Source organism: Phoxinus phoxinus (genome assembly GCF_949152265.1).
Source record: "Phoxinus phoxinus genome assembly, chromosome: 7".
NCBI lineage: Eukaryota > Metazoa > Chordata > Actinopteri > Cypriniformes > Leuciscidae > Phoxinus > Phoxinus phoxinus.
Genome location: NC_136882.1, coordinates 17,535,818 through 17,679,996, shown reverse-complemented (window position 1 = coordinate 17,679,996; position 144,179 = coordinate 17,535,818). Strand labels below are relative to the sequence as shown.

The 144,179-nt window shown below is 39.7% G+C and overlaps 1 protein-coding gene across 1 annotated transcript; it reads right to left on the bottom strand.

The window, feature by feature from the left end:
• Nucleotides 1-89,435: 89,435 nt before the first annotated feature.
• Nucleotides 89,436-138,974, bottom strand: znf804a (zinc finger protein 804A). Its single transcript, XM_079617490.1, has 4 exons — nt 138,240-138,974; nt 98,701-98,844; nt 95,405-95,535; nt 89,436-94,947 (listed from the first exon to the last, which is right to left on the bottom strand). Exons 1-4 carry the CDS (start codon nt 138,348-138,350, stop codon nt 91,926-91,928), a joined length of 3,408 nt encoding a protein of 1,135 aa, XP_079473616.1. The 5' UTR covers nt 138,351-138,974; the 3' UTR covers nt 89,436-91,925.
• Between the last annotated feature and the right edge of the window lie 5,205 nt (nt 138,975-144,179).

Genomic DNA, 144,179 nt, shown 5'->3' with positions numbered 1-144,179 from the left:
GTGAAGTAGTCCTCGACAACCAACACATACCGGTTTCCTTTTGAAGTCACAGGCAGCTCCAAGATGTCCATAGCCACTCTTTCAAATGGCCGTACTGAATGGGACCCACCCATAGGTGCACAGTGGGCTGGAACCGGACCGCGCCGTGTCTGACATGCCTTGCACTGCTCACACCATGCTTTGATGTCCCTGTACATAGAAGGCCAGTAACAAAATTGTCTCGCCCGTTCCCATACACGCTCCGAAGAAAAATGGGCAGAAGCTGGGGCCCCATGCAGCTGCAAAAGAATGTCCGATATTAGAATAGAGGGTACAACCATTTGGACAACAGGGCCACTTGTGAGGGGACAGAAAACTGAGCGGCATAACAGTCCATCAATAATAGAAAGACGGTTGAATTCAGTCCAAAGCTTCCGTAAGCACTGAGAAGCTTCTTGTATTTTCCGCCTGGATGGTCTTTGGGATTGCATCACCCAGCTCAACACAGTATTAATATCAGGGTCAGCATGCTGCATTGCCCTAATGTCTGATAAGCTGTGTGACAAAAGATTCATGGAAGACATGCTGTCTGAATTGTCATGCGAGTTGACAGCAGTCGCATCTCCTGCCGAATCAGTGACTTCAGAGGAACATGGAATGGTATCCATTTGACTAGAACTCACCACATTCACTTCCAGTACCTCTTTAATACTGGCCTCTGCCTCGTTAGGGCCAGGTGTCTCAGGGCGGCGAGAAAGCGCGTCCGCATTCTTATGTTTTTTTCCATCTTTGTGTACAATGACCCAATTCAATGGATCAAGCTCCAGAATCCACCTCCCTCTTCTTCCTGTTGGATCATCATCAATGGACATACGCCGAAGTGCCAAGAGTGGTCGATGGTCTGTGATAATGGTAAATGAGGCAAGTCCAATGTAATGCTTGAATTCCCTTACTGCCCACACGATAGCCCACAACTCACGATCAAATGTGGACCAACGCCTCTGTGTGGAATTCAATGCCCGGCTGGCGTATGCGACTACATGTTCGAGTCCATCTCTATCCTGGGCAAGAACTGCACCGACGGCCAGGTTGGATGCATCAGTGTAGATTTTAAAAGGCACACTGAAGTCAGGCATTACCACTACAGGGTCAGATGACAACACACTTTTCAAAAGGTTAAATGATTTGTCGCACTCAGCATTCCACACAAAGGGCACATTTTTCCCGACTAGATGGTTTAGTGGAGCAGCGAGTTTAGAAAAATCCTTGACGAATCGTCTGTAATAGGAACACAGTCCCACAAATGCTCTCACCTCAGAAGGAGAATGGGGAATTGGCCAGTTCAAGACTTTCTCAGTGTTCTTTGGATCAGGATGAAGACCTTCTCGAGAAACGACATGGCCAAGAAAGACCACGTGATCTCTGGCAAGGTGACATTTGCCTGGATTTAGTCTCAAGCCAGCAGATTGTATTCTTGAGAACACCTCTTTCAGGCTAGCCAGGTGTTCTTCAAAAGTTTTGTTATAAATTAAAATGTCATCGAGATATACCATGCAGATGTGCCACGGGAGCCCTCTGAGGACAAGCTCCATCAATCGTTGAAATGTGGCGGGGGCGTTGGATAGGCCCATCGGCATGGACCGCCACTGATAGAGGCCCTGTCCCGTTGTAAAGGCCGTCTTTTCTCGGTCCTCTTCAGCAACTTCCACCTGCCAGTAACCGTTAGAGAAATCTAGCGTGCTGAACCACTTTGCACCCGATAACGCATCCAGTGTGTCATCCACACGGGGTAGAGGATGAGAGTCTTTAATAGTTGCACTGTTTAATCGCCTGTAGTCCACACAAAAACGCCATGTTCCACACTTCTTTTTCACCAAAACAACTGGTGACGCCCAGGGACTACAGCTCTCCTCAATGACGCCATCTTCTAACAGGCCAGCCACTTGTTTCTCTATCTCAGCACGTTTTTCAGGGGATGCACGATATGCACGCTGTTTGATAGGAGTCTGCTCACCAGTTCTGATGTGATGTTTTACTAGTGTACATCTACTGGAATTCCGTTTGGAGGAGCTGAAGATGTCATTGTATTCCAACAGCAATGCTGAAAGCGCAGCTCTCTCAGATTCAGAAATAGGTGACTCATCCAATGACACAGGAGGCGCGACCCTGGAAAAGGTCGCTCCAGCTACGTTAACAGGAGCATGAAACAGCTGAACATCTGAGTCATCAACTGTGTAAAACTCACCCAGGTGCATACCTTGTTTCAATGAAATGTCCTGTCCAGTAGGATTCAAAACCCGAGCTTTTGTCAGTCCGTTGTGAACCATGGCAACTGTGTGAGCAACCACTAGACCGGAAGAATCCGCCACATTAGGTTCCAGATAGCCAACAAAGTCACTCGCCAAATGGGCTGCGTTGGGTGTACACACTTTAACTGCCACAACTGACTCACTGAGGGGTGGCAAGTTCATAGCGGTGGCCAGCGACACATTGCAGCACAGTGGAACAAAATCTTTGCTGGTAAGGAGAGGAACTGAGATGTCCCACAGTTGTAGCTTAGCATGGCCTAGGTCCAGTAAAGCATGGTTCCTCAACAAAAAGTCCCAGCCCAGCAACACAGTCTGTGTGGTTTCTCTTAGCACATGAAATACATGCTGCCACGACTCAGTTCCCAGCTGAAATGTTATTGTGATGGTGCCGAGTGTATCTAGCATTTGTCCATTCACAGCACGGGCTGACACATAGTCCTTTTTCAGTGGCCGATTACGAAGTGTTGGAATTGACATACGGAAATCGGCACTCATGAGAGATACACTGGAACCAGAGTCCACTAACATCTGAACCTCCACACCTTCAATTACTCCTCTCACATACGACACCAGCTCCTGGCTAGCATCCACAATCACATTGATGTCTTTTGAAATTGAGTCACCATCATCAACATTGTCCATTACAGGGCCCACAGGCAGCATAGCTGGTGTTTGGGCCGCAACATCAGCTAAAGTCCGTTTCCCGGCCCATTGCGGCGCTCCACTCCGCCAGGAGACATGAAACGCACTCCCCGCTTTCTTGAGTCATCCTCATAGCTGTTCCATCTGCGAGGCCCGGGGCTAGGGCTGCGTCTGGCAGGGGACTGAGCAGAGTATGAGTCTTTATAACCACGAACATCCATACCTGATGTACGCTCATCGAAGTGTTGGAACGATTTCCTCTCAGGTGAACGGCCCCTACGCGCGCTGTCAAAGACACGTGACTGGCATCCACGGCCCCCGCAGACACACTGGCACATTCCACTCGACTGAGAGCGGCCTCCATTCCACTCATCCATTGCTCTAGGACTCACACTGGATTTCAGTCTTTGGTTTTCATCACCCAAGCGCCTCAGTTCCATTCTCATATCTCTCATTTCTTCTGTCAATCTATCCACTGCTCTGTATAGTCCTCCATTATCAGTCACAGAGTGAACAGCAGCCACTGCACCACCATCATTATTACCATATGCACCATTAACAGGCATGTAATCAGTCTTTATTGAGTCTCTGGCATTTTCGCACCGACCTGCAATTATCACGGCCTCCTCCAAATCTGTTGCTCCCTGTTCATGGCATTTAGCTCTGAGCACAGGATCCAAACCGGCCAAGAAACGACGAAACTTTTCCTCTCTTTGGGCCTTGTCGCCATATTCAGGGAAAGCCTCGTCCACTAACCTGCTCATCTCAGCCGCATACACCTCCAAACTCTCCCGCGGAGCACGAGGGCGGGCTGATAAACTGGCTCTGAAGCGATCCATAAACTGCCTCTGGCCGAAAGCCTCCTTTAATCTTTCCTTTACAGCTGTATAGTCAGCCTGAACAGTTTGAGGAAGGCTGTCCCACAGAAGAAATGCTGCGTTGCTTAAACGTGTCGGCAGAATCCTCACTAGCTCATAATTAACCGACGCAGGACCATCTCCCTCTGTGAGCGATCTGACGGCGACCTCGAACTGCCGTGCCCAGCACAGAAAGCTCTGCTTCTCGTCACCAGAGAACGGCGGCGGTAGCTCGATTTTCACGTGCCTGTTGATCTTGTCGCGGTCCCGTCTCGAATAGAAATCATCATCGCCTTTACACCACATGATGGCCGCGTCGACGTTGAACCCGCGCGTGCTAAACTCAGTTAATAACTTTCCACTGTAAACTAACTAGTTAAACACCCGTCGTAACACTGGACCACGTAAACGCAAATAAATCAAAACAACACCGCTGCCACCAATGTGACCGAGCGTTTAGACAGGGTTCGCCTAACACTTCAGAAATAAGAAAACAATAAACGATAACCGTTTGGAACTCTTCTCCACTTTATTATAACACAGATCACCAACTCCAAAAGAAAAACCCGCGACACTCCAGTACAAGCGCGCGCATGACCCATGCCAATCTACGGCAAGCCCCGAGGGGAAAAATACATACACACATATACTGTACAACGAGCGCCAGTACATCAAGAATTAGTGCATCATAACAGAGTCCAACAAAGTCTGTTACACTAATAATTATACAAAAATAGCTCACATTGCTCAAGCACATATTGCATTATTGTCAAACCTGCCGATACAGTTACACAACCGTTCAAAAGTTTTGGGGACAGTAAGATTTAATGTTTTTAAAAGAAATCACTTATGTTCACCCAAGCAGCATTTATTTAATCAAAAGTAAAGTAAAAACTGTATATTGTGAATTTATTTACAATGTAAAATTACTTTTTTTCTATTTACAATTTGTATTTATTCCTGTGATAGCAAAGCTGTATTTTTAGCATCTTTACTCCAGTCTTTAGTGTCACATGATCCTTCTGAAATCATTCTAATGTGCTGATTTTGTGCTCAAGAAACATTTCTTATCATTATCAATGTTGAAAACAGTTGTGCTGCTTAATATTTTTGTGGAAAATGCAATAATTTTTTTCAGCGTTCTTAGAACATTCAAAAGAACAGCATTTATTTGAAATAGAAATCTATTGTAACTTTACTTTCACTCTTGATCAGTTCAATGTGTCCTTGTGGAATAAAAGTACCTGTATTAATTTTTTTTCCAAAAAAGGCTGAACAAAATCTTAGCGTCTGTGGCTCATCTAAGTTAATTACCAAGCATGCACTGTCTCTCAATGTATCACAATGTGGTCCATTCACGATCCGGGTGAGAATATGATAGACAGGCATCCATCATGATAAATCTGTTAAATATCCCATTAGCAATAAATGAGCTGGGTTTTATTAGACTCATAATGGTCATTTACCAACCTGCTCATTAGCATTCCTAATAAACAACGGCTTACAAACACACCCTGTATTTAAATATAGTTATCTCCCATAATCTACATGTGATGATTATTTAGAACAATGAGTCTCATTCACTGACAAAATTTCATGGATAAATTTGTACGCACACATGTGAATACACAGAGAAAAATTGGTGTAGGTTTGAATTAGTTTTTTTTTTCACAGGAATTGCTTGTAAATTTCACTAATAATTACAACGTATTGAAATAGTATTCTCTTGTAACACGCAGTAATGTTTATTTACGAATAAAAGAAAAATAATGAAGAGCACGTCTCCCCGTTTTTTTTCTCTTCTATCATTCTGTCGTCTCCCAAATGGAACACACTATGCCTTCCAATCTGTTCTGTTAAGATGCACTAAAGTAGCACAGCAGGATGATTACGATGCACCTCCGGTCGCACAAATAATCAAGCCTCTGACCTGTTCATTTTATTCTAATTTGTTTGGCCCCTAACTCTCTCTCCCTCCGTCCCCTCCAATCTCCACCAAGACCACAGATGTCTCGCCGTTGACCGTCGCATCTGACCTCTACGGGGATGTTTCTGCAGCGTCTTTCTACCTGCCTGTCCCCTCTGCCTTTGTCTCTGGGCGCAGGACCACGGGACGTGCGTCCGCCGGGGCCCGTTGTCAGGAGAGAGCTGTCTTCGTCCGGCAGATCTGCCCACCTGGTGGGACTGTGGCCTCAGCGCTGACATGGCTTTTTAATATTTCACCACACGCAGTGTGCACCATATGTCCACCCCCCCCCCCCCCCCCTCCCAATCCATCTCAACCCTCATGAATAATGAATCTGTAATGCACTTCTAATATCTGGAGGAGAACAAAATACGCCTATAGCTCTGCTTTTGGACTTTGTATTTTTAGAAGCTATGACATTTCTCTTTTTTTCCAGTTCAACCTCAATCTCATGGCAATAGCTCTGCAGGGGACAAAAGAGAGCGCTGGAGAGTGTTTGTCTCTCTCTCTCTGTTTTCTGGGTCTGACAGGCAATATGAGCTCAGTGAATGTGGGATGAGAGTGATTGCCTGTGAACACTGTGACCAGTTTTTCAGTAACAGGAGTCTACGCATATTCTTTACACATCTGACCGCTCACCAGACTCAAGTGTTACCCTGTGTCACCGGGAGAAATAAATACACAAATTTCCCCCGAACAGGTTTGCAGTGGTAGCAGAGCAAAGCATTTCTGCTTGCTGTGTCAGATTTTCTTGTCACACTGATAGGAAATCCATTTCTCCTGAGCCTTCGGTAATACATCTGTTTTTCCTCACCCAAAAATACCCAAATGCAGTCTCTCGCTTCATGCATGTCCTGTTTTAGGGTTCCTGCTATTGGGGTTGTCAGATGCTTACACTAAAACATGGCAATGAATTTGCTTCTCTGTGCTTTTCTGCCTGTGCCGCCCTCATCTTGTTAAATTCCCCCCTAAGCCGCCCTGACGGACTGTGAGATTAGAAGCTCAACCTATTGAATTGCAGTTAATAATTCATGACATAATTTTGCTTTATCTCAGAGACTTGATACATGAGTCAGGGGCTCCCATTTATCAGGCTGCCATAACCTTTTATAAGCATAATGAATTGCATGCAGTTGATTTGTTGATGTTGAAAGGTTGAACTGGCCCGCATTACTTGAGAGGAAAGTGCCTGCACAAATAATTGCACTATTCTTTTAGCAGACAAATTAATATCGGGGCTTCGGGTTGATGTTGGCATTTACTGCTGATCCCTCGAATATTCTACATCACGCAACTCAGCTTATATGTGTGTGTTCAAGAGTGTCACTCAAAAGGACTTGCTATGCAATGGGGCATCTCAGATCTGGTCCTGTTTGGCAAACAACGGAGGATCATGCCCTTTATTACAGCTGATCAGTGGGCATGTGGTGAACTTCAGAAATGTAAATTAATTTACAAGTACTACTTGATATTTACCTGTTTCTAAGAAAAATGCATTCCTTACAATATCAATGAGAAAACAATACTATAGCCTATATCACGTTAGACTTCCGCATTGTCTGTACTTTTGACAGACAGGGTCGTAAAAATTCAGTCATTATCTATTATTACCAGTCATTTTAATTTTCACATTTTACGTAATGATGGCAATTGACGCCTCTCGCGGTTCAAACAAACAAGGCTGGGCAACCGTGTTCGTCATTACGTTGTGCGTCAAGTTCAAGGGTTAGCCTACTTCTACCGGAAGCTAGTTATTTTAGATGATACGGTATTAAATGTGGATATTTTTCTTACACAAACGCATCGCTTTACTTCAGAAGGCCTTTATTAACCCCCGAAGATGTGTGGAACACTTTAGTCATTAATAGATGTGCTTTCTTCCTTATCAAGCTTCCTTATCAAGCTTGGAAGAGCCAGGAATTTTTTTTTTTATTATAACTCCGAATATTCGTCTGAAAGAAGAATATCATATACACATAGGATGGCTTCAGGGTGAGTAAATCATGGGCTAATTTAAATTTTTGGCTGAACTATCCCTTTAAAAGGCTCTGTTTTTGTTCACATGCATTTTCATTTTTATTCACAAACGTAAAGGACAAGCAAATGCGGTATGTATTTATGAAGAGAAAGTTGAACAGAGACAGTGCGTCACTTTTCAGGTTTCATCATGAATGTTTGTCCAATTAATCGCAATTAGCTTTGTGCATTGTAATACTGATATGAAACAAAGTCTAAGCTTTCAAAATCTGTCTATTTTATCACAAAATTCAAACAATAAATACTGTTGGCCTCCCTTTGATGTGGTGCGAGAGATCATAACGTGTGAGTTCAATTGAAGTGGAGTGCACTGTGCAAGTGAACGTGATCAATTACTTCCTCTTTATACGTTTAAGTACGTTACAGAACAAACATGAACGGACATAAAAAAATTATTTGAAAGATACAGTCCAACTTACCGAAATCCGTATCATGTCTCTCATGTCGCTCAATCAGTGTTTCAACCTCAGAAAGACGTCAATAAAACAGCTTAAACCATAGATATGTATATAAACACTAGATACCTCGTACGCGCTGTTGGCCAATGGAGGTCGACGGCCGCACACGACGGCCATCTTGCCACAGGGGGCTCGCTCACTCGTAACATTGTGTTGTATGATGCATGTACTTTTTAAATAACCATAACTTGCTCAATTATCTACCGATTTTCAAACGGGTTGGTTTGTTATAAACTATAATATTATATATTTCAACATGTTCAAGCATCCAGAATTATAGCCATGTTAATAACGTTTGTAAGAAACCAAACCGTTTGTAAATCCATCAAGATTTCAGCGAGATAAGAGTATTTGTGTTCGTGCAGATCATTCACCTTACAGAAAGCTTCCCTGTGACAAGATGGCCGCCCTATGATGCCGGAAAAGTGACTCCGCCTTAAGAGATCTAGTGTTTATATATATATCTATGGCTTAAACACTCAGAAAAGTCCTTCGTTGACCAATAACTTGATAGTCAGCAAGAGCGCACTCGCTACCAATTGGACAGGGGTTAGAATTACAGTTAAGTTACACATGACTCCCAGTGTAATCTGTCAAAATGACGGATGGCTTTCAGATTTTCCCGTCACTGCTAAAAAAAAATAAAAAAGTGATGGAAAAATCTGCAAGACATCCTTCATTTTAACGCAACCTCTGAATATAGTTAACACTGCATTAGATGGGGACATTAGATAGCCTAGTTATTCAACTCAGTGCTACATTAAACTGTATTGTATGTCTTGTTTATTTTCAGATTATTATTACATTAGAAAGACATTAACAATAGGCAATTAAATTATGTAACAGCAAATTATTTATAAATATCATTTTTCCCGGAGTACTCAACAGATGCTCACACAATGATCACGAGTACCTTTAATTTAGTCCATCTGAGTGCTTGCTAAAGAACCGGCTCACTCAGATCACGATTTCAAGTCATTTCAAGTTCGCATAGTTAAGAAAGAACACCAAAGACGTTACCAAAAGTCTGAGTGAGCGAGTTGTTCACTTCTATGCAAACAGATTGAGCAATTCGGGCCTATCTGTGCTCCCGCTGCGAACATGACATCGCATTGACGGAGCAATCACAGAGTGACGTGGGGGCAACTGCTTATCACCTGCATTTCACCATGATCGCCCTCACATTCACACCATGATTTAGATCACAATGAGAACATAACGAACTCAAAAGAAGGCAAGAGTCACTGCCTTGCTCTGAAACTTGGTGTCACTGTTGCACAGTGTTACTCTAGAAAAATAAGTTTTTCACATTCTTGATATTTTAGTTTTTGCACTGTTGATTATTTTCCCTATATATATGACATAACTGTATGACATGCTCTGTTGCCTAGGGAGTAAATGAAAGCCGGTAGATTGTGCATGTCTTGTGGAGCTATGTCCCTCTTCCTGCTGCTTTTGCACTGTGCTGAGAAATGAGCCAAGGCTGAGCATCCATGTACTTGTGTTAGTGAACTGGTCTGTTATCTTCCATGATTCAAAGCTTTGTGTTATATTCACAAGTCTGCTTACAGGAACACGGCGTTGCCTGCTGAGATGCCCTGAGTCTGTCCAGACTATAGATAACACGCACATACACTGACACGCACACACAAACAAACATGATGAACACAGTCATGTACACCAAGCATTTGGCAGCAGGGCAGCATGACAGCCAGGGAGTGAATGTGTCAAACACAAGCCCTCGTTAATATTTGACCATCTTGAAACCAATCCCTTTGGCAAGCAGTGGAAGGCCACGGCGGTGTGTTTCGTTCCATCTGAATTGTTGATTATGTTATGTTTGAAATCAGTTCAGAGAGTTTTAATGAGGACATCAGAGACGAGAAATTAAGGTTCCAATTAACCGCAAGAAAAAAAGGTAATGTTTGATTGTTGTTTACTTGTCGCTTACATGCAAACGCTGCTCTATGTGCTGTTTTTTTTTGTTATCTTAAAAAACATGTCAATCAAACAAAAAATGTTGTTTTCAGTTTTCCACAATTTTCGAATTCCAAAAACGAAATAGATTGTCTATTTACCCTCATGTTGTTCCAAAAACAGTATGACTTCAGTTTTGCTATACTGGCCACTCTTTTCCATGCAATTATTCCCCTTGAGACTTTCAAGCCTCAAAAATGATGCAAAAGCATGGTAAAAGCATCATAAAAGTGGTCTAAAGTCACACGCATAAAGTGATATAAAAAAAATATTCATTCACAAATCACAAAATAAATGTACTTCTCTCGTGAGCACTATAATGAACACGCCACGGAGAAATAACGAATTACATTTCAGTCTTCCCACAAAAAGCTATCATAATGGTTTTAGAAAACGTAAAAAATATAGCACAACCATTGTATCGACTACTTTTATGATATTTTAATGGGGCTTTTCAATCCTTTCAGAAGCTGGAAAACAGTGACTAATGAATTATTCATATTTCACACACACACACACAAAAAATCTCCTTTTGTGAAAGTCAGTTTCAGAATAACATGAGATTTTGTAAGTAATGACAGAACTTGTATTTTAGGTTGAAATAACTGTAAATTGGATATTAGCTGATACAACAGGCCGGTACACCCTCTGAATCTTTTGCTATACTGTAGATGTTGTAATACATGCTGGAGACTGGAGAGGACAGTGATGTAAAAAGATTTTGAGGCCGACCTGAAGAAAACAAATGTGTGCTGGCTTTTAAAAAGAATGTATACTTGTGAAGCAGAAATAGCTGGCCTCTCCCAGAAACCCAGAACAAATGTTTGTTTCTTTTTGGCAGAAATAATGATGATGTCTGGAATCACAGAAGCGTTTCTTCTCGCCGTTTAATAACCTGCCCAGGGTGCAATTGATTTACTCTACAGATGTATGGGCCCTTTCTGAAATAAATCCAAAAGTTCTAACAGAACTACTGAAAGTGTTGACTTAGTAAACCATACGCTCATTTTTGAAGCATTACAGTCGAGTTTACTCTGACACCAACCCAGATCAATACCATGTCCTCCAAGAGAACAAAGTGCAGGGCCTTGACTTCCACTGAAACAGGAACGTCAGAGCAAGCTGGATAAAGCTGGCTTTGCATTTCCCAGACCTTGCTAGAAATTGCTTTTAGATGAAACCTCAAAGACCTGACTTTACATGGGTCAGAAGGGTGACCATGTTTGTTCCATGAAATAGTATTGATTTGTTTTTCAAAGTGTTATTTGCATTAATATAACCATATTACAACCAGGTTTCAGAGAACAATGGGATTAAGATACTGTTGCGTGTTACATATCACCACTGAAAACCACTGATATAGAGCTGGGATAATGTAGTCCCAAAACCTGGAAGAGCACTAGATCTTTGGGTTTCTTTTGGGACTTTCTATCAGCATGTTGAACGGCTAAATAAGTAAGGACTACAACTACCACAAGCATGTAAGTTTACGTGCTCAAACAAATCAGACAACCTTTGTAGTCCTTATTTATATAGCAACCTTTCACAGTAGCAACTTACATTTAAAAAAACAAAACAGAGGTATCAAAATTAATGTTTGAGGTATGACTAATGCCTAGTTGTGTCATGAAACTCTAGATAACGCAAGCTGATGATATTTACAGCATTAACTACTTGGCACAAGCTGATTGGTTCATGTCACATCTGCAGTTGAGCTTGCTTGCTCAACATCTAAATGCCTGGTTACCATTCACTATAGCAGTTTGCAGCACGCTTTCAGAGATCGTCTAAAACCTTCTACCTTCCCCAGCTCCACCTGTATAGATCTGCTATGGGTACTTGATATATGCTATTTGTGAAGCAGCAGTATGTCTTGCATACTCATAGCAGCATATTACCATATTTATTGGCTAAGTTCCTGTAATTGCTCTACAGCAGCAGCAGCAATAATCTACAACAACAGCAATAATCAACCGCAGTAGCAGCAATTCAGCAGCAGTAGCGTAGCATATATTCTGCCAAGACCCCACTCTAAAAATCTTGGGTTATTTTTTCTACCCAAATCAGGGGTTGAGGCTTCTGGGTAAATTTTGGGGTTATTTTTTCAGTATTTGGGTAGTTGCAGCTGCTGGGTCTGACGTAACAACCCAGTGGTGTCGTTAAAATGGTGCATGTGCAGTAGCTAATATACAGGTTTGTGTACATTTTATTTTATCTCTAAATCCGGTATTGTGCTGTATATCGTTTAATTTTATGCAAAGCAACAGGAGTGTGATGTGAGTCTCCTAAACTAGTGTCGCGTGACTCACGTCTGTATTTCGCTTGATTGGAAACGCCTGATGCCTTGCAGAAAATTGTATGATTTTATTCAAAATGGCCAGGTTATGGAGCCAGTCGCTGCATATTTCGGCTACGAGTGAAACGCAGGGCGGCGGTCTGAAGTTAGAAGTTCCCCCGCTGAACATGACAAGTTCCGCCATGACATCCGCATCGCCGTTATGGTGGAAACGGGACAGCAGAGACTGGTCGATTACACTTTAAATACTTATATAAACTTTTAATTTTTACTGATAATATTTGTTAAACGACCTTAAATGTTGGCAATATGTATTAAAAAATATATAAATATACTATACTGTAAAGTTTAATTGAAAATATCATGCAAGCCAGTGGTTGTATCAAGTATTTTTAAAAAGTTTAAAGGATTAAAGTTAATTTCATGTATGACGTAAAAAAAATGAAAATGAAAAAAATAAACTGGGTTAAATCAACCCATTATGCTGGGTTAAATAAACAACACAGTTTGCTGGGTAAAATGAACCCAACGTGTGTTGTGTCCTATATTTACACAGCCATTGGGTTGTGTTTTTTTGAGTGCAAATACAATAACATTGTCATATCCATTACATATGCTAAACATATCCAGAGAGTTGTCATGATATAATATATTTTACATTGTAAAAGAAAATGGGAAAGTCTCTTCAAGTAAAGTTGACCCCAGAAAACCAATAGACAATTTTCTGAGAGAACTCAAGATAAGCAATATAGACAGCTCTTTGAATCAAGCCCGTCCAGCATCCCAAATCGTTTGACTGGCTGAAAAAAAAAAAAACTTTAATGAGTAGCCTACTCTATTCAATGCCCAAAGAAATCCATTAAAATCCCTTCATGATCTATGTTATCTGAACTGTTACCATTAATGTCTATTAAATACCTTTACTTGTAAAATATAAACTAAGCTATAGTTTATATAGTCTTTCGTTCATTGTTTTTTAAGTTAGCTTATATTTTGCAAGCTTACCACTCAGCTAGCCAGTTTAGCATAATGCTAATGTAGCATAGAATAGTTCAGCCAATAGTCTATGCCAGCCAATACTCAATAATAACAACAATATATGGCAATTGCTCATGCCACCAAATTGTTTGCCCACAAATAGAACTGGTCTATTTCTACAGCTATTTTTAGCCAGGGAAAAGGCATTAGCGAACTGGAAATCTAAAGTTAAATTCAAATCTAGACCCATTCTGAAAGCAATGAGGGAAATTTAGATGTCATAAAAATACTGTAATAAGTGAACAAGTGGCTACCATTCAGATTATAGAAACAATGATTTCTCGTCTCACCTTGTTTCCTGTATATACATTGTAGAAAGCATATTAAGCAAGTTCAATGTTAAATTCCTGTCAATTCAAATGATCGACCCTTGTGTTAACTAACAATGTCCTTTAACCATGGACGAGGGGACATACAAATGGATATAACACTTGAAATTGATATAGGCTGCACACACAAATAGTGGGTCATTTAGACATATTAAACTTGTTTACTTGGCAGATTTGCCTAAATTAGTCTAATTTAGATGGATCGTGGGAGTCTGAAGACAAATCACCCTAAGAGTAATTAATAACTCTTGACATGTTGCTCTAACGTTTTTCTTTTCTTTAATGAAGTCCATCAAACTTTACCCTCATGTTCCACTTCCGCTAAGCCTCCAGACAGCCTGATAAATGACTTCTCAGTGGGTGGAAAAGCTACATTTTACACTTCAGATCAGGCATAATGTCAGGGCACGTTTCCTCACTAACACTTGTTCTGCGCGAGGAAGTTCAGAGCTAATGAAAAGTGACCACGGTCTCACCTCAGAGGGAGCGAGAAAGGCAAGAGTGGAACCAACTCCGCCCAAATGTAATCTAAAAACAATTTCACTATTTCCCTGGTGCTCCCTCTACTCACTAAGCCCGCTTGATGGGAGCAGACAGTGGTTAAGAAAATATTATTTTGGCCCGAGAGCAGATTTATTTGGGGAATATGGTTGATTGCAGTTCTGAAAATATTAGCACAATACTTTTTCCCCCCTTTGTAGTGGCGCTACTTTCTCTGCACCTTTGTTTATTCTGAATCATTAAAGTTCTAATTGCAGACACAATATCAAGCTTAATCAAAATTCTGATTGCAAAGTCCAAATTAGACACCGTGCCCATTCTAATTCTGCACAGCAAGGATTCCAGGGGTATAATTTACAATAATCGCAGGCTGCCAAAGTACTGGATCAGTAGCTCTCAAAGACATCTCATCTTCCTGATGACAAGCTCTTTTTGTTTGTTTGTCCTGCATTATGTACGCCATGATTTATTCACATGAGGTACCCATCCATTTTAGCTCGACACACCTGATAGAACAATCCAAATAAAAATGGCATCTAAATGAATCATACTACAGCTCGGGTAATTAATTAGCCGACTTCAAGTTATTACAGCAATCTGTGAGAAGTGAATTCCACCAAATTTGCACATTATTGTCACGGATATAATCTAGTCAACTTGATTACACTGAAGCATCGCTGGGGGGGAAGGGGGCGATAAACCCCTGAATAATTAGGTTGATAATTAAACTTTAATACAAATGATTATCATTGTGATATTTTGTCTCTTGGGCTTCCTTCTTCTTCATGCATAAATTAAAAGATTTGAGAAGGAAGGAGACAAGAGTCGCAAAAAAACGGCTGTCTTTTAAAGACTTTGGAAGAAAGAAAAAAAAGTGACAGCAAGCCAGAAATCCATTTCCTCCAAGCACAGGCATCGGGCAACATTCAATTTCATTCACCATTGATGTATTTAAATCCAACAAGCTACAAACTCAGATAAGGGAAATTCTCAGCACTCTCTTTAAGTTCTAATATTTATTCAGGGTTGCTGATCAAACAGTATAGTTATAGGAAAAATGATATGCACCGTAGACGGAACATATGGCTATATGAATCTGTTTGTGTATGCATGCATGTACTTATTTAATTTATACACAAATCAATTACGGTCCTTCTGGCTTGCAGTTTAGTATATGGGTGACATTTATTCATATATGATTTGTGCTCTCTAGCGCATGGGCTCAAGTGAACACATACTTCCTGCAGGAGGTACAAAGGCCCTAAACCATAAAGCTGGTTTATGGCAGAGGTTATACTCAGCAGGTATGGGTCTCTGCATGGGTCTCAGAGTTCTGAGCATGACGGAATGAGGGGGAGTGACAAAAGGTTTCACTTTTCGGTATAGAGTTGTTTCTTGCTGCGACCTGTGCAGACAAAGGAACTGAAAATGACAAGAATCATCATTTCTTTTAAAGCTATTTTGAACAGGGGGAAGATGGACATAAAATATGCTGTGACATGCATGTCTTTCTATACTGATATACAGTTCTACTGTTTTGTGCCAATATGTATTTGTGACCATCTGCCAGGTCATAGAGGCCAGGTCATAGAAAAAAGTGACAGAAATTGAGTTCTATAACAATCCACTCCAGCTCCACTCCGGGATTTTGCATTTGCCACCCTCCATTCCAATAATGAAATCAAATTTCATAAAAACAGTCGGCGGTACCCTAGTTCTTCCATAGCGACATTCCAAAACGTCATATACTGACGGGTCTTGACCATACGTCAACATACGACGAAAAGGGTACCCCTATAACGTCAATATGAGACGCAGACATAAGCGCACCAGCAGCGCCTCCTAGCGGTACCCTAACGCATACCTAAACCCAACCATACCCGAATCGTCACACATGGACGTTAAAGGGTACCCTTTTCGTTGTATGTTGCCGTATGGTCAAGACCCGTCAGTATGTGACGTTTTGGGGTGAGACTGTGTTACATGAACAGCTTGTGTTATTGGATGACATATGCGCATGTGTTGACGAACCCTAAAGAAAGGTGTGCTTAAATGCATTGAATGTGCATTTGTAGTGTAGGGTACAACGGGGCTAAAGGCACACCTTAAGAAAATAAATGTGTTAATAATTTCACTATTCCCATAGTGTATGATTGCAGATTTTTTGGCATTGAACAATGATGGAGCAACAGCTTTTGTGTAAAAATAAATCATAAAAGTGGTTTATTTTGTTTAAAAATCTTATAAGTGTATGAGATGGCCACATTATTTATACAAATACTTTAGTTTACATGTAGTTAATCATTATTATTTATATGCATAATTACACTGTACTGACACCTTAAAACGTGTAACCTTCATTCCTACTTAAGTGGATAAAAACAACAACACTGAAGTTCAGATAATGGAATTTAACATACATTTCAACTATAATCCCATTTTCATTTAGTTGCAATTAACACACAGTTAAGTGCCTGAAAAAATTGTTTCACACCAGAAAAGCCATTGTCAAGGCTCATAGTAACTGAAAATCATCATACAAACAGTAATGCCATCGAACAGAATGTGCTACCATCAACTCTATACTGAGGTTAATGTGTAGGTTAGGGTTAGGAGGAGTTAGAATTTGTTTCAGCGTTGGAATCAGAAATGTGATCAATATCTTTAGAATCAGCTGCAGGGCGGGGTTTGCACTAAACACAGATCACATTGTATAATGGCTCCACATGCACATCATAAAATTGCTATGCAAGTAATACGCGCACCCCAGTCTGTGTGGTTATCTAGCTAAAAATATTTATGTTTTAGAGAGAGTCATAAAAAGTACTACATTACATTAAATTTTTACTTTTAACATGGGAGGGACGTTGAAACAGTTAGTTTCTTATAGCTTTGATCGAACATTACTTAATATTGTATTTGAACATAAATTAGATCAAACAATAACTGCAATACTGCTGTAGAACATTAACAAAGAGGCTTACATTTGCTTACTGCCCAACAGTGTTCTCTTCCATCTGGATTGACATATTTGCACACCCCCTACCTTTCGATGTGTCCACTACTCCGACCTACAGAGATCCCGGTCTGTGACTCTGTGAAATGTATGATTCACACAACAGGTCGCTGACGACACCACAGGAGTCAGGGGGGCTGTTTGGCCCTGATAAGAAATGATTTAGACCATACAATGGTGACCCCGCTGAAGACAGAGAGAGAATTATTGTGCTTGGGAAAACCGAGCTGCGTTAATCTCTTTGAATTGCACTCCCCTTCCTGCATGCATTCGTGTCTTCTCAGTGCCATCCAAAAAGAAACCATTTGTAATAATTTCTCTATTTCTCGTAATTGCGCTGCTCCGGGTATCCAGGGAGACAGAAATGAACTGTGAAATGGATTAGTCAGTGTGCTTCAGTTGTTCAAGTCAATTGGATTGAGGGCATTTCTTTCTGTCTGCGTCTGATTACGTTTGAAAGGAATGAGCTTTATTGCCCCCACACAGGTAGTTCCCTTCTGTAAAGACGCTGCATTTATGGCCGGAAGAAAGAGGTGGGCAGGGTTTGGCAGTTGTCCATGGAAGGAAACGTACGTCTTGTGTTAAGAACCTGAGAGAGAAAGAGGCTGCTTTGGCAGGGCTTGCTCGGTTAGGCTTCCCCCCTGCATCCATCAATCTCCCTCAGCTCGCAGACGCTCGGCGGGATTAGATTCCTGGGGCAGAAAGGGCCAGCGCTGAAATATGGCCGCAGCCACGCCAGTGATTAACAGCGGCTGTGAATATGGATGCCGTTCATATTGGCTTAGCACTCTGGGGTAGCCCATTAGTGCTCAAGCGTGTACAACGCCCATTCTGACATGGCTCCAAGTGTCAAACTCACTGCAATGCTAAATGCCGTTTCTCATGCTTGAGTGGCGTCTCTGGCTGTGCCAAAGTGTATTTACCATTCAAATTTTGTCTTAACACTTCCGAGGTTGGGGTTAGGAATGGGTCATGAGGGATCAGTTGGTTGTTGGATGAGGTTGACAGGTTTAGATTTTTTCATTTTTCATTGATATTTTTAGCGGCAGACGGCAGTGCTTACATGCTGTGCTTTAATTGTTAGACATCTTTTCACTGTAAAAACCTTTTGTAAAAGTTGCATCTTTAAATTGGTCTCCAATAAAACATTGCTACTACAGCCAAAAATATTCAGACAGACACCCAGTGTTAAGTTTTACAGTTTTTTTTTATTAGTTAATTAAACTAATGAACATGACAACAAAAAATATATAAAATTGAATGCATATATTAATAAAAAATACAAAAAGCCTTCTTTATATGTAGTCAATATTGTTGTAAAATATTCATTAATTTAGAGAATTTTACTTACAAATCACAAAATTAAACCAAATATTTAACAAGTTTTATATTAATTTATGCTTGTATAAAATTATGTGAAACTATTTGTTCTGATACATACACAAATACAAATACAAATACAGTACATACTGTAAATAGTAGCACACTATTGTTGTACAGTATTGTAAATACATGCTCAAGTTTAATCATTGTCCATATGGCGCACATCTGTGTTGCATGACAGAACTTTGAATTTGAGGTAGCCTACTTTTTTAACATAAAAAATGCTCTACTGTGTTTGCTCTTTGACTTTGAATACAAGTGTCTTTACTTTTACTTTAGTATAGGCTAGTCAGTCTTGACCCAATGTCATTCATTGTACACGCGCTGTTTTTTAAAGTGTCCAGCAGTCTGGATGCATAGACCGCACTCTTTTAAACTCAGAATAAACCGGCAGATGATCCATCCCAAAATGACGCTGATCGACAGAATGGGTTTATTTTTAGAATACATTACAATCACTCCAAAAGAGATGAAGAAACCACACACCTACATTACAAGCTTTGCATGCCTGTAACGTTTTGAGTAGAAGCCCTGGATGGATACGTTCGTTTTGGCGTCATCTTAAGTCACTACCTTAAAGTTAGTCATTTTTGCATGTTCGTATCCCATCTCTTTGTACATTCAGAAGGTGAAACAATTATACTTTGAAACGGTGACATTAAATGGTTTCACTTCAGGTGAGTGACAATTAATCTATATCCAATAGACAAAGAGCTAGTCTTTTGCTGCCCATCTTGATTGGTGAACTAGCACATAGGGATGTTACGGTTATGGAGGCCCAAAGTCCGAGGCAATTGCCTTCTCAGCCCGGCTTCCATAGAAATTACAGACTTCTCTTCGTATGCTGGATTTCTCCAATCATTTAGTCTGTCGCTACTTCTGTTTCATTGTGACTTCAAGGTTGATTAGTCAACTAGTTTTTCACATCCCTGATCGAGTTTGAACTAATCAGATGTGTGAAAGATGCATTATGTTCACAGATGCAAAACTTACCTGAATGTCGTCCCCTCTTGTGACTTGCAGCATTGTGTCGTTTTCTCAGCTATCAGTTCATGTTTGACGATCTGTGCATGCGCCCTGCTTACGCAATGATTAAGAAGCGTCAATGTTTGCAGCCTCTGGGATAACAATTTCATTAACGGAGGCAGCCATGTAAACAATCTTATTGGTGGCCAATCCATTTTCCTAATTGCTAAAGCCGTCATTAGGACGTTTTATCTGGTCCAGTTGCAATTCTGAAAATGTTAATGGACTTTATTATGCTATTATGGTAATGGGCATTACTCTTACACACAAATACGCTTTGACATTACAACATTTTCCACATTCAACTCAGAAATAAACAAGGAGGAGACAAATTGTCGCTGGCAGCGAATGCGACGCTGGCATCATTCAGCTGCTGAAACTGTGGATAATTACCAGGTAGGTATGATTTGTTGCTGTCATACCAGGAATGCTCTCATCTGCGTAATCAAGATCTTCACTCCAGTCTCTGCGGTTTTGTCGTTAAGTGGTGCGATGCCGTGGCACTCGTGAAAGTGCAACCTCATTTTTTTCCTAGTCTCTCTCTAAACCCTCTCTGTCCTCTTCAAAGGAGTGAGCAGTAGCCCTACTGCAGATACGAGCCCATGGTGCACTATGTCTAACCTGATTATCACTTGAGCTCAATTATCAGGTCACCCACCGAGTGGGTTACTGCTGGATTATGGTTTAATGAGCTTACCTATAGGAGTTCACACAAAAAGCGTCACCCCAATTACATACAATCTTGTATTCGGATGTGCCGTCTCAGTTTGGAGAGATAGAAAGGAAAAAATTCCAACCATTTTTTTTCAGCGCAGAATCACATATTCTAGAAATATAACCTACCATACCCATTATCCCCCACTCCCCTGCCCCCTCTCGACCATCCCCACTGCCACACACACTCCCAACACCTAAAGAATAACACTCCATCTTGATTGCATTCTTATGTGAGACAATCAACAGGAATAGACAGCACCTTTTCTTTCTGTTTCTTATTCCCGCCACATTTTTTCTCACCTCAACGACTAATGAACAATCTCACCAAGTGACTAACAAGCCCGTTTCAGCAGCTGGTCTGAAAAGAGCTTTCACTCAGCCAACGGACAATTGCTCAAAGAAAAGCAGCAAGTGGAAACCAGCCACTTTACCCCATATCAGCATTTTTAATAAAGCATTGAACTATAATGGACTTTGACAAGAACATTCTAACATTCGGAGTTGAAGTCATGCCGATAAAAGAAAAAAAGCCGCCTGACTCAATGACTATAATGCACCGGATTGATACCAAATGGCCCCCTGGGGATGAGTGATAGAGGGATCTAAGAGAGATGGATGGTGGCGTCTCGTAGCTGACGGGTTTCCAGTAAATATGACATTAGAGCACAGAGCGTGTATTAGTACCAGTAAAAGCTGATACATTAAAGGACTGAAGATGCATTAATTGAGACGGTCACAGTTAAAACCATCAGACATGAACCACATTAGGAATAGGGAATGTTGAGGAGCTATAACTCGTAGAGATGCCATGCTTCTCTGAATACATGTCTCACACATCTCCAATATTTATTAGAAGAACCAGTGATGTATCATGACCTCATAAAAACACAGAAACCAACAGAAAAACAAAACAAGCATCTCATTGAGCAAATTCACTGGTTTGTATAGCTTCATTTAGGAATATATTGCACTGTTTTTGACAATGAATAAAAAGGTTGAATGAAAAGCCTCTAACCTTTCTTAATAAATGTAACAGAAGGCATTTAAAATGCAACAATAAGAACAGTGTACTTGCATGAACCAGCTAATGATTTTTGGTTTGCAGAAAGTTTAGTTGAAGCTAAATAAAAGAATGTACGGTATCCGAAAAAAAAACCTTCCTTCAGCTTTATGACAAATTTGCTCACAGTCCCCCTGTAGTCAATAATTGTATCCCTTCAAACTCATCTTTGATCACCAAAATGACATATTTAAACTCTTGTGCCTTAAAACAGCTTTAATGTAACTCTCCTTGCTTCATTTAGTATATGTGGAACCATTAAAATGCTAATTAGCCCCGCCTCCACTCCCACCACCAGCCAGAGATCCATTCGGCCAACTTACTGGGGTAAACGCTGCACAATGGTATCGCTCTTTACAACTTCGGACACATAAAAATAATACATATGATTAGCCATTTGCTTGACTATACGTTATTAAATAGCTAATAATGTGTTGCTAATGTTACACAAACCATGTTCCCATTCACCATATCAGAGTCAGACAGCTGCCTTCTAACAATAAGTATCCTCAGAAACGTTTTGAACAAATTAGAATGTCAGTGGAGAAAGGCATTTAGTTCATCATAACAGCGTAATATACATACACCCAATTTATGGCTAAATCTACCCGATTTTTCTTATCAACAAAAACTGGATAACCTGGCATCTCTTGAGACTCCATTGCATATGTGTCTCTAGGGTGTGTCTCTCTCTATGTTATGTTCAGTTGCTTTGAGTGTGTATTCGTAACAATAGTTAATGATATGCTTAAAGCCCGCCGGCACGTTGACGTGATTGTTTACAAGGTAGTTTGTGATGTCAGAAACACCACCGAGTTCAAACCGAGTTTTTGAGACTAGCAGTTTTAAAGAGAAAAAAAAGCCAGTTTGGAGAGATAAATTATAATAGAGTTCAAATAGGCCATAAACACACACACACACACACACACACACACACACACACACACACACACACACACACACACACACACACACACACACACACACACACACACACACACACACACACACACACACATATATATATATATATATATATATATATATATATATAGTATGCTACTTATATATTTATATATAGTATATAATTAATTATACAGTATATAAGAAATTATTTATACCTATATAATCTGACAGAGACAAAGGCTACCTAGTGACTAGAATGACAAAAAATAGACATTAATTGTTGATTTCTGCCACCATATTTTAGATAAACTCGTTTTTTCCCTACAATAATCATACATAATTATCAAAGATAAAAATTATATCTTTTTTTGGATTAAGATTACACTTCGCTCAGTGGGATGTATGTGTATGAATGGTTTCTGGCTCTATTAATAATTTTAATGTTTGGTGCTGTACTCGGTCTCATTCTTGCAGCGCCACAGGTTAACCAACCTGCTTAGCAACCTATCAACCCTGAGAAAGTCAGAGGATACATGACCCATGACACCTGCTCCCATCTACCATACATTTGCATTGCAAAAATGCTCATACTGCAGCATGAGCAATGTTATAAAGCTGATATTTATGGCCCCCATTCATACAAATATTGATGTGAATAGAAATCAATGTACAATGCTTTAAAATGTGCATGTTACATTGTAGATAGTATCTAGATCAACATGTCAGTAACAGGTCGTGTCAACATGTAAATATACAAAGATATAATACTGTCAATAATAGGATCTCATAAAACCTTGCAGCCATTTAATTGTTTTCTTTGACACTTGTCTTTCAACTGTATATGGGTGGTTTGACTTTTGCAAATGAAATATTTGACCAAATCATACAGACAGCTTTCCTCAGTATGCTTTGAGAACGGGGGAGCGCAGTATTCGTCTCTGTCACTCGTGAACTGCTGACTGACATCCCGTGGTCTGGCTTAAGACTAACAGGTACTAACTGTGACAGGTGAACTGAAGTTGCTCCCTGTAGAAAAGGCACAGAGGACCTGAGGACACAAGATACCGTTGACAGCTTTCTTTTCAAACGTACTTTTCTGAAAATGTCATTTTCATTTTATTTTTTTCCCGATATCATTGCAACAATTGCAAACTGTAGATCAATTTGTCACCCACCGTTACGTCAAATTGAATTGCATTGAACTGCTGGTATAGCCATCCAAGTGGAAAACTACTTTTCACTACTTTGAAAGTGAAATTACTTTTTTTTTATGTATATATATAAATAAATAAATACAAATTAAACTTTAAATGACATTTGATTTCTTAGCTGTAACTAAGAACATTTCAGTCTCATTTTTGACAATTGCTATGCCTCCATCCATTCCAAACACATAATCTATGCAATGATGAACTCAGTGACAGTGATTTTCTCTCAGTTTGCAGGGATGAATAATATTTTGCTCAAGATGGTTCTCAAACATTGCCATGGTTTATGAAGCTAGCAGCTACACAATTAGCAACAGATGGTGGACATAATACTTCTAATTGTCAGTTCTATATTATGTGAAGTCCTCCGAAAATTGTTTTGATGCCGGCAGCTTCCTTTTCAAGAAGCTGAAATCCTTTTACACTAACCGCAGAATTGTGCCAAAAGCACACATTTAGACCTCTGACAACAGAGTTTTCCTGTTCTTTATTTTTCTGGAAAACCCCCTCCCACTATATTATTAGACTTTATTATTAAAATATTATTAATATCTAACACTGCTAGCATATGTTTTAAATGTTATAGATCTACACAATACATATTACAACTGAAAAGTTTGAAGTCAGTAAGATATTTTTTGAAGAGGAACTTTACTTAAGGATGCATTGAATTTATTTAATTGAAATGCACTTGAGTTGTCTTTGCCTCTTTTGTGTTTGTTTTGTGATTGTGTGATCTGAGTTGTTCTGCTATCTTGGCCAGGTTTCTCTTGAAAAAGATATTCTATATCTCAATGAGACTAACCTGATGAAATAAAGGTTAAATAAAATAAATTGAATTGATTGAATGTGATAATTTGTCAAAAGTTACAGACATTTTTAATGTTGCAAAATATTTCTATTTTAAAAATGCTTAAACTTCCTATTCATCAAAAAATAAACAAAGTATCATGGTTTCCACAAAAAAAATAACTGTTTTAAACATTGATAGCCTAATAATAAGAAATCTTAAGAAGTCTTGAGCAGAAAATCGGCACATCAGAATGATTTCTGGATGATCATGTGACACTGAAGACTGGAGTAATGATGCTGAAAATTCAGCTTTGTCATCACAGGAATAAATCTGTCATCAGGAGCGTGAGCTCTGGGAACCAAGTCCGGGTTGGCTGGTACGGCACAACCAACACAACCTGACTGTGTCCTTCCTGATTTTCCACAATGTCTGTGCAATCAGACTCACTGGGGTAAAAGCATATTTGTGAAGCATGTTAGTAAAAGCCGTGTGCCAGCATCTCCATGCCAAGAGTCTCAGTCAGGGAATACCATGGCGGGCAGTGGGAGGATTCTTGGGGAGCAACCAGGTCTACCTGTGCTTCTACGAAGGTGTACCTAAATCAGCAGGAACACCTGGGGATGTAGTCTCCTCTCTCCTTAAAGCATCACCTGCAAGCGCATCCGCTGCATGATTGAGTTTACTCTAAAGGAGAGGAGATGGTGTTATGACATTCAACGTGAGTGTAAACCACCTTGGTGATTTATATGCCATCATCGCCGTCCGGACTACCGACTGACACATGCTTAACCTGGATCAACGGCCGAATCCTCATCAAAAACAGCCAGCAACTTGAGGCAGTTGATGTGCAAACACAGTCGAGGTCCTGTCCAGGACCTTGATGCCGCGTGCCCGTTGCATATAGCGCCGCAGCCTGTGTTGGACACATCTGTTGTAACCACAACATGTCTGGACACTCGTTCTAAGTGAACCCCTGCCCGTAGAAATACAAGGTCTGTCCAAAGGCGGAATGAGGAAGATCGGTGCGATTGACACGCGATATGTGCCATTGAGCAAAATCTCATAACTCAAGTCTGAAGCCAGTGCTTACATGGTCTCCATCACTCGAATGGAGTAACCACCACCAGATCGCCCTCAGCACTTGCCGCCGAGGCAGAAGAACCAGGAGAGGGAGAAAACAAGGTGACTTTCTGCTGATGTTCCCATGGCCACACTCTCGCAATGAGTGCACGTACTCTCCACAAAAGCTGCTCCAGCATGGGGATGGCCCGAACTGCGGCTGCGATTGAGGCTGTCTGATGGAGACAGGTGTCAACAGCATCCAGAAATACACGGGTGACAAAGCATCTTTAAAAATACATTCCTTGTCCCTGTTTGCTCTTTTAGAGGAAATGTATCTTTTATAGATAAACTCTCTGTAACACTTTAGTTTAGGGACCGATTCTCACTATTAACTAGTTGCATATTAGCATGCATATTACAAGGATATTGACTGTTTATTAGTACTTATAAAGCACATATTAATGCCTTATTCTGCATGACCTTATTCTACATCCTTAATCTTACCTATCTAAATTTAACAACTACCTTACTAACTTTTAATAAGCAGTAATTAGGAGATTATTGAGGCAAAAGTCGTAGTTATTGGAATGGTGGAAATGTTCAATCGTTTTTTTTTTATTGTTTGTTTAGTCGAGACTTCAAGGGTGTGCCTACACAGAAACTGACTTTCAAAAATAAACCCATACTAAGAAATAATCACTAGAATAAAAGTGTGACAACTAGCCCCAGTCTCCCCATATATATATATATATATATATATATATATATATATATATATATATATATATATATATATATATATATATATATATATATATATATATATATATATGGCAATAGATGTTTCTGGAAAAGATTCTGGCTGAACAGCAGCTAAATGAAAGGAACAGAAATAACACTTACAAACTGAATTCCTGCTCCTTTCATTGTAGCCTTAATGGCATTTCCTCTTGGATGGCAAACCTCCCATGAACATTTTAATTAACACAGTTGTCTGTGTGTCTGGCCTTCCAACTCTGTGTGCTGTGTCCGCTCTCAACCTGACAACCTGAGAACAAGAAAGAACCACCGCATGTCTTTTAAAGAAGGTGTTGGATTAAAATGAAAAGAAGTGGTGGTTCCTGCCTCACAAAAAAATATAAAACACATAAAAATACAAAAAGCAAAAAAATATCCTACATTAGGTAATGATTTAGTTTAGATTTATTTATATTCCCAAAGCTTGTCGCAGAAAACAAAATAATTTTACATTTATTTCAATTTCCTTAAAAAAGGCAAGAAAGAGCCAGAGATTTTTTTTTTTTTTAGAGAGTAATGCTTATTCTGTCCTTCAATAGACTTATATATCGCAGAAAAACTGTATATTATTTATAGTGCGTGCACAATGCCTGTGCTTAGAGCTGTGATTAAGACTGAATACAGAAATTAAACCACAATGCTAAAGCCAAATCTGAATGTAGAAATAATCTTCAGATACAGTATGTTAATGAGGGCTGGAAGACTGGAAAACACATTTGTCTATTTTATAAAACTTTCACAATAGTACATCAAAACTGCATTGTGGAGATAACTTGTTTTTTCCCCCCATTATTTTGATGTCAAATATTTCTGACAGTGATAAACTCTATAGAGAATCCAACTGCAAAACAGTGAAGTTATCGTCAGATTTTAAATGATGGAAAAGCATGCAGGGCAACACACAAGATGTTTTCCCTCAACATTACCAGCGGTCCTGCCAGCACTCTCCTCCTGTTCCTCATGGGCCATTTGTTTGGCTGGATGAAGCCATGTTTCCAGTTGAGGAGCCAATCAAAGAGCACAGAGGCTCTGGGCCAGTGATGAGTTTTTCTGGCCGGCCCAGTCTGACAGCTGTCCTATCAATCCCACTTTGTGTTTCCTAATTTGAAGTTGGTATAGAGCCCAAAAACAGATGTGCAGGGAAGACATAACTGGGAATACTATCTCAGTGCTCATCCCAGGACAACAAAGACAACAACAATCTTCCCATATGAACATACAGTTACATGGGCTCATTTTATAATCTGTATATCTAATACATTTCCAGGAAACAAAATTCTAAAGATTATACATAATGCGTTTTTCAAAGTAACTTTGTTAGACATCTGCTGCCAAATGTCTAGAAGGGGGAAGTACAAAAAATCCTTCAGATAGCAAACCAGGACTGAACCAAAGGGTAAATCATTTACCCTGATAATACGTTATAAATTCTTCCCCCGAACATGTCGGCCTCTTGTGAGACTGCTGTCTAGTGTACCCGTTTCACATTTAGCTTGCAGGGTTCTCATAAGCAGAAGTCATCATTCAGTGCGTTTACATGCACCCTCATAGAATTTTGGCAATATTGCGATTAAACTTTACCAAACAAATGCGATTAAGCCATACTCTTATGGTATGGTAACCATACTCACATTAAACTATGTGGCGTACGCCGATTTTAATTGCAAAAAGTCAGTGACATTATTCTGAAGTTTTCTCCAGTTCTCCAGAACGCTTAACTATGTCAATAACTCCATATCTCCAAGACGCAACAGCAGCGAAGGCAAACCCGGCATTGCGATGTTCATCAAGGCGGCGAATAAGATCCAGTACGTCCATAAAAATGTGTTTTGAATTTGGTGAGTAGATTAATTCATGCTTATCTGAGTTTGGTATAACCATACTTATTAGAGAATAATCAGAATAATGAAAATTGCATGTGAACTGGAATGAAGAGTTCTGCTTTTGTCATGGAGACATCTTACTGTGAATAAGACCTTACTCTGATTAGAAATAATTGCATTATTGGTGCACATATAAACGTAGTCATTGTCGGGTACACTTCTAGAGTGATGAATGAAAAAAACTACAGGTACACCAAACATAATTTTTGCGTTTCCATTTGCCCCAATACCAAAAGTGTTTCTATGACTTTCCAAAAGTGGGGAAAAAAAAAAATTTGAGAGATTTATTACATTTGTCAAAAGGGAGAAAGATGTCAAATTGGCCATCACTCTCTCAGCCGCTGTATCAGAAACACTCACTCAGCAGTGCTAACTAGTTTTCTGTAATGCATTACCAAGGTAATAAAACTCATAGTGTACATTATAAACACATATAAATGTACATTAATTTTTTTTACAAATGAATATATATATATATATAAAAATATTGCTAGATTGTCTGTGAAAAGGGTCCATTACTGACTTTTACAAAGGATTTTTCTCTTAGCATATTCACTTAGGGGGGACATACATAGAGCCAGGGATGTGTTGGGATTTAGGGGCGATTTTTAGGCCTAGAGCGATGGCAGCTAATCAGAGAGGGACTCATTACAAGTAGAGAGGTGAGTGTCAGCGTGGGGCTCAGGGGCTGTGCGGAGGAAAAGGGCCACTGAGCACTGGGACTCGGTGGCCGCAGGCGGGGGCATTAATTGAGAGAGATTAAGTTGCTCTCGCCCTCGCCTTGACAACACCATCAATAAGGGCTCTCGAAGTCGTCCCTAGACTGATGTTCTCGGTGTTGCACAAGGAACTGTGCGACAGGGAGAGCAGCTGGCAGAGGACCTGTCCACGAGAACGCAGGGCCAGCTAAATTGAATATGGAACAAGGTCACCTGGGCTGGGCCGCCCGCATCCTCGCCGCGTCGCTGCAATCGCATCAGTTTGAGGGAAAGTGGATGCGTTTGATGCTTAGATTACTTTGCGAGGATTCGCGTAGACAGGTGAGGCCAAGAGATTATTGACATGGAAGACAATATTGAGAAATATGGAGTGACAAAAGGTTCTCAGATATCAGGAGAATATGGTACAGTTATGAGATTCAGAGAAGGCTTTTTGAGTTTTAATAAAAATGTTAGTTTTTAAAATAAAATTACCACAATGAATACCATGCTTATGCAGATAATAAAGATGATCTGTGAGAATAAGATGTATATGTCATCTCAGTTGGGGGCTACTTGCATATGTTGTATACATTATACAAATCTGTGGCAGAAATGTGTGAAATTTACAGTATACGCAAATAGAAAAAGACTCAAATGATGTTCCATGGCTTACGTTTCATTTATTCAATTAAAGCACACAATATTGTTGCAATATTGGGATAGACTCATGAAGTTGGGCTGAGTCTTTGGTATGTTTGTTCTTCACAGTCTGTGTTCTTGGCATCTTGTGAAGCACCTGAACTTATGTGAAACTTTATTTTTTGGACTAATGGTTAATGATGTGTGCTGGAAAAGTGCCAGATAAGAAAGTCAATAATTCATCTCAATGCTGAATAATTTAGGGGGAAAAAATAAAACTCATGATGGCAGATTGCCTCAGGGCTGGAATCCCTCAGTATCTGGCAATAACTTTGATTATAAAGACATTGAAAATAATTAGGACAGACAAAAACAGTATTTACAATTGTTCGACTATTTAGGACGGTGATAAAAATGATATCTCATCCGGATGAAACAGCTGTATTTGAGACTAGCATGGTGGTGTGCTGTGGCCCTTTTCACATCTATAATTACAGCTCAAATCCATGTAATTGTTTCTTTTGTTTGCATGCCAATTTATTAAAATTGTTACAAATGCAAAGTGCTGAACCAGTAAATTAGTTAGACTGTATCTGAATGATGAATACCGACTAAGAATATCCTCTTTTTTAATTACTCTATTCAAAATATCTCCCTTATTAACGACACACTCAAGAAGACATTGTTTATTGTTCATCTCTGTTTTTCATGTTTCTTTTTCAAGTTGTATTTTTTTCTCCATTGCATAACAGCTGAAGAAACAGCACATACTGCAAAAAAAATATTGAAGTTTTCAATTATTCCTTGAGCTGATTTGTAAGTATAACAGCTGTACTTACCAGATATAGTCATCAAATATTCAATCTGTCATATTGCACATGGGCTGATCTGAATTATTATATAAAAATGTCCATTCCCATTCAATTGGCAAATAATTAATATTAATAAGCATGAGATAGGAACATCTCTTGGAAAGAATGCAACCTCAAATACATTGACCTGCACATGAACCTGAATGAAATAGACAAATAAATCAATGTAAAGTAAAAAGACAGAAATATTGTGCATATCATTTTCCATCTATAACATGCCACCTGGCATCTCATTCAAAACTCCATTTGGACTCAACATATGCATATTTGCTCAAATAATTAGAGCCACAGTGATGAATGCAGCCCTCGTAATATTTTAAGATGGCACTTTATGGATTTTCTGACAAATTTTTTTTGTACACCGGATATAATAAAAAAATAAAATAAAAAGACTACAACACATTTAACAGTATTAAACGGTCAAGTCAGCAACTCCATGATTGTTGCCCTCTTTTCTGTATCATTCCTCAAGTTAAGAGTTTTAAGCAAATATAATAATATAATAAATATTGATATTTCAATGTTTAATTGGATACTACAACCGAAAATAAAAACCCTGTCATAATTTACTCACATGGCATCTGGTGAAGACAAAAGATAAGAACTGTTTTCATACAAATTTTGTTTTGTAATGGGGTCCAAAACTACATTGTACCCTATTGACTTTCATAGTTTGGACATAAATAACTAAATAAACAAACTTATTGAGATCTATTTTTTTGATTTCCACAGAAACAACACATCAGAAAAAGGAAGACAGCATTTTCATTTTTGGGTGAACTATCCCTTTAAAGTCGTATCATGAAACACAGTCAGAACTAATGTAGCTATGTGTCTTTTGAAAAGCACTGTTTAAGTGTGGGGCCGTAAGATTTTTTAAAACTGTTTCTGAAAGAAGCCTGTTCTCACTAAGGCTGCATTTATTTGATCAGAAATACAGTACAAACAGTGAATCATTGTGAAATGCTATTACAGTTTAAATTAAACAATCTATTTGAAAGCTGAAAAAAAAAGGCTACATTTCCAGCTGCCGATACTCCTGTCTTCAGTGTTACATGATCCTTCAGAAATCTATGCCGGTTTGGATTTCAATAAACATCTTTTGTAACATACATTTATTTACGGTCACTTTTAAATTAAATATGTCCTTCCTGAATAAATTAATTTCTTAAAAAAAAAAAAAAAAACATAGGCTACCCAAGATTTTTGAATGCCAGTGTAAAACTGTTCACATAAAAAATGTCCATTTGTTTTCAAAAATGTCCATGTACAAATGGATTTATGAAAGATTTACACTGAAATTTGTTCTGCTCCTGCTAAATGAATAAGGCTCATTGACGTTCAGGCAGTATATTCAGATAGGCAGGTGTTTATAAATTCATTCCTGAGACATCTGAGGCCATATGTTTATCAAACAAACAAACAGGCTACCTCTGGTCAGCTCTAAAGGATTCATATAGCTAAAAGTTTGCAGGAGCCATTTTAGTTATGACTTTCTGTAAAAATTCCCAGCATGATGTAGCATACAGCAATGTTCCACACGACAGCTTTCCTCTGCCCTCTGTGCCCACCTGACAGCCTCTGGAGGCGGGCACTACTTCTGAAGAAGTCTGCTGATTATGTTTGTGATGGGAGCTGTCATTCCAGCGGTTCCCCACCTGTGGAGCCCAGGTGCAGCGCTACATTCATTTACAGCACACTGAGAATTAGCCTAACAGCTCTGGCCAGGAGAGGACAGACTCCACAAGCCATCGGCAGGGCAGACCTGAGTGAAATAAATTACCATTTTCACACAGAAGAATTGAGACGGAAGAGAGGAGTCAGTCCTCTGCACATGCCTCCTCAAATGAGGTGCCACCTGTAATTCAGTTACCCACAAATCTTCCGCCAGAACCGTTGCCTTTGAGGCTGGCATAGTATTAGTTATTAGCCACAGGAGCTCTCTGAGGACAGTGCTGGAGACGGGAAGAGACATATGTCAACTGTCAGGGGAATGGGTGCTCATTTCTGGGTCTTAGTTGAGTCTGACTCGTTGGAGAAGATGCATCTGACTTATGGTGACAGGATGCAATGCCAGAACTATAGGTCTTCTGCTGACCATAACACACACAGTCTAGAGAACCACAGGGCAAAGGCGAAGCAGAGCTGCAAAGAAGGAGATAATAATATGCTTTAACTAAACTAAAAACAAGCCCCAGCAATGAAGGAAAGACTGACATGAACATGACAACAAACTGAGCGGCCGATTGAATTGACAAGACAATTAATTTCAAGTCAAAGTCTCAGTCGCTTTACTGTCATGTCTCTGCTGTGTGCTAGGAGAAGATATGAAACACTGTCTCCTGGAGCCATGGTGCAGACCATGTAGCTGATATTTACAAGACAACCACTTTCACAAATTAGCATAAATGCGAATACAGTTTTGGGCTAAGCATGGCAAGGTGTGTGAGACGCAGTGCTGCATTAGAGAAGGTATTGTAGTGCAGTGAACACTGCATTAAAAACATATTCAGGTAAAAATAATTATAATTGAAGAATTATTATTTTTTTGCATATGCTTTTATTCAAGTTACAGTGTATTCATGATATGAATAATGTTTATTAATTTTCCCTCATGCATTACCTGGAAAACAAAACCCATGCCTTGCCATTGCATGCCTTGCTGTTTTGGAGCTTATACAGGATATAATTTAGCATGAAATTAGGACTGACCTATTAATTTAAATAAAGTAAATTTCAATATTAGTGCAATTGTAAAATTGACCCTTTTCACATTTCGGTTTCTCAGAAACGGAAGTCGTCATAGTTGGGTAAACTTTTATATTGGTGAATGAGAGACTACATATATATATATATATATATATATATATATATATATATATATATATATATATATATATATATATATATATATATATATATATACTCAAATAGCAAAAGAAAAAATCCAAAAATAAAGAGAGATTGATAACGGCAGCCAGAAGAAAGAAATATGTAAATTACCGTCACTCCCATAGCCGCTGTATTAGAAACACTCTGACAGTTTTTCTTTTATAATTTGATGCAAAGGTAATATAATACAATGAATAGTATTATAAATGTACATCAACTTTGGAAAAAAAATATTAAATATAAAAAGCTTTGCAGGATTTACGATGCTGATGACGCATCACAGTCTGTGAAAAAAAGGTTAATTGCAAAGGCTGTGATTTAATACATAAATATATGCGCTGTGTGTTTCAGGAGTAAAGCTTGGCACGGTGTTCGTTTTTAATATTATTTGAGATAAAAACTAATAATAATAATAATTAATAATGAAAACGAACACTGTGCCAAGCTTTACTCCTAAATTACTGCTAATAATAATTTAGTCAACCTTATCAAAAAATTAAGAAGTCCAATAATTTTTTTTTAATAATTATAATAATTTAGTCACCCTCATGGTACGTTCACACCTGACGTGAATAGCGTGTCAGACGTGAGTGATTTCAATGTTAAGTCAATGCAAAGACGCGAATCAGGCGTAGAGTGCGGCGCGGTAGACGCGAATATTTTATTTTTTATATTTTAAGACTATTTTATAGTGCTTTTTGTGCATTCACGCGTTTGACGCGAATTTGCGTCTGCCGCCCGAGTTGAAAAATCTGAACTTCTGCGTCAATTCGCGCCGCGTTAACCAATCGGAGCCTGCTTGCTGCTGTCACGTGGTGACGTGACATGATAAACGGGGGAATGCCCGATGTCATTTTAAATGTTTGGCCTCAATAACTTATGTTTGGCCTTAATAAATTATTTTGTAATGACTAAATACCCGCGTGAAAGAAGGAATGACATTGTTCAGATGTTAACTATGAATGTGACACGACACTGAACACTTGCAGTCATAGGCTACATTTCTGAATGAGATGAAGAAAAACTCACATAACGTTATTTAAAGAAGTCGTTTGACCTACGTTATAACGAGTCATTAATGTATTTTAACTTATATGTTTCATATAATAGAGCCGAAGTTATAGATTGTGAATTTAAACATTACTGGTTTACCAGCGGCAGACGTCAGGAGGACTAGCCGAGGTGAGGCTGTTCAGGCGGGTTACATGAGCGCTGAGCGCCCGGTGATCGCCTGGATCTCACAACTCCGAAACGTCAGGTCAAATTTTTTAAATAGGCGCTATCTATACAGATTTGAGCTTTAAACAACTACATTCTCGACTGAACAACTCTTAAAACTACATTTTGTGACACAATAACAGTAGTATTTTTCAATTTCCCGCAGCACTTGCCTCTCCCAGAAGAAGCGGATTTCGCCTCGGACGCGAGTCAATTTAGCTCCAAACGCTTGCTTTTTACGCGCGTGTATTTCACTTTGAATCAAGCGTCCGGTGTGAACACAGTTATAAAAAAAATCAACAAGTCCATTTTAAGTAAATCAGTGGTTCTATCTCAAATTAATGTAAGATTTTTAAATTAGTAAATTATGCAGTATACGTTTTCATAACCAATGCAAAAAAAAAAGAAAAAAACAATTTACATTTTAAGTAAATGTTTAGTAAATATTCTGATGTCTGCCTAATATAAGTGTATTATTAATATTTTAACTTGATTCCACTGAGATCCACCGGTAAACAGCTTTATTCACCCTTGACATCATCCAGTGTTAACCCAGGTTAAACAGTCCCTCATTCTGTGTGGTCCACTGGGATTTGGCTTTGCCTGTTGCTTGAGGCTCACCTGGGGCCTAAACACCTTGACGAAGCTCTAACTGGGGCATGAGCTGCACTCATGCACACTGCCTGCACATCACACTCACTCATAAATGTGCATGGCTTGTAGAACATGTTCCTGTTTGTGTAAAAATATGTTTACTTTAACTGTTATCTTATACATACAATAGCGTTAGCTATTCTAAACTGCCCCTGCATTCGTTTTCCCATTTTAGTCAAACTCTAAACGCCAAGCACTGGTGTAAACTAAAAATCATCAAGTAGACAAAAGTACACTAGAGAAAATGGAATGTAAGCATCTAATCAAGCTCAGCATTCCAAAACACATGACAATTTTAAGCAATATCAGAGGAGCATTAAGTGGGCTGGAGGGAGCCAGAGGATTCTCCATTTTAATTTCCAACACTAAAAATACTGAATGAACACATAGCACAAATGACTCAACACGGTTATTCGGAGGGGGGAAAATGCTTAATTAGTCACTACTGTTTTGTTTCTGGGCTTCTCTGGAGAGGCTGTACCAGCAAAAACTGTGGAGACTGAAAACTAAAGCAGAGCTTCCTGTCCAAATCTATATCTGGTTCCTTCCTCTCCTCGTCAGTATGCTAGCAGTGTCCATTTAACCCAAGGCTTGGTGACTAAAAGTGTCTCCTGCATCGAGCACTGCAGCTAGGGACTGGAGCTGAGGGAAATGACATCCAATGGAGCCGACGTGATTCTGGCACAAGGACTAGCATGCTCCATGCATCAATCTTTCCCTCAATCAATTGCCTTAATGAAGAATGGGCTGGAATTAAATCTAAACCTCTAATAACACTAATGGTGGCTCTTTTTTCCACAGTCGGAGGCCAAGTGGCTGCACCCTCAGGGGAAATACCCTTCTCTCTAACCATTTATAATCAATGATTAGCCACTGATCAGTGATTAGCCAGGCCAACTTTAGACTCGATCAAAGCAGAGGAACCCACAACCTTAAAGTTCAGACATGTCTCGAAGACATTAACTGAAATTTCTGGTTTAATTTCTGTTCCTTTTGAAAGTCATTTAATACCTTCCTCTTGTCGAAAATGAAGAACCAGCAGGACGGCAGAAAATCCTGGCACACTCCACACAGTCAGTCGAAGTGGTAATGACATTTTTTTTCCAAAGCTAATGGACTTGGATTTAGCGTTTTGCTTTGACAGAGCAAGACAAGAAGTCAAAAAGCAGCCACTAAGAATAACCCCAGCGGCTAAGGAGGCGGTGGTATCAGTCAATGAGCAGAAAAGAAAAAGAGAGACATTTACCTTTCCTGTCTGTCAAGGAGTTGATGCATGGATGGAAAGAGGATGCCTTTTAGTGTCCTCCCATTCATTAGGAGAGTCTCGTTAATGCAGACCCCCAGGTAAGGCATCAATTTCTCCTAACATCTATATCTTCAACCCATTAATGTGACAGAAGAACAAGCTCAGATGTTGCTTAGAAGTCTGATGGCATGACACCCAAACCATATGATTGGCTTAAGACAGGAGGCTCCAAAACAAAACATTATCCATGTCAATCAGTATCATGATCTAAACCAGGGGGGCATCTGAAGACTTCAGATGCAAAAGCCGCTAAATGCCACGTCAAAAATGAGATAACGATATTGAGCAAATGCTCTCCACACATATTATACGTTCATCAAATACAAAAAGAAAATTGTTACAGTGGCAATGACATGATTTTGCGAGTAGCATATAAACACAACAGTGTTTCATGTGCTGCTGTAACTGCTGTAACAGAAACAGGTATAAACATAAAAAAACAGAACTTAGAGGTTTTTGTAAAGAAAAGAAAAAACACACACATAATGAATGTCACTAAAAAGCCAATAAAAAGAGTTAAATATAAATTAATTGACTAAAGGGATATATTTTTTTTAAATAAGGCATTTCCATAACTGACTAATAACCTTTTCATTGCCATTGAAGTTAAATTACTGAACCTAAACACAGGAGCCTGATAAAAATGTTCATTTAAAAGAGAAAAATGTCAGACGGTTTTTGGTTTTTGCAGTCTTTATATACAAAGGGAAGCTTGGAAAGAATTTGCTTTGGTAGACCCATACAAATAAATAATAATACTTAAATGCATAATACTTGTGTTTAGCGGGTTATTTCAAAAAATGTTTTTAGTTATAAAAGTATGTTTACAAGCACTTTAATTTATAAAATATAAATATAAAATGATTGTAAAAAAAATTCTGCATAGAAAAACATGGGAAAAGCAAACATAAAATGTGGGTCATTTTACTATATTATTGCAGATTTGTAGTGCATTTATTTGTATTTATGGTAATGGTGGTAAAACCCACCAAATGAATAATTGTAACATTGTTTTTTTATTATAATATCAATGATTTGGCTAAATGATTTCCAATACAATATACAAAACAGTAAATCATGCTACCAACAGCAAGGCAAGGCATGTCATGGTTCTGTTCTGTTTGGACTTTGTGTATTGTCACTCTATGTTTGTTGCCATGGTTATTGATTTGTGTGCCCTCATTATCTGGTGTATTTAAGTTCATGTGTTTCTGCCTGTAGTTGTCCGGTCTTGTCTATGTTATGGTTGTTTGCTTGTCCGTGGATACTATTAAATAATGTTTTGGATCTTCCTGTCCTGTCTTTTATAAACTCCTCTTGAATATTTATCTTCTTCATCATGCGTGTTACTACAGCCAGTGGGTTACAGAAGACCGGAACCAAAGTGATTACATTTGCGACAAATATTTTTTGTTTGTTTGTTTCATGGGTGTTTTTTCACCATGGACATTCCTTCGGTTCGTTAGCCCTGCCTCGACAAGGGAGATTGCTCCCTCGAGGACCATTTCGATGAGTAGATCTCGCTTATTAAACACGCTTCCTGGACGACTGCCATTTTTCCACGCGGAACTTAACACCATTACAAGGGCAGAGTTGTCCGGGAAGGATCTCGAGGTAGCCTTGCCGCATTCGTGGAATGGGTACTGGATTTATGTGAATCTGCGTTGTTCACCGGCCCAGCGGATGATGACACCAGCCCCACTCCCAACCCAGAGCCCAGCAAGAAACCACTCAGCAGCACGGAACATCTGCCTGAGTCCACCACTGACAGGGAGCCCGAGCCTCGGGATCCTGACCAGGTGTGTGAGTCGGTAGCACTGTTCATCGCCGTGGAAGTCCCAGTGGAGTACGAGGGTACGGAAGGGAGCCCCGCCCACGCGAGTGTGAGTTTCTGATGACCTCAAAGAAATGAAAGCTTTAGCATAAGTTCTGCCAGGAAGACTTAATTTTCTACGTCACTTATTACCTTCACATCTATCCAATCATGTCCTTATACTCGCTGTATAAAAGATCGGTACTTACACATGTCTGAGTTCGCAGATGCTGACGCGACAATTACCTCCATCCTCCCCACCACCACCAGGATGGTCCTGTCCATACCTCCCGGGGGGGGGGGGTCGGCTGCGCCACTGCCTTCGTCTTCACGCAGGAAATAGAGATCCGCTACCCTCGGATTATGCACTACGGACGGGGCCTACGCCAAAGAACTTTATAAATAATTGCTTGCTGGGCTGTCAATAAATGAATGCTTGTTACATCATTCTATCTCCCGAGTCTTTCTGGTAGAACTGTTGTTTTGATTTTGGAAAGGATAATTCCCTGCCCTCCCTGATCCCACCCAAATCAGACTCTTAATTTCCATATCCGCTTATCCCGCCCAGCCTTCCTCTCCTGCCTCCTCTCCAAACCTCAGACTGTCCTTCTACCCAGTCTCTGCTGTCTCTCATCAGGCCCTCAGTTACCCCTAAGCCTACTGTCAGTGGCGCAGATCCACCTCGGGCCTGAAGTGAGCCATCTCTGCCTGGCAGCGTGTGGATCCCCTGGTTCCGCATCTGGCCACTGATCCCGTCTCTCCACCTCTGCCCTCTGGTATCCCGCTTCCACATTGGCCTTCAGCCTCGTTCCAGTCCATTGGCTCTCTCTCTGCGCCAAGGCTCCACTGTACTAACATGATCATCACTGTAAGTCAGGTCACACTGTAAGATCTCAGTTGTCATTAATGTCAGACTGTACGGCAATCAAGACACGTTAAAAACGGAAAGAAAACTTGTCTGGAGTTTTACATCAATCAATAACACGTTCGGTGACAGTGAGCTGCATTACACGGGATTGAAATGGTGGCTACAAAGAAATCTCTGACTTTCATTTTGGTCATGGCTTTTCTTGAAAAACAAAGACAATTTGCCAGTCGTCGTAGGAGAAGTCACACTGCAGGACTGTGAGTCAAATCTTCTGACACTGCCAGAATTTCATCTAGGGTCAAATTTAATCGCAACGGTCATTAATCGGACTGTCGGTGAACATGTCAAACTAAGGATTAAAGACTTCAGATTTTAGCCTAGGATCAGAGGAATCTTTTAGGATTTGCTACATTTTGTCTCAGACGGCCAAAATCGCACAGTGTGCACCCAGTGTTACTACAGCCAGTGGGTGACAGCATCGTTTTGATTCCCTGGTAATGCATGAAAATAATACAATTTCAGACTTGGTATTGATGAAGGGGTACTTAAACCTTACTGATGGGGCTGTGGGGTTATACATGGCAAAAAAGCACCTTATCCTCTTCTTTTTATTTCTTTGTCTCAAAACTTGCCTCTATACTTCCCCTTGCCTGTGGGGAAAATAGGATGGGGTGCAAGTGTCTGGAGCTTTCAAAGCCTGTCTGAAGAGGATTCAAAGTTAGCTTAGCTTTCATGTCATAAAACACTGTCAAAAAGTTTGTGGTTTTAGAAGTGTCATACAGCCACCCACCATTAATTAAAGTGAGAAGGATTTCTGAGGTAGCATACATTTCATCTTTACCCTTAACTATACAACTATTTGGAGAATTCAGCTTGGGCCACCATCATCTGTGAAAATTTGTCAGAATTATCAATGCAACTTCTTTTTATCAAGCCTACTGTGAGATGAATTCAAAACCATGATGAGATCAAAGGCAGGAAGCCTACATAGAGTACTAAGGGAAATAATCCTTCAAATTTAACCAGAGATAATCAGCAAAAACGCAGTAACATCCTTTATTCAAGAGGCATCCATTCTGTACATTACTGGTTTGACCATGTACGCCGCAGTTAGATGCTTCACAATGCTGAAATGTTCCTGTTTTGACCTCACCAAAAACAGAGAAGTTAGATTACAAATGACACCCAATATGGGGGTGTCATGATTAATTATGATGGTACTCAGTTCATGGATAGAGTTGGTTATTCTCTGTAATGACAATAAATTTTATTTCATGAACAGCTGTCAAGTCCCTAAGACAGGCTGCTAGAGAGTGTCAAGTACACTTTGGCAAATGCAATATCGAAAACTTTATTCCCTAGATTGATATATCTCGTAGGGAAATTATGTCTGTAGCTCCAAATTGAATTCTTCACTATCACAACCGACTCAGTTCATAGTACAATAAACATATGTATATATTACTATAAAAATGATTGAAATTAAAAGACAATGGATTCAATTTTCTGTCTCACTCTAAATATTTTGCAGTTATGTAACTTATACACAAGAGACCCTTCAGTTTTTGAGCCCAATTTAGGGATTGTTTTAGGTCAACGGCAGATTACTTATGCAATCAGTTCATTCACTATAATAATTTTCAATATTTACATATTCACAATCCATAATGCAGGCAGTACACGAAACGACAGGCCAATGAAGATGGATAACAAGTTAGTGACATGTCCAACAACATCAGGATCTCATGTCAGGACAACACATCAAAAATAATCAGAAATGAGCCGTCTCTAGTCTCTGACTGACACAAAATATATCCATACACATTCACCGTGTCATTGTCTTATTATTTGACATTTTCTTGAAACTCAATGCATAATAATGATGTCTGTACAAAGTGAATTATCAAAGCAGCCCGTCTTGTTCAAATTCATTCAGGACAGAGGGAAGATCACATCTCTGATGTCTGCAATGACAGCTTGATGTGTAGAAAGGCAAGTGGGAACAAAAATGGCAGGTCATTATGATATGGAATAAATTATGCAACATAAAACGTGTCAAATGATTAGTAATGTTAGTTGACAAATGACAAATTTGATGATCAAATAATTGGATTATGCTTTGTGTTTTAAATTATTGTCTGAGGAAGTCCAGACACTATTTCAGTGACTATCAAGTCACATTATTACTAAGGTGGCATTAATACAATTTTTATAGATTTTTTTTATAAGTAACATATTAAATAATAAATTTTTTGAGATGGTCTAATAGGGATATTTTGTGCATCCACAATTACGAAAGGTATAAAAAAAATATCTATCGACATACCTTATCCATCTGTACCTTAGTTTGAATTAACAGATGGATAAGGTATGTAGATTACCTATTACATGTCTACTGCCTATTACATGTGTGTAATTACAATGTGTAAGTACAGGCTGTTCCATAACTTAATTACATGTTAAGTACATGTAGTTACATGTTATTACAACATCTACTACTAAGTACTTAATTATGTAATTACTCTGTATCACGGGCACCGTAAAATAAAGTGTTACCAAAAATCCTTGTTTGATTCTCAAAAACGTAGACTTTCATAAGTCAGATATCTGCAAATTAGTATGAAAAACATTTTCATTTCATATAATATGTTCTAAATTTTGACTTTTTTCTCTTCTAAAAACAAATTTATTTGGGTTGAAACCACACGTTTGCCTGAATCTAACAGTCTGGAATAATATAACAAGCTCTCACATAATTATCACTTCATTTGGGCAAAAGAAAAGTGTAGTAGCTTTTTCACCTCTGATTGTGTTTAGGATTGTGAGTAGAAGGAAGCATTCTTAAACAGGAATGACTGACCATGAACATATGCAGGTCACAAATACATCCATATGCTCTATTGTACAGTCAAAAGAAAATTATGAATATGCTTATGTGGAGCACCTGTCACCAACCCTTTTTGGGAACTTCACAGCATGCAAGAAATATCTGCAAACTTAAATGTCAAATTCAGATCAATGGTGTCGAATTAAACTTCACAAAACTTTTCCTGGCCTTTTGAATAAGAGCAAAGCTTGTGAAAACCCAAGCTTAATTTAATTTCATTTGTACAGAATGTGTTCAATTGAATTTTGAAGGTGAACTTGTCATATCACCATATGCTCAGTATTTCTTGCAAAAAAAGAATCAGTGTGTGTCCCTTCAGACATAGATCTGCTGAGGAAAGCACACTCAAACAAGCCTTAGAGATGACATGGATATTGTTTTCTTATAGCATTCAAGAGTAACCCTACATTGCACAGAGTGGCCTTTAAAATACCTTTTTTTTTGCAGAATTTGCTGCATAACAACGGATGCCAAAAGTTTGAATATTCAGTCCCACTTTTAGGTGTATTTAACTACTATGTAATAACATTAAGATTATTCATTTGAAACAATGCATATTTTTTATTGTGTATACATATTTTTACTTTGTACTTACATTGAAAACCTAAATGTAATTACATCAGTAATGAATTTCTGTAATTTACTTCTTTAATTACACTAATGGCCCTTCCCCTACCTCTTAATTCACCCTTGAGGGACAGAAAGCTCTCAGATTTCATTTGAAATATATTCCTTTGTGTTCTGAAGATAAACGAAAGTCTTATGGGTTTGGAACGACATGAGGGTAAAGTAAATGATGACAGACTTTTCATTTTTGAGTGAACTAACCCCTTAATAATATGAATGATACTGCTAAATGATACAAATCAAGATCATTATGAGTCAAAAGTAACACAAAAGTAAACACAATTGGTGTTAATGACAAGGGACTGTGGGGGTAAAAAGACAAACTACATTAGAAAATACTGGGGTACTGTGCTCAGCCTTAGTTAAAATTACATAGGACATCTATCAACAAAATGTTGAATTATCTTGGAGATTGTTTGGGATCTGGACGTAATAAAAGTCATTTTATTAATAAAAGTGCAATATATGTATACTGCTGCATTGCGGATGAACACATTTTCATTTTTTATCAGAGACTCACTCAAACTGAAACAGCTTGACCACTTGTCAGTAATAGACCACTTTTAAATCAGTGCTCGACACTTGATTAGAAGCCTACAACTTTATCATATTATAGACACTGTAGACTCTGAACATGTGGTCAGTTTTACTGCCAGCCAACTCAAGGGACTGGAACATCTGCATGGTTATAGAAAGATGTTTAAGAGCTGCTGACTAAATAGCTTACTGCTGACCAGAGAAATGGTGATTAACATGTATTTTACCGTGTGAGAAAATCTTGGAAAAAGGTGCATTGCAAGGTACAAAACAAAATGGTGCTTTAAAGGCGGGATAGTATCAATGTCACGACAAGGCACTCACCAAAAATGACCGCAACAATAAAATGCTCAATAAAACAATCAAAAACATGCAGCATAGATTCTTAAAGCAAATATTTGATGACTTTCAGAGTTTATTTAATTTAAATAGGGTTTTCTGAGTTTTAAAGTGACGTAGTTACATTGTACTTACTCTAGTAAATTCAGAGTAATATTAATTAACTACAAGTACGTACTATGTTATGGTTAGGGTTTTGTTAGTAACTATGCATAATTTACTGTTATTATAGTAAGTACAACATGTAACCATGTCACCTTAAAATAAAGTGTTACCCAAAGTTGAATAATCTAAGGCCTGGTTTCACAGACGAGCTTAGATTAAGCCACAATTAGGTTTTAGTTCAATTAGGACATTTAATGTGCTTTTATAAATGTGCCTTAGAAAAAAGAAAAAAATAATTACTGGTGTGCATCTTGAGATAAAACAATGGCACTAACATATTTTAAGATATCTCAGTGTAAGTTGATTTCAGTTAAAACAGCTCAAACAGTCTGGGACAAGGCTTAAAGGGTAACTGTTGCAAAATTGAACCTAGGCTCTTGTGGTTTATCTAGTTAAACTTTCGTGTAAAAGCATGATTAGAATGGAAACGCCACTTTTAAGACTGACCGTATTTTCTTTTTAGGTAAAAATGCCTTTTCTATGGGAGTGCAGGGGCACTTCTATGATAGCATCACAATCGCTGATTTTAAAACACTAAGAAGGCTCGACACAACATAAAACTGTGCTCGAAGTATCACCAGGGGCTCTACACATGATCTTGAGCATTGAATTCATTGACTCACTTTATCAGTTAGTGTTTCTGGTGGCTGGAATTTTATCAGTCAAAAGTAGTCGATCTCCGAATGCAACGTAACAGGGAGGAGAGTAAAGATGGAAAGCTCCTAAAGCTTAGTTCCATATAAATTCACAGATATTTTGTTGTTTTGTCGTTAGTGAAAATCAATATTGACCTTGTATTTGAAAAAGGTTCCTATAATAATGAAATGATTCAGTGATACAGATCGACTATTTTTGACTTACAAAATGCCGGCGGCCGGGAAGAACAACAGCTACAGTGAGTTGTTCAAAACCTTTCTTTTTAGTAAACTTTGTGTACACACAAAATGTAGACAATGCTCAAGATCATGTGTAGAGCCCCTGGTGATACTTCGAGCACAGTTTTATGTTGTGTCGAGCCGCCTTAGTGTTTTAAAAATAGTGATTTTGATGCTATCATAGAAGTGCCCCATGCACTCCCATTCAAAAGGCATTTTGACCTAAAACGAAAATACGGTCAATCTTAAAAGTTGCGTTTCCATTCTAATTATGCTTTTACACGAAAGTTTAACTCGGGTAGATAAACAAAAAGAGCCTATAAGTTCAATTTTGGCAACAGTTACCCTTTAAGCCTTGTCAGTGAAACCAAGGGTAATTTTTTTTCTCTTTTAAATATTTAGTCCAAGCTTTTCTAAATAAATAAATACAGAATGAGAATATTTTTATTAATAAATGACAGGGTTTTGATCAAAACAACGATCAGTACTGTGGTAATTTATGAGACCTACCTAGAATAGTAGAATAGGCCTATATTCTTTTTGTTAAACTTATTAAGGAAGCGCTTCTTTTGGATTGGTCTCTTCCCTGTTGCGGACTACAGGTAAGAATCACATTGCTCTTTTCTGATCCTTCTTAGCTTGTCTTAGGCTAACCAGCAAAACAAGAACTTGCTTTGACACAGCCCATTTTAAGCACAGTATCTATTTTATTTGTTTTTTTTAAGCATTATAGTGGCTTCTCATTTGCCTGAATTCTTTTTCTTCTCTCACACCTGCCAACCAATCAGCCATTAATCATCAGCATTATACGCTCAGTGCATCTGCACTGCAGCAGCAGCCTCGTCCTACTCAGCCTCATCAGAGTCTGTCTGTGGGAGTTCAGTGAGGAAGGCTAATGGAGATTCGAGTTCTTTTGCCCTACAACTATTATGCACTTTATGTAAGCTCTCTCCTGTCGTCACAGAAAAGATCCTCTTTCTACCTATTCCAGTCTGTTATACATTATTTCATACCACAAATGAAGAATATCATCCCACCTATTCTATCCATCACTAACTATTAGAGATTTCTCAGTCCAGTGACATCTATGACTATACCTCGGCCTTTGCAAGGATTATGTCATTTTCACTTGCTGGGCTTCATGTTGAGGTGGTGGAACAGGTTTGCTCATATTATTATTTCATGCTACAGTATTAAAGTCATCACCCTATACGCTTTAAAACATTATCGGAATTTTATTGGTAAAAGACTGTACAATTCTATGGTAAAAACCTGTTAATTGGTTACTTGTAAGTTTCCTTTCTCTAAAGAGTGAAAAACTGTAGTAGATCTAATGAAACATGTCATGCAACTTTACATTAAAATAGCATTTAATGTGTTTTTGGAAGTAAAAAAATAACTGGTGACACCGCCAGAATTCTCTGTGTGACAGCTCACATCTGATGATTTTTCTGTAGCTATTTACTGCTTTGTTTTTTCTTATTAGTTATGTACATTTGGGTTTTATGTTACATGTTATGTTGCCAAATTAATTTTGTGGTAGATTTTTCGTCTACACACCTGTCTTAAGTTTTAACTGGCTCGTTTCCTAATCGACGTCCCTAAATGTCTCCTGTTCGACGTTTATAATTATATTTATCCTCTAGCGCATCTCCTAATCGACGTCGACTGAGTCGGTCAACGTCTTGACCCCTATGAACACTCTAGTGCCCCACTAACTTGCTGCACAGCAAATACCAGACAGACTTCAGCAAAAATGCCCTTTAAATGCTTTAATTACGGCCAGGAGAGTCCTCTTACAATCTCAGAGAATCTCACCCAAAAAGAAGAACACATCAGGTTTTGTGGGATAGACATAAGAATAACATGTCATATTTCTAATGATCATCTTTCCATATTTTCCTCCAATATGATTGGTTCAATCTGTGCAAAACAAGCCCCCACTTCTCCCTCTGTTACTGGCAGAGCAAATTTAGATATCAAGATCATAAAAAAAACATAGGGGTTAGAAGTTAATTTGATTACTCAATATGTCATGGGACTATTATAGACTATTATCTTCTTGATTTGTCTAGCCAGCAGCTCAAAATTTCCACTGGTTTAAGCACAACAACCTCAGATTACATTTTGTTTTTTAAGGTAGTGAAGTCATGTGACGTCAGCACTATTTGGTACGTGGCCAATGAGCAATCGCCCATTTGGGGATATAAACCGTTCATTCATGCCTCCTGGGGTGCGTCATGGTTGAAAGCCCGCCCCTTCCGTCGTAACCACAGATTGAATGTGCCGCTGGGTTGCTGAGGGTTTGTGCGCGTTGGTTGCTGCTTACTCCCAGGTAGGCTTGGTATCATCTTGGGGCGTAGTGGGAAGTTTTTCTTTTTGTCCTGACTTGGGTTGTGACAATTTGTTCCAGTACGGTGTGCCTTCAGGGCTTCCATCGGTGTGGCATCACAGCTTAACTGATCGGACCACCAGCTGTTGCAGTCAACAAGGCTGTTAAATGATCCTCTTGTGCTATTAGAAGTGTAACTTTATCGTATTCTCTGGTAGGTAAACTGGGATAGTACTTCATTGTTTTATTGGGTGGGTAACTGGTCGACAACTTTGTTAGTCGTAAACTTTCTTGTTTACTGTTTTGAAGGTCTTCATGGATGTTAAAGCGGGCTAAGTGAGCAGTCACATTGAACAGCGCGCGCGCGCTCTCTCTCTCCGCACTCGCTCTTTAAAGCCACGCTGCTGCTTTCTACACGTTCAAGTCCAGTAGGTCTATGCGGGCTTGAAGGATTATTTTGTTTGTTATTATTAGTTGCCATTCTTTTACTTTTTTTTGTGTGTTTGGTATATTTGTTTTTTTGTTATTATTTTGATTCGGAGTGGCTGTCTGCCTGAAATCACCTTTCAGGTGTTACTGCAGTTAACTCTGTATTTGGTCTGAGTTTCTGCCGCGGTCACGGTATATTTGTTTATTGTTGTTGTTTGAATGTGAATGTGAGTGTTTAGTGTACTTATATTTTGTTTGTCGTGGTGCATTGTAAATGGTTTTCGTCACGTTAGAGTTAGTAAATTAACTTTGAATGTTTATTTTGTTTCTTTTGTTTATTTAAATTGTCTAGTTTATTAATTCTCTATTTTTCTTTTCTTTCTTCACTTTAGGAGCTGAGGACTTTCTGGTGTGGGCTGGTGCGCTGTAGCATTACAGGTTTTGCTTCACTAAGAGTGTTATTGCAGTTTCATTATTGCCGTGTCACTATTTTTGGCTATTTGCAGTGAATTGGGTGGGTGTACGTTGAGTTGGCGTGCTTCTTGTAGACTGCCAGCACACTAGCCTGCTCCTGACCGGAAGCCTCAGCCCCTGTGAAGGTGTTTTGTGACGATTTATTGTGAATCTGTGAAAGGTTTATTGTGAATTTGTATTGTGAATCTTGTGAAGGTTTATTGTAAAACCTTCTCTATTTCTTTTGTTTATTATTTCTTTGCTTTGTTCACTTCAATCATGATCCATGTGAATTATTGAATCTTGTGAAGGTTCATTGTAAAACCTTCTTTATTTCTTTTGTTTATTATTTCTTTGCTTTGTCCACTTCAATCATGACTCATGTGAATTATTGATTTTAATCATTGTTGATCAACTTTTAGCTTTAATAAAAGAGAATTTTGTACGGAAGCCCATGCCTCTTGCCTTCCTAGGTGGAACGTATTTGTGTGCTTTATTTTGGTTGTTTTTCCCCGTTAACCTGGGGTGGCGTAGTCTTTAAAATTGAGCCACTTGCTACATGTGGCGCAGTCGGCAGGGTCCACAGGATTTTTGGCAGAGGCGTGGGACCGTATAGTAGTTTTTGTATGTGTGCATGTTTTCTTTTTTTTCTTTTGTAGGAATAAAGCAGCAGCGTGTGCTCTGGAGACAGCAGTTCCTGGTTTGACTCCCTTCGGTGACGTTCTTTGGGTTGAGTATAAAATATATATATTTTATAATGGAGGGAGAATTACAGGAACTTAAAGAGCTTGTGGCTCAACTTCGAGCTGATAACGAGAGATTGCGACAGGAGGGGGTGGCTGATCTGCAGGGGGCTAGCGTGGCTGGACCTAGCACCTCTGCCACAGGCTTTTCTTCTATACCTCCACCATTGACTGGTACTAATACTCCAGCAGCTGATAGGTTTGTATTTGTGCCCAGAGATAGGAGGTGCCCAAAATTTAGTGGGAGGTCTGGAGTGAGTATTAATGAATGGGTTGAGGAAGCTAAGGCATGTATGAGAACCCGTTATTTATCCCCTGCGGATCAGGCCTTCTTTCTTTTTGATCACTTAGAGGGGGAAGCGCGAGAGGAGATACGATATCGTTCGGAAGAGGAGCGTGGGGATCCAGAGAAAATTATTAAAGCATTGCGTGAGCTGTATGGGTGTTCGTTGTCATACATAGCCCTGCAAGAAGCTTTCTTCTCTAGGAGGCAGCAGGAGGGGGAAACACTTTTGGAGTTTTCACTCGTCTTGATGAGCCTCCTGGAGAAGGTAAAGCGACAATCTCCGCATGCTCTTGTAAATACTGAAACAGTGCTACGTGATCAATTTGTTGAACACGTCAGTGATAGTACTTTGAGACGAGAGCTTAAACAGCTGGTGCGCCGACAACCTAATTCCACTTTGTTGGATGTGCGGAGCGAAGCCCTTCGATGGGAGCGGGAAGGGACGCCGGGAGGCGCGAGGGCCCGAAGCTTATCTGTCCCGTTGGCACATGGAATTCAGTATGGTGTACGTGGGGATACGCAAGTGGGGACCCGTAACTCGTTTCAAACATCAGAATTGGGTGAGTTAAGAGAAATGCTGAAGGTACAGCAAGAGCAATTAAATCAGCTAACACAAAGTTTTGCCCGTTTGCAAGGCCCAGAAGTGCGTAATCGAGTTCCTAGTAAAGGGCCTGTAATTTGTAGAAGGTGTCAAAAGCCAGGCCATTTCGCCCGAGATTGCTTTGGGGAGCGAGCGAGCACAATCGGAAAACTAGTGCCCACCGAGCTGCAGAGCCACAGCTTGGTTGGGGAGTCCGTTGGCTCCGCTTTGTCAAATGGTTTAGTTCCTACGTCTCGTTTAATGTCTTCCTGTCCTCATCTTGTTGTGTCTATAGGTGGAGTGCTGTTGCCCTGTTTGGTTGACACCGGCTCGATGGTCTCCACCATTACAGAGAGCTGTTTTCGGCAGCATTTTGAGCCATTGGGTCAGGAACAACTACGGTCATGCCAGTGGTTGCAGCTTCGTGCCGCTAATGGTCTGTCAATTCCTTATCTTGGTTATATTGAGCTAGATATTGAGCTCTGTAGCCAAGTAGTTTCAAATTGCGGGGTGCTTGTTGTCCGAGATCCTCCTGGTGGCTTGTGTGATCAGATTCCGGGCGTTCTCGGAATGAATGTTCTGAAACGATGTTACCAGGGGCTTTTTGGACAGCATGGCCCTGCTCTCTTCGATTTGCCAGACGTGTCAAAAGCTCCGCGTTTCATATCTCAGGCACTACAATATTGTAGTGATGTTAACACCGTAACTAGTGTGAATCGCATTGGTATGGTTCGGGTTCGAGGCCGTAGGCCTTGTCGTATTCCAGGAGGCATGGTTAAGTTTGTTCCGGCAACTTGTTCCGATGAATACTCTAATGGAGCTGTCCTTTTTGAACCTCCTGGGTCCGGTTTGCCTGCTGGGTTGCTGGCCTCCCCAGCGGTAGTTCAGGTAAGCCAGGGGACTGCCTATATACCGGTGGTAAATGTTGGCGTGACTGATGTTATGCTTTATCCTCGTTCCGTGATTGGCACATTGAGTAGTGTTTATGTGGTGAGTTTGCCCACAGGTGTTACTGAAGTTCAGTCAGTTGTGGCTGTTGTGGGTGCTCAGAATGCAGAAATTGCACCTACTGTGCTTGAGCAGGTTGAGGAATTGGACCTGTCAAGTTTATCGGAGATAGAGCGGTGTCAGGTAAGGGCTTTGCTCTACAAGTTTCAGTCGGTTTTCTCCACCGGGGAGGGAGATTTGGGTTGTACAAACTTAATCTGCCATGATATCCCTTTAATAGATGAGACTCCCATTCGTCAGCGTTTCCGTCGGATACCTCCATCGGAGTATGAGGTAGTAAAAGCCCATATAAACCAGTTACTTGAAGCTGAGATCATTCGAGAGAGCTGTAGTCCGTTTGCTTCACCGATCGTGCTGGTTAAGAAGAAAGACGGTAGTCTACGCATGTGTGTTGACTACCGTCAACTTAATTCCAGAACTAGGAAGGACGCGTTTCCTCTGCCCCGGATTGAGGAGTCCCTGGATTCCTTGAGTGGTGCCTGTTGGTTTTCGACCCTTGATTTGGCCAGTGGGTATAATCAGGTTCCAGTCACAGAGAAAGACCGGTTTAAGACTGCTTTTTGTACACCTTTCGGACTATTTGAGTGGAACCGTATGCCCTTTGGCCTGTGCAATGCCCCAGGCACCTTTCAGAGGTTAATGGAACGACTATTCGGGGACCAACAGTGTCAAACTTTGCTTTTATACCTGGATGATGTGGTGGTATTTTCTACCTCCGTAGCTCAACAGCTGGAGCGCTTAGAGGTAGTCCTGAGTCGGTTAGAACATGAAGGACTCAAGGTTAAGTTAAGCAAGTGCGCGTTTTTCCAGAGAGAAGTAAAGTATTTGGGTCACGTTATATCGGCTGAAGGGGTTTCAACCGATCCTGCTAAGATTGAGGTTGTAGCTGATTGGCGACGTCCATCTAATGTGGGAGAGTTGCGTTCGTTTCTGGGGTTCGCTAGCTATTATCGCCGCTTTGTAGAGGGGTTTGCCAAATTGGCTGGCCCCCTGCATAAGCTGGTAGCGGCATGTTCTAGTTCGGGACCTAGAAAGCGGGCGCCTCATGGGATTACGGGGGGGGATTGGACCGAGCAGTGTCAGGTGAGCTTTGAGGGATTGAAGAATAGGCTTACTACTGCCCCAGTGTTAGCTTATGCAGACTTCTCCCGTCCCTTTATTCTCGAGGTGGATGCTAGCCATAGCGGGCTTGGCGCAGTCCTCTCGCAGGAACAAGGAGATAAGGTGCGCCCTATTGCATATGCCAGCCGCAGTCTTAGGCCCACTGAGCGCAACATGACCAACTATAGTTCCATGAAGTTGGAGTTTGTAGCGCTCAAGTGGGCCATGACAGAGAAATTTAGAGAGTACCTGCTGGGACAGAGGTGCATTGTTTACACAGATAACAACCCCCTTAGCCACCTGACATCTGCTAAACTGGGAGCCACCGAACAACGTTGGGCTGCCCAGTTGGCCTCCTTCGACTTTGAGGTCCGGTATCGCTCCGGACGAAGCAACCGGAATGCGGATGCTCTCTCTAGACAGCACCAGTTTTCTCCGGAGACACGTGAGAATTTCTTACCAGGGACCGTTATTCCAGCAGTGGTAAGGCAGGCCGCTGAGGCAGAGCCAGTAGTACAGGTCAATCAGGCGGTGATCACAGCATTGCCCGGTTTCTCAGTTGAGGATCTGAGCTTGTTACAGGAGGCGGATCCTGATATTCAGAGAGTTTTGGCATTTTGGGAGCAGGGGTCTTTACCCAGCTCTGCAGAGCGCCAAAAGCTTTCCAAGTCTGTGTTGACTTTGCTTCAGCAGTGGGATCGTCTCTTGAAAAAGGATGGGGTATTTTATCGCCGCGTGTCACGCCCTGATGGCGGTGAGGAGGTGCTACAGCTGGTTTTACCGGTAGCCTTAAAATGTGATGTATTGACCCAATTGCACCAGCACCATGGACACCAGGGTGTTGAACGCACTACGGAACTAATACGTCAGCGGTGTTATTGGCCAGGGATGTCGGCAGAAGTGGCGCAGTGGTGTCGGGAATGCGAGCGATGTCAGCTGGCCAAAGACACCCAACCACTCGCCCGGGGCTTTATGGGCCATGTCCTGGCTTCCAAGCCAAATGAGATCTTGGCTATTGATTTTACAATGCTTGAGCCTTCTTGTTCTGGGCATGAGAATGTTCTAGTGTTAACAGATGTGTTCAGTAAATATACACTTGCTATTCCGACCAGAGACCAGCGCGCTGAGACCGTAGTACAAGTTTTGGTCACAGAGTGGTTTTTCAGGTTCGGGGTCCCGGGTCGCATCCATTCCGACCAGGGCCGGAATTTTGAATCGACCCTTATGAAACAGCTCTGTGGGTTTTATGGGATTGAAAAATCCCGTACTACGCCTTATCATCCGGCTGGCAATGGCCAGTGCGAACGGTTCAATCGAACCCTTCATAACCTCCTGCGCACTTTGCCAGCTTCTAGGAAAAGGGATTGGGCGTCTTGCCTTCCGCAGATCTTGTTCTGTTATAATACCACCCCCCATCAGTCCACAGGTGAATCCCCGTACTTCCTGATGTTTGGTCAGGAACCTAGACTCCCTGTTGATTTTCTTTTGGGTAGGGTTCAGGAACCTGGGGAGGGCGGGGTCCATGAGTGGATCGTAGAGCATAGAGCAAGGATGCATGTGGCATTTGAGGGTGCTAGGGAACGCTTAAAGGCGGCTGCCGAGTACCGTAAGAAACGGCACGATCAACATGTTCGTGATGCACCACTGAGGGAGGGTACACTGGTTTATCTCCGTGATCATAGCGTGAGAGGTCGGCATAAAATCCAGGACCTGTGGAGCTCTGTGGTGCATCGAGTACTGCGGGCACCAAAAGATGGAGGGTCTGTGTATACTGTTGCACCCGCTGATGATTTGGGAAAGGTTAAGCGCATTCATCGTTCCCTGATGAAGACTAGAATACAGCAGGACCCCCCAATTGTTGTATGTCCTGATAGCCCCCCAGTTAGCCAGTTGTCCTCACCGGGCGACTCTGAGAGATTGGGTCTTTGGGTGGCTGTTGAGGAGGTTTTGCCGGCCGTGTCAGGTCAACTTGGGGAAGGATGTTCTGCTGTGTCAGAACTACCGGCACCTTGTTTGATTCCAGTAGCACCAGTGCCACCTCTTCTGGAAGGCGTAGGCCCCTCTGTAGAGTCCTTGCCTTCTGTAAACAATTTGGCGCATGATGTGGATTTGGGTCTTCCTGGCACGTCCATCTTTCTTCCCTTAGATCGATCTAGGGATAGTGCTGAGGCTGTGCGACGAACGAGACGAGCCACAGCGGGGCAACATTCTAACATCCATCATCTTCCAAGAGCAGTGGAGAATGTAAGGGATGAGGTATCTGTTTCAGGGACAGTGTCTAGTATTAGTTCTGGGTTGTTTAGGCCTTGGTACTGATGTTCTCTGATTTGTATCTATCGTCGGGGCGACGACACAAAAGTAAGGGGTAGAATGTAGTGAAGTCATGTGACGTCAGCACTATTTGGTACGTGGCCAATGAGCAATCGCCCATTTGGGGATATAAACCGTTCATTCATGCCTCCTGGGGTGCGTCATGGTTGAAAGCCCGCCCCTTCCGTCGTAACCACAGATTGAATGTGCCGCTGGGTTGCTGAGGGTTTGTGCGCGTTGGTTGCTGCTTACTCCCAGGTAGGCTTGGTATCATCTTGGGGCGTAGTGGGAAGTTTTTCTTTTTGTCCTGACTTGGGTTGTGACAATTTGTTCCAGTACGGTGTGCCTTCAGGGCTTCCATCGGTGTGGCATCACAGCTTAACTGATCGGACCACCAGCTGTTGCAGTCAACAAGGCTGTTAAATGATCCTCTTGTGCTATTAGAAGTGTAACTTTATCGTATTCTCTGGTAGGTAAACTGGGATAGTACTTCATTGTTTTATTGGGTGGGTAACTGGTCGACAACTTTGTTAGTCGTAAACTTTCTTGTTTACTGTTTTGAAGGTCTTCATGGATGTTAAAGCGGGCTAAGTGAGCAGTCACATTGAACAGCGCGCGCGCGCTCTCTCTCTCCGCACTCGCTCTTTAAAGCCACGCTGCTGCTTTCTACACGTTCAAGTCCAGTAGGTCTATGCGGGCTTGAAGGATTATTTTGTTTGTTATTATTAGTTGCCATTCTTTTACTTTTTTTTGTGTGTTTGGTATATTTGTTTTTTTGTTATTATTTTGATTCGGAGTGGCTGTCTGCCTGAAATCACCTTTCAGGTGTTACTGCAGTTAACTCTGTATTTGGTCTGAGTTTCTGCCGCGGTCACGGTATATTTGTTTATTGTTGTTGTTTGAATGTGAATGTGAGTGTTTAGTGTACTTATATTTTGTTTGTCGTGGTGCATTGTAAATGGTTTTCGTCACGTTAGAGTTAGTAAATTAACTTTGAATGTTTATTTTGTTTCTTTTGTTTATTTAAATTGTCTAGTTTATTAATTCTCTATTTTTCTTTTCTTTCTTCACTTTAGGAGCTGAGGACTTTCTGGTGTGGGCTGGTGCGCTGTAGCATTACAGGTTTTGCTTCACTAAGAGTGTTATTGCAGTTTCATTATTGCCGTGTCACTATTTTTGGCTATTTGCAGTGAATTGGGTGGGTGTACGTTGAGTTGGCGTGCTTCTTGTAGACTGCCAGCACACTAGCCTGCTCCTGACCGGAAGCCTCAGCCCCTGTGAAGGTGTTTTGTGACGATTTATTGTGAATCTGTGAAAGGTTTATTGTGAATTTGTATTGTGAATCTTGTGAAGGTTTATTGTAAAACCTTCTCTATTTCTTTTGTTTATTATTTCTTTGCTTTGTTCACTTCAATCATGATCCATGTGAATTATTGAATCTTGTGAAGGTTCATTGTAAAACCTTCTTTATTTCTTTTGTTTATTATTTCTTTGCTTTGTCCACTTCAATCATGACTCATGTGAATTATTGATTTTAATCATTGTTGATCAACTTTTAGCTTTAATAAAAGAGAATTTTGTACGGAAGCCCATGCCTCTTGCCTTCCTAGGTGGAACGTATTTGTGTGCTTTATTTTGGTTGTTTTTCCCCGTTAACCTGGGGTGGCGTAGTCTTTAAAATTGAGCCACTTGCTACAAAGGGTTAGAATGTTAGAACTGTAAGAAAATAAATGTTAGATGATAGTTAATTATGAGTGCTTTGTATTTACCTCAGAAAAGCTACTTGTCAAACTTCGATTAAACATGTCGCTTTCTCTTTAACACCTGTGTTTTTAATGTTGTTCTTAGTAGTAAAATATAAATGTATAAAAAAAAAGAAAAAGAAAAGATTTTAGTTATTTGGTATATTAACAATATTTCCATACTATTGTTTTTTTTCTCTAAATTACGTTTAATCTGTAAAATTTACAGTGTTGCTTTTTATGGAAAAGTTCAGCAACCACAGCCCCAATTTTCTACTGTAAATTTAACACATTTTTTTTTTTGTTATATATTGTAGTTGTAGTTCTTTAAAAGCACCAACATCCGTGTCCCCATGGCGATTTAGGCACATTTCTGAATGAGGTGGACATTCTTCTGAGCTGATTTCAATATTCAGGCTGATGCTCCCAGATGCCCTTCAACATCAAATGTCAATGATAGACTCTTAAACTCACCTGTGACTCTAAAGACGGGAAAACAATTTGATTTTGTTTACAGAAACTGTCCCACACCAGTTGCTGTCTCTTTGGTCCATATGTCTGACTACTTCATCTCATTCCCACTTGTAGTGGAGCAAACAGTGACACACACTGTGGGATTTGTGGTGATAGAGTTCGAATACGTTTTTTTTTTTTATAAAGGAATATAATAAAATAAAAAGGAAAATAATCAAGGAGGTGTTCAAGTCCATTGGGAATGATGGGATTCCTTGTCAGAAATGACTGCTGGTTTGTGCAGGGAAAGTAGTAAGTTCAGAGGTACAAGGCAGTCGTCGATTTGTGTCTGCCTGGACGTGGACCTCAATAACACCACATGTAGATGTAAACCAGCAATAGAAGGGACAATAAACAATGATTTTAAATTAATTGCATCATTCATCACCACTCCCATGACACCTCCCGTCATTTTACCCACTGCAGGTCATACTAAAGTGAAATGTTCAGATTTCCCCAGTGCCATTACACCAGTGGTATTTCAGTTTTCATATACCTCCTCTCCATCCACTTCTTCTCCAACATCTCTGCAGATATTTCATGCACACAGGCTTAACTTTGGATTTTTTAACATTTTATATCTACAGCCTCAAAGCTGTGGTCATCATCTTGTGCCATTCTCACACAACTCACTGCCTAATCTCATGCCCATCTTTACTTCCAAGAGAGCCTTGAAAGTACCTTTAACCAAGCATTGTGCAACTGCTCACCTTCCTTGCCTGCAATCATGTTATTTATCTCTTCTTCTGTGGCGTTAACACACACATCACTAGAAATTATGTCCCTTTATACTTTAAAATAGGTTTAATCTCTCTAAACCTCTAGAAGCTGGTCTTACTCTTGTCTCCCTGGTTGTAATATTGTAAATGTTGTAATCAACATTTCTAGTCATTAACAACCTGCTGAACTATCGAGACTATCGGTCCGACTTGCTTGAGGAAATCATAACATTTAATCAACCTGCTTGACTACAAACAATGACAAGTATTCATGTTCAACAATATTGTGATTATTTCGAATAATCAGAGGACTTACAGTAATTGCAGTAAGATGTTTACATCAATAAGAATTGTGGTTATTTTTACCACCATTATTCACATACCGAAATGCACAGCACAAATGATGAACTCACATGCAGTACTTCTGTTAAATGGCCACTGTTCACTGTTGCGCAACATTGTCAACATGACCAGAGCTTCTTTAAAATCCCAAAAATGTGATGATTACGAATTTAAGCATGACAACATGACATGAGGGTGAGTAAATGATGACAGAATTAATTCGATTTTTTTTGCAAACTGTTCCTTTAGTAAAATAACAAGTTCTTCCTTGCTTTACCCCTCCACTCCATGCTCATTGGATTATAATCTTTTGTGTAAATTTGTGTGAACACCGCAAACTGCGCGCTCCAGAACATATGCTCTTCAGTTGTCCTGAGTGAGGTTTGATTCAGTGGTCCACGGTGTCAGCCACTGAGTCTGTCTGGGATCTCATTTGAGTGCTAAATAATGGACCAAAATTGGTGCCAAAATTGGACTACCCGCCAGATTATTTCTCCCTTGCTTCTCCCTACCACACAGGAAATGGAGACACGACAAAGTGCTTTTGATGGCATTTACTGCCATGGTTAAATTTCCCTCAACAATTTTTCCACAAAAAAAATTGTGATTGAAACTTAGACTACACAATTGCCACGGTTATCTCCAAAAATTGTGATTAGTTAAAAAAAAACACGGCAAGCCTAGCTGGCTGCTAGTATTAAACTCAAGATAGTTGTGTGTGACATGACTCATGCATGTTTCTGGCCTATAATTTCACCAATGGTCTGGCCCTTTACCTTCAATCTTTTATTTGATTGATAAAATAAAATGTTACTTTTTATTTAACATAAAATGAAATGTTAAATAAAACATCCCCCCCCCCGCCAATTCCTCGTTCATCCTTTTTTAAGAACACAGTTGCCTTGAACAACCCTCTGTATGTTAACAATTTAACAAAAGCTACATGGCCCTTTTAGAAAGAAAGTGAGAAACATATACTTTTTATGACTTTGAGAAAGACGTTAATACAAAGAGTTTGCCCTTTCATCATGTATCGACAACTCTCCTTGATATTTTCCCCATCACGCACAACAGGTATTGATGATTTCCTCAATGTCACAATAAAAATCCATTTCTCTGTGTGTGTTGCTTGAAATTGTGAGTGCCTTGTTGTTGTCTCCCCACGAGCGCTGTTGATGCTGTGTTTCTGTTGTTGAAGCTGGCAGGGGTTCTGTCACTATGAAAAGGCTTCACACCGCCTCTCAGTCTGACCTGCACACAGCACCAGTCCTCTCACAGTCTCGGCCATTGATCTTCTCTGCAGCCCGGCTCACCATGACCAGAACTTAGAAACAAAAGACTTTCCCCTTTCTGAGAGACGGCCCTTATCCACAAAATGACTATGACCTCTAAAGACACGCAAGTCTGACATTAAGCCCAGCAGCTGTAAAAGAGATCTTGTTTTGTAAATAAATATTATGCATTTAGCTCTGTAGACCCAACCCGATCTCATGAAATGTGTCTCTATAGCACACATTGTATTTATCGTGCAATTTATACACAAAAAAATTGTTTTACATGCATATGATACGCACTTTAAACCCCTAGCGTTCGTGCATATTATACGCTTGGGTAGGATTAGTGGTGTGGGATAAGTACGTATTACATGCAATAAAGTGTGTATCATATGCACGTGAAAACGGCGTATCGTATGCATGTAAAAACCCATTTTCATGTATAAATTACACGGTAAATGCAATGCGTGCTATAGAGAAGCATTTCATGAGATCGGCTGGTAGACCATTGCATATAATGTGAATGGGGAATTCATCACAAAAGGTAATAAATTAGGAAAAATGTTAAAAAATGAGAGATTTAAATCGTGAGTTAAAATTGATGGTCAAACTCTATATTAGGTTTCATTAACTACAATGTTATTACATAAAAAAAAATGGGTGAGGTAATGATAAGGGGTAATGGAAAGGGTCAACATTGTTATTATAAATGTAATTACAGAAATTAATTACAGCTGTAATTACATGCAGGTATGTTTTAAATAAAAGTGCAATTTAAAAACCTGTATGTGCACAATGCACTGCATCAAATTATTCATTTAAATGTTAGTACATAGCCTAGTAGTTAAAGACATTCAAAATAAAGTGTGGCCAAATTTACTAATAATAACTTTTTTAAAAATTTAAAAATCAATATTAGCTCTAAACATTTTAGGGATGCAGCATTAAAACTCTGGCAGATACCAATAACACTTATAAGATATATGTTATATAGTATATTTTATGGTGAATAACTGATAAATGTTTGATATTAAAATTATAGGCCAGGTTTCACAGACAGGGTTTAGACCAAGCCAGAACTAGGACTTTTAAATAGCTTTAATAAACTTGCCTTAAAAAACAAACAAAAACAAAAAAAACATTACTGGTGTGCATCTTGAGACAAAACAATGCCAGTGACATATTTTAAGACATGTCAGTGCAAGTTGCTTTCAGTCAAAACAGCTCAAACATTTTATGCTGGGACTAGGCTTAAGCCTTGTCTGTGAAACTGGGCATAAAAGTAACAAAATAACAATACAATGGTTTAAAAATGTATTTCATATTACAGTATGAAAAATGGTTTACAAACAAGATCACATAGGCTATATATTCACATATGTGTCTGTCTTCGCTCTCCCCGCTACACTGCACACTTGTCAAACATTTTGACGCCTGGCGACTTACATTACAGAGGGAGGTAATGCTACATAAATTCCATATTACACTGTACGCTGCACCTCTTCCTCTAAGAATACACCCCCACTAAATATAAGACGTTAGATTCTATACTTTATACTCCGAAAGGCTGTGTTCAATGGACCCTGGAAAGTGAGAGCCATTACATACTGTTTTATGTCTTTAGTAAGAGAGGTACCACATAATAGGCCCTGTGTTCCAGGAGGTTTAGACGGTACACAATAATGAAAGGTATTTGCTTCGCCAAGCACCGCTCCTGATATACAATAAATTCAAAGAGACAGTCTACCAGCATTCATGAGCACTCGAGAAGGAAAACATTGGGAGCTGAAATAGACCTCCAGTTTGTGTGAGGAACTGATAGTAAAAACAGAAGTTGGCGTAATGAGTGTGGTTTGCTTCACTGAGAATCTGAACCCCCCTGGGAGACTGACAGTCTGGAGGTGAGCTGCTCTTCAGCATTCACGAACGCCTGTTTACACGCTCATCTCAAATTGCGAGTCTTCGCCTCCCTTTGTTATTGTCAAACTCCTCTGTTGTTTAGTTTGTAAGAATGAACACGAGAGACTTGAGATCTTGACTGTGAATTTGGGCGCGCGCGTACGTGCAGTTAGATTTGTCAGAGACATTTTTCTCAGTGCATAAAGATCGTTTTCATATTCAGCGTCTGAATGCATGACTCATGGCTCTGAATACTGCAGCAGAAGGGAGCTCCTCAACCACTTTGCTAATTATCACAGATTGAATCATTTTTTAACAACTGAGCTCAAATGCAGCCAGTAAAGAGGGTGATCTGTCTAAATCATTTGCTCCATGCATTGGAAATGGAACTCGAAACTTCCTGTTAATTATTAGGCTTTCCCCATCAAATGAATTTTAAATCATCTTCTGTTTGGGTTTTTGTAAAGTGAACCCAAGTTATAGTCTGATCTGTTATGGCTTTACAAAAGAAGATTTAGCAATGACTGAAAACGATATGATTTTTCACACTATAAAGCTTGGAACTTTGCCCGCATCGTCATGAAAACAAAAATAGCATTCTAACTGTTCGATTTGCCAGGGGATGGAAGAGACATATGAAAGCATGAAAATAGAGACTGACATTAGCTATAATCTGTAGACATTTAAAAATACATTTTGAATAAGCTCATTGGATATGGCTTTTTGAAGTCAAGACTTGTGCATTATCTGCTAGCACTGAAGTGAAAAAGAAGTGACAACGAAGGAGAATTTGCCCTTGTTGGTGTCAGCTCAATCAGCCTCCTTTGGAGGGCACTGTTTTGTGGCACAAACATATGCTTGCTATCTCAGCTGACCACATGTCCAGGCCTTAATAATATCTGACAGTAAATATATAACCTTGCCATCTGCTCGTATATAACGGTGCTGTGCAAAGCGAAAACGCTAGTAACTTACAACATTGCAGGGTGGCACCCTAAAGGAAAGAACAATAAAATGGCAGGTCATGAGGGTCAGCACACTCCGTCTTCATTACTTCAAGCAGTTTATAGAGCTAATAGAGCTGCATAGAAATGAGGCACTTGCAACATGTTCTTCAAAGTAACATAACTTGATTTTTTAAATCTTGATGACCTGTACAAAATAAACAGATGTTGAAAAAGAGGGAAATTAAAGTTGGTGTACACACAGCATTTATCCATGCATTCAAAAACATCTAGACGAAGCACAATGGAATGGAACAGAACGTGGGGAGGGTCTGAAAACACACTGAGCGCTCAGGCTGGTTGCCAGTTACCTATTATTAAGATATTAATAAGAAAATGTAGCAGACAGATAACTAGACTACTGTGAAAAATTGCGCTGTAAAATAACAGTAATTTACTGGCAGCTGGGGTGCCAGCAAATTACTGTTAATTTACAGCCCTTTACCGTTATTATACAGCTCTCCTTTTTTACAGTATGTTACTGTAAAAATACAATGGAAGGTAACTCGTATCATTTGGGAAACCGATTGCTTCAAACAGTTCAAGTTTAAAAACGAGTATTTATACTGATAGTACTGTCAACTTACTTAGAGTCCACTGAAAATGAATATCACTTAATATAATACTGCAAACATCTAATGTGTAATCGTGAATGAATTACAAATTAACTAGAATCTTTGTAATTCGCATTTAGCGAACAGTAGCACACATGTATGTGCTAAAGTATTTAGCAACGAGATTATCACTGCATCAGCAACTATAGTCACTGCGTTTAAATAAAGCAACGGGCAGCATAACAGTGTTACTCTGCTCATCTTTGACTGAAGCACAGGCTCTACTCTCCAGCACAATGGTGACCCGCAAAACTAATGAATTAAACTAAATGATCTCTCCTGTATCATCTTGTGCAAAACACATAAAACACTTCAGTTGAATATTTACTCTCTTTATCAGTTATTGACTTCGCATAACTTTTTTCTATGAACTTTTACTAATATTTCAGTGAAATTAACTTCTTTTGTATAGTAAATCTGACTGTTAAATTTTACAGAATATTGCTGTTTTTCCTTGATTTTACGGTAATCTACTGGCAGCTGGGGTGCCAGTAAAATGCTGTTTTTCTACAGTTTTATGCCGTAAATTAATTTACAGTTGATTACCGTTAAATTACACTTCACACTTCAGTTTTTTTTTTATTGACACATTTAACCCTTTAAACCCCACTGCAAAATCTTCAGTTTTAAATGAACACTTGTGTGTCCACACTACAGGGTGTTGGAGTAACACTGAAGCAGTGTTGAAGTTAATTATATAATTCAGTGATTAATTAACTGATGATTGAGCATTAGTGATGAACACCTGACAAGGACAGAGGAACAACAAGAAGATACAAAAGCAAAACACAAGAACTACAACTTACTTCAACCACAGAAGACATCAAATCTCTGAATATATCAGCAGAGAAGGATTAAACAACTCTAAAAAATAGCATTACCAGCTTCACTTATTATTAACCAGATTGACTTAATTCATTTTTTCATACGTCTACTGAAATCCCTATTGAGAATTAACAGAGGTTTAGATGTTATTTTGTTTCATTTGACATTACCATTATGGGGATCAGTGTATGCTTTAGTTGGGCTCCTGACCCTTGACTTTAACATTAGTTTTTATTTGGCTGCTTTAACTGTGTATGTATAAGACACATTTGTTGTGGCAGAAGCAAAGCCAACAAAAGCGATATCAAGTGTTGCTGGTTATGTTTTGAATATTATGTCATCACATAATGTTTGTCTCACTGATCTCAATTAGTTTCTAATCACTTATCAAAAATGTCTTTATCAATACAACTTAATTTAGTATTACTACACTGTGAAACTACAGCAAAAGACCAAGCACTGCAACGCAATCGGTTGTGAAGGATTTTTAAACTCATCATTCATTAAAAAATGTTGAACTATGGTTTCAGTTAGACACACACAGACATCAAGAATCAGCCAATGAATCTCAACAATGGTGACAATCAACAAAAAAGAAAAACATAAAATCTGAACATCATACGCTTCTAAAAGTCAACACAAAATCAACAGCAAAAATAAAAGCAAAAAGTACAAATTTAAGAAAATAACCAGACAATTCAGATGGATAATTTATTCATGCTGCAATGCATGCTGGGAGTCATGACTGATTTTTTTTGTACTATGCTGGTACCCAACATGCATTGCAGCATAAAACGTATGATTGTCACCATTGTTGAGATTCATACTCCGATTATTGATGTCTGTGTGTGTGTGTCTGGCTGATCTGGAAATTCAAAATGTTCTTGGTATAAAGTCTTTTAAAATCAGTCATATTTTCTAAATGGCAAATATATGAAAAATGTAATTCTGTAAAATTACAGCATCACCAAAATCAAAAATATAAACCATTAATAATAACATTAGACCACAAATAAGATCAGTGAATTGGGCCACTATGTGATGTTAGAGACCGTTAACTAACAGCCATAATCATCTGATCCTGTATTCTTTCAGCTTTTTTGCCATAGCAAATGTATTTTAAAGACACAGCTACCGCAGCCAAAGAAAAACTAATGTTCAAAGGTCAATGGTCAAGAGTCCAACTAAAGCAAATACTGATCACCATCATGGTAACATCAAATGAAAATAAAATGACATCTAAACCTCTGCCACCTTTCAATAAGTCCTTCTGTAGACGTACATAAAGTCAGATTAGTAATAAGTGAATCTGGTAATGATTTTTGTGGAGTTGTTTAATCCTCCTCTGCTAAGATCTTTTGCTAAGATTTCATTTATTTTATCTCGATTTCATCTTTTTTCTGTTCTTCTTGTTCCTCTTTCCTTCAATGATTCTGATTGTTAACAGCAGGTGTTCCTCAGTATCTCAATTAACTTCGAAAATGAACTGAATTAACTATGAAATTATTCACTCAGTCAAGTGGACTGTATTAGTGAACTAGGCAATAGTGAATGAGGGTATAGGGTGGTGATTTTGAACACAGCCTCTAAGTGTCGACTTTGAGCGCTGTTAATTCGCAGTATATTCCTGTAGGATAGTTCCTCGAAAACGACAAATATCACCCAGAATGCATTTTTTACGGTATATTACTGTTTTAATGAAAAACAGTATGTTACTGTAAAATTTGGCCGTTTTTTTACAGATTTTTTTTACAGTGTAGGGTTGCACGGTATACCGGTAATGAAAAGATACAGTTCTACCAGAAAGATTCGGGAGAATTATTTAAACAATCATACATTTATTGACGGCTCAGCAAGCTGATAATATACAAAGTAATTTGGCGTAGGCCCCAACCGTAGTGCATAATCCGAGAGTATCGGATCTGCAATTCCTGCCTGAAGATGAAGGCAGGGGCGCAGCCGACCTTATAAGTTTTATAAGTATCACTTTTGTTTTATTCTGTTGTGCCATATACATCTTGTTTGGACTTATAGTCCTAAGTTATAGGGCTGATTATGGCAAGATGGGCTTTTAATAAAACTTGGCTGTCTATGCAGTAGAAAGGCAGTGCTACATGACAAGAGAAAACTGAGAAAAAGGGCTAGGGAAACTTCAACACCCATAATGCACATTGTATTGGGTTCGATCCGACTGTCCATGAGCAGGACTATGATTTACAAAAGCTCTGGAGCTGTCAAGAGTTTTGCATCATCAGGCAGACTTTAGCTGAAAAATAAACTGGGAGATCAGGGTCCAGGTAACATGGAAGAAGAGTACACATTGTTACATAGAAAAAGCTGGTTGAAAATTGGTCAACTTATCCTTTAAAGTGTCATCTATAAACTTTAAAATGTTCCATAGTAGTTTTGACATATCTTACCGTCATTTCTTGACAGCAACATATAGTGTCGTCCCAGAACCGGCCCACATCTGGTGCGCGTTGAATCCACCAGTACCAGAATGTACCAGACGTGGCCCGGATTTGGTCAATCACTATGTTGCTGTCTGAGTAGCATACTGCTGCTTTGCATGTTTAGTGGACTAATGATGCCTGAGATTCTGTTCTGTCTCATTAAGAGATTAGAAACATCACAATAACCGCATTTCCACTGTCGGGCCAAAAGCAAGCGTGCTAGTGAGGGCCAGTCCCCTTTCCACTGTCACTTCCAGGGCTTAATCAGGCCTCCTCTGGGCTTCCTTGGGGCCAACGACCATGTTTTTTTGGCCTGCCGAACACCTTGGTCTAAAAGCAGGCCAACTGAGGCTTGAGGAGTGGTTATGAACAAAGGTGGTGTTTGAGAGAGTCAACACCGCTACTTGTTTCCCTCGCTTTCATATCAGGCTACCAGCTAACCTCAACATTAAGAGAAATGTCATCTCAAAACTAACTTTCAGACACCAGCAAGTATGTTGTGCAATAACTTCCGACTACGATCCGATGGCAATTCTGATAACCGTATGAGGCAGACATATTTTTATATTTTTATATTTATATTTAAGCTAAAGGTCTGTAATAATATATTAAAGGGGTGGTAAAATGCCATTATCACAAGATGTAAAATAAATCTCTGATGTCCCCAGAGTGTGTGTGTGTGAAGTTTTAGCACAACATACCCCACAGATATTTTTATATAGCATGTTAAATTTGTCACTATTTGAGGGTTTGCAAAAACACACCGTTTTGTGCCTGGCCCTTTAAATGCTAATGAGCTGCTGCAGAGGGCAGGGTTTCAAGAGCTCATGTGTGTTAGCAGCTGCGATTACCTCACGCAGACGCACTAAAATGACAGAAACTGTTCTGCCTTTAATGTTAAAACAGAGTCAGACAATGATGGAGAGACTCAAGAAGAAGTGACAACATGTAGAATGCAACAGGACGTCTCTGAATGGTTAGTTGATGGATTTATGTTGCTGATGTGGAGTTAACTATCTTCAATTCGCATATTCTGTCATGGTAATCTATAAATTGCTCATATAAGAACTGTTGTGAGATGCACACAGAGTGACTTTCTATTGCATGTGAAAAGATGAATGCTAAAGTTTGAGCTGACTCACAATTGTGCTTATAAAACAACTTTTCCTCTTCTCAACATGGACTGCATGTTTCCGGGGGCGGTTTATGTACATTTTAGGGTTGATGATGTCACTAACCCGGGAGGAATGTCATGTAGTCCCTACCATCCGTTTTTTTTAGTCCTTTTCTTTAAAAGCAAATATCTTCCTTTGCTTTGAACTTTGAGCGTTGTAACTTTGCAGATGTTGTTTATGCTAAATCAGCAACATTACAGACTAACTAAAGTTAGAAAAGTGAAATCATACTTAACCACCCCTTTAATATATTATATACGTGATTTTTCTGTCTTTTTCTGAATATATATATATATATATATATATATATATATATATATATATATATATATATATATATATATATATATAAAGGCATAGGTATCAGTATAGGCACACTATTTGCTAATATAAGCAACTTGAGCAAATACAGAATCTCATGATTTGACAAATTTACTTAATTGACATGAATCTGTCTCAAACTCAGAGTACAAATTCACCAACAAATAAGGCCTATAAAATATTTATTATTCATTACACTAAAATGTATTACGTTAACTTCATTTCAGCACAATTTGATCTGAATCTACACAATATTTTTAATCAACTGCAAATAAGTGAATAATAATGCGAATAAATTCTGATGAAGAATAGTGAAATTCTTCAGAGACATCCCAACAAGTGACCAATTTAAGGCAAGTGCACACTACAGGATTTTAAAACGTCGGGCTGAACTGTGCAGTTCACACTACATGACTTGCTCTCTGTGAAATCAGGAGTGTTCAAGTTGTTGAGCTGTTCACACCACACGACACAACGTGATTGATCCGCAACAGGAGGTAACTCACTACACGAGGTGACAACAACTCTGTCAGCCAACGATTCTATCTTGTCTACAAACCACGTTTTATCACGAAGAAATCACGCGATAAAACGAACCGGAAATTATGCAATACAGCACGTGCGCCACTACCCAGCAAAGAAGAACACAAGTACACAATACGCGAGTCTTTGTTTGAATATGGACGTCAGACAGAAATTAGTGCTGCAAACTGTTTGCGCGATGATTTGCTCTGGAAAAAATAATAATAATTCCCATAGACAGTATATAAACGGTATTTTCCCAGTGACCTCAACCCATGCCTTGCTCTGATTGGCTGTAGCTCATGGCATCACATGTGGTTGAGTCGTGCGACAGCTCCAGATATCTAGCATGCTAGATATTTTTCTGGGCTCGGCGACGCGTCCGCGAGGCGTCTGCGAGCGTCTTTGATGCGTTGTTGGCTCTTTCATACTAACAGATTGGCGAGCGTTCATCGGCCGCTAATCCCCCGCGATTTGCACGCGATAACAACCCGACCTGTCGGCGAGCTCAACGAATTGCAAATCGGGCTTAAAATCGGGCTTAAAATCCTGTAGTGTGAACTAGGCATTACAAAACAGCTACACCACTTTTGAGCAGAGCATTTTCAGCACACACTTCCGTCATTATAAAAGTCCCAGAAAAGTATCCCAGATCAAGCTAGTGTGCTCAATCCTGCAACTTAACACTCAGAACTGAGCCACAATTTTGGGAACTGCACTGTGCAAAGTGTTCAACACAGATTTTCTTGCACCATTATTTGATTTGCATAATTCCTTTAGTGAACTGGCTACAATGCAGCAATTCATTCTTAGTGAATTCCCTCCTAAATGTCTAAATGCATTTCACGTGTAATTAATCTCTGTCTAGATGAACAATTTACATATATGCAATCATATCCTACAAGATCAAATCTGTAATTTTGGAAACAAAGCCAACAGAGTCAAATATTTAATTGCTGATTTAAAAATGCAGCTGTTTTTATATAACATCCCTTGTTCAAAAAGGAAGTAAAAATCAAGGATTGGATGCTCCAAGATATCAAGTGATCCTTCTTTGCCTATATTTACATACAGTATATTAAATGTATTTGCTGACATCATGAGAATAAACAAGTTGTTAAAAGATAGCAGGTGCAGCAAACGAACAGCCAAGCGATTCCCTGCCACCCAAAACACAGCAATCAACACATCTCACTGTGAGTACCATTTGTATTCAGACTCTATAATGATGCTCAGTGTAACAAACGGGATTTCAGCAGGAGTCTGAGAGACATCACAGAGCTGAACCTGAAAGCACTGAAACACAAGAAGCCTTAGGCTCACTGAATCAACATATAATACAGCATCATTAGCCCCTTAGCATGTCGTGAGCCAGATGTTCATTTATAACTGCTGAATATTAAGTGCACACTGTTCGCTCTCCATTCCTCTACCCTCTGTAAAACGTTTTAAAGTAATCCAAATGATAACCAACAGACACATGCATATCTTTTCCACATAGATCTATTCCGGCTCAACAATGACCTCAACCTTTAAAGTGGTAAGAGTTCTACCTGCAAACAAAAGAATTGCACATTACATGAATCATTGTAAATGACACAATCCAGTGCTTTTCACTGAAGTCCACACTTTGAAGTAGGACATGTTTCCCTGCATGGTTGGGTCGGTACAGTCCCGGTCGTATCAGTATGTGCAGGCTGAATGTCCACAGTCTCTTTTGTTTGTGGTGCAAGTGTGTGTACAGCCTGTTTTGTTGTTAATGTTGGTGTTGGCACTGCTTGAAGATGACGTCGGTTACGCCTCAGTACCGCTCCTTGTTCCGTCTCGATGACATAGGAACGAGGTGTTACACTTTCATACCTGATCACTGCCAGTGAAGCCCAGACCTTCTCGTTGTCCAGCTTGATAAGAACAGTGTCACCTGGTCTCAGTGTTGACAGATTCTTAGCTCCATTGCGACGATTATAGTAGAAAGCTTGTCTGTCTTTCTCTATTTTGTCTTTCAGCATGACAGACTTCCTATTTGGCCACCTGGGTTAAATATTCTTCTCTAGAGTTGGTAGTGTTGTTATGATTTACCTTTCAATAAGAAGCTCTGCCGGACTAACTCCAGTAGTGGCACAGGGAGTCGATCGGTAGAACAGAGGATCTGTTTGCTTCAGAATTATTTTTGCAATCTGCACAGCCCTTTCAATGTGACCTTTACCCTGAGGATGGTGAGGACTTGATGTAATGTGTTTGAAATCCAGTCGCTTGGCTAGTTCTGACTAGAGAACTGAGGACCGTTGTCACTCACCACCTCGTTTGGAATCCCGAATCTGGCAAAGACTGCCTTCAACTTTTGTGTGACATGAGATGTCGTTGTAGAAGGTAAGTGCAGTATCTCCAGAAATCTGGAATAGTAACCAGACACAATTAGATAATTCTGTCCATGATGTTCACAAAGATCAGCTGCAATTCTTTTCTAGGGTCGTTCTGGGAGTGGTGTGGAGATCAGGGGCTCTTTCTGCTGTGTACTTCTCAATTCATGGCATATCTGACATGACAGCACTGTGTTCTTTATGTCCACTGAAATTCCTGGCCACCACTCCTGTGCTCTCTCTCTAGACTTTGTAAGGCCCTGGTGACCTTCGTGAATCTTTTCCAGGATCTCCTTCCTCATCACCCTTGGCACAGCGATTCTTCTTCCCTTGATCACTAAGCCCTCATGCTCTGAGAGCTCCGCTTTTGCAACCGTGTAGTCTCTGGCTGCGGTGTTGTGGCCATCCAGCTCTGATCAGCTTAATTACGGCTTGCAACTCACCATCTGTCATAGTGGTATTTCTGAACCATTTTTTGGGGCGTCGCAGGTACACCTTGTATTACTCCATCCATGTAGCACTCCACATCGGCATGTGTTTCTGATTCTTTAATAATAACAGTTTGCGGGCTTCTGGACAGTGTATCTGCAACGACAAGCGTCTTGCCTGGCGCATACGCTTTGGGCTTAAATCGCATTAGACGCATCAAAAGTCTCTGGCACCGCATTATAACGTTGTCAAGACTTCTGCTATTGATAAGAGGAACCAGCGGCTTATGATCCGTCACCAGCTTAAACTCGCCCAAGCCGCTTAGATATTTTTCAAACCTCTCACATGCCCACACACCGGCCAGACATTCTTTCTCGATCTGCGCGTATCGGGTTTCTGCATCCGTAAGACATCTAGAGCAGTATGCTACCGGCTTCCATCTTTCTTTGTGTAGCTGCAAGAGCACCCCCCCAAGTCCAGCATCAGTCGAGACAGCAGTGGTCTTAGTGACATCATAATATGCAAGAACTGGTGCCTTCATGAGCAGCTCTTCAAACGTGGTCTGCTGCGTGTGTGTCCACATCCACAAACTTTTATGTCGGAGTAGTTCGTACAGAGGCTGACTGTTGAGAGGTTGGGAATGAACCTCCCCAGGTAATTCATGATGCCCAGCACCCTTTTCAGTTTCTGCACATTTTGTGGTGGTGACATCTGTCGGATAGCATCCACCTTAGCTGGATCTGGCTGCACCCCTGTCTCATTAATAAGGTGACCCAGGAACCGAAGTTGGCTTTGTCTGTATGTGCATTTTTCAGGATTTAGTTTTAACCCTGTAGACTCCACTCTCTGAAGCACTTGCTCTAAACGAGAGTCGTGTTGTTCCAGGGAGGACCCGTAGACCAGTATATCGTCGATGAAGAATTCTACCCCCTCAAGCCCTTGAAGCGTCTCATGCATTTTCCTCTGGAAGATCTCTGAAGCGCTCGAGATCCCGAAGGAGAGCCTCCTGAAACAATATCTCCCAAATGGTGTGATAAAGGTGGTAAGTCTGCAGCTATCTGGATGGAGAGGGATTTGCCAGAATCCGCTGGCTGCGTCTAAGGAAGAGAAAACTTTTGTGCCGCTCAGTTTGGCAATACTGTCCTCTGCAGTAGGTAGCATGAAATGTTCTCGTTTCACTGCTTCGTTCAGTCTTTTGAGATCCACGCAAATGCGTGCTTTGCCGTTTTTCTTCAGAACGGGAACCATCGGTGCACACCATTCAGTCGGTTGTGTCACACGCTCTATGACGCCATTTTTCTCCATCCTTTGCAACTCCTCTTTGACCTTTTGGTATTGGTATTGGAACACGCCTTGCTGTGTGTGTCTGTAATGGCTGTGCTGAGTCTTTTAACTGAATTATGACTGGGTTGGTTTTTAGGGTGCCATGCTCATCAAACGCATCATAGTCAGAGGCCACCCTGTTTGCCTCCTCCACTCTCCTTACCAAGTTCATGTCAGCAGATAGAGACCGACTCAGCCGGTTATTGACTTTTGTATACCACATAGGCAGAAAATGGATACGACTGTCCTTTGTACACTGCAGTGGCTTGAAACTGACCCAGACAGTCTATCTTCCCCCCAGGGCTATCCAGTGTAACATTAGCGGGCTCTAGTGTCTTTACTGGGACTAGTGTGCCGAAAGTCTCTTCTGCCACAATGTTTACGTCAGCCCCTGTATCAATTTTGAATTTTACAGGGGTCGCCCCAATCAGGAGCTGCACCATCCACTGCTCTTCTAGTTCATTTACATTGTAAACTGAACCCAGAAAGTATGATGGCTGCATGGTCCAAACGTTCCGTGACTTCTCTTACTGACCTGTTACTGTGGCAGACTCTGGCCCAGTGTCCGGTTTTTTGGCATTTGTGGCATTTGCCTTTCTTTGCGGGGCAGCGCTCATCACTTGCATGCAAAGCATTTCCACAATATCCACATTTTCCATGACTGTCAGCTCGGATTTTGTCCTTAGGCTTGTGCTGTCCCCTCACAGGTTGCTTACTTGTGCTGACAACTGCTCTGACCATGCTCACCGTCTCGCCTTGCATGCTGACTTGTGTGGCCACCTCCTCCGATTGACGAACAGTCTGGATTGTTTGTGCTAATGTGAGATCAGTGATCAACTCTAGCCTACGAGAGAGATCTTTATCCATTGGAATATCCTTTACATTATGTGTGTGTGTTTTGTGTGTGTGTTCGCCGTCGCGTCACACAGTTTTTCCACCACTAAAAGAGCCGAGCGTCTTTTTCAAGATGCCTCGCACCTCCTGTGGCTCGTGTAGAGCCCCGCTCAGCGACGGGGACCACGTGCTTGTGTTTCCTGCCTGTGAGGATCACGCAGCTTCAGCTCTCGTCGATGGCGGCTGCCATCACTGTGATTTGATGCCTACGGTGACTCTGCGGACTCGCCTGGGGTTCATTTACTGAAGCTGCATCTTTCCGCCCGCTGTAGTGCCGCGCCGTGAAAAGCGCCGTGCTCAGCGGAGCCCGGAACCTCCCTCCACCACGAGGTGCTCGCCGCTGCTGCCGCCAGCTTCTCCGCCCGCTTCGCTGGACTCTCTGACCGACGGACAAGGGCCGCTGTGTGCCGCCGCGTCCGTCATGGACGAGGAAGGTGAAGCCGCGTCTGTGGAGGACGACTGCTGTTCTCTCCTCGCTTCGGGTAGCGAGGGATGGGCGAGCTCCGAGGATCTCCCCTCCCCCGCCGCTCGTGAGCGTCGACGAAGAAAGACCAGCATCGATGCGCTTACCGGCTGGATTGCTGCTTTTCTGCAGAGGAACGTACGTTACCGTCCTCACGACCTGCGCCTTTTTCTTCCTGGATTCACGAAGAAATCGCGGAGTCCCTGAAAGCCCCATTTTCAGCCAGGATGCGCACTTCTGCTTCGAGGAAAGCTACAGTGTTAAAATCCCGCCGCGGCCGGATTTCACTAAAATGTCTCGCTCGCACAGTCCCAACATACGCGACCGTGCCAGTGCATTTGGCAGTCACCAAATCGGCATCAATGCCCGTTTGCCTGCACACAAACGCCGTTTTCACGACGCCCCAGGTAAACCTGAAAATGTATTTTCTGGTGTCCCGGCCACGGCCGATGGTGTGATGTGTGTATCCGTAATGCCCACGACCCAGTGCCCATTCGTACACACAAGCACAGCCCTACACAATACAGGGCTTGCACACATAAAATCGACTCAATGTCGATTGTGCATCAGATGTAGTGAGCGTGCCCGTTTTTCAAGTGCCCACAATCACTACAAGCTACATGTCACACGGTTTCTATGAAACGAAACCGATGCACGGTCAGTCAGTTCTAATAGACAGTACTCCCCAGTGCTATAAATGTACCCGCGTTCACGCACCCACATTTATTCTCTAACATGCCGAGCCGTACGGGGCTCGCACCGCGCGCTCTCTCTCTCAGCTGAGAGAGCTGAGCGCGCGCGTGGGCTGCCCGCTCGATTAAGCGTGCCCCCGCATCATAACGCTGCAATGGCGCCCATGTTACAGCACACGACTGCTCTCGTGTCGCCGCCATTTCGCGACCAGAGCCCGGTTTTTCAACCCGTGCAAGCACAGCCCCGTACAAATCAGGGTCTGCACACATAAAATCGACTCATGTCGATTGTGCTTTACATGTAGTGAGCGTGCCCACTGTCCAGTGCCCACAACCACTACACACTGCACGCTCCGCGGTTTCTGTAAAAACGAAACCAACGAACGGTCAGTCAGTTCACAAACACAGTATCCCCGGTGTTATAAATGTGCCCGCTACCACGCGCCCACATTTATTCACAAATATAACGAGCCCTACGGGGCTCGCCCCGCGCGCTCTCTCTCAACTCAGAGAGTCGAGCGCGCGCGGGATGCACACTGTGTTAAACATGCCCCCCGCCTCAGACGCCACGGCATCCATGTTACAGCACACGGTTGCTCTCGTGTCGCCACCATTTCGCGACCAGGGCCCAGATTACATTCAACCCCTAGTCACACATGCAGATGCATGGGAAAGACTTCCCGGGGTCTCAGAATGGGTGCTAGAGACTATAAAAAGAGGCTATTCGCTACAGTTTTATCGACGCCCTCCCCGTTATACGGAGAGAGTCGAAACCACGGTGAAAACAGAAGTAGCACATCTACTTCGAGCCGAAATAGCGAAGCTAATGAGCAAAGGGGCCATAGAGCCTTTATCTCAAGCTCAGAGCGAGGGGGGTCTGTACAGCAGATATTTCCTGGTACCGAAGAAAGACGGGGGTCTCAGACCCATTTTAGATCTGAGGCATCTGAACAAAGCGCTAACAAAGCGAAAGTTCAGAATGCTCACGACCAGAAAAATCCTCGCGCAGATTCGCCGAGGAGACTGGTTTATGGCAATAGATCTGAAAGACGCGTATTTTCACATACAAATTGCGTCACGTCACAGGCGATTTTTGAGATTCGCCTTCGAGGGCCGGGCATATCAGTACACAGTCCTGCCGTTCGGCCTGTCTCTAGCACCTCGTACGTTTACAGTGTGCATGGACGCGGCGCTGGCACCCCTGAGACTCTGAGGCATCCGAATTCTGAATTATTTGGACGATTGGCTGATTCTAGCTCAATCGCCTTCAGAACTCATTCGCCACAAGACCCTATACTCGATCACCTCGAGCACTTAGGTCTGAGAGTCAATTGGGAGAAAAGTTCACTGTTTCCGAGTCAAAGGATCTCCTTTTTGGGACTGGAACTGAACTCGCTGTCTATGACAGCACGGTTGTCATCACAGCGCAGGCGAAACACCCTGCAGATGGCGAAATCCTTCCGCAGCGGTCATATAGTGCCGCTCAGGAGATTTCAAAAAAATGCTGGGCCTCATGGCCTCAGCTCTGCAGTTGGGCCTGCTGCGCATGCACCCACTGCAGTTCTGGCTGAGAGCGCGCGTACCGCGCCGAGCATGGGTTCACGGTCTTTATCGCCTCAAGGTCAATCAGGAATGCATTTCAGCCCTGACACCATGGAGAGCGTCAGACTGGTACCGGTCAGGTGTAAGCCTGGGGACTCCCTCGAGCCTGAAGGTGGTGTCCACGGACGCTTCCACCTCAGGCTGGGGAGCACTGCTCGAAGGCAGACCGTTCTTTGGCCAGTGGGCGGAACGAGTCGAACTACCGCACATAAACTGCCTAGAAATGATGGCAGTGGACTTAGCGCTGAGGCGTTTTCGTCCTCGGATAAAGGGACACCACGTCCTGGTCCGTTCGGACAACACGTCGGTAGTGGCCTATATAAACCGCCAGGGTGGCGTGAGATCCCGGAACCTCTTCAGGTTGACGGAACGCATACTGGTGTGGGCCCAGCACAACCTGCGCTCGCTGAGAGCAATACATGTGCCAGGTCACCTGAACGTAGGACCAGACAGACTCTCACGGAACAACGTTCCGACGGGAGAGTGGTCTCTACACACACAGACAGTGCGTCTGCTGTGGGAAATGTTAGGCAGAGCGGAAATAGACCTGTTTGCAAACCAGGAAAACGCTCACTGCCCGGAATTCTTTCAAAGAGCACGAACGCGCTGGCCAGTGTCTGGCCCCGCCGTCCGCTCTATGCTTTTCCCCCTGTCTCACTCCTGCCTCAAGTGCTGGAGCGGATCAGGAAAAGCGGATGCTCAGTGCTTCTTGTCGCACCATACTGGACGAATCAACCTTGGTTCCCAGTTTTGATGCGGCTGAAGAGTACTGCCCCGTGGCCAATCCCAGTGAGAAGGGACCTCCTCTCGCAGGCCATGGGCTCGATTTTGCATCCTCGCCCAGATCTATGGTCCCTACATGTGTGGGCCATAAACGGGTACCCACTAACCTCCCTAGAGGAGTGTTAGACACGATCGAGCAGGCTAGGGCCCCGTCTACTAGACGGCTCTACGCTTCCAAATGGTCGGTGTTCTCTGGTTGGTGTTCAGACCGAGGTCTGTCACCACTTCAGTGCGGGGAAACGGAGATTCTCTCCTTCCTGCAGGAGCTATTGGATAAGGGAAGAACCCCATCCACGCTCAAAGTCTATGTGGCAGCCATATCAGCGTTCGTTAATCCAACGCTTGGCCATTCACTGGGCAGAAACGACCTGGTGGTCCGTTTCCTTAGAGGAGCCAGGAGGTTAAATCCTCCGAGGCCTCCTTCAGTCCCCGTTTGGGACCTTTCTACAGTGTTGAACGCTATGAAAGGGGCCCTTTTCGAGCCTGTTCACTCAGTTGACATGAAGCACCTGTCTTTCAAGACCGTGTTTCTTTTGGCTCTCGCTTCAGTGAAGCGTGTGGGGGATTTGCAAGCGCTCTCAGTTAGAGCCTCTTGCATGGAGTTCGGGCCCAATGACTCTGTAGTCGTGTTGAAACCGAAGCATGGGTACGTACCTAAGTCCCTCAACACACCGTTCAGGGCTCAGGTCATCTCCCTGTCGGCTCTGCTGGCCTCTGAGGACTGAAATAGCTTCCTTTGCCCGGTCAGGGCATTAAGAGCTTATGTGTCCCGCTCCGCTGCTTTTCGACAGTCGGAGCAGCTCTTTGTTTCGTTCAGTGGGCGCTCTAAAGGGCGAGCTGCGACGAAACAGAGTCTATCTCGATGGGTAGTGGACGCCATTGCGCTAGCCTACGCATCTAGAGGTTTGCAAACTAAACACGCTTTTAGCGCCACTCACTGGACATTTCACTTTGAAACTGTCGTGAAACGTGCACTATGCAACGTATTTTGCATTTTGAAATATTATGTTGTTCAACAATATTAGAGCTCTTACTTTAATGATTTACGTTAAAATGTGTAATGACTGGTATGGATCATAGCTATAGGTAACTTACTGCTCCATACTTCACGTAATTGCAGATTTTTAGATGAAAGACACAAAGACATTTAACGTGCATCACAAGATCCACATGCGTAACCACTCTAAAATGCATAGAAAAAGCATAGAAACAATCAATTGTAATAGTGCAGTCCACAGACAATTTAGAGCCTATAGATTAATGCATAGATAACTGCACAGCAACTGTACATTTGTCTCAAAAATAGATAACACTTTGCATTTATGATATTTTTGGTGCAGATGCATTTATTTTATTTATTTATTTTTCACATTCAATTATAAGTTTTACAGTTTTGTTTTTTCTGTATTTACTCAAAACCACATTTTGTATCAACATAAAGTACAACTTTTTTTAATGTGACATGCAGCATAAATTATGAGCTTTGTCTGTGAATTGTGGATATGTGTATGATGTTCCACTTCTCCAGGCACGTTTGATTTTGCATAACTGGCCAATTACATCAACAACTCCCTATAAACAAACATAATATTTAAAATGAGATGTTTTGAAGACAACATGCAATTACATGTTTGAAAGTCATGCAATTATTGTTGTCATCATCGATCAATGCCAATTGGTTAATCATGCCCATCACTAATGCATTTTCAATGCAGTTACTTAAAATTGCCATCAGATATTCAAGGAAAGCTATAACATCTCTCAGTGCATCTCATGTCATGAAATTTGAAGGTTATTGAACAAGCAATATGGTATTACACTTAATACGCATATACACAATGGCATTTACACAAGTAGGACATGTTTTTGGAATAACATATTTTGTTGTTTCGGGGACAACATTCCTGTCAACAAGCCCTAACCCTGCACTGTAAAAAAAGGTCTCTGTAAATTAACGGTAAAATACTGGCAGCAGAGTCACCAGCAATTTACTGTTATTTTACAGTATTCATACTGTGAAAATATTTTACGGTTTATTACCGTAAACATGAAATACAGTATAATTTACAGTAAAATACTGGCAACAGAGTCGCCAGTAATCTAAAAAATATAATCAAAATTGTTCAGGGATTTTCCCCACTTTTAAAAAAATATTCTAGTGAGAAGGCATGTGTGCCTTCTAAAAGATGAAAAATGAATGAAAATTGAATAATTTTACACCCAAGTTCAACCAACCATGATGAACATCACCTGGCATCATGTTGTCTCCTGATCCAGGGTACCACTGTGAAACAGCAGCAAACTGAATATTTGAATCAAAAATAACTCTAGAAATGTCAATGTATATATTCCAACTTTGCCCCAGAAATCAGAGAAGAATGATTGATTGACCGAAATGCTGTTCCAGGAGAAACAAAGAACGTTGATCCAGGAGCAATGCCTACTTGTATAAATAGTATAGAAGAAGGCATTATTAGTCATAAACAAATCTCGCTGTATTGTGGTCTCTGAATTAACTTAGCTTTTTGTGTCCAGTGGCCTTTCTCATACATGCAGGCCTGAAAAGGAAGAACAAATCAAAAATAGATCAAAGCGGCCCTGGGCTTGGAAAGTCAGAATGTTTAAATTAAAGTCGCACTCAGTAACTGGGCCTCGTTCTCTAGGGAGCAGGGAAAGAAGAAAAAAAAATCAAGTGCAATTTTTGAGTGGGTGCAGTTGCTTGTTATCTGGCCCTTTTAACTCAGGCTCTTGAGGGAAGTGCAACCTTTATCAGACATCACTGCAGACGCGGATGTGAAGAGCCCAGGTTTTGGAGAGACAGAGTGTATGTTGTAGGATGTGTGGTCCGTACATTCCGTCAGCATTCACAATGCATGCTCTGAGCCTCTCATATGGTCTTTTCCCATGCATTAGCTTGATGAGAGTCTTGCTCTGGGGGGCTGGCCATGCATCCATCCAATCATCTAGAAATGTGTAATCATGTGAATCCCTAAAAGGGAAGATTCAACACCTTGGAAAATGTGAGTTGGGAATTGGTCTGTGTTTTGCCCCAGAGCATAAGCGGTGTGCAGTGAACAGTAGCTCGGTCTTTATGGTCAGTGAATAGAGAAAGTTCCATCTTCAGGGCATGGCAGAGCCGGGCCTGACCAGACTGGAAAAACACGCCGATCTGAGCTGACATTTCCATAATGGAGGCTGTCTGTGTGATCTGGGCAAATAGACTGGGTGTTGCGAGGGGGGAGGGAAGCACCGCGAGGACCCACGCACCCGCGTTGCGGCAATTGTAATATTAAGATGCATTGAACAATACTCTCTAATTCTCTTCTCAGCTGATCTGTCTCAAGTGTTTGGTTTCTCTTTCAGTGCCCGCAAGCAAACAATTACAGTACCTATTGAACTGCATTAACGTGGTGTAATGTGCTCGATGCAATTACCAATTCTAATAACCTTGCCCATTTAAATAGAGATGGGGAGGAGATTGCCACATGGAATGGGTAATAGTTTGAAGTTGATCTCTGATTTTTATTGCTTTAATGAAAATGTAGTGCACTGATTTGCCATTATAGGTCCATTGGTGTATGACATTCAGGGATAAGAGAGGTAATTTTTAACGACGCAGATGGCGGGCCATTTTTCATTCTTCGGGCCATGCACTTTTGTCTCTGCAGTGTGAAAGAGGAAATATGAGAGACTTCAGGGTGACCAGTACCAAGACATCTTATCTATAAAGGGAGAAATATTTCACCCAATGTAGTAGTATGACTGTCAGCCATGATTCAATTAGATCATCTGCGAGCATAACAGATCTAACCTCTCTTGAACAAGGCATGGGAAGGAAGTCAAGGCAATTTGGAATTACTTATCTGCTGGTATATAACCTCGAACAACAAATATCCTCCTCTCCCAGCATTATACTGATTACACCATTAGACAATAACAATAGCTTCTCGATCGTCCATCTCTATCTTGCCTAATCTGATTTTTAGACCATTAGCTACCATATGGAGATGGCAGAGATTGTGTGAAATTGCTATTATGCTATGGACCACCACTATTTGTAAAATACGATCATTAGGATGAAGAATAAATAATTGTGTAATGCGGAGAGGGCTGGGAAACATATGTAGGCCTTATCTGGCCTTCGTCTCCAGCTGACCATCATCATCAGCAATACAACAAGGAAAATAACACAAATTGAACAAAGGGCATTATTTGAAATAAAATTATTATTAATTACTTCCTCATGTCATTCAAAACCTGTATCGTCCCCTTGGAATTATAAGGTTCTATCTGACATTTTTGTCAAAATTGAGTTATTCACATATTCTTATTCTGTGACAACTTATTTACATTATGTGATGTTGTTTTTTAAGTTGTGTACATTTTGGAACTTTTTATTTAGAAAATAAAAAGGTTCTTTCTGCACAGTCGAATGGAATGCAAAAACTTTAAAGCTCAATATCTCAAAACCAGTCAGAATGTAGATAGAACCTTATAATTCCAAGGGGACGGTATGGCACAAAAGATTTGAAGATGTATTGTAACAAACAGTATTATTTATTTACTATTACAGTTTTTATACATATTTTGAATTAGCTTATATTGTGCTGTATACTGTATATCTTCACATTTTTATGTTCATTTTAGTCAATTTTTTTGTAAATTGGTAATTTGCACTATTTCTAAATAAAGGGTTAGGGTTAAAACAAACAAATAAAAAACACTATAGCCTATTTGTTAAAATATATATTGTCCCATAGAAAAAAAAAAGTCATACAGGTTTTAAATGACACAAGGATGCATAAATGATGACATAATTTACATTTTAAAGTGAACTGTCCCTTTAACACTGCCAGTGAAGTGCACAAGTAATACTGATGATAAAATCACTGTCAATTGAAAATGAGAAATATTTGATGTGCATCAAGGTTAATGTGACAGTGCCATTCAGTCTAAGTCAGATCTGATTACAAATGAAATAAAAATCAGTTTGGAAAGTACGAGAATCAACGCCTGTCTCAGTTACTAGTTTCCATTGCAATTAGGTCATAGTGGTACTGGAAAATCTTAAAAATACGGCCATGTCGGCAGTGTTTCTAAAAGCTGGGATTACTCTGTCACAGGGTAGTGGGTCTTGGAGAAGCCCAATCATAATGCTGGATTTGCACTGAGAACTCCCCACTGATTAGGGCTCAACACCTCAAGTGACACCCTTCATGTGCAATTTGCTAAAGCCTTATCTACTGATGCAGAGTAACCCGGTAGAGCATTACCATTATCTGTGCAAATTCTACAATATTAAAGTACAAAAATACAAAATGTAATCTATTTATTATGAGGAACAACTACATTCACCAAGATCTGAGCGCACAGCCCTGTCCCAAATGGCACACTTATGCACTTGTGGTTCTGGGATGGCTGCCGTGTGTATGTCTCCACAAAGTCCATGAAATCGTAGGTTGTACTTCCCAGTTATCTTTTTATATTTTAGAAGGGTTTCACAGAAGCAGTGGCCAGTTGCCATTTTTTTCTTTATACACCATCTTCCAAGTCTTGGCCAACAGATGGTCCGAAGATATTAAGTAGAAATGTCTTAACTTAAATGAAGTGCAGGATAATTCAAACCACATTCCTCATTTTCATCAACATTATTATTATATTATTTCGATACACCATACTAGGCCTTTACTGTATGAATGAGTCATTGACTTGTTCAAAGACACTGATTCATTCAGAAACCAAACTGTCTGAATTTGAAATAACATTTTAGTATACTCAAATGTTCACCACATATTTAACTTCTATCTATCTATGGCAGAAATAGAAAGAGTACAGTAGCCTATGGTATTTTTTTTTTCATTTTTCATTGACTTTGAGATTCAGTCACAATCAATAATTATTAACTCATTCAGGAACAACAGAGTTATAATGAATGATTCATTGACAATTTTGCTTAAGATTCATCCAGAAGTGTCTGATATGTAGGTTAATCACCATTAACTTCTTGTATTTTAGTCTGTTGTATCAAAGTCACATGCAATCCTGCTGTTTGAATTTTAATATGTGCTGATATGTTTGTCAGTGGAGGGTGTTTGCTGAATATTTATTACATGTTTGCCACAGTGGGGCTGAAACACAAGTACTCAGTACTCAGGCCAGGCTTCACCTACTCAGCTTCCTTAAACACACTGTTGATTTTTCCATCATCGATTTGTGGATAATTCCACATAATTACTTTTATCTAAGCAGTCCTGATACCAGGACACTTTCCGGCTGGGACTTTCCTCCCTGGGGCGATGTGGGGTCAAGTTTTCTGAGTGCCCCCCCCCCCCCCCCCCAACCCAACCCCCCAACCCCCCAACCCCCCAACCCCCCAACACACACACACACACACACACAATTAATTAAATGCAATTAAATACTTGGAGCGCTCAGGGGGGGAAAGTGTGTTAGAGAAGCTCCCAACACACACAAACGCTAACCTCCCTCTCTTTCACACTCACCCCTTATGGAGGCTCTCTTACACTTGGGTCACGCTCAATCATAGCGCATTTCCGCTTAATCTAGCCAACCACTTGGACCGCAGTCATTTATGCTAAGCTCTGTTATTAGCCGACTGAATGGACAACGAGCAAGCGGGAATCACCGCTTAGCTATTATGATTGCTCTTTCAAATGAAGCATAATGATAGACACGTTTCACCAGATCTCCCTGAAGTTGCCACGTCAATGCCGATGGAGTTTATTTTTCATTTATGAATGCATGATTCCTTTCATTAATACGTGACAGAATCGTTAGAGATATCATACCATTCACCCTTTGCCTTTCCGAGAGTTGCCCGCTTGAGGAAAAAATACCACTTGAGTGAAAATCTATCATAAAGTTTTATGTTATAGAGTTGCAACCACATTTTTATATCTGCAGCTGTCAAGAGCAATTGGACCAAAATGAAGGCTATTAGCAGAACAAGCAGAGCGGGAAAGCCTGAGTCATACTGTTGATTTTCTGATACTGCAAATATGCACCTGTCACTTGTACCTGCTTCCATTACACATCCACAAGCTAATCTGAGACTATTTAGATCAGAGTGCTTTTGACAAACAGAGAGAGCTGAAATAGATTGGTATAGTAAAAAGTACCCTTAAAGGATTTAGTTCTATATGGAACAAAGATTATTTTAAAGCATTGAACATTTACTGGTTACCTTATCATTTTGATGTTTTTCAACTATTTACTTCAAGTGACAAATGTAAAAATACCTGACCATTAAAGGGAAACTTCAAAACATGACTTATCTTCTTCTGTGAAGACAAAATACATTTTTAACAATGTTTCATTTTTTTTGTCTGTATAGTGAAAGCATTCCATGGACATCTTCTTTTGTGTTCTGCAGATTTTTTTTTAACCCTTTAACAGGTGTTGTTTTTGTCAGGAATGCGACGGATGCTGCACGAGTCATTCATGTAGAACACCCGATGACAGCTGTTCTCTTGAGGGAATGCCGAGACCTCTCCATGACCTGGATTTCAATATGTCCCCACACCGTAAGGTATAGCACCGCCCCACAGTAACATTCAAGATATTTGTAGTCAAAAGCATCACTCCTGTTTAAACAAAAAGAGCCCCATGTTAGCCACTCAGAGTTGGTGCCAATTTGTTGTATCTTTGATATTTAAGATGCATTTGCACAATAACCAAACAATTTACCACTAGACTAACACAATTTACCACATAGACTAACGCAAATTTTCAGGGCAAAATCTAGTCATTTCTAAAGGATTTCAGACAATCAGGAATTTAGCGTGAAAGATTTCCACACGTGGATTTTGCAACATGCTCAAGTTTGTCACAAGAAAGCTGCTTGGTTTGAAGGTGACTTCTGTGTGAGCAGTGTTTCATATATCGCTACACCACACACAATATAGACAATGGACCTTTTTGCCCGCAAAAATTTTCGACAGGATTTTTTAATAGGAGTCTGCAAGATTGGGAGTTTCCATGATGGCAAAAAAAGTTCCCTATGCAGATTTTGTTCATTTTCGAACTGGTTTGAGAACAGAACTTTTATCCCAGTGAAATTTCTTCAATGCGATCATACCTTTGTGCTTACATTAATATTATTATATTGTTGTTGTTTTTTCTTGGAAAGACTGCCAACATGATGCATGATGCCCTTGTTTGCAGTCTATATGAATTTCACTTGATGTGGCGCTTGTGATTTTCCATCATAATATAATACGTGATTTACAGGCAGCGGGATCCTATTTCCCATATAAGACAATAAAGAAAATTGCTGTCAATCCGTAGGAATGTCTCCATTATGTTGAATTGGCCCTATTAGAGGACATTAAGCATATTCAGTCCTCTCTGAGCCTGCGTTTATGACACACGCATTCAGCCACTTCCATTCTGGCTGAGCCTGTTTAGCAGGGGAAGGAGATAACAGCCAATCCCCAGTTAATAGCTACCTCTTGCCCTTTCCCTCATCATACAGTGGTGAACAACGCTTGATCCTGGTCAACAGACTGAATACATTGAAGCACTGAGAAGCTGTTTTATTTTTATTTTTTTAGATTTTTTTTGCATCACAGCTGCGAGGGCAAAGGTTAATTAAATAATATTTTTTTTGTGCAGCAAAGGCATTCTGTTCTGGCATGGTTAGGAGCATGATGGGAAAAATACTGGGGAGAAATTTGCATGTAGTGGTTCTCTGAAAGAGCATGTTATTCACAGTGGCTCATTTAACATGGCTGTTTGACTCCCACTTCACCAAGGCAACAGTGGTTTTCACTTTGCTTGCATGATGTTTTTTTTTTATACAAAAGCAGTGCAGTCTATCTTAAGCTGCGATTTCACTACAAAGGCGAGTAACTGTCAGATATCTTCTGCACTTATTTACTCTTAATTGTGAGAATTTCACATGACAGGACATCACATTGGTATATAATTGCTGTTTAAGTAATTATCCTTATAGTTATTTTTGGTAGCTCTGTCAAGAAAATATAGCTGCAGTTCTTGAGTTACCATGTGCACATAAGCCCATATCCTCGTGTTATTCTTTTCATTGTATTTTCTAATATTGCAGAAACCATCAGTGGGGTTAATGTGACTGTATTTTTAAAGCCTTCAAACTTTGTAAAATTATGCTACATGATTTCAGCCAGAGAAAAATGCTGTTTAACAGCCCTTGAACATTCTTAAGGGTTACTGCCAAATCCAGTCAATGGCACATTTGTAAATGAAGCATAGTATTACTTTAGGCAACACTATTTTAAGAATGCTCGCATATTTTCCCCCACAGTTGGGAAATGTTTTGGCATTTAATTAAAGATAGCCTAAAGTACTGTTAGGACCAATACCAAGTGACATCAGGTTATTAAAGGGAAAAACTTAAATTACCTTAATTGCGTAAATTGTCGGTAATCTGAAGATTTTTCCTCATGCATAGGAAGAGGAAGTTCTACCTGAAAGACTCAGGGGGCAGGTGATCGTTCGGTTGGTATTTATTCCGTAAAGGAATAAAAGTAGTGAGCTCCTAACTAACCCGTGCTTAGTCCAAATCCTGGGGGATGTAGATTCGGCTGACCTTACCTGAAGACGAAGGCAGGGGCGGAGTCTACCCGAGGCCATCCGTGGTGGTGGGGAGGATGGAGGAAAATGTGAGCGTCGTCAACTGCGAATGTGAAACGAAGAGTTCCAAGCTTATATTCCAGGTGTCAAGCAGTGATTGGCCAGACCTATTAGTATGAATGAATGACGTGGAATTAGGGTCTTACTGGTAGAACTTACGCTTAAAGCTAATTTAGTTTGGTTAAACTTACTCAGAGTGGGATTTATATGGAGCATATTAATTAAACTTTTTTTTTTTTTGTACGGTGGAATTATAAACCAAAAAATGGACACAGCAGTAACAATAAATAAAAAAGCAAATAGAAATGAATTCTAGAATTAATTAAACTGTGAAAATTATTTCGAAATGTGAAACCAACTCAATATAGTGTTGGTTTGGTGTTCAAAAGGCAAAGAAAATAAAATCTATATACATGCAATATAATATTGTCATCTTAGGTTCAGGCCTCTCTATTGAAAAGCTTAGTGAAATTACTAGCCTCTGACCCCTATTTTGACAGAAATCATCTCAGTACCTGTGCGGTGCATTTTAGATCAGTGACAGCAGGATCAATAAAATGTCTAAAGGGACAGTCATTGGGGCCAGTATGAAGATAGCCTGTGTCATGAGAGCAACAAGGCAATTCATAGCCATCACAAACCATTCAGATTGTTAACATCCTGTGACCTCCTTCCCATCACAGGGGAAATGTCCACAGCTCTCTGAAGTGACTGAAACAGCGCAATACATTCCCAGCTATATGCAGTATACAGAAAGAAGTCAAATGAGTTAAATGTACACTCAGTATTCATGATACAGTAGGTAGATGATACCTGGATAATGCACGTCATTCTACATCAGCGTCACATGGGGGCTGCAGGGTTTTTCTTGTGCCAGTGGGTTAAAGATCTCACTGGTCAAAGGACAATGCCAACATAGCAGATGTAGAATATACAGTATACCACACACCTGTGTAACTATGTACTACATAACAGTTCAGATGTAAGTTCTACATAAAATTAAGTTAATATGGAAAAGGGATTCGGACACAGCCACAGTTACTAACAGTTTGAACTATACTAAATAATAAACATATTTGAATAAAGAAAGCATGAATATGTGTAGGCCTATCTATAGCCCCTTTCACACTGCGTTGATTCTGGGAAATTGCCGGGAAATTGCCAGAGTGCCTTCTGTGTGAACGCAAACACGTCCCGGGATTGATGCCGGTTGGGGACCAACATTGCCAGGATCAATGCCGTAAGGGGTGTGTCGTAGTGATGACGCATGTGCCATTGCGCGACTCTAGAAAGTTTGTGTTCGTCATCAACAAAGAAAGAACGAAAAAACATCTGCAAACTGGAATGAAGTAGAGACCAGGAGCTCCTTACTATCGCGCTGAAGCTGAGATCGTTCGCCAGCTTTGTGGAACGTTACGCGATGCATTAGTGTAGGCCTACATGTTTTCGACGCGTACGTTACACGTCTCATCCTGACGTCACGTGTCTTTACGGGATCTTACTGGGATGTGTGTGAACGCACTCACAGATCCTGGAAAATCATTGGCAGTGTGAATGAACCAAAATCAAACGATCCCAGGACAAATCCCGGGTCACATTATCCGTGTATTTTCTGGAATCTCTGTGTGAAAGGGGCTTTAGTAACAAATCATACAAGCTGCAAAAGATTCACTTCAAAACCTGATATCACATCAACTAATTATACACCCAATTCAAATAAATTGCAAAAGCATTTACAGTCTATATGCACAATTTTAAGAGAATGACAGGCAATATGATTTCATGATTTCACATGATATAATTTATTTTTTGCTGTAAATTATAAAACTGATCGTTTACTAATATAGTAAAACTAATAGCTAAATTCTGATTCAGATTTTTTTTTTATCTCAAAGACCTTACATAATCTAATATTTATATTGCCTACTGTACATTTATTCTATATAATCTATATTCTGCGTTCTGTGTTCTATGTTCAGTGCTGTATAATATTGTGCAAAGTTGGGAACTCCTACTGTTACAATCAACTATAACGGTGGAATAATTGTTTATTCTAATAACTACTAATCATAAATGTAAGTATTTACTGAACATAAGTCAGTGATTTTACATGGGGAAATGGGTAATAGGCAATCCAGTTCATACTCTGTCTAAGAACATGTTTTAGCCCTGGTGAAATGATTGGCCTGTCATGGCTTATTGGTTTCATATTCATTAGCCTAGAACCATGATTCTTGAATGTGTTTAGATGTTTATAGTATTTGATATTTCTTTATACGCTATTAATTTTTCATGCAGAGACTTCAGGCAATGAAATTCGTAAGCTTGCTACTGTCGAATCGGCTCTTATTGAGGTTGGCAATAACTTTCTTGACAATTTATTTGACTTACTGTGGGATTCGCTGTAACACAAGCACTTAAAGAGTCCCAGGCAGTCCCTATGAAGAAAAGCTATAGAGCTTCACTTGAGGTCAGACTTTAATACACACCACAGACGGTGTCTAATAAAAACTGAAGCCAGATTTAATAGTTTAGTCCCTAATTCAGATGCTTTCTCTTGCCATTCAGAGCCACACATACTATTGTTTCATTCTATAATAATGAGGGTAAAATTATCCAGGAGCTCATCTTCGTTTAGTAATAAAAACCTGCTCTAAGAGAATGGAAGCGTTAATTAAACTTTATTTAACAGCTTGACAGTCCTGCGTGAGTCTGTGTGTTTTGCAGTTTCCTGCATCACTCTCTTGTGTGCTTCCTTGACCTTGCGAGGAAAATAAAAAGAAAGGCAACAAACAAAAAGGATAACGAGACGACACAAATGAGATGCCTAGATTCTTAATTGCATCCCCAATATAGGATCCGTCCTCTGAACGTGAGGCTCTGATCAACACACAAACAAGATGACTACGATAATGCTCCGATTCTGATGAATACGAAATCATGATTAGACCGGTACAATGCTCAGATTGCAGAGAATGCTTTTGTCTGAGGGTAGCCAGGCATTTGTTTATCCCTGGCTGTGAGAGGCAGTGCCGTACGTGGGTGTTTGTAAAGAGATGGTCCATAAGTCTGCAGGCAAGATACTCTCCGAGGAAAAACAACGTTTTAGATAGCACAATGTTGCAATTTGGTGCTTTTATATAACAAAGGCTTTATGCAAATGCTGCATGTCAATGTATGCAAAAGGGAAATAAGAATGGACGTTAGTTGTTTAGCTTATTTCTCACAAGTACACGAGCCCGACAGCCATCATCCGGGTCATCCAGGCTCAGGGAGAGGTGCTTAAACAGTAGTGTATAGACAGCAGGAAGACCATGTTTTAGCTCTGTGGGATAGAGGTAGCGGGCGCAGAAATCATTTGCATCCGTTCCAGGGAAACAAAATGGCACAAGGGAGTGCTGTGACTGGGCCTATGAGTCACAAAGTATGAGGAAATCTACCGAGTGCTGTTTTGAGTGGAAAAAGGTCGGCACACAAAATGGCTCAGAAAGCCTGCGATTGTAGCCGAGCAGAAAGAAGGTAATGCTGTCTAACAACAGTGGAGCCTTGGAGAGATGTGATTCAAGGACTGGAGGGGAAATAACAGCGGAACATCTGAGCTAATCAGTCTCATACAGGATGGCAGAATAATTCTGCATAATGATGTCACTCTCTCAGAGAGCTGCTGCAGGAAGCTGCCGACTGGAGTGTGAATTTTAAGCCTCGCGTACTAGAAGCTCAAGCTTCCGATGGTCTAACACTGCCTCAAAGTTGCTCGAAAATGACCACGGCTGTCTCACTCAATAACCTCTGCATCGCTTGTGCAAGACCTTAAGATGAAATATTCAACAGTTCTTTCCTAGCAGTGACAAAAACCCTGGATTTTCCACGGCTTCAAAAAGCATGCATTTCCAGTGTGTTTGTAGTCATATACTGTGGACTTGTTTTCACCTGAGTGTGTGGTGAACCCAAAAACACATTTTAAATGGACACACATGAAAGCAAGAGCTCGTTTCTTTGTTTTATTACATAGTACTTTAGCATCATTCAGTTGGCAAAGTGGCGTAAAAAACATAGTTGTTTTTATCTTATCTAAATAATTCATACATACAGGGTACCTGGCACAATAAAAACATAAAACATATGTACATGTACATTACATATTACATGATTTATAAATAGTACTGATTTACAGCATATACAATTTTCCAAAGCATGTTTTTTTTGACTGCGGGGAAAAAAAACATTAACATTGTGCATTTACACAATTTCCTATGTGTTTAGGGTTTAAGAATCAACATGAATTAAGAAGGAGCAATCTGGTGGTATTCGGGGCTTTGTTGAACAGATGTTATAAAAACACCAGTCTCTCTCTTTCTCTACAACACTTTTTATTTTCATATACCACCTCATTTCAATGCAAATTTGAATATTAAGTAATGAAATTACATGATTTTAGGATATCCAGAAAAAACTAAATAGGCTGCAGCTCAGCTTAAATTCCTCCACTGCGACATTTCCAATAGAATCCGTCTACTTCACATAAACATATTCATTATTAATATTTACTCATTAGGCATTTCTATGACCTGTTAATATGCATTAATGTTGTCATTATTGATTAATTTGAAATAACATTGAGTCCTGTTCACTAGCAGTGGGGCAATATTATTGTGGAGCTGTATAGCCTTTAATTTATTTATTTTTCTGTTTTAAATAGAAAGATTTCTAATAAAAAAAACATATGGTTGAGCATAATTATCAAGAATTAAGTACAGTCTACTTTCCATATGGCTATTTGCAAAATCCACATAACTAAGTCATTAATTCCAGTTCATCACATCTCCTTTGAAAATGAAAGGATTGTGAGAATTCAAAGACACAGAATTTTAACTGTTCTTCACTAGCTAACTTGACTTGCTTTTGGATTCAAGTGTCTCAGAAGTTAGTATTTTAAATAAGTAAATGAATCCTTCTCTTGAGTTTAGTCTCTTCTTTCATCTGATGCAAGCAGGAGCAATTGAATGCTTTGCTAACAAAATCACACTTCTGTTTGGAAGTTACCCTGAAGCAGGATTTCAATAAAGTTCAGTTAAATATTTGTTAGAATTAATCATATTACCATAATTTTATCACCAAGGCTTTTTATTTTTACATGTAATATGTAAATCAATAATATGAATGAATTGAGAAGGGGAATTGCCTTAGTTGTATGCTTATTTTAAATAACTGTTAATGTTAACTTGCTCCACAAGGCAGGCCATTTGGTCGTTTTTGGATATGTAAACCATTCAGATTTACACACTGGATAAAAAATATATGCTAGGAATAATAAAAATCCTTCAATAACTGCTACAGGGCAGGGTACTCCATGTTCTACAGATAGATCTAGTCTATGTTTTCCTAATCCAAGCAGGTTACAATATGAGGGATACAGGAAACACCCATGTATGGATTTGCACTTGGTAATTTTTGTGCTTCTTTTCAAATATTTTAGGCAACAGCATGTAAGATCTACAATTTGAAGTACATATTAAACCACACATAACACATTCTGTAGTCTGAACTTAACCATAATTCTGTTTGTTTATTCACTGCACTGAGGTTGATCATAATTAGCTAAATAAGAAATATAATTTGCCCATATCAGTTATAGCTTTCGACAGGGACATTCAGTTTCCCCATTACATGCTATGGGCATTTTGATTTGCATAAAAACTACTCATAAAAATGAGCATTATGTATGTGTTCAACACAATGCTGTCGTAGCACATGGTGCATAGCGCTATTTTGATGCATTCCGCTAGCCTTTAACAGGTACAGCAGCATTATATTTAAAGTAGTAATTATTATCATACACTAGTGCCAGTGGGATTTATTTTAAATGCTGTCACATATGAAGAATGTCTGTGTTACATCAATTATCTGCAGGTTTACTATGGAGCTCTGTAAAGAGCACATAACAACACTTTGACCCTTTAGGACTTCCTGTATTCATATCACTACATATAGGCAACCATCATATATTCTATTGTTATCGTATATATTATCATTATAACAGTGTATTGTTATTATTTATGTGTATAGACTAAAGGGTACATACGTATGTATTTATAATATTTTATAATTTATTTCTACAAAGATGTGCACCTAAATTGCGTTCCGAATGATCATGCTGCTCTTGATCCAACAAAACGATGGTCTTTGAGATGATTAAAATCTGTTAAAATCTTCTTAACAACAAATCGTAATAAAATAGGTATTGGACTTAATCAGGTAGGTGAGTTATATTTTTTATTTCCTAATAAAAGTGTCTGCAAGAATCTCTACTGACAACATGGCACAGAAACAGCATCCTTCCCAAACTGCAAAGACAACTCTTTTGTATATTACCCAAGGAAAACTTCCTATCACAAAATTCTTACTAAGGGAGCAGTGCTGCAGATGTTTCTCTCGCTACTGCAGTACAAAATACATTTTGTTACACACAGCTAGAAGAGAGGCTGAAGGGGAATGACAGCGTGATGAGGGGGCAACATGGGCGGAAACATGGCAGGTCGTGGCAGGGCATGAAACGTCACAGTCATTGGGTGAATACTAGGGGGTGCCACTACCGATACCTGCTGAGAGGTCACAAAGGGAGGTGCAGGGGGCCGACAGATCTCTGGCCCCAGGGGGAGTCGAGAAACAGGCACTACCTGGGGGTAAATAGGGGGTTGTGGGGGCAGGAAAGCGGTGTGGTGCTGTAGTATGGTGTGACGTATTGTGATGGAGCCAGAAGGCAAGGAGGATGGCAGGTGAACTGGATGAAGGACAGCAGATGACATGGGCATATGAGGCCTGGATAGGACAGATTTGAGCTTGGTGGGGAACATCTGCTGGTGTAGCACCTGTCCATGACTCTGGATCTGCAGGAGACAGTGTCTCTCCATGCTTTCTGAGGGGGCCTGAAAAGATGCAGAGGGTTGGAACAGGCTGCTGGTGGTGTGGAAGCACTCCCTGCTCAACTTCTCCTCAGCCTGAATGCCTAGGTGAAATCTCTGGGGCGGGGTTTGAATGCTGTGCTGACATGATTTGTCGTGAGTAGCTTTTTCAGTCCTCTGCAGGGCTAACTCTCTCACATCGAGCAGGCAGGCCTGAGCAGCCGCTGAATACTTGTTACAGTTCTTTAAGTGCGTTTGTGCTGCCTTAGACTCGCTACTAAGGATGTTACTATTCTCCTTTGTTGGCTCTTCTGAGAGCTTTGAATCTGTCTCTAGTAGAGTTAAACTGCCCTTGGTGCATGAAGCATTGATCTGAGAGGAGGCGCTCCGTTGCCAGTCACTGCTCTCCACCACAGTATGACCCAGGGCACTGCTAATGGAAGTAAATGTCTGAGGACCAACCGCACTGCTCTCTACATCATCAATACTGCATGAGATTTGGTCTGACCCATTCGAGCTGTCACACACGCCTTTTAAAACAAGGCATTTCAGGCTTGACTCCTCCACAGCTTTGTCCTTTTCTTCCAGAACACTGTTTTTAACAGCTGTGAATTCATTTGCAAGGCATGGAGTTTGATCTTGGACATGTGACCGCCTCTTTCTTTTCCTCATAATCCCATGCTTACAACAGGTAAGTTCTGAGCACCCATCAGAAATATCTGCCGGCGACTGACAGGAGTCGTAAGACTCATCTACATCACTTAGAGAATCTGTTCGTCGTCTTTTCGAAATTTGTCCTTCACATGGTCCATCTCTGTTAGTCTCTGGTGATGAAGGTGTCTCCTCTCGGCACCCTTCGGCCGCACTGGATGTCTGAGAGTGAGATGCTTCCTGGCTGCGAGAACACTGTCCTATGGTCGTCAGCTCCCCTGCAGTTGGATTGTCAGGCTTTTCCCTGCTGTTCCTAAGCACCTTTTCACCATCAGCACAGAACTCATCAGAGAGAATGATGCAGCCCGCTGAGCCGTTTACATCGGCAGTTGCCTCCTGCCTCTTGCCTCCCACCCCTTCCTCAACTACGGGATCTGTGCTGCTGTCCTCAGTCTGATTTTGAGCTGATTGCTTTGACTTCTCTAATGGATGCACTTGCTGTGAAGTGGTGCCTCTAAATTGGCTATCAAGTCCTTCCACACACTCAGGTCGTCTGTGGAATTTCTTAGATTTCACCATATTGCTCTCTGTTTCCCGGTATCTGTCTCTCCTCCTCTTCCGCCTCCTTCGCTTCCTTTTGCAGTGGCTCCTGTAATGACGTCGATCCCTGGTCCGCAATTTCTTTTCAGCCCTCTTACTTGCATGAATCCAATCTTTGGAATGTCTACACCTGTCATGTGTTTTCAGCCTGACACAACTCTCTGTGTCACTTGAAAACTGATAACACTTTCTGACCTTGCCTTCAGGTCCTTCGCTGGGACTGTTTCTGTGGCTGGCTGTGGATTCCTCAATGTGCTTGTCAGAGTGGCAGGATTTGAAACCTGAGCAGACAGATAATTCCTCATCAGTTTTGAGCTCAGTCATCTCCTGAGTGTCAGCAGACCTTCTAATCCGTGACCTCTTGAAGTCAAAATGGAGGGGGTTGCAACTGAAAGACAGGGATGGCTCTGTCCTTGTGAAGGTCACCATCTCGGAGGGCCACTGGAAGGTGGTGTTACCATCTCTGCTTAGGACAGAGAAAAAAGGCTGGCTGGGTTTTGTGAAAGGGGAAGGTGTCTTTGCAGTTGTATCCTCCACTTGTTCTTGTTTTTGAGCAGAATCGTTCTTAGGTGACACATCTGAGAAAGTCTTTTCCAGAGGCTCAATGATGGTTGAGTGCCCCTCCTCTGTGATGCTGTTCTCCTCTACTGTCACATCCTCAGAGGTCTCAGGTTTACTTTCAGCAATGCTGCTTTTCAGGCTCTGAGAGTCCTCAGAGTCAAGAACAATATCAGCACTGTTTAAACGAAAGGGGGAAGTGTTTATGAGGGAGACGGCAGGACTGGGCACATCCTCTGAGTAAACGAGCAAAGCACACAAATCTGAGGCCGCTGACGAGGTGCTCTCCCTCGCCACAGGGATATCTGATGACCCCTGACTTCCGGTGCTGTCACTTTCTTGGAAGTGCTTGCCCTGCTGTGTGCCAGTGCTGTAAATTGCCTCCTCACAATTTAGTACTTTTTCCGCCATGGGGGAGCTGGGGAGGTCAAGCTCGACATGGGGTGCTCTGAGTCTTTGTCTGCGGCTCCGCTCCATCGATCCCTCATCTATGCTCTCACAGAAAACAGCCGCTGATGACTCAAGCTTAACAGACGCTTTCTTTGGAAAGGAAAAAGAGAATGCAATTTTGCGTCTGAAAGTTTGCTTTTTGGCCCTGCCATTGTACGGCCACAGTGACTGCTTACTAGCTGAGCCACAACTGCTGGAATGGATCTGACCCCCTGAATCTTGAGTCGCACAGCTGTGGTTCTCTTCTTGGGCATCATCACAGCAGGACTCCCTGAAAGAACCCTCCACTGCCACCGTAGTAGACTTAAACATAGGACCACTTCCTGGGGCACTACATCAGAAAAGAGGAAGAAAAGACAAACAAAATCATGAAATGCATGTGCCAGGTTCATTTACACTGTTAACTAACCAAAAAATGGGGTGATAATGAGGATTGGACTCCACAGGGAAACAAGATGATTGTCCCATGGTATCCAAAATGACTTCAGAATCAAATTAAATATTGTGCTTCATGTGCTTCAATGAAAGCAAGAACATCTGACTTTTTATACAAAGAAGTGAATATTATCAATGTGACAAAAGGGATTGTTTGATCAGTGACTTAAATAGTGCAGAATCTTTCCATCTTTATTTAACTTTTGAATATTATTCTCTTTATTTTCATGTTTAAAATAATGTTTCAGAAGAAAAAGAGCATATTTTCTTGACTTTTAGACCCCATTTTATATATTTATACACTGGCACATTGTATATATATGGAAATGACAATTTAACAAAACTTCCCCCACCATTGCACCTCTCTGCGTTGTTCAGCAAGCTCATGTAGGCGTCTGAGAGCTCTCTCCTGTTTCCTCTCATCCTTCCTCGATTTGGAGGCCACGTTGCGGGCAAACTCTCTCTGCTTCAGTTCCTTCAGCCTCTGAGGGGGGGACAAAGAATCTCTCATTCATTCACATATCTTAATATGTCAACTATGCCAAAGCAACAAAAGCTATTTAAATTATAATCCTCTTTGAGACCATAAATCTTTTTTTCCATGCTTTAACAACCTTTCATTATGAAGACTGGGGTATCGCTGTGTATCACACATTGAGGGATACACAACAAAAAAGATTAAAAATCTCTTCAAGAGAGAAGGAAGGTAATTAAGGTGTTTGCACACCAATGTTATGTTTCATCAAATCCATTTTCTGTGCAAATAAAAAGAAGCTGAGGATGAGGTTGCTAAACTCCATGAAATTGTCCTATTTATTTTAGATAAAACTCAGTGATGCTAATTTGCATTTGTTTCCTGGTCTGAAAGGCTTTGTGCTTTGAATGTGAGATTGATGGAAGCTGCCACGAGGATCTGATGCCAAGGCCGTATATGCATCTCAGGCAGTGAGATATATCGATTAGGATTACGTCTGTAAATGCAGTGTACACTCCCTTTGGTCTGTTAGATAATCTGAATTAACTTTCATTAATAATTCACATGGATATGATATTTATGGGTGTTTAAAGACTACACTCCTTTTGAAAGCACTAGATGTCTCCAAGCAACAACCAGCTCTAGAACAGTTATCACATCCAATTAATCCTGAAAGCTTTCTTTCAATTATCCATTAATAGTTGATGCTTAGCTTTAAGACAGATGACAAGCTCTTTTGAAAAGCGTTTTTATTGCAGGACGGACTATGTGTTGTACTTGGGCAAGTTAGATTCCGTGCTAGCGATAGCTGAGAGTAAAAACATTGATGGTTTCTCCAGGCAGCCAAGAAGAGTCGTCTGGCCCAACATTACGCATTCCACTCAGGTTGCACAGTTATACACAGTTCAGTGGCGCTGTAACCTCTCCTATTTGAGAAGGCTTCAGTGATTGCATTTACCGTGGCTGGGGCTCATAGTCAGGGGAATGCGAGGCGGTCACATCAGATATAATTTTGTCATGTTAAAGGGCTGCTCAGTGTGGAGTGGGCACATCAGGGTAACTAGTTTGATCCCATCAGGATAGGGTCTCTTTGTGCACCTGCCCTCTATCTTTCAGCACCTATCTTGTCACTCTCTGCTGGCACAGTATGGGCAAACTCAGGCCTGATCCGCTGCGCTGGTTCACTGTCAGCCATCCTTGCAGAAAATAGCAAACAGGTTGGCGTGGGCTATATTTATTTGACTCTCTGGTGCATTGCTTGGAGGAGCTGTTCTTTATTGATTGTTAATATATTTGGCGAGAGAAGCTCTGGAATGAGCCATTAATGCATGTAGCCTGTATTTCACATGACTGGATGTGGTTACATCATTTATAGTAGGATGCACGACTTATGTGAGAGAGCAGTACTGCAAATGCCCTGTGAAATCCTTTCATGTTCAATGGGGGCAGACATGACTGACAGGTCACTTGAGAATGAATGAAAATTTGAACACAGTAATTTTTTGACCGGACATGTATTCTTAATTAAAAGCAACATTGAGAACAGTCAAAGGCAGACAGTGAAGGCTTGGCAGTGATGATTCACACACTGACAGGAACACCAGGCTTTTCTGTAGCTCTGGGCTTCCTGTGGGTCCGTGAGTCTCCCATACTCCATTATATTCTCAGCAGACATGCTCTGCCAGCCTCAGAGGGTTGCTGGGAAATTCTGCTATTCATCCATCAACCTCATTCATTGAAGAGGTACAAATGGTAGCATGTGCTTGTGCTGTAGAATAGTTTGAATGCTGCAGATAGGAGGCCATGCGACGAACACATCTGAATGACACAATCTAGCAAGTGTAGCACCCTTATCAAAGAGTGAGGGGGAGTGGCTTTTTCCTTTATAATCCATTAATTTCACTCCTTTTGCAGTGTTCAATAGCAAGGTCATGGGTGGAGGGTTTGTAGATGGTGTTCAGTCAATAGTTCAGTGAGCTCTGTTATTGACAGCGCAGCAGGCCCCAGAGACTCCATGCATTTAGTTTCTGAGTGAGTCAGAGCACAGGGGTCAGGGCCGATATCAAACAGCAGGACAAGTGGTGGAATTAAAGCTTTAACTTGCTATTAAAGGTTATACTGCTATTTTTGGATGCTGGCAGTTCTTAAATCAACATACACTGAGTGTGAAACTGCATTGAAGTTACGATATGTTTGTTGGCTATAGAATTTCTCAGAATTGAAGAATTCAATTACAATTTAAACAAATTCAACAATGCAATGCAATTGTGGCAATTGAGTGAACTTCCACCCTGCTATCTATCCATCCATCCATCCATCCATCCATCCATCCATCCATCCATCCATCCATCCATCCATCCATCCATCCATCCATCCATCCATCCATCCATCCATCCATCCATCCATCCATCCATCCATCCATCCATCCATCCATCCATCCATCCATCCATCCATCCATCCATCCATCCATCCATCCATCCATCCATCCATCCATCCTTCTGAATGTGCTCCAACAGTGCTGTTGTTTATTTCTATGATTTGTTTGCAAACTAGCACTTTTGTTCACTTATAATATTGAAACGCGTACACTCTAAAAAATGCTGGGTTTTTTCAACCCAATTTTGGGTCAAATATGGCCAAACCCAACCGTTGGGTTACATTTTTTTTATTACATTACATGTTTGGGTTTGTCCATATTTGACCCAAAGCATTTTTTAGAGTGTATAATATTCAAATGCCTCAGTGGATCTGGATATGGATGAGACTATTACTGTAAGCTATTCTCAGGAAAACTTCACGCATGTTGGCTTTATGGCTTAAACAATTTGCAGTGCTTAAGAACAGGTCAACAAAACCAGCACACTAACTTGTTTATGCAGCATGCTGGGAAAGAGGTTTAACATTGTCCTGAGAAAAGGGGATAAACAACATGCAAAAACAACAACAAAGCACTAGGACTTCCAATTGTCCATCCTGCTTTTGATCTATGGCCTCCTAAATTAAAACTCCATAAAACCACCTCCACTCCACTGACTCTGGGTCGAAGGGAAGTCATTTGTCTTTTGCTTTACATGTGTGCTACAAAATCCATCTGTTGTCATATTCTAAAACACTCTATTATTGCAATGCATTGCATCAGTGGAAGTCTCAAGGGGCAGACAACAGGCCCATTACCTGCTTGTGAGCGTGGTCATATGAGTTGATGTGGTTGTCAAACTCTTGATGTTTGTAATACTGTTTGTCACACAGCTGACAGTAGAAGTTGGCCTTGAGGTCCTCCAGGGCTTTGGCCAAGGTTTTCCCCTTCTCAGCATAATCCTGGAGCAAAAGTAAACATAATAATCCATCAGGATAATAGCTTCCAACTTGTTTAAAACACATCATTTAGAACTACATTCAATGTAATGTCCTTCATGAGGTCCTTGAGTTGAGATGTAGTAGATGTTTTTAGTCTTATGACTCAACAACATATTAATATACTAAAAAAATGATGGGGAAAACCATAATACACGACAGAAATTTAAATGTTCTTTTCAATTATTTTTCTATTGTACACATAAGTGATAATTTTTCCTATTAATCCAGAGAGACTCTTGTCCCTCAAGAAACTCTATTTTCCAGATATAGTCAACTAAACTCACAAATATACACAGAGATATTGGTAGACAGATTTATATATACACAGTACACATGTTGCTGTCATGTTGATATATATTCATAATTTGAGAGGGTGAATATTTGTGGTGCTCTTCTTTGAAAATGATGCTCATAAAACTGAACTCAGCTCCCATGATGCCATCCTCATTTTCTTCCTTTTCTTTAATACTCTTTATTAAATATTGATTTACAACAAATTTTAGATGGGAATACTTTCACCAGGGGCAGATTGTATTTCAAATTTAATTTATTTAACGCTCTAGAAGTATGGAAACTTGCAGATTTAAAAACAGGATAAAAAAAAGAAAAATAAGTCTATTCCCAAAAGGTCTCCAAACCAAATGACCACAGGGAAGAGGAAAAGCACTTCCACTTTAATTGGAATCAGTTTACCATAAAACTCATCGTAGACTCAAATGTGAACCTGTCATTTCTTTGAAAAACAGCATGCGAGGAGGACTAGTAAATCAGCCAAGGATGATTAAGTCAACTATCAAACGTGTCAACCAGAATGAGATGGCCAATACATGATATACGATTGTCATCATCAGTCAAAGCCGACAAACGTATGTCTGGTGTTATTACTGACATGATCGGGAGCTTTTCACAACTACATCAAACCCATTAGACTGAGAAAGGGAATCCCGGCCCATTCAAATGATCTGATGCCTTGTGAAAATAGTCTCTCTGTCTCTCACTCATCTTAGGTGAGAATACGCTACCGCTAAACACGTCTGTGATATGCAAAAATAATAACATCCCTCACACTCACTCCCACTGAGAGACAGCACGAAACAATTGCCGTGTAATTGTACTTAATAAGTGGCTAGCTTGCAGGTAATGAAAACTGAATCGCTTGATTAGCTGGATGTGCGGGAAAGTGACCCTTATTTTCTTTAGCTCAACAGACCTGAAAGGTTAGACAAAAATTGCTTGCTCTATATCAGGAAATGGTTACTTCTTCAGGGAAAGTCCTGTGAGTACCTGAACTGTTGTGAAGCACGCTCTTGTTTTTATAGACTTATTAGCAACCCCCCTGGATCTCAAGATAACAGTGGAGTCAAGGGAGTTTTCACATAAAAAAATAAAATAAATCCAAGTTGGCTTTAGCAACTTTTTTTCTACTTGAAAGTGTTTGGGAGCAAAATTAAACAACAGAACTCATATGTGGAATGAAGAAGAAAGAACACCAATAGCGAGTGATGTGGTGTGAAGCTGTGAACTCATTTACACAGCAGATAGATCTAATCACTGCATGGGGGGAAGCAGCCACTTAACAACAATTTTGTGTCAAGCTGAGAAATCCCCCTAAACCTCTCTGTTCCTTTCAATATTTCAAAATAGAATGAGGTTGTTCTCAAGGGTATGTGACCATAGCAAAAAAACAAAAACAAAAAACGATTATAATAAAAACAAATACAACTTTGTTTTATTGTGATTTTAGTGGTACTACTTTCTAAGGCAAACATCGCTATTACTGATTAGTTAGCACGTAGAACAATATTAAATTACCTCACATAATGCATCTCCCACTGTTTATAGGGACATAATTAATAAGTTATTGCGTAAGTTAAAAAATCCCATGCACTAGCATTGAAGGAGGGGCCAGAACCATATCTAGAATAGGGCGCAACAGTGTCCTCCTTCTTTCTCAGCGGCGCTGGTTCCAGAAGTATTTTTCTCATAAATTTTTCCCACATGTATTTTAAAATACTCTTTGTTAAAGAGTTATAAGCCACGGACCAAGTTAATCAGTTACTAGGTGAATCACAACACTACAAAAACGTTTTTGACAAAAAGACTGTGTACTTAAAGGATAATTCCGGTATTTAACACATTGAGTCTATATTGTAGTTTGTTTTGGATGAACAAGAGTGGTGGACAACATTTTTTTACATTTTTAAGTTTTTTTTTACAGTGTAAATAAATATATAAATATGTGGGTAAAATTAATTATTTTTGTGACTAAACTAATAGAGTACTTTATTAAACCACCAGGTGCTTGCATTATAACATTATAACTTGCATTATAATTAGCTTTTGTACTGGCACTTCTGTCTCACAGCACCAGTCTATACTTTGTTATTTTCTGCAGGGCATGAACAAAAATCAACAATCAATCGAAACTTTCCAGCACATTAAACACTGTTGTCTGCTATTGTGATTCATGTGTAAGTGATTGCAGTGCATTACAAAATCAGTATAAACACAACTTTCTGTGGTACATTTGCCACCTCCGATGCCCTATAAGCACTAAGTGAAACTCCAACCTCAGCTCAGTAGATTTTAAGGTGCAATGGATGTGTACTAAAAAAATGTCCTCCTTATGGACAAGAGCTTCTCTCTTTAACATTTTCTCAAGAACCTAAGGCAGGAATAATTAATGCGGGCCACATTTAGAAACATTTTGCAAACTAAACATCTGTCTTTTGTTTAATATTTGTAGCAGCAGACTTCAATCTGGCATTCTATTAAAACATCAAAAGACAAGGGTATTTACATACAGTGGATTACTGCCTGACTTAAAACAAATCCTGCGATGGGTTGACACACAGGGGGTGTTCGTATAAATAGCACACTTCTGAAGCATCACAATGCATCTCCAAAATCTGAAGCGCTACTTAACATGGCTTCTCTTTTGTACTGAACATCAAGCACGAGAACATGAACCGTTGAAGATCAAGTGGCTCTTTATGCATTTATGGGACTCCCTAACAAGGTCAACCACAAGGGTGGGAACCACAGAGCCACCTCACCGCAGAAATTTATTGAAACATAAAGACAAAATATGATTGACACGAGGGTATATGAGTGGTGATCAGAGAGACTGTGATTGCTCTTTTTATAGCACACCTGGGTTATGAGTGATGTCTTTTATGTGGCACGGAAAAAGGGCAATTTCTGAGCAAAGGGTTGAGAGAGTGTTTTTTGACGCAAGTAGAGAAAATCAAGATGGTCCTTCACAAAATCGCATTATGTGATTCATGAATTAAACAGTAAAATAAACCCTGTCTCGAATTAAATTAATTAAAAACAACCTGTTGATTAATTAATGCACATTTCCTGAAGCCTTGGAACAATATCTAGTCAAGAAAATCAAAAATGCAATTTCATCAGGGATCATTTCATTTTTTACAGATTCTCGCATAATTTATGAGGAAATAGAAAATATTAACTTTGCACATGGCTCACGGGCAAATCTGTTGTAAATCTCATGCATATTATTTTCAGACAGTTCTAGTGAAGACTCTACAGACTTTTATAATAACCAGCAGTGATGGCAACACTTTGAGAAAATCACATAGATCAGAGCCGATCATAATGTCATGAGCAGAGCAACATGTGATTGCCCATTTCATATACATAGCAAACCTACTCAGTATTCAGAACCACTGATGAAGTATGAACTACACTGATACACGGATGACAGTCAATCATACTAGAGATCATTTAAATAATAATACTACACTATTCAAATATACTTAATAATACTATTCTTACTTTAACAATATTTCAAATTAGTTATTATTAATTATGTAATTAATAGTATTAGTAGAGTCAGTCTAATTATTGTAACAGTCTCATTTTAAAACTAAATTATTGCTCTTGGGTGCAAGAAACCTTTTTTTTTTTTTTGTTCTAGTGGCCCTTTTACACAGTTACTTTTACATTTTTCATCTAATTACATTGTTCTGTCTGTTTAAACAGTGTCAGTCTTCAAAGAGCCTGATTCAGTTCTTTAATAAGTATCACATTTTCTCATCTTTCACGTCTTTTAAAATTAGAATTAGAATAGAAATATACATTGTGTACACTGGTTCCGCTTCAAGCTACAGCAAACAGCAAAAAAACACAACACCGACTCTGCTGGCTGGCGGAACCGTAGCGTAAATGTATTTTGACATGATCCGCTTGTTTCCACCCACTCAAGTAGTTTTTTAGAGGAGTGATTTTACTCTTCCTCGAGCACATTGGTTGTGATGGAACATTGACTGTACTGTTCTCAATACACACTCCTCTAATAGCACACCACTGCTTCTACAGTTTATAGACGATGCAAGGTTCAAGCCACACTTCACGGCAATGCAAGGTGAAGCCATTTTCAGTAACTGCACTCTGACTTTGAAGCAGCGTAATAAACCCAACAGGCTCCAGACTTAATAATGATGCAGTGGTATTCTACACTGAAGACTGCGGGAGAGCGAGATCTCTCCGAGCAGACGCTTACATCTCGCCTGTTGTGATTAATTGTATCCCTTCTGGTGGGATTCCTGTTGGCTGTTGTTTCTAAATTGCTGACACACACAGAATCTATCTCCATTATTGACTGAAGAGTCTCCTCTAGAGGGCATGATGGGAGCTCCTGCATTTGTCTCCAGCTCTCGCTTGCTGTAATGTGCTCTTCCAACGACCACCTGATTACGACACGTAATTGTATGAGGATTAAGAAAAAGTGTTGTAGGCGTCTAGGGAGCAACACATTTGATAAGATTTGTGATAACACAATTGTCGACCAACCACAACACAATGACGCACTGCTCCTAGGACAATGGAACTGCACTAGAATGTTCACTGGAAAGTCAAATGTGAATACCACTATGTTTGTTATACTGGTCAGATTTAATACAGTATACTACTAATAATAATATGTTAATATTACCAGCTTTGGTAATTGTGCTACAGTCATGCCAATAAAGCTATTTAAATTGAATTGAATCAATATATGTTTTGGAGAACGTTAGTGAATATTTTTTACATTTATGCCTTGAAAGTCAGATGTACCATTGCATTGCATTGCATTTTAAATTGATGGCAAGGTAAGTGACTTTTCCCCCAGGCTTAAGTAAATCACAAAAGATTCACTCTTGTACTTTGTATATTGCAACTTGACTAACTTGAATGCATTTATTCTGTAAGGGTGAAGAGGGTACATCAGCTTCATTTAGCACAGGGTTTCAAAACATCCTTCAGCTATGTGTTGTCATGTGAAGCACTTCATATCTGAGCCAGGCATAACCATTACCTCAGAATAAACATTGCTGAGGGGATTTTTAAGTTTCACACACTATACAGCAGTGCATATGACACTGAATACCATTCATAATCATATAGATGCATGTTCAGTATGCTGTGAATGCAAAAACAAACACAGTGCTATTCTCACTTCTGAATGTATGTTTCTTCACGTCTTTATTATGAAAAATTAAGACTTATTATATGAGCCATCAACAATAAATGAAACAGTCACGACAGCAAAAACTGTCATGCAAGAGCTACAGTAAGACAGTTTAATGAGGTTAATGCAAGATGATAAATGCCAATATGGTAAGAAAAAATGACTTAATTTGTTGTTTTAGTTTTTCGATATTTTTACTGGACATCAATACAAAAAGGAGTAAGAAAATGATCTATTGCTGTGCAAGAAGAAACTGAAAACATTGTTATGATTTGTTTCTGCTAAATGAAATCACACTGTGTGCACATTGTCATCATTGAGCACAATAATACAATAATTCATATCCAATAGTCCACAATTATTTCCTTATCCCTACACCACTTTTAAAAACCATGTATTTGCTGGGTTTTGCAACAATTTCAAAGCATCTTATTTTTTTTTAGCTTCTAGTAGTTGTAGAGAGTGGGTTGTAATTGGAGGCTGTGTAGACTGTAGACACAAAGCCTGGAGAGAGAAGAATCCCCGAAGACAAGAGTAAACGTTACGTTGACTGGGACAAGGCGATTTAGGTGCTAGATGAGAAATTCAGCCTTATACTCTCGGTTTATACATCAGGGATCTGGATCCGTCTCATGTGAGGTTTTGTACCAAAGTGATCTGCATTACAATTCGGCCTCTATAAGCGCTAGCCCCCCGGCCGGCACTGGGAAAGGATGTAGTTGAATTAAGACAAGAGAGGAGAGGGAGATCACACATGCACACACACACACACACACACACACACACACACACACACACACACACACACACACACACACACACACACACACACACACATACAAGCAGGGCTCAGTTAAAAGCTGGTTTCCATCCGCTTTGTGCCTGTGGATTTGGGGCAGGGAGTAAAAAGAAGAATTCTCTTGTAAAGACTACGATCAAATGCCCTTGACTTGCAGCTGCAATTCCTACAGGAAAGTTGCACAGTACTCATTGACAAGGTAAAATGTAAGAACGAGACAAAAAAAAAATGAAGAGAAAGGGTGTGGGACTATGCTGACAAGCAGTCAGAGGAGATGTGCCTCCGTTTGACAGCTGCTAATTTTCCTAAGGTTGCCCTCCTATTGTGAGGGAGGGAGAGATGTGATAATTATCATCTGCAATCAACTGAGGTTATGAAGGGAACAGCGTATGTTTTTCTTTGGCTTTTCAGAGACACGACACGGGAGCTTGGATAAATCACAGGGAGCATGCAGCAATTAGAGGGACGTTTTTCTGCTTGATGAAGCTGAGCTTGATAAGCCTTTCCCAAATGTCTCCAAAAAAAAAAGAAAAAAAGAAATGCAGCTGTAGTCAGGTGCTGTGGAAGTTGCATCTGAGGAAAGAACACAGTGCTAAAGAAACCTGTCAAAAATAGAGAAACACGCTCAAAGACACGATTAAAACTTTCATCCCTTAACAGGTACAATTTGGTTTGTATTGATCCTTTGTTTGCTTATTATTGATCCAGGATGTGCCTAGGAAATCAAAGTCAACTCATGCATGCATATTCATAATGCATGCATATTCATCTTAAGCATACATATTCATAAATAATTACATGCCGGTATTGTCATTATTATTGCTCCACACTGAAGCTGAAATGCAATATGGACCGAAAATGATTTTCCAAGTCTGAAAATAAAACCAAATGTTTGGCTGTAGAACAAAAATGAAATGGCATATGCAGCACCCATACTCAAAATCAGCATGAGTAGTTCTTGCACAATCATATTGTGGCAAGCGAATAAGTCACGAAAACATGCGCATAGTGAGTTTGTAGCACATTTTCATTCAGTGGCATGCTTGTAAAAGCAGCAATAGAATGTGAGCTGGAACAAACACGATTTAAAGTAACCCACAGACGACGGTGACGATGAAAGATGACTAATTTGTTAATTCCCTCATTGGCATGATAGTGTGCTGGGAGTGTGAAGTGCAGGACTTACAGGTCTGAGTGTTTCTGCAGCTTGCAAGCTTCAAGCTTGTAAACAAGGCCATTACCGGTGCCTCATTTCATTTGAAGTGTTTTTTTGTATCTCACACATTTACTGTTGAGATCTCACAATCAAACTCTACCCATTTTCCCAATCACTATTGGAGGATTATAATATCTGGAAAAACTCTACATGATCATTTCCATTATTTCATCTGGTCAGTTGGCCAGTTTTGCTTTTGGGAACTATTTACAGTAACTAATGTTGAAACATTTACCCCTTCAGACCTGATTATTATTATTTTTACATATCCACTACAATGGACACCATGACTGAAGGAACATACAAATCCTCATATTTTAACCATACTAATGAACTAGAGTTTGTGTTGAGGATTTCAGTGAGCAAAGCAATACGAATGTAAAAAAGGGTGAGATAATATAAAGTCTCAAACAACTTGTTTGATTATTTTTGTTGGTTGCAGTGGGTGAATCTAAGTATGTGTGTATTTGTGTGTTTGTGAAAGTGTTAATGTGTACTTGGTGGTTATTTTGATGAATATGTGATTGTGTGGAGGGTGTGTGAGTATGTGTGTGTATTCATTCATCTCACATCCACTGTGAATATTTCTCACAAAAAACAATGAAAAATGTATTGACAGTTCATGGTCACTTTGAAGACATAAATAAAATCATATTAATAATATATGATGCTTGAAGCTCAATCAGATTAAGTTAGGGGTCATTTCTTCATTGTGATTGGTGGATCAGGGACTAATCATTACTCATATTATAAAAACATATTTTTTTATTGGCAAAAAAAAAAAAAAAAAACATTCCAATGGGCAGAGGGTTTGAAGGGGTTAAAGCATTTTTTTTTTTTAGTTGCCAGCCGGCACCAGTGTATTAGTGGACAAAAGATTCATGGGTCCCATGAGGTTAAAGAAAAAAAACCTTACTGACCCAAAACGTTTTAATGGTAGTGTATGTTCCATTCAAATATTTATGTATTTCGATGGCCATCACTGGACAACATTTTAGCAAACCAGACGGTGTAGTTATAGCTTTTAGCAGCAGAAGCTAACATAGCCGTCCAGACCTTGACCTCTTGTTTTCAATCACATCAGGTGAAGATTTCACTGCAGGTGAATGGGGTGTATTTGAACCACATGTAAGCTGTAACATGACTTCAATAAGCTTTTCCATCATCAGAGCTATGTGATGCTGTGAGCTTTGAGTCTGCTGCAATTCTCACTGTGAAGGCCAATCGCGACTGAGCGCATGGAGCCAAGCTCTAACTTTCATCCCTCAAATCACGCTACGTTGTTTAGTGTAGCATATGTGCATGTGAGCCACACTAAAGCACAACGTGACGGGGTTTAATCTGAGTTTGGGCTCCGCAGTCGTTCTGTAATGAATGAGTAGCCTCGGTTTGATAGCTGCTAGCGCTGCCTATGCATCAGCGTTCTGCTTCAAATGAGCAGCGTCTTCGAAGTCTCATCTCCACCACCTCAATCGATAATAATAAGAGAGACTCTGCCGAAATGAGACAAGCTGTAATTAATCCTTCCAATCGCGCCAGCCGGCCCCTGCCAGCCACTTCTGTCTTAATAATGTCGAAAGGCCTCATGACCCAGCCACTGAAACAACCATTTAATCACAGCATGACACAGAGAAACGGGCCAGGAGACACATACGCCACACATATCACATAAAGGCCAAGGGGAAAGCACAAAGGTCTGAAGGGTCCTCAGAAAATGCTTTCAGTCTGTTAACTCTACAAACAAGCTTCTTGTCCTGTTAAATCAGAAAATGAGAATCAAGCAATTCAGAATGAAAACATGTGAATCAATCTATTCAGACAGAACGTTCATGGGTTGTTGAGTGACTTCCCAGGCTACAATTTAAACGTACAAGTAATAATGTATGACAGCAGATAGCATCTTTTTCCATTGATGGCCATTCAAAAGTATCCATGTTTTCTTACTTATTTTTTCGTAGCAACATTTAAATGATAAATATTTCATTTTAGCATAGCAGATGTTTACCATGAAGGGCTCTTAAACGCGTGAAATGGATTTCGGAAATGGAAATGGCTGTTTTTTCCTGTCTGTTGCTTTCAGGATAGCAAAGGGTTTGAGACTGTGTATATTATTGTAGTGCCATCTGCCAACCATGGTATTTATGACGCTGTTTGATTGGATCTGAAAAAGCCTAAACATCTAGCCACAAAACATAGCACTCATGAGCAAAAGAGGGCAGTTTTCAAATCAGCAAGGACCCATTAAACTAATAAAAATGAATGTACATATACATTATTTACATTTACATTGTTAAAAAAAGATTTATATTTCTTATAAATGCTGTTCTTTTGAACTTTCAATTCAACCAAGAATCATAAAAAATGTATCACATGTTTCGCATACATAATAAGCAGCACACGTTTTCAACTTTGATGATAATAAGAAATGTTTCTTGAGCAGCAAATCAGCACATTAGAATGATTTCTGAAGGATTGTGTGACTGAAAAATCAGCTTTTCCATCAGAGAAATAAATTACTTTTTAAAATATATTGAAAGAGAAAAAATTACTACTACTGACCTCTTTGAGAATAAGAGGCTGAAAAATCTAACAGACTCCAAACTTTTGAATGGTGTACTTCATGGGGGTCCTGTGCTGGCCAAGCAAGTACCATTGAGATGAAGAGGAGTGCTAACAGACTACTTTCTCCAGATACAGTATATCTTCCCTGTAGCATTTGATTTTAAAGTGCTGGTCAAATCGAATGTACCGACAACACACAAAAACAACAGGCACAAATAAACTTCAAAGCACAAAAAGTGTGTCTTGGCTTTGATGACATGATATGTGATTACCATTTGAATATCCTGAGGCCCAATTTCTGCCCCTCCCACCCCGCAAGAACTGGAGCAGAGACCGAAAAGAACAAAAATGAGGGGGGAAAAATGTAAAATAATTCTAATGACCTACTTCTACTCTCTTCCCCCAGAGCTCTCTTACAGGGATCTGTATGCAGGATTATAATAACAGGGCTCTAGGTACAGAAGAGTGCAGGACCGAGGAGGAATACACAAAACAACTTCAAGATCAGTGGGCCGAGATCAATGGGAGCTGATATTTCTGTTGTCATCATTATCTCGGCATCAGTTAATATCTGAAGAGAGTTCGCATGCATACACACAGACAGCGTTTAATTTCTAAATTATGAAGACCCGGAAAAAGGACTAGTGATGATATTCGACGGGTTTGTTGATAACGAAACGTGTTGCGTTGTGACACTTGCTTGTAATGTAAATGATATGCAAAAAAAGAAGTTGTGAGTTTCGAAAGCACTTCTATTAGAGTAAAGCAGAGTATATAACACAGTTTACTAGCAAAGAAGATTTTCTCTTTCGTGCATTAAGATGAAGTGAAGTGCAAGCATATGTGATATTAAAAACAATATAGAGTATTTAACAAAAACCTGCATCGCTTATTTTTGTTTTTTTTAGATTTTAATGACAAGTTTTAATGACATTATTATAATGAAATATATACAGTAGTAGTTCATTCAAAAGTGCAGGATTAAATAAGTAAATGTCTGATCCAGATCCATCTTGTACCGCCATACATTTTGCGATGCTTTGAGGGAATTCACTCATTTCATAATACAAGGATTCTGACAAAATGATTCACGAACTACATTTCCATAAACTAATGTCCTGATATTCAAACTCCTCTTTGCAATCTGCGCAGGAAAATCTGTTTGATTAATTCATAAACATTTCCTGTAAAAGTGGACATTCAAAAAGATTTGGTTTGAGAAGGGATATGGAATAGATTATGCCATTGGCGTTGCATTACAAGCTGTCAGGTCACATGGATTACCCATAAAACAGTTTGATATATTCAGTGATGAATGATCAGTGGTCCAGTAATGAATGCGTCCCAGATAGCCTCTGCAAACAACTACTGTGACATAGACTTGACAGCTGTGATTTAGCGGTGATGGCATTATATGGTAACTCATAACCTTTGTAGGCCCCATGAAGACTGAGATTTCATCTCTGTAGCTGACGGGAGAACACAGAAATAAAGAGAGGCTAAAATGCAAAAGGTTAATATATTCTACATTTGTGTTCAGAAAACACACATAAATAAACAGATTCATAAATAAATATGAGTAGACCATGTAGTTGATTAATAACATTTAATAAAGTTGTTGAAAAAAGATACAATTAGAAAAACTTTAAAAAATATTATTATGTTTTAATAACGTTTTATAATAATTATTATATTGTACCATTATATTACCTAATAGCATGACCATATTATTGAATAATAACATTAAAATTAGGGTCATAATTAAAAATAATATAAATTATAATAATAATTTTCAAAGGAAATTATAGTGGTAACACTTTATTTTGCAGTGTCGCTGTTCCACATCTTATACCTTAAAAACAGTAAAATATGCATAATTACAAGTCCCTGTAGTTAATTAATATTATTCAGTACTAATTACACTGTAACAACGTCACCTTAAAATAAAAACTGTAACCTTTTTTTTTCTTTTTCCTTGTGTGTTGTTATAAATACTTTCAAATATGAACTCCTTTTTTCTTTTTCTAGGTTTGCTGTCCGTTACATTACAATTTTGTCCCCATCAGTAAGCAAGCGTCGAGCTGTAATTATGGCTGGCTTCCCTTCCAGCTGCGAGGCAGGTTCTCTCAAAGACAATCCCCACCAAGGTTCTATAAAAAGTAAATTACACGTCAAGAGTATCATTAGGGCGCAAAATTACTGAAACAGTAATTCCAATGGCAATAAAAAACTATAATCTTGACCAAATAATGAGAATACAGTATGTAGGCCATGGAGCTAGGATAATGAGCAAAGATAATTAATAAAGTGAATAAGCATTACATTACAGCTCGCCAAAATCCACGTTTGTAACAGCATGTGCTCCTCTGTTTCATTTCCCATGCAGGGTAATGTAGATGAACCACAATCAAATCTCGACGAAGGGCCGCGCTAACCTTTGAAAGAAAATCAACCAGACGTGAATTATTCTGATTGTCAAATGAATCAATTAGCCATGCTGGAAGTCTCATTTTCCTCTCGGCAGCTTTCACGGGCAACATGAGAACGAAAACGCTTTAAGGAGAACCCCTTCAAGTTGTCAAAAGGCTGTGTATTCTTCTTTTTCTATAACTGATTGCAAGCTAGTCTTTATTTGCGAGTGAAAAGCAATTAAACAAGTGCGTGCCTTTCTCTTCTCACAGTGTGATGGAAATTGTAGAAGATGGAATAATTCTTGGTAGTTAATAAAAATGAGTGTCATAGACTGGGACAATGGTTACAGTACCGCACTGTCATCCGCACTTTTGATTCAGAGAGGAATTTCGTGCTCCTCTATTCATTCTTTTAATCCTCGCTATCTCCATCTCTTGGGGAAGCGTTTGCTTTATCAAAACCAGGCTTAAGACAAGCAACCATGGAAACAGAAAAAGAACCCCGTCTTTCCACACAAGACCTGCGTTCACGTAAAGCAGCAAAGAGAGAGTTTGGAGTGGTATTTTTGAACCGTGTGTGGATGTGATCAGAGATGTGATAATGTGTCTTCTGTGTCTTGTCTCATCTGAAGTCTGCTTGAGCTCAGCATCCCAACCCTCAGCTATGCCAACATAATGCTCTCAAGATTTACCACTGGAACACAGATGAGCTTAGATAATTGCTAAAAATACTTCTTTCGGAAAAAGTTTTTGACATTTTGGAAAGAAATCAAAACACTTAAGTTTGTCCAGCTGCCTTTGTCATATACAATCCGTTTTCCTGTGAAACTAACCTGAAATCTTATGGCCTTAGTCAATGTCTGTGTAGTATCAAAATGTAGCACTTGCAGCTGTTACCTTTGCATAGTAAGTAAATAAAAGTCTTATTTTCTAGTAAAAATATCTAATCATCTTTAAAAAAAAATTTTTACTGTGAAGTAAAATTCCATTGTTTAACACTTATTTAAAGCCTTTATGAATACTGCATTATAAAAGTATTTTAATGCATTAATTATGCCTTGTAATGCACCTTTTTCAGTGCGGAATGAAATCTCTTTCCTTTTCTTTTTTAAAATGTTGCATAGTAAACAAAGAAAACAAAATCTGCCCAGTATGCTCTAATAAACGTTCACTCCGTAATTTATTGATCTTGAGCCCCGCTGACAAATTATCTACCTTTGAGAAGCCATCACTGGAAATGAGTTCAAATTCTAATGTGTAAACCACATCACAAGCAGAACTAATGTGCGTGAACATCTTTTTCCATGACACGCTGGTCCTCGGCAACATCTCTCCAGATGTTCAGAGATGTTCACTCCAGGACTGAATGATGATTATGAGCGCTCACAGCCTAGTTTGCACACAAAGCACCCAGGCTCCCCTCGTTCAGCATGCTCTTATCAAGTTAATGAAATAGAACTGCTGGAGGGAATTTGATTAAGGATGCAGACTTTTAATCATGGAGGAATCTGAGATTTTTTGGGGGTGGGGGGGGGTGATACAGAGGTCTCAGTGGTACACGAACAACAACAGAGCGAATAAGCGTCGACTGATAAGTCCCAAGGACAACGGGAATCAGGTGTCAGGAGCTATAAACATTGCGGCTCGGGCGCTAGCTGCGCGCAGTCTGTTGTTTGGGATCCTGTCGTGGGTTATTAGCAGCAGCGGGGGCTATGTTCGCTGGGAGAGTCCACGATCAGGCAGCTGCGTGCAGGCGGCCAGGGGAGGAAGATGAAGCATCTGGGCCGAAGGTCTCTGAGGACATGGGGTACATCTGTACATCACCGATATCACATGCTGCTACTGACAACACTGACTCAATCCGTCCATCTGAGCAACCACAACCGCAACCCATGAAAAAAAAGACATTACTCTGACATATTAGCAATAAAATCAGATCTTTTGCCTTTAGCGTGATGAGTGCTTTGATCTGTGCCCCATTGGTATCAATGCAGTCGTGTCTGATACTTCACAATCTATGCCAGCAGAAGCCAATTATTTAAATGAATATGCAAGAAATTATGTGTTTAACTTGGAGATAGAAATTAAAATTCTGTCATCATTTACTCTCATTTCATTTCACCCTCATTTCATGACTTTATTTCTTCAATGGAACGTGAAATATTTGGAAAAATGTCCAGTGAAAATCAATGAGGTCCAATGATGTTGTTTTGGACCCCATTGACCTTCATTCTATAGACAAAAAATGTATCTGAAAAAAAAAAAAACACTTGTGATTGTTTTTTAAAATGTTTGTAGGGCTGCACAAGTTGGACAAATCATCATTGTGATTATAAATATTATTATAAAATGAAATAATAATGATAAAATATAAAAAAAAAAAAAGAAATATTACTTTTGTAACTAGACCTTTTGTAAATATTACTGATGTAAACATTTCACTGTAAAAAATATACATTTAAAAAGTAATTGAAAAAAAATAGCAATTTAATTTTACAGTACGACTATAAAATTACAACATATTTATAACTGTCTTATTTTCTTAATTTCCCAATGTTCAGACACTGAAAAATATCAAAAATATCAAAAATATTTCTGAGTTGCACACAGTGCTGTGGTTCACTCAGAAACATGCAGTGCAAATTTATCTCATTAAAGCCTTTGCGATTTGATAATCGCACTGAGCCATATTGCAATTTTGGTTTTAATCTGATTCATCATGCAACATAGTAAAAAAAAAGTTCTTGAAAACATCTGGTTTTGCAGAAGAAAGAAAGTCATGCAGGCTTAGAAGATCATGAGGATGAGTAAATAATGACAGAAATTTTGGATGAACCATCTCTTTAAGGCATAAGAGCAAGTGTATATGTGTTGAGGTTAGGTGACAGTGCAATAGCAGCCTTTAAGCCCAAACAGAGTTAAGGCACACAACTGACTGTGAAATGTCTAAAAGGCTATGGCTTTGCACATAAAAGTGTTGGCCCCTTTTGACTGCATCGGTTTCAGTCCTCGGTTCATTTTGAAATGTCAGCTCTGTTTTGACTGCCACAATCACAGGAACGGATACAGGCATCTCTGCTGTTCCAAGGGGAAATAAAAGGTGAAAGCTCTCAAAATCTCCTTTTAATATGACCTTTACTGACCTCAGAAACGGGTTAAGATGGGAGTGCTGGCGATGAACTGTTTTAGAGGATTTAAAGGAACGAAACTCAATTTCATATGGCTGTGAGAAGCTGTAAGAATTATAAGTGGATTTATAGGAAACACTACCACGGTTAAAGAGAATATGGACTATGCATAGAAATATAGTGACAAAAATAAAAGCACAATGGCATACTGACACTCAGTAGCTGGTATAATAGTTCTTATGGTTCTTTCAAATCTGACACATTTTTATAGACTCTCTATTATTCAGTCTAATGCCATGTTTGTTTTACAGCAATAGACACTGCTTCTTGTCATACCTGTACAGGAACGTGTTTGTACTTCTGAAGTAGAAGAAAGATAAAAAGCCATCGATTCTTGTGATTTATCTCTGTAGCAGATGTTTCCTGCTGTTAATGTTAAACTAAGTTCACCAGCAGTGAGAAGAAAAAAAAACTGTATCTGATGTTGATATAAGAAACATGGCTTGTGAATTCTCAAACATATCATCAAAGACTGTGAAGTGTTTTGTACCTGATGATCTATCATTTTACTTCTGAGAAAGATTTGTCTAGACCAATTATTAGTTTTAAACTGAACATATGAAAACAACCAGGTATTTTTTATTCATTCTCAAAGTTGAAGAGTGTATTTTCGACCAAACAAATGACAATTATGTCATCATTTACTCACCCTCATGTCATGTAGTTTCAAACCAACATGATTTAATTGAGACGAGATGAAAAAAAAAAAGTCATACAGGCTTGGAAGAATATGAAAGTGATAAAATATACACCACTCTGACAGCAACATTAGCTCAACAATGACATTTAGTTGGGGGCGGGACCTTTTCAATGAAAATGTGTTTTTATATCAGCGCATGTGGAAAAATTGGCGTTGGATACTGGAGAGAGACATTCATTCCACTTCACGCTGGGCATCATGACAATGAATTTATTCACATGATGAGTACAGTCTGACGGAGTGAAAAGGTACAGTGTGTAAGCAACTAATTATTCATCTGTTGCTAAAACATTGACTGATCTGACAGCGAATGTGAAGCAGCATGTTCAAATTTAGAATCAAACGACATTCAATGTGAAATTCTCACTGGCCATCTCAAAAACATGAGGAAAAAAAAATCAGAGCGTTGGTTGTAAGCTGTGCCTTCCGTCTCAGTCAGAGAGCGTTTGCTTTCAAACCACCCTCTAAATACGAATTCTGTCTTGGTAAATGCTTAAATATTAATAAGGTTCTGCATGGGAAAGATGCTAGAGCTAGAGAATGAATTTATAGTTCCATTTTCTGTGCACGCCGCCAAAGTGATCAAAGGCATTTTTTTCTTTTATTTCGCAGCCACTTTGAAATAGACTCTGCAATCTCGAGTTTAAAACTGAACCAATGGCAGTACTGCAAACCCAAACACAGAAAACACAACCACAAGCCAGATCCTAAAGGTCAGTCATTGCAGTTTTAGAAACTATTGAGTTACACACAGCGATGGATGGCTTTGTTCAGAAACGCTATCAAAAATGTGGACACATGTTGACAGCAACAACACGAACAAAGATTTCGTTTTGTGGGGGAGTTGTTGTAATACCGCGAGTTATAGAAGTGGTTTTGAGATCTAAGCGCACAGGAATTCCCCATCTACTCCCCTGAGTCCTGAGCTATAGGGGCTAGAACAGCAACATTCTCTCTTAATCTGATCTCATTTTGCTTTATGGATTTTTTTTCTTATCCCCTCTGATGCTTACATTAGTGAGCGCTGCTCTTGTGTGAGCTGAGGCTATATCATGATTGGGTTTTTATAAGAAGCTCCAAGCCATTTGAATCTGGCTTGTAATAGGTTTTTTTATGACCATCCTCTCCTTCTCTCTGTCAGATTTTGTGCGTGTGTGCGTGTGTGTGTGTGTGTGTGTGTGTGTGTGTGTGTGTGTGTGTTTTTTATAGCTTATCTAATTATGTGTCAGGTCTGGGCCTAGAACAATATTATATCATTACCCCCCTCCACTTAACATTTTGCTAAGGCCACATTGAATAATAAAGCAGTGGTAGGATGTTCAAAACTCAGTGTCAATCAGCAGGATGCCAAAAAAAGCCATCGGGCATCACAATCACAACACAACACAATTAATCTCCACCATGTCACAATTCATAAGTCAGTGTGTTATTTGTTATGTTGAAAAGATGCGTCTGCTGAGTTGGAGACATGCCCTCACCACTTTTTTCAATGACTGATAAATCTAATACAGAGGAAGCATCTCCATTTGTCGAGCGGGAGTTTTCATTTCAATTCATTCGCGTGTTTTACATTGAGTGCCACTGCCGGAAATGTTTTTAATGTTTCGCTGAGTGGTTGCAGTCGTTATCAGAAATGCAAACAGAAGGGATAGCGACAATATGTTCTCAAACTGTTCCCTGTTTATTACTTGTCAATGTAATAACATGTACTGTATGAAATGACAAAAGCAATTTGGAAACAAATGCATTCCCACTATTGTTTCCCATCCATAATTTGACATGCAGACATACAACTGTTGTTATCCAATCTAGGCTCATTGGAACACTAGCGGCAGTAAAACTCCAACAACTTGTATTCCTTTTCGCATATATCATGATTACAGGGGCAGAATATCAATTGAACAAGACTGATTTTTACACCATTTTACACTATATATGCACAATATAATATTATGACCTCAAAACACTTTTACCAAAGTGCATTTATTAGTAAACGAATAGATTTTGTCATTTGCATAAGATAACCAACTCCACATGTTTGACTTTTCTGACATAGTAAACGTCCTGTGAAACACAAGTCACAAGAACAGATCTCAAGGACTTATAAAAAGTGTATTTATTTGTAATTTGCTTTTGTAAACACTATCGTTTCGATTTGGGTAAGGTTTATTGTGTGAGGTATTTTATTTTTAAACGCGATAAAGCATTAACCTTTTAGCACCACTCACCAGACATTTCACTTCCAAGCTGCTGTGAAACATAAAACAACCACCGTAATAAAACATGGCCAGATTCACGTTCATATGTTTCGGATAAACCGGGACGTGCTTTTAGCACCACTCTCTGGACATTTCACTTTGAATGTGTCATTTCACTTGCAAAAAGCAATGTAATATCATTTTACACAAATGTTGCCACAGGCTTGTTTTTTTTTTCCAATGAGCCTGGGTGTTTTTAGAATATGGTTGTTTAAATTTCAGTTTCACTTAATGAGCAAATACTCTAATACAAACATTAAAAGTATTTATCAAAATAGTTCTGTGCATAATGTAATTAATAAACCTAATTAATATAAATGATACATAACAATTTTGTGATGTCACAACAAGTATGTCTGTAACCCCCACCCCACCCAATAGATCATTACATTTTAAAATTCTTTGGATGTAATCTTGAATCTTTCCATGCCGTACATTAACCCTAAATGCATGAATGTTTATCCAATCATTATTACTTATTCGGGTCTATAGCGACCCGGATTTATATCTAACACGGATGGATCTCTACCTGTCGCGATAATGTAAAACTCTCCTGATATTTTAATAACAATTAAAAAGGAATAAAATAAAGCAAATTTTGTTACCTTTTGGAGCTTGGAAGGGTTCAGTGTGAGCAGATGTTTTATACCATCATCACTGTCCTCGTCAGATCATTTCCAAGTACATTCAGCATCTGGGCTCATATTCGTGATCTCAAAAATATTCTCAAAACCATCATCTTCAAAATCAATATTTTCACAAAATCACCAGATCCTTTTCTGGATTTTCCTCACCAGATCCACCATCAAGCGAAAGTAACACTAATATTTGATTGCGTTCAGTAATTGCTTTTAAGTAAATCGCTGAGCCATTTCAAGTTTTGCTGATGATACTTCCTATTATTTTGTTTCCTGCCTGCGGAAATTATGAGTGAAACGTCACTTCATCACTGTGTATCAGACACTGCTGACTTGTGGAATAAAGGTGAATTGCACTTATTCAGGGATCAGTCATCAAAGATTCAATTGTTGTTGTGCAGAAAAAAATATACCTACACTATTACACACCTCGGGTTATTAGCGATCCTTTAAAAAATAAAAAAATAAAAAATGAAAGGGAAAGGGAAAACAGGTTATTTTATAATTTTCTAGTTTTTTCTTGTTATATCATTTATAATTAATTGATTGAGGAATACTGAGAAGGTTGATGTCTAACTTTTAAAAAATGAATGACGTCTCAATTTCCAAGGTTTGCGTTTAAGGGTTAAAGATTGAAGGTGAGCAAACATCTCGTCATGGTATAATGATGTCAGGTGACTTCAATAGATGGGGGAGCAATGTGTTCATCCCAGGGCTGTGATTGTGCTCCTGTATCACTGCTGTAATGAGGATCTTCTATTAATGTAAATGAAACCAATAAGTCTCAAGAGGCCTTGCATTATGCTAATTTACAGTACAAATTTTAAGAGTTGCTTAGGCACAATGTAAAGGATCGCAACTGCAATATGATAAATAATTGTTCAGTAAATAAATGTGTTTATAACAACAACAACAACAACAACAATCTAAATTCTTCTTTAAGTACCTCTGTAATTTATTAGTCGACTGTAGGCCATTTATGGTTTCCAAGCAACTTAATAAAATAGAGAATAACTTGATAATTAATTGAAACTGATGTGCGCTCACAGGTGTTCATATCTGCTACATTACAAGGAGCGTGGCTTATCCAATCAAAATTTTAAACCGGAACATTTATATTTAAATAGGCTATTTCAAGGTGCACAAAGATTATTTTCTTATTAAAAAGGTTAACAGATATGAATTGAATAGTGCTTTTTTATTTTAAAAAAGATGCTTGTGATTGATTGCCTTCATCAGTGACTATATGTAAAGTCAGAACACATGGCTACTTTTAAATGATTTTCAATCAATGTTTTTTTTTGCTTTCAGATTGGGCAGTTAGAGGCAAACAGGCTATCTAGAAAAACCAACACAACATAAACAAAAAAAATCACTAAGCACACCTTTACTTTTATGAATTCTTTTTAATTCATTTCAAAAATAATTGTTTACGCATCTGCCTGTATTCTTAAATTATTATCCTTGGCTTGTGCGGGTGGGTTAGCGTAATTTAGTTGTTCCTCTTAGCTTGTTTCCACACTGACTGATAATGACTTCTTTCCTCCATCCCTGAGCGTCTACATTCCTCTCTCTCAATCCCTCTGCACTCAAACTCTGCTCATCTGTAACCACATTCTCTCCCATCCACTCCCCCCAATTAAGGGTCTCTGTAACAGACCCTCTAGAGTACCAGACGTGGAGGCATAAACAATGACTAGCCACACCCGAACACAGATAAATGCACACACATATGCAAACGGCCCGTGAAGCAACCCACACGGTCATGCAACAGATATTCCAATGCAGCAAAAAAAGGGAAAAGACTCCATTATGAGCCTCGAACAGCATGAAGCACATTCACAAGAGTGAGGAAAGATTAAATGCTGGAGGACTGAGCACTAAAAATATACTAATGCCTCTGTAACTAACCTACTCTGCTCCGTTGCAAGTCAGCAGGGACCGCATTACAAGCGCCGTCATTCTAAAAAGGATAGCAATCAAAAGAACTCTGAATGCGAGGTTGCCATAGCAGAGAGAGGGAGTGTATTTCTGTCTTGTGATGTGGCACAGAGGATCAGAGTGAATACTTCAGCTCTGGCATATTTAATATGGTCATAGTCACTCTGCCCTGCCTCTACAGAGACGCACTACAAAGATCCAGCAATGTATGGGTGTAACAGAATCTGAGCCGCAGATAAAGAGATAGCTGATTGAAAGGGAGAGGAGAGAGTGGCTGTTGTTGGCCCAGATAGCAGCAAAACAACAGAGATAATTGGATAAAAGCGAGTTTTGCTAGGGTTACCGTATCTAATCTGTCCAGGACTGCCAGTGTGTGACGGTGGCGTGGGATGTTCCCTAAAGCCCTTTCTGTGAGATAGAGGCACTCTAATTCACTGTACTGTGAACTCGCCACAGCTTGCTCGACAAGAATGTGCGACATTTGAAGAGAGTGAGAATCTGACAAGAAGAAGTAAAAAAAAAAAAAAAAACGAGTTAAGGGACAAATTGGCAGTTTTACTCTGTACAGCAATGGCACTGTTCAGATTGCATCATAAAATGTGTTTAAATGTATTTTTGATTTTATTGTAAATAACTTCATTCCAAGAAACAATGTAAGAAAAATGCATTTAGCTAAAATTTTGAACCTGGCAGATTCTGGTTAAATGTAAAAAATATATAATTATGTTTTACATAAACAGACATACAAGTAATGCTGTGTGAATTTGGGGGAAATCTAATTGCGATAGCTGTTGATAAAAACAGATGGAGCAAAAACACATCCAGGGATTTTGAACTGTACTTGGCTAGATGTGAACTTTTCAATTGGAACAGTACTTGAGTCCACAAGAACTCATATTGAGAAAAGGCTATTGTTTTGGTAGTTGTGACGTTTGAAGTAGAATAATCGTCAACTTTATGTTTACCTGGCACTAGCAGTCCTTTCACAAACTTGTCCATGCTTACTGCAGAAACAAGCATCATTAATATATGTTTTTATACGGCTCCCTACAAAACGAAATTCTGATATTTAAATCCCTGCTTTTAGCAGTATGTTATTGCACAAGAACAGTCTCTACAACTGACTTGGAAGTGGGTACTCCGAGTCATGAGGTAATAAAATATGTCAAATTATAATTTTGGGTTCAATTCTTTACTTCAGGGACTAGCCATTGGCCGCATAATACCGGTAAGTGGGATTATTTTGCAAATTCCACAGTATTTAATGTTACTCAGTTGTTATCCATTTTGTACACAGAAAGACCAAAAGCCAGTTTGATTTCATCACTGGAATTATAAAGTCAGCACTAAACTCAAGCACTAAACTCAAAACTGCACGAAAAGCGTGTCACAAAATGCATTTCGTCCATCAAATGCTCAATCTTTGAATGAGACATATCATGCAATTCGTCCAATTTTTTTTTTAAACAATCCATTGTGTGAATCAGCATGTATGAAATGCTCGTTCTGTGGAGGGCATATGCATTTTGTTAAAAAAGAGGTTGTCTGAATCACAAAATACATATTCAAAAAAACACAGAATGAATTGTGTGCAATGTACACAAATAATCCTTGGGAATTATTTAATAATTTCCAAAACTTTTGTAAACAAACTGTGTATGCTCTCCACATAATTCAAATTTTGTTGATGTATGCAAGCATTCCGTCTTGTATGTAATGCATAAAAAAAACCTTTGAATTTCATAATTCATTCAGTCCGCAAAATTAGTCAGATCACATTAGGCGTATCATATATACTGTTTGTAGATTCTTTTAGTCCAATTAATTTTTGAACATTGAGCTCTGCAAACTGCTCATATGCCTACAGCCTGCTTCATGCACACAGTGAGGCATACTGGGACACAGCTGAAATGAGATGATAAAGCACCACGACTGGGCCACACGCTGAGGGTGTCTCCTGCCTTCTGGAGCTGCACCGTACCACCCAGTGCGGTTGAGCCTATAGAAATCTGTCATCCCTCTGTTGAGCCGACAGAGGGTCACATTTCAACATGTACAACATTCCTCATTTATAAAGTAATGAGAAATGAATAAGTAAATGAATGAATGTACCTTGATGTAGCAAGAAAGTCAATCTTGACCTCCATTGGATTTGTAAGACCTGACAGAAAGGCAACCACCAGTGTGGGTGAACAATGGAGCAAAGGTCAAACAAGGTGATTTATAATGGAAAGCCAGTCTGCAAGGAGACAATATGCCAATCTGGTGCTAGTTGTGGCAAAATGAATTCCCATCACAAAAGAAATCAATACTCATTTTAGCCTTCTTCCTCTTACACAGCCATTTGTCTTTTGAACAGAACCCTGTCACTTTTTCTTTCTGTCAGCAAATTATTCACACTTATTCGGTGGATCTTAAATTCCCAAGGTGCCTGAACAGGCGTCTAGCTCCTACGAGTCCAGTTTAATCAGTAAATTGTGTATCTTTCGCTCTGTACTACCAGACAGAAGAAAAGGTGCTAGTATTGTGCCCAGGAGAATCTATCAACTGGAGGAGGATTGCTTTTCCCCTTCACGTATGAGGAAGTATATAATACACATTATTTAGATACAGGACAGTGGATGTGAAATGAAAGGAGTGAATTGATAGGTTGCAGACTCCACGCTGGATCTTGGGAAACCCATTTCTCTTCCATATCAGACCTTCAGCTGACACTAGCTGAACAACAGCTGCAGATATTGCACTCTGCAATTTTATTTCACTACATGTCTGATCGAGGGGTTGGCAGCAAACAAGACGCCCGCCAAGAAAGGGCATTTCTGTCTCCCTGTGGGTGTCTGCCTGAAAATAACCTCAAAAAGAGTGATAGGAGACCCTTGTATACAAATATTTAATCTGTCATCCGAATAGTTAAAGAATTAGTTCAGAGAAAAGAAAATTGTCATCATTTACTAACTGTCATGTAGTTCCAAACCATATGCTTTTTTTTTCTGTGGAACGCAAAATAAGATATTCTGCATAACAAACTGGTTGCTCTTTTTCATGCAGTAACAATGAATGGGGATTCTGGGGACTATACAGTAGCAGTGAATGAGGACTGTAAAAAAAAAAAAGACAGAAAAGCACCATAAAAGTAGCATGAAGGATGTCCATATGTGTGCTATGCGAAGGCTGAAATTAAAGTCATTATTTTGAGACAATCTTCCACTTCAGTGGTTGTTCACTGCTATGACCGGATCATTGAGTCAGCAAATTGGTCATTGAGTTAACAAACCATTCAGACCAGTTTTGTGAATTGGATCAGTCAATTCATTGAAAAGATCTGACTCAAAATACTTTTTTTCATGAACTACATTTTTCAAAGTGAACGGTATGTCAAGATTCTCTATGAATAATGACTGATGGACTTCAATCACTTAGTTTACTTAAACCTGCCCTTTTCTTACAATCGACTACAAGCTTGCATTCAAATCTTCCAACACAATCTCATGGTAATGAGTATGTTTTTTACATTTGGGAGAACTGTTGAAAATGATGGCCCGTTTATGTTATATTTAGGGATGGACCCTCATGTTTTGTCATTATCATTTCATAAATTGTGTTTTTGTTCAAATCACTTTGTAGAAATTCATACAAAATCACCACTTGTAAAATAGTTACCTTTTCCCGTGAGATTGGGTTTGAGTTGCCTCCATCCAATCAACAACCAATATATTGAACCCTTCCCCACATTGTTTTCATTATCAATGTACGTCACAATATGGAAGAAAATAATCTGTCACTACTTCTGTGGATCTTTAAGGGACCACATTGCCAATTCTTCATGCACTTTTCCAACGAAATAAGGGTGAGCAAATAATGACAGAATAATTATAAATTGGTGAACTAACCAGAAGAATCCATTGGTTTAATGGTTTTGCACTCTTCTCCACTTAGGATTCAAGACTCTACCTTCAGAGAATCAGGCGGTTGTTATTGAGTAGCCCTCTTAATCAGTCATCAGCCAAGTGTCTTTCCCTCTTAAATGAGAGCACAAATGCCACCAATTTCTGCAGAGAAAAATAACTGCGGTTGCAAATGTCACAAGACCCAAAATCAACAGTAATAAGCTCTTTGATCAATAATAGATCACGCTGTCAGGTACAAACACGTCCTGCATTAATTAGCAGCGCGCGTGGCGGAGGCTGACTCGGGTTCACGTGCTGCATCCCTGGCCTCGGAAACAGATCTGATGGGCCTGATGGAAATGAGGGCTTTGATTAGCCTATGACATCTGAGAGGAGAAAGACATTACGTTTGAGGCCACAGCTCCAGCGGATATCTATCTGGGATCAGCAGCGTGAGAGAATTGCCTCCGAACTGCTGATGTGCGCAGGGTGTGATCATATCATGAAAAAAAAAACAGTAGAAAGATTGACAGAGAAGCCATTTGATGGCAAACAGATGATTTACCACAGATAAAGGACAGATTAGTTAATTATATGATACGTGATCCTGTATTAAACACCTTAACCCTATAATGTAGCTACCTTCCTCTCCCTAAACTACAACCCACGGGATTGATGATTAGATGCATATTAATTGTAACTTGTTTGGTCAATGAACATGAATTTTGATGGTAATTTAGATTCTTCTAGATCAGGTTTTGTCTACACTGTGGGGACAAAATGTCCCCACAAGAATAGTAAAACGTGATATTGCTAACATTATGGGGCAGTCAATGGTCCCCATGAGGAAAATGGCTCAATAAACTTACTAAATAATGTCTTAATGAAAATCTAAAAATGCAGGCAGGTTTCTATGAAGTCCTGAACATGATAGTAATGCACACACACACATGAAAATAATGTGTGTGTGTGCAAACGTGCATGCGTGTGTTTGTGTGTACCTAACCTCAGGTTGCGCCAGGAGGAGTGTTGCTGTTATAAAGTACATTGCTATGATAAAAGCATCTACTGAATGACAGTTTGCATTTAATTTCTTTCTAAATATAAATCTTAAAATGACACATTACCTATATGTAGTCACAGATATAAATGTAGATGGAAAATGATTTTAAAAAAGGGGGGCCACAAGTGGTCTTAAAGGAATATTTCAGGTTGAAAACAAGTTGAGGTCAGCTCAACAAGATGTGTGGCATAAGGTATATGAGCAGAAAATATAATTAATTAACTCATGCCTTGTGTTTTTTCTTTCTTTTAAAGGCACAAGGCACTTAAAATGGAAGTGAATGTATTTAAATGCAGAAGCTTATAATTTAATGAAGCACTTATTACATTAATTCTTCTGTTAAATCATTAAAACGGTCGTTACAGGGTTTTAGATGTTATGTTGTCATGGCAACAAGTTGAAGATTTAAATATAACCACTCAGAAAAGATTTTGTAAATGACTGAAAAATGTGTTAACAGCTATATTGTTTACATTACTCATGGCTATACTAATCAAAGAGTGAGCAACATGTAACAGTAAAAGAGTAAGTGCCTCATTGTACACCGTTTGTTTTATTTTTAAAAAAAGGAGGTACAAGTTGAAATAATTTTTTGTGGTAATCAACATTATGCTTTAAGTGCAGTACATTATATCTTGTTTCAAACACAGAATATTCCTTTAACAAAAAAAAAATGTAAAATTCTTTAATGTAAAAAAAATAAAAATGTAAAAACAATTAATTAATTTACCGGTAATCAAAAGCACATTAAGAGAAGAATTCCTGGAGTATCAGATTTAAAAAAATAATCACTAAATAAAGAAATTAGTTGCTAGGATTATGGTAAAGCATTAAAGATTTAATTCAATTCAAACTAAAATTTCACTTCACATTTCAATTCAGGAGCACGCATTGTCATAATACCACAACCTGTTCAACAGTCCCCTTTATTACCCCAGCTCTATTTTTATGTGTGTGGGTTTTAAGTCAGTTCATAGCCTCAATGCCTCTGTTTATTACTACTGCTCTTCAAAGATGAATTGCATTAGTGACGAGCGCACAATACAATAACCAAGCTCTACCTGGACAGGCGCCAGAACAGTTCTAACATTAGCTCCACATAGCATATGTCAGAGTCGGTGCGTGATCGGCTCTCCGAGCCCCTGATTGGGGCAATCCAGAATGGCAAATCAAATCTGCTTTTACAGGGGATGGCTGTAAGTGCTAGAGAAACACTGACCACACATTAATTATTAAACACAGAGATATCAGGCTTATAAATGTACACTGCAGATACACCTCTACGGCAGCAAGGGGATGCTATCTGAACCTCACAAATAGGGCCCTTAAGTGCCCCTGAACCTGAGATAAATTTGTGCAATCGAAGAGCTTGTACACACCGCACAGCAAGATACTGAAAGATTGCACGTCTCCATTAAACTGCAGCAACTTGTGCTCAGGTTATTTTAAGGCAAACAATCGAGGCTGGATATGAGCAAGCAATGTGAAGGCGAACATCGCCCCACTTTGTGGTGACAGCTGAAGTCATTGTGCCATTTAAAGCAAGACCACGGGAGCAGAGTGTTCAGGCGAACGCGCCAATATTTACAAAAGCATTGTGCAAGCACAATGGCCGACACAATGCCTCTGGACGGCAATGAAGAGGTGAAAATCCCTTCAAAGCTCCCAAGTCAATAATTGTTTGCCTAATAATATAGATAAAACAACGTTTTGTTGCCTTTTGTTTGCAAAAACGAGCCTTTTGTCTCACTAGGGTCCGTTGTTGACTACCGTAGTGCAGGGACTCATGCCTCTGGCAGCGATGTAGAATCCCAATACATGTTCCCACTGTCACGCATTTCAAAAAGAAGCTTAATTAGTCTTCCAGCTTTTAAGATGCTCTGGCTAATGAATTTCATTAAAGAAGAAAGTGGCCTGATATGTGTGCACTACTCTGACAGATGAGAGGAGGGGAGTGGGTGGAGAGGGAGGCTAGCTGCGTGGGTAGTCCAACAAAGATACAGCCTCCAGCAAAGACTTTATAAAACACACAAAGATGCCCTGCAAAGCTACTCATTATGTAGACAATGACAGCCATCATACTGCTGGGAACGTACGTTCTCCTGCATCCCGGCAGTCTTCTTTTAATGAAGCGGGTGTGGGATAACTGGGAAGAAAGTCTTAGGGGTCGCAGAAATGCTTTTACCTTCTGCGAGTCTGAGCTCTCTGCTGATACTGCGAGAACATAAGCCAACTCCTGGCACCTGCCCAGGCCCTGAGCCGAACCCGACCCCTCCCCTGGGTCCTAGCCTACCCCCTCCCCTCCATGTAATTTTAGTCCACCACTCTACAAGCAAACCAGAGCTTTCGAGCAGAGCCACTACACAGATAAACACTGCAGCAAGGAAACTAAAACAATGTATTAAATGTATCCCATAACATCTCAAGGTGGACTGCACTTTGAAACCCAGCACTGCGGTAAAACACTCAATTCATGAGCGGGATACTGAGCATTGCAAAAAACGAGAATGCATTTTAAATCAGTTTTGAATATGTATTAAAGGGATAGCTCACCTAAAAATTAAAATTCTGTCACCATTTTCTTACTCTCATGTTGTTCCAAATCTGCATGACTTTATGTCTTTTGTAAAACAACAAAAGAAGATGTTTTGAACAACTGTTATTGTACACACAGTGGGGTTTGACCATTTCAAGACCCAAAAAAGGGCACAGTGAATCCATATTCCAAGCAAGCCTTCTGAATGCTCACAGCAGTATATGCTCCTTTTGTTTCATGAACAGTTTGAAATGTAAGCCAATAAAATCAAATCAAAACATTATGTCTAATGTAATGTAGTGTATTCATGCATTGATCAATGAATAAAGACCGAAATTCAATCGATTTATCATACACCTTCAAAAAAATGGTAAATTCAGTGGCATAACAGCTTGTCACTGAGGTAGTGGGACACTTTTGTACATTATCTACCCCTAAAAGGCTATTAGTAGTACCCTAAAGGGATAATTCACCCAAAAATAAAAATTCTGTTATTAATTACTCACCCACATGTTGCTTCATTCACCATCTAAACACAAATAAATATCTTTTTGATGAAATCTGTTTTCTGTCCCTCAGTTGACACCTAATGCAACTACAACTTGTGAATAAAAGTCTAAACTAAATCTGTTCAACATATAAAGAGAGTTCTTGCTAAAGAGAAGCAAGGGTTCTGTGTCTCTTTAGAAATGTTAAACTAAACCGCTCAATTCACACCGATTAATTTTAAGATCTCTTTATGCACTTTTTGAAGCGTCAAAGTGGTAGTTGAGTATGCTGTCAATGGAAGGACAGAAATCTCACAGATTTCATCAAAAAGATCTTCATTTGTGTTCTAAAAATGAAAGTTTTATGGGTTTGGAACGATATAAGGGTGAGTAATCAATCATTTATATTTTTTGGGTGAACAATCCCTTTAAGGGTTCACATTACTAATCTAAGGTACTAATATACACAATTTAAGGACAGATATGGTACAACTTGTCCAGTGCAGTGACAAGCTGCTGTACCCCTAAAGGTATCATTTTTGCACATTTTGTTCTATCAGACCTAATTTTACGTTACCTTCATGTCCTTTTTTTGAGCTTGACATTTTCGGACCTCTTTGACTTAGCAGCTGAAACAATCTTATGTTTTATTTTATTTTCACAGAATAAAGTCATTTGAGTTTGGGACAAAACAAGGTTGAGTAAATTATGATCTAACCCATCATTATTATTATTATCGATGTTGAAAACAGTTGTGCTTCTTAATGTTTTCGTGGAAATCTTTTTTTTTCGTGGAATTTATTTATTTTTTCAGGATTTTTTTCAGGAAAACCAATCTGAAGGTGGTCTGCTCTTGCAAACCCAGCACTGCGGTGAAAGAGTCAAATCATGAGCTGGATATTGAGAGTTGCAGGACCTAAAAACGCATTTTAAATCAGTACTGAATATGTATTAAGGTGAAAGAGGCCGAAGGTATAGAAACAGGGTCAAATTCGCCATTTATCCAGAAGAGGAAATGGGAAGTTATAAAGGAGATAATGTTTTCACACAGGTGGAAACATTCTAATAAAGAGCATAAGTGTTTGAAATGACATTTACGCTCTCAACCGCAGCACCACACACACAGAAACCCAGCACGCAGAAATCGAAACACAGATACACACACACACAGGGACAGGCTCCATAAAACTGTCTCTTTGAGCTCTGCTGCTTTAATTTACACAGCCCGCACCAACTCTATCTCTCTTCACGCTGACCATGCACATTCCCCGGGATCCTTCCACTGCCATTACCGCTGGTGTTGTTTCAAGCAGAGATTAAATGAGAGGCCAGAGGAAGATAAATTCTGAGGATCTGCTAGGCTGCCAGACCAAAAAAATCAATGCCTTTTCTATGGGAGAATTCTAATGAAGGTACAGAGGAACTAGCCTTACAAATCACCGGCCGGTTTAGAGCATTTGAAGCTCTATGTGATCTTCAGAACCCTTTGTGTAAAGCTAAAGAAAGAACTAATTGAGGGTGTTATGCAAAATAAAGACGCCTCTCGCTCTAATGTGTCAAACGGGCACTTTTAAGGCATCTGTTTGTCAGTCAGATGCGCTATTTGCATTAGGTGAATAACGTATGTCAACTCAAGATGCTGAATTAATGGTCAGAGCTGAAACATGCAAGGGTTTGTTTTTGTCATCAGGCTCTTCTGGCACAGTGAGCATCTCACTCACAAATACAGCTCTTCTATCTTATTTTTTTTGGCTCTTAGATACATCTATCTTCAGATTTAAAGCCCCGCTTGTATGTGTGATATTGATTATTGGATCGGTGCTGGCAGCATTGTCTACAAAAAACAAATGCTCGAAAAGAAAGTTTAGATTGAGATTGGTGATATCATTAGAAAGGAGAGATTACATGGGTCATTCAAAGGTTGCTTTGGGACTAGAATGCCATCAAGAAGGAGAGGGGGATTATGGTATAGCGTGCACACACACACACACACACACACACACACACACACACACACACACACACACACACACACACACACACACACACACACACACACACACACACACACACACACACAAACCCCATCCTTTGGTCAGCCTCAGAGGCTGAGAGAGATACTGCAGAATTTAAGTGCCCCAAATCAGAGACCTTTCAACTGTGTCTGATGCAATGTGTGCCTCTGCGGTGTGGAATATGCACATATTAAAACTTTATCTTTCAAACTGTGTCTCAACCTGTGTGTGTGTGATAGGATAAAAAAGGCCTTATACACTATACCAGCTGAACTTTTCAACCAGATTTCAAATGCTATGGAGTTTATGGCTGAAACCTTGTCACAGCACGCTCTTATTTTGGCTGTGTGTGTACATTTGTTTGTAAAACTTTCATCTCACCGAGCACACAGCAAGACAAGCAGTCTCACACCAGAGCTCAGGGGCAGAAGGCGTGAAATTGCTGTGATCGAGTGCACGTGCAATATATGAAGTGAAAAAACCACAGGCTTTAAACGCATGACAGTCACCGACGACGTTTGAATCCCAGGGTCGCAAGTCAACCGGTTTTCTGAACCGAACCTCAACAAGGATCGCTTTGTTATCTGCTTAGGTGTTTATTAAAGCTTTGAAACAGGGGTTTAAATGTCAATAATCGCCATGGCTACCACATTAAAGGCTGGTGGTTTTCTCTTCTATGAAGTCCAGATCATAGCCTTCACAGACTGAGAAGACGTAATTATGGGGAAGAGATCAATCTAACCAGCGGATTTCAAATTTTATTGAATATTATAACTTAATAAGGCACGCATTCGTCCAAAAGCTTGGGGTCAGTCAGATATTTTTATTTGTTTCATTAATTCTTTGAATCAGTATAGGATGCATTAAACTGATCAAAACAAAAAAAATACCTACATTTTACTTTTTTTTACTTTTGAACTTTCTGAAATCACGGTTTCCATAAAAATATTAAGCAGCACAACTGTTTTCAACATTGATGAAATAAATGTTTCTTGAGCAGCAAATCAGCATATTGGAATGAAGGATCATGTGACACTGAATACTGGATTAATGGCTGCTGAAAAAAAATTATAATCATTTCAAAAGTGATTTCAATACCTCTTTGAACACTATCTGCAATCTATTCAAAACAACACTGCGGACAGGCCAAGGCAGACATGTTTGGTAACGTGAGTTTTTTTTTTTTTTTTTTCTGACGTCTCATGATCTTTAAACACACGGCAGACCTCCATCAATTAGCTCACGTTCTGATCATTAAAAAATTATCATGTGAAGAGCTCAGTCTAGCAAACCCTGGTGAGAGGTTTTAAATGCGTTTGGAACACAAACACATTGACGTGCACATGAGAAATAAGAAAACAAGGCCAAGAAACACACACGCAAACGCACGCACACGTTTTGAAATTGTAGCCAGAAAAATAAAATCAGCATTTTGTAGTGAATGTTCATGGTGATAATGTTATGATGGATCTATTTCCTACAGTTATTTTGTACACTTAAACATAAATCAGTTCTGCTATCAAGCTCAAGTGCTAGTGTCTGACCCTGACTCCGCCTCCTGGATCTAAATGATTGCAGATTAAGAAGTGGCTGGCAGGAGACAGCACAGGCTCTGCCGCCCCAGTCTGACTCCATTTTGCCCAGAGACGAAGGTGACGACACTTGAATAATTAACAACCACAAATAGAGACTTTAAGCCGCTCTCTATCTCTCTCTCTCTCTCTCTCTCTGGAGTAGAAGAAAATAGAACATTATGAGACAGGAAAGCCACTCTTAGAAACACCGGCATGCTTTCAAGGCATGGAGATCAGTGTTATACTTTTAGTTTATTCAAATTTCATTATGTATTCAGTTTTCAGTTTCAGTATTTTTTTTTATTAGGATGCTAATTTTGTTAGACTCCTAATATAGCACCCCTTTGCAATGACGCATACTACACTTTAACAGAAACCGCACTATAAAAAAATGCAACCCAAGTTTAAGGTAAAAGTTTTACTCACTCAAATATACAACAAAAGCACTCCATGCTACTTGCTGACAATGAAATGTGCTATAAATGTGCCACTGCTACATTTTACAGTAAATTAACTACATATCGCTCTGGCATCTCTGGGACATTTATGATTCAGCAGCATGGACCGGACTCACTCAGATTTTGTGTCCATCTCAGATGCCCCATACTCGATAAGAACTAGTCACTGGATTTGCCACATTTTGTGCAGTTTATGGCACTGAATCATTGAGTTTTCTCAATCATCTGCAGCATTATCTGCTGTAGACTCTTATGTCTGGTATGTGCTTATTTATTATTGTGTTGTCTTCCATGTATGCATAATGTTTACACACACTGCCATTTAAAGGTTTTGGGTAATACATTAATTGTGATAGTTCACTTTAGACATTCTCCTGATGTAAGAGTACTTTTTTTTTTATATATATATATATAAATAGTGCTCTTTTGGAAAAAAAAATTACATTATTTTTGAAAATAAATAAATAAAATGTATCACGGTTTCCAGGAAATATTGAAACAGCATTCATGTTACAGTCTAACATCCATTGATTTGTGTGCACACTATCTCAGACTTCACACAGATCAGAAATCTCACTGAATTAAATATAATGTCAAATTAGGAAAATATGAAAATAAGGGTAAAATTAAGTGCTAAATATGATTTTAGTATTTTACATGTACGTGTAAATATCTCATTCGTTATAAATACAATAAAATCAAGCTATAGATTCCATTAATTCTAGATGCTGTCCATAAATGAATAACATACGTTTTGGTTTCTCTCCAAATGTAAGAAAATGTATGTGTGCCAGAACCCCACGAATAGTAATGAATAGTAATGAGATCAGGTTGGATTTAGAAAGAAAGAGAAAAAAAAGAGAATGTTACAAGGCAGAGTGAGAAAGAGAGAGAATGAAAGAGCAGGATGAGAGCAGAGCAGAAGTTAATTGACTTGATTCAAAGACAAAGGGCCTAGTATTCAGAACTCTAATAATATCATTGCTTGCTGAAGTGTCTGAATACGAGACAGATAAAAGGAGAGATAGAGAGAGGTAGTAGATTCAGTGAACACCTACACACTTAACTCAGAGTTCATCATTCAGAAATACTGTGGTCACCTGGAGGACTCATCGCGGTCCCTCTGCACCTCTTTCCCTGTATCCCCATCTGTGCTCAATCTCAAACACGGCCCAATGGCAGTCGTTTCCCCGCGATCGGCTCCGGTAAAGTTTAAGGTGGGCAGTGGTGAAGCTCAATAAGATCAGGGTCTGCCGCTGTGTTACTCAGTGCTTGCAAGCTTGCTCGGTGTGCAGCACTTTTTTTTTTTTTTAAAGGAGGAAAAGGAGCGCTTCACTTCTATCAAGCATCAAATCAAGTGAGACGAGGCAGCTGGGATGCTCTGCATTATAATATCACTCAAAGGAATGGAGAACATTAAAAGGCTCTCAGCACTCATATTGCGGTGAGTGGCTATGAGCAATGATGGGGACTCGTTCAATTACTGGCACAACCACAGGGCTCCTTTCCAGAGCTGCACCTGTACCTTCCCATACCTACTCCATTTCTTTTTTTATTATTTCACACTGCATCTGTATTATTTAGCATTAACACTAAAGCATAAGGAGTGATAAAGGGATAGTTTGCACAAAAAAAGTCCATGTCATGGTTTATATTTGAAATTATTTTAAATTGAATCTGTTCTTGTGATGGGAACCCTGAACTTCCAGCAGTTTCATACTATTATTTCAGCATCAAATGATCTTTCAGAAATCATTTGAATATGCTGATATTACTCTTGAAAACAGTTGTGCTGATTAATATACTGTTGTGGAAACCATGATAAATTTGTTCAGGATTCTTTGATGAATAGATATTTTAAAAGAACTGCATGTATTTGAAACAGAAATCATTATTACACATTTGTAACATTATACATTTATTTACTGTCAATTTTGATCATTGAAATGTATCCCAAATGTATCCCTTTACTTTCTGAAGCTTGTGGTAACTATGAAATGTCATTGAATGGAAAACAGCTGCATACATATTCTTCAAAATTTCTTCTTTTGGATTCCACTGGGGAAAATAAATAACAGCACGCAGGTTTGTATAAACATAATGGCAAAGTTTTCATTTCTGGGTGAACAATTCCTTTAAGACTCGTATGCTTTCAGGGTCAGAGTGGATGTGTCACAGGCAATGATATGGCAGAAACGTCCCTCAGGAGGCAGAAACTCTGTAAGGAAGCCTTGCTATATGCTGCCCTTCAGTTGTACAAGGCCAGAGCTCAGGGCCGGCAGGGTATTTTTACTCCACTGCTTACGAGTGCAAAACCCTTCCGACACGTAGAAAACTGCCTTGCAAAGTTCAAGCGATTATATTGAGACGAGCGCTTCGGAGAAGGAGATCGGTCTCACCGAGTTAGCCGCTTATTCTGCATTGAAACAGCGGGTAAATTATAGACCTTGTGCCCAGCGACTTAAATATTTATGAGGGTAAGATGACAACAATGACGGCATCGAATCGCCACGAACGTTTCATCTCCGAACATCAGGTGAGCCGAATACAAAAAGGAGAAAGGGTAAAGCTGCCATGCTACTGTGTAATTGTGCTATTATACCTCAGCAGCAAGCCTACAGTCAAACCCTGCTGTGCCTTTGTGCCTTCTAAGTACACAGTTTATTCAATGGGGTATTTTCTGTGAATCAGTGTGAAAATAGGTTCACCGTCAGTAAAAAACATGGGATTAGCACTTTTATAAGGGCCCCTGGAATCTGCACCGTGCCTCTTTTGTGCAGAGGAGGAGAACAACACAACCAGGGCAAGAGATTTGATTTGTCACAGTGAATACCTCCAAAACACACACAAAGAAACAAACACCGTGTCTGCGGGGTTCAGAGAGAATGATCCCATTGTTATAAAGTTAACAGCACTGTGAAATGAAATTGATGCAGCACTAGAAGGCAAAACGCCACGTTCAGGGTATTTAAATGAACCTGGCGTTTATGAGTAACAGAAGGCCATGAATGGAGTGAATTTTAATCAGCCGAGTGCGAGCGTGCCACACATTTGTCTCGGGCGTGCGTAAAGTTAACTACATCTGTCTGCATTCGGCAGTGATGACAAGCCTTGGGTTCTCCCCGTCTGTAAATAATGCATGCTGCATGGTGCGATATCTAAACGCTCGTTTCTCCCTCACACCTGGATGGGGCCGAGCGGTAAAACGCGGCGAAAGGTTGCAGAGGCTAATCGCCCGCGCTACTACATTAATTACCCCGCAGCAGAGCTCGTGCGCGGGGCCTGGTCACGGCCAGAGCTGGATTTCTGCTGTAATTCTCAATTAGGAAGGAACTCAGAGTGCGTCCGCACACACATACACATTGTCCTCCCACAATGCAAATTGTCGGGCCAGCTTTCCCAGCAGGGAAAGACAAAGGGTAAGAGGAACATAATAACATTTTGCCCTTTTTCATTTCCTCTCCTCCCTCTGTTTTAGTCTCTTTCTCTGGCGCTCTCCGCGATTAAGCTAGTCTGCTGCCGCCTCATCTCTTGGACACAGGCAGTGGTGATTAGGGCTTCACATACTTTTGTGCTTTGGATGGTGGCATGAAGATAACAAGCCAACGGATCATGGTACACTGCAAGAAGCATAATACATGGGACAAAAAAAGGAATACGAGAGCGACAAAGGAATTTTAATTGCATGCATATCACGTTAGCAACATCCAATCTACACAATCGCCCAGATCCCCCGCGCAATCAGCACAAGAGCTGATTATAACACCTGTTCATTCTGCCATGCATCTGCCAATAGAGTCACTGTGACAATACATACCGTATAGATATTCAGCATAAGGATCCTTTCCCAGAGCACAGTGGTGTCTAAAAGCGGCATCACTGAGTGGAAATGGATGCTCACATCACAACTCAGCGGGGAGATGGGCTGACTTAGCAGCGACTGTGAGGAAATCAATACAAGCGTTGAAATAACCCCGTTGATATGCATATTCATTGAGGCTGAAGCAAGGGGCAAAATTCCACTCAGGCGCTTGTGTCTGACTTTATAAGAGTCAACTGACATGGCACAGATCCAAACAGGTACTCGTTCAGTTTAATACATCAGGAAGATGTTTTTACTGCCTTGTCGCATCTGGACTAAACAAAACAAAAAGCAAAGCAAAACAAAGCAAAGCAAAATAAAATAAATGTAAGAAATTATAGACATATATATATACAATAGAAAGTACTTTGCTTCTCTTACAAAAATAAACATATGTAAGTTTTAAAACGGTGTTAAACAGGGTTTTATGCTATTTTCTAATCACTTTTCCACTAAAGTAGAACATTGTAAGAGTCAAAGTCCCTGTTATGGGTCATTCAATAGAGATACGCACAACTCGTTTTGTTTTGTTTTTTCTCTCAAAATTATTGATTCACCCAGCCCTGTGATGCGCTGAGAAAGCCGGAAGAGCAATACTACTAATTACAGAGATGGATTTCATAGCGCAAAAGTCCACAGAACCATAAGAGTGACTATGGGAACACTCACACTTATATCGTTCTTATCCTTCCTCCTCTCCTTTCCTCTGCGTCTGAGCCACGCTGAACAAATGTTCTACAGCACAAAGCTTTTCTTCTGGACTAAAATATCACTGCACCAGGAAAGAGAGCCAGATGGCACTGCACCAGCGCTGGGATAAGCACAGCTTTCTTAGTCTGCCTTTCATACCCATACATCTGAGAGTGTGTGTGCACAAGTATATGAGATTTACAGCTGCTCTATGCAGCAGAGGGAGTAATGAACGAAATTTACTGTGTTACAGAGCGGTGGCAGTGATGCACACAATGCTCCGCCGTAATTTTGAATTCACTGACACCAGGTTCTCCCGCAACAGAGTGGGAAATGTGTCAAATCGGATAATTGCATTGAGATCGAGCCGACAACGGCCACCGAAACCCCATTCTACTTTCCGTCCGTGCTTGAGAAACAATCTGTTGCTGCATTCACAGTTACGCCACCCAAACGTTCCCTCAGCATTAGCCTTTCAGCTGGAGGCGGGAGGCAGATGAGCAGGATTGGCGCTTGATCCCGAGCCAAGAGCTTCAATATTTCATCTCCAATCATTTTTGATTCTTTTGAAAGGAGGAGGCTGCTGTCGAGAAATCTCTGTTCCCCCCAACTGACAAGAGATGACACGGAAGGCTTGAGAAGGAAGCAGTGAAAGAGAGTATGAAATTTCACTTCCACATTTAAAAGCTTTGAAATATGCTTCCTTTCAGGAGCCAAGCGCATTAATTAAATTACACTGTACGGCTGCATCATGCATCGTATTACTTTGTGGTTATAATCCCGCTTAACTCGCCAGCAAACTGAAAAACAATATTCAGACTGCTCTTAGAGTAATTATGAAAAATAATATTTTACTAACACTGATTTTGTTTTAAAATTCCCCTTTGTGCTGTCCTAGATACGGTGGGTTTATAGCAGAGAGTTTGAGTGGAAATAGAGGCAGTTTTGTGGGAGCACAAACAGGAGGATTATTTTGAGGGCAAGGCCAGAAAAGTACGGTTAAACTAAATCCCAGGCCACGACTGTGAGTAGAGATTAATTTGATCCCTATCCATCTGTTAGGAATTTAGTTATGGGCACAGGCTGCAGCATTCACTTTCTCCATCTGCAACTTTCCTCGTAAACAGGAAGTACTGAAAATATCATTTTGCAACACTTTTCCAGAAGGTTCATTCCTTGAGCAACTTCATTTTACGTTCCTGTTACAGTTGAATTACTTTTGGAATGCTTATATTCTATCATTATAATTTCAATTTGATCCCTCGCTGAAAAATTTTAACATCTCAAAACATCACTGAATCAACCTAAATTCATACCAACAAAGCAAATGTTTGTGGGTTATATCAGGTAGAAATAGCTTGTTAAGGTAACACTTGCAGGCTTCCACTTTTTATAGTGTACTTGTACAGATTTTTACTATAATAATAACAGTATTATTACAATACTAATTAATTAGAGTCAAATGTATAAAATGTAAAGTGTTACCACAGTACAGAAAAGTTTCTAGAGGCAAGATGACTGGCTTCAAAAGAGATGCAAACAATTCCTAAGCACATGATCAAACACACATTCGTACGGGAGACGTGGTATTTACCAAGTTTTTGTTGCCATTCTTGCTGAGGGGACCTCGGAAAACTCCCTTGATGTTTCGAAAGTGTCCATTGCTGAGGTGTGTGGAGCTGATGACAATGTAGTAACACGCCATGGGGGACCCGAAGCTGCCATGCACAGAGTCCAGCCAAAGAGAGAGAGAAATAAGTCCACCCAACAAGCCTTTTTTTTTGTTTCTCTGTTTCAGATGAAAGGCACAAGCTCACTTTCCCTCAGTCAGGAACGGAGCGAGCAGGTTCCCTCATCCTCTCGGATCCTCAAACATCAGTCATTTCATCTCGGTTTGTTACAGTCACTTTGGGGGATTTATCTGGTGTGCCTCTGCTTCTTATAGTAGCCTCCAGCAAATGCGTTATCCCGCTCTCTCCTCTTCTGTACAGCGGCAACGAGAGTAAAGCAGAGCTGCTAACTCGTTCTTTCCTCTTCCTCAGTCTCGGCTCTCTGCGCTGGGCTGAAGTGTGTCTGGGTTGAGTCTCCTGCTCGATGCGCATGTGATACGCGCTAGTGAGAGAGCTCCGCTGGGTCTGGCAAAGGAAAGCATGGTGTTATAGCGCACCGTGCGTTGCCGGTCCAATGAACGGGGCCAATGGCGAACAAGCCTCTGGTCTGATGGTGAGGACTGGGATGAGAATTGCATCTGTCACATGCTGCTTTTCCAGATCCACTGAGTCAGCCTCTACTCTCCAGCCAACCAGGATTCAGCATCTTTTTCCTCTCACACACCCCCTCTCTCTCCCTCATTAGTCCTCTCTCTCTCTCTCTCTCTCGCTCTCTCTCTCTCTCTCTCTATCTCCCTCTCTCTCTCGTGAGTGCGTTCTTTCTCAGGAAGGAGCTGAGGCAGCAGTCAGGAGCAGGTAAAGGAAGGCTGAGGCGCTGAGAGAGACGCTTCGGTATGTGTTACATCCACCATCATCCATCTTTTACCAGGTTAATGTGTGTGAGAGCTGCTATAAAAAGATTTATATGTTCTACGAATACAGATACCTTGAAATCAAAAGTCCCAGGTGGTGTTTACACAAGTTGGGCATTTCCCAACGAGGAACTGTGGAAATCCATAATGCCATTGCTATAATCATAATTTGCATGCTGATATGATGTAACTGAAGACTCATGACTTCTTTATGAAGAAAATTACATTATAGATGCTAACTGAAGAAAGATCAAACAGCAATTTTTAGCTCGTTTTATTTTAATGAAGAGTGGAAAAAACAAGCTTCAAAACAGTGTGCTGTTTGAGTGTTGGGAATCCGGTGTCAGAGTTCTCTGGATGCATTGCATGCCTATTTAAGAACTACACTTAGTGACTGCAGCACTAAACAGAAAGAGAAAGAAAGAGAACCATACGAGCTTCTACAGAGCATGTGGCTGCAAGAAAACATGCCAGAGAGAGAGAGGGAGAGAGAGAGAGAGAGAGAGAGAGAGAGAGAGAGAGAGAGAGAGAGAGAGAGAGAGAGAGAGAGAGAGTTCCCTTCCCACCCCCCAATTTTAGAAGAGCAATAAAGCCTCGTAACTAAGCAACGCAGTTTCTGAATCAATTCTAAATTGCATACAGTAGGAGAGGCAGATGTAAGGGGCAAGACGAGTGGGTGCACACATGTACAAATGTGTCTTTCAATATGGTACGAGACATTGTAACTGGTAACTTTGCAATAAAAAAGAAAAACGATGGGAAATATGTCATTTGTGGATTATATTAATGAAAACTCCAGCGACAGGAAGACGTCTTGGCATGTTTGAGACTGCAGCATAATTGAATGGAGTGGAAGACAGATATCTTGGAAAGCACTGTGACCAACTGCCAATTAAAATGAACCATCAGGGGCTGATTTCAAATGAGAGAACAAATGCTGTTATTCGTTTCATAAGTGTTTGAACCTGCTCTTGAAAATAATTATTTAATAGAAGGAGTCTAGATGTCATTTCAAAGAAAAATTGTCCTAGAGCAGCCTAGTTAACTTTGAAACAATGATTAAGTAATTGTGCTAGAAATGCAACCAAAAAAAATTTAAAAATAAATATAATATATATATATATATATATATATACACATCTTTTGTGCAGAACTCTTTCTGCCATGGATTCAAATCTCAAGTTATGTTACCTCTGTTACTAACTCTAAAACGTCACTTTAGAACTATACGAAGGAAGTTTGAGTCGCTTCATTGAAGCTTGTTGTATTATGTAGAGTATTATAAGAGAAGGATCGACTAAACGACTGTATTACCCGCATCTAATATAGGATGCATTGTTCAGGTCGATGTCCATAATATTATATCCAAAAAATCAGTTTGAATGTCCACTGAGGAAAGCGATATGTTCATCTCTGTCTTTCCCATAACAGTGCTAAAACAACTGCCTTGTTCTGACTCACTCGTAAAGACAGAATTTACCGATGGCCGAGATGATGCTTTTTGGGTACATGAGCGCTGAACAGCCGCTGACGGCCTGGAGGTGCATCTGCGAAAGAATTGTATTGTAAAATAGGCACTATGATTATATATTAGTCACATATTTGAGATCTAAATTCTCACCAAAAAAACTCTTAAAACTACATTTCGAAACACAACAAAAGTAGTATCATTTTTTTTTAAATGTGGTGGATTTGCTCGACCGCCATGACAGTCGCCACAAGCGGAGTGATACAAACAGTGAAACGGTTAGAGTGCTGTTACTGGGTGAATATAGCACTGCTAGAAAAGGCTCTCAGCCAATCAGATCCGAGAACCAGAAAGAACTGTTTCACAGCATGTATGTGTATTTCTCAAATCTGATTGGCTGAGAGCCTTTTCCATCAGTGTTATATATCTATAGTATATATCTATATCTATCAAAATGTATTTATTATTTCGTATATATAAATATATATATATAAAATAATAAATACATTTTACTACATGTAATAACTACATGTACAATGGACATTTCTTAATATATTATCCTATATATTATGAATAGTGTCTGAATGGGCCAAGCTTAAAGGCACTGTAAAAAAAAAAAGATAAACTGAGAGTTGGTGCTTTATGCTGAGTAGCTGTTTTTTTTGTTCTTTTTTTTTTTGTTCTTACTATGTATATACTGCTGTGTAAACCCTATAGCAGAATATATGGCCTACTGGTTAACATTTCTGCTATCACACATACCCCAGCCCTATGCTTGTATTAAAATGTTTTTTATACATACTTATTCAAACATACTAATGCTATAAAAGAACAGTGAAAGAAAAGCATTCAGCTTTGATTAAATTCAACAACACCAATTTTTCATTTTTACAAAAGATGGATGATTTTGAGATGGCCTATAAACTGCTTAAACAAATCATCATTCATTATTTATCTAAATGCATTTATTGACCAGTGAATCATTAGGTTTGTAATGAGTGTGGTGTGGACCATTTCGCTGAGAGAAAACTTCAAATGCATTTCCGATAAAGAAGCATCTATTCCCCTTAACCAGACGATAACTGCAACCACAAGGAGACCATTATTAGTAAACTAATGGAAACAACATAGAATGAACTGCTTTCATTGCAGTAACAGCCGTTTCTGTGGAGAGAAATATCACTGAATAATAACCGCAACCATAAGGAAGAGGAGGAAGAAAGTTTTCCTCGGAAGGCTCTTAGTTTGACCTGTCAGCTGTCAGGGAGATTTGTTCCAAGTGAAAAGCTGCACTTCGCTGGTGCTATTGGTGTGGTCATGCAGCATACAGTGGTATTCAGTTAAGGCCATGCACATAAGGCAGATTGGGCCCCTGTTTCCATCTGTCTTTCTGTCAATACTCGTTGAGCTGCCTACCAACCTCTGCAGTTCAAGACAATGTGCAACCAGTAAAGTCTTTAGAAATAACTTGCGTGTGGGTGGTTCGATTCTTCTCAGAAAACAATGTTAATATATTCTGCAATCAGCAGACTTATGATGACTATATCTTGGAAAGCAGGACGTGCCTGTTCATTATCAAGAACCCGCAGTTAAAGTCTTTTTTATTTTTTAACATCCACTATGCATAAAGACACAATCCAAAGTAATTTTTCTCAGTTACTCCCCAACAAAGACATAGCTACACAGCCAAATCTTGTAACTACAGCGCTGCTTCATGGTCTGATGATAAAGCGCAGTTTTTGGAAAGGACAGGCTTTGTTCTTTATAATAATGGCATTCAGATCTGAACAATGAGCCGAGTGCACAAACACGAAATTAGCTTTGACTGATTGCTACCTGTGCGATCGCCTCGGCGCTGCCTCCCACCCAACATGCATGACATTTCATAAACCAGAAAATTACAAAACCCCATTATTCTTCTATAATATGCAGCCAAGCATGCAACAACTTTCATTTCTCTTATGTGTTAGCACAGCAGTTCCAGGAATTGTGAACATGGCAATTAAACAGATCTGCTGTCATCTTCCCCTGCGTGGTTCAGAGGTAGTAGAAAAGTTTTTGCCGGCATGACAGAAAACTTTCAACTGAAGTGATGTTGTTAGAAGAGCAGGATTTCTGCTGAGAGGTTCATATTCTGTATTCCATTAGAACCGGTTGTGGACGGGGCTTAAAGTTGGCTTGAAGAGAAAAATGCGAAAGTCTTTTCTTCCCTATTGTGACGTATATCCAAGTGAAATGGCTTCTTGAGAAAAAAGCAGTAGGACGGGACTTGATTTTGTCCAACGGGAATTGATTGGATGGTTGTGCTTTGCTATTCCTGTGATGTCATGTGAGTGACAGGTTGATCCCGCCCTCTCGCCAGTAAAAACGCATCAGAGAAAAGAAGAGATGTCACTTCAAGTGGGAAGGGAAGCGAATTTGAGTAAAGATTACGATGGCACATACTGTAAATAAAAAATAAAAATAAAGAAATTGTGATGTGCATGGATAAACGATTTATTATATGTAGCCTACAATGAACTGCAATATTCCATAAAAAAAAAAAAAATTGTCAATTTTGATTTCATGGTGGTGAAAGTGTAAACTGGAAGTGTAACTCTACTACATTTATAGTGTCCATATATCAATTCAATGATTTACATTTGTTTATTATAATGTTTAAATAAAACAAAGCTAATACATGTCAAATGAGTGACCTTTTAAGTGAAGTGGCAATATATTTTTTTTCTTTTGAATCCATTCAGTAAAATGCTTAGTTCAGATTTGTTCACTGATCCTTTCTGAGTGGTTAAACCAATATGAATGTCATTTTTGGCATTATTTTGATGCAACATGTTGTGCAAGTAAATCACTGAATCATTCACTCAACTGATTCTTTAATAACTAAAACAACTCTTAAAATTGCAATGTTACCAAGTAACAACAGATCTTTTAACAGATTGTAACAGATTGTCGATAAGGAAAAAAAGTTGGGCAGTTGGGGACTTGGTCCTATTCATCGGCTGTTGATTGGATGACAGAAGATCTGAATGTGAGCTTGTGTTGGAGAAGTCTGGCATAGAGAAGTCTGGAAGATCAAGTTTTTAAAAATTAAAAAATTAAACTTCATGAGCAAATCATTCACAATAAGATCTATAGCATGCATTATGCGTTTAGATTTCCATTTCATGCTGACTTTAATATTTATAAAAATGTTTTTCTACAAATTTCAAAAGAGACACAAGGAGTGTTAAAGCATCCTGCAAATTACAACAAAGCAGATCTAATATTGTATTCACAATTTGATAACTTATCTTTATTTGTTTCTAAAACACTTATTCATTCATGAATGAAAAACCACTACTGTGTGCAGGCTTCAAGTACAACCCAAGTAACATGCATATACTGCTGTAATATTTACAGTGTGCAGAGTTATTGTAGAGTGTGCCCAACCATGCTAAAATCTAAATATATAGACTCGGAGCTAAAAATGAATAACCATGGGGTATTTTCTCCCTTTCGAATTGAACAGCAGCTATGCCATGTTGTTTCGCTACAGTAGCTCA

Excerpts from the sequence above, each read along its gene's own strand:
- znf804a (XM_079617490.1), bottom strand. The coding sequence starts at position 138,350 with ATGGCGTGTTACTACATTGTCATCAGCTCCACACACCTCAGCAATGGA. Across the intron at positions 98,845-138,239 it reads AGAATGGCAACAAAAACTTG|GATTATGCTGAGAAGGGGAA; the intron begins GTAAATACCACG and ends CTTTTGCTCCAG. Across the intron at positions 95,536-98,700 it reads ATGACCACGCTCACAAGCAG|AGGCTGAAGGAACTGAAGCA; the intron begins GTAATGGGCCTG and ends TCCCCCCCTCAG.